Source organism: Leptonotus elevatus, chromosome 1 (assembly GCF_054856555.1).
Source record: "Leptonotus elevatus isolate MCC_2025b chromosome 1, RoL_Lele_1.0, whole genome shotgun sequence".
Lineage (NCBI taxonomy): Eukaryota > Metazoa > Chordata > Actinopteri > Syngnathiformes > Syngnathidae > Leptonotus > Leptonotus elevatus.
This window is the reverse complement of record NC_141239.1, coordinates 26,523,926-26,668,104: the sequence shown is the minus strand read 5'-3', so window position 1 is coordinate 26,668,104 and position 144,179 is coordinate 26,523,926. Positions and strand designations below refer to the sequence as shown.

At 40.9% G+C, this 144,179-nt stretch overlaps 1 long non-coding RNA gene across 1 annotated transcript; it reads left to right on the top strand.

Moving 5' to 3' along the window:
* The first annotated feature begins 40,036 nt into the window (after positions 1-40,036).
* On the top strand, positions 40,037-108,396 carry LOC147181427 (uncharacterized). The gene is made up of 4 exons (XR_015093959.1): positions 40,037-40,595; positions 85,793-85,853; positions 104,001-104,057; positions 107,731-108,396. It is a non-coding gene; the product is annotated as an uncharacterized LOC147181427 (long non-coding RNA).
* The last annotated feature ends 35,783 nt before the right edge of the window (positions 108,397-144,179 follow it).

Genomic DNA, 144,179 nt, shown 5'->3' with positions numbered 1-144,179 from the left:
AACCCAAAATTTGAATTCTGCCTAGCAACAAGTGACCATGCAAATTGTGACTACAAAATAGAATGTTATGATACTGGAATAATACTAAAGTATCTAGAGACTGGCTCGTTCTTGGCTAGTCAGTGTATATACTGTGTGTGCTGCTATTTTGATTAGCAAGAGAATTCAGCAAATGTCCATGTACAGTTTTATTTATTTATTTTTGCCGATGAAAAAAATAAATATGTTTGTCTCAAGTGAATGACCAGGCAACTAATTGGGGGCGCAATATCAACTTGCCAGACGGACGCTATTTGAAGAAATTCTGTATTTTTCTTAACTCGTTTAAAAGCTTAACCAGGCAGAATTGCCTAAAGGGCTGTGAAATGCAAATAGAACAGACCTGTCTGAATTGCCATGTTGGCTCACCCCATCCATCCCTCCTCCTCACATCCATCAAGCGGCACGCTCAATGTGACTGAGTTGATCTAATGTGCTGTAAGCCAGAAGGGAGCACTTAGACAGAGGGCTAACTGTAACTCACCACTAGCCCTCCACCCCTCCCTCCAACTTTTTCCCTCCGTGTGAATAGTTTTTACTGTCTCTGCCTCGTCCGTTGCTTCCCACATTGTCTCAGCGGCTGACAAACAATCCATTCATGGGATAACCAGACATCCCAAGAAACCCCATCGTGTGTTTATGAATTCTCCAGGCAGACAAGGCTGTTTGCGGTCGAGGCTATTGCTGCTTTTCTATGTTTTCAGCTCTCCTGTTGTCTCTCAAGATAGTTTCCAGGCCTCCTCCCTTTCACGTTGCTGCCTTCTGTTTTGCTTTTTGTACCTATTTTCAGACTCTGTCTTCACTCTGGTACAGATCAGGGAATGTTTATATTTGATACCACTTTTTTTCCAGACCAATACCAGTACGAGTACTCAACTCTTGAGTACTCACCGAAACCAAATACTGATACTACTAGTACTTTTGGTACATAACCCCCCCCCCCCCAAAAAAAAAACCAATGACAGATAAAAAAAAATATATATATATATATTTTTTTAAAGACCTATATTCCAATGCAGCAATCGTCATGCAATTTACAATATACAAAACTAAGACCAATTTTCTATTCTTCTAATTTCTAATTTCTATTTCCTGGTTGTAAAGCGGAACAAGTACTAGTACTAGTCAAACGTTGTAAAAAGTGCCTGTCTATCTTATACATACTGTATTGCATCATAGATGGTTCAAAGGAAGTGTACATCAACAAAGCAGATCACATTAGCACTGCACAACTGTACTTAATACGGGTTGTACAGCAAACAGTTCTAAAAAATTTGATGCAAATGTGTTGTACTTCAAAGTTAAATACAACTGAATGGTACCTTAAGATTAGGTGTACGACTTCCTTAATTAATCTCTGGACAAACACCTCTTGTACTACGCATTCTTTCTCTACTTTGACCGAGTGGTTCAGTTCCTTTGGACATTGTTCACATTTGAAATGCCCGTGAGTCAAAACAGAGCCATTAGGTTATTAATAATAAATTGGAATTCATTCCCTTGCACCTTGGGGTGTCTGTCTGCGTAATAAACTGTCTGGGTTGGCATTAGCCATTTAGCTCAAGGCCCAGGCTTTGATATAATATTCAGCAAGGTTTTATAAGGCTGATGAACCAGTCTGGCAGAAACCAATCAATATGTTTAATGTCTGAGTAGTTTATGTTCTAGTGCAGTAATTCCCAAAGTGTGTATGTGGTATGCAAAGAATCATTGAATTCGCTGTTCAAACTGCACTGCAGTAATTTTGTCATGGATAGTTCAGTTGTATTGAACTCATTCACTCCCAGCCATTTTCACTGAAGCAACCCGCTTTGCTCCCGACTGTTTTACTTTATTTTGACAGATTGTTCAAGGCCCACAGAATATTGTGTTCTATTGCTATACAAACATGTAACCTACCAAAATAAATATTAGTATCTTTTTTCATCAGGGAAAAAAAGTATATTTCTGTCTGTTTCCGTTTTGCAACAATTAGCATTAAAATATAGCTAGGTTTCATCATTATTCACAAACCTGATCAAAACACTAGGGAAAAGAGCTTTTTGCAACATGGCCCTGGTTGATCTCTTATACTCTGCTGACACCCGTTGCTTTAAGCAACCTGTTCAGGTCACGGGCAATATTTAAAATAGAATGTTTTTATTGATTTTTGGGAGCAAATAAGTTAACTTTAAGTGATTTACTCTCCTTACTTCTATGCAGGTAGCATGGCTTCAATTCCCACAAAGTGGCAGTGTGAACATTAAGTGCAAACAAATGTCTGTTTCTCTATGATTGAATATTAAACAATCCAGGTTGTAGTCAGCTGGGACAGGCTCCAGCTCCCAGCAGCAGTGAAACGGATAAAAGTACAGAAAATGAGTTGATGGATGTTTCTGGTTCCATGGGTTTTCCACCGGATTGGCTTGTGTTGCATTCCCGACTGTGGCCACAATGCTAACCTCAGCATCAGCCCTTCACAAGGCCAATGTACCAAACTTCCCAGGATGAGAAAACTTTCAATCAAAATGTTATTCTTCTGCATCCTCAAAGGACACATTGTGTAGAAATCCAGAAGGACATACCAGGCAGTGAAAGAGGCTCTTTCTTGTTGTTTCTTTTTTCTTTTTTTCTGGTCCATTGGCCCCCTCCCAGTCTCTCACTGGGGCCGCCTGTCTCTCTCCGACAGCAGCTGCTTGCTGCCTTTAGAGGCCAAGCTCGAGCAGTGCAGTCCAGACATCTGTAGGCTCTGAGACACTCATACACACACATAGAAGCCCAACGCTCAGCACAAAGGGCGATATTCATCTTCTCATAAAGTCGACGAGTGAACAGATCGCCCGAAGCTCCTTAGCGCTTCGTTGAGTCTCCGTCCTTCTCTGGGCGCTCCCTTCCTTCTATAATTTTGTTCACGTTCATGGAAATGGCAAAGTAATTGAACATCATGCACTGCGGTCAACCCCAACGATATCCGAAGGCCGTCGCTCTTAATTGAGGGAGACTTTGCCCGGGATGGAAGCTTAGTGACCTCGGTTTGGCTTCTGCGTACATCTAATTATGAGCGTCTTTGAAAAAATAAGCAGGAGTGTGGATGTATTTGTGCGTCCCTCTCCCCTGTGTGAGCTTTACCTCCTCACCCTGAGAACGGGGCATTCCAGCTCGGAGGACTTGCTGCCCTATGTTCACAAAGAGATCTACTGAGGGAGGCCGGAGCAGAACAGAGATCCTTTGTACCGAATGAATGTGGCCCGTGAGAAGTTTGAGAACGTTGCGGTTTGAGAAACATCGCAAAGTTTTATGAAGGCCCCACCGGTCGGAAGCCGTCTGCTTTCAACACGGTTGCTCGAGGTCGGCCACACGTCCATCAGCTTGTCTTTGGGACGTAATAGCGTGGGAACCACGGCGCTAAACGCCTGCCATGACGTCTTTACTGTAGCTGTTCCTATCCAAGTCGCAAGCTGTTTCCCCCAGAGTCAGCAGACACCTACCCTGCTGTTCCAGCAGGTGACCTCGACTAGGCATGTGTTTTGTTAAGCTGCTGGGAGCGTCGCCTTCTCTGCTGCGTAAGCTCCGGTGGGGTCATTCTACAATATACCCAGCAACTCACAACAATGAGCAGGAATGGAATGATTGACACAAAGTAAAAAATGCTGCGAGCTGTTATTGCAGCACAGTCCAGGAGGTTGTTATGCCAAGAATACAAAGACATCTGTGGTATTTTTTTTCCTTCATTCTGTACGACAAAGAAAAACGGTGAAGTTCAACAAGGTTGTAGCCTACAAATGTGAACCTTGGAGGATACTGTCAAGCTTTATTTTTGTCAAATAAATACCCATCTTAATGCCTTTACCATGTTCAAATTAACATGCATTTTGTTTGGAATGAGGAATGAAATCAGAAGAAAACCTAAAAGTTTTATACATTCAATGCGTTGCTGACGGAGACCATTCTAATGTTAGCGTGTATTTTTCCATCAGGGTATAAAACCGCAATTTAACCCCAGTCGGGTTCCATGCTCTGCAATTAAAAAATAATAAAAACATCTAAGGTCCACACAGACACACACACAAGCAACGCAAAGCACAACTTGTCTGCTCATCTGCTTGTCATTAGGGACGACACAGAGATGCCAAATGGGAGATATGGATCTCATTCCTCGGCAGACAAAGCCTTATTCATCGCCGGAAAAGTCAGATGTGGGAAGACGTTTCCAGCAACTTGCAGCGCGGCTGCTCGCCACCCCCCTTCTGGGTCTTATTTTGAACCTCGCGTAACCATGCGCTAGGACGGGTAGAAGGATGTTTGAGACGGAACGATGGGATTGTTTACCCTGCAATCTTGTCTGACTTAAGTAGACAGCGGTTTGTTTTCCATTAGTGGCCGCTGAGAATGAACAAAGTCATTGTTGAGCAAGAACATCCGTTTAAGTCACTTAATTGACCTGCTACAAACAGCAAGCTATTTTTCAGCACAACTCCATCTTATGTATAGGACTACCCCCCGCACACACACACACGCAACTGACCCCAATGCAAGTGGACTGTAACGACAAAAACAATGACTGTATGTATGTATATATAGCTATAAAAAAGACTAGACTTAAAAACTAGGCTATTTTGGCTCTATGTTCGCAGCGCGCCTCTGATTGGTTGCTTGTGCAGTGGTTAACAAGCCAATCAGCAGTGAACGCTATCCTGGAAATTATTCCAGACTCACTCGCGGCTTTGCCGGAGAGTGAGTATGGTCAACCGCCCTATCAGTCACATTTCTGAGACGGGGCAAACCTGAGCTAACAGACAGTGGAATGAGCCAATAAGCAAAAGGCGGACGTGACGTCAGTAAACAACATAATTGAAGTCTCTTTTTTCCCCCCCGCAGAGAAAAAAAATCCAACATGGCTAACTAGCCAAAGAGAGACAGTAGTGAATGACTTATGTTATTGTTGCGGGAAAAACTTGAAAACTTGAAGATGCATGGTGTCATTAGTCACTCTATTTTGATATTCAAACTGGTTAGCGAAAACGCAAATAGACAAATTTGGCTGGTGCGAAGAAATATATTTATTTTTAAACGTTGGTGAATGTGTGAATGTGCCGATTTTAAGTGCGCCGCACCGTGTCCCGCTCCAAATAACCCACAAGTGCATCACCCGCACCGCCAGAAAATGCTCAGTTGCTCACCCCGCGTTTGGTGTTTAATAATACCATTCGCCAACATGTCTCTGATGTCTGTGGTGTGGACGCATTCAAATGTATATTGTGCTTTGTTAAAATGCCCGTGCTAAATAGGCCTAAATGTTTTCTAATATTATTATAATTTTAATTAAGTATAATAAATGCAATGATAATAAAAAATTGCCATAATTTATTTCCGCCGTTTGGGTTTTCGGCCAAGCATTTCTCATTTCCGGTTAATTCCGGTGCATCCCTAATATATATATATATATATATATATATATATATATATATATATATATATATATATATATATATACATACATACACATATATATATATACACACACACACACACACACACACACACACAGTGCTGCTCAAAAGTTTGTGAACCTCTTGAGCAATTTGGACTTTCCAATTGTTTCAACCTGATTTTGTTGTTCAATCTGAACCATTAAATTTTATATGAAATAACAGATGTAGGTTTATCAATTCAATGCATTGTTCTTTTTTTAATCAATTGTGTAGTCAAAACTTAATTAAAAAAGAGTTTTTGGTCAATTCATGTAGGTGCAAAAGTAAGTGAACCCTGAGCTGCATTGCTTAAAACAAGCAGTCAAGTAGGACCAATGGACCAATGAAACGAGAGGTTTAGCAACGAAATTGTGCATCTCTGAAACAGAGACAAAACCACATCACTTTAGCCTTACCCAGGTGAAACCCATACAGGCGAGTCATGCTGAGAGGGAGATAAATCTCAGGGGACCTCAGGAAGTGGGTAGTGACAGCACATCTGTCTGGGGAAAGCTATAAAGTCATCTAAAAAATGTTTTGCTTCATCATTCCACTGTGTTCTCTAGTTGCAGATCATCTGCAACTAAAGAACACTGAAAATTACAACAATCCTGCTTAGAAGTGGACAGACTTCTAAAATATCAGCAAGAACCACAAGAAAAATTATAATTCAGGTAAAAAGCCAACTCAAACATCACATCAAGGGATTTGCAGACCTCTTTTGCTGCATCTGGGACACACGTGCATGCTTCAACAATCAGAAGAAAAGTCAATCCACAAGGCTTTCATGGAAGCCTTGCTAAGGTAAAAGCCTCTGCTCACAAAAAAAATAAATAATCTGAGCTGCCCATCTGAACTTTGCCAGCGAGTACCTGGACAAACCTGAAGCTTTTTGGAAGTCCCTTCTGTGGACAGATGAGTCCAAAATTGAACTGTTTGGTCACAACTAAAACAGTCATGTATGATTAAAAGTCAACACTGCATACCAGCAAAAGAACCTTCACCTTTAGAGTGAAGCATGGGGGTGAGAATGTTAAATTCTGGGCTGGCTTTCCATCCTCATGACCTGGACAACTCCACATAATCCAGAAAATCATGAATTCAGCGGAATATTGTGAAATCCTGGAACATAACCTGAAGCCGTCTTTGTGAAGTTACTGCCTGGTAGAAGTCATGCAACATGACAATAATCCAAAGCATTCCAGCAATACAACCAAAGAATGGCCGATGAACAACAAGATTCATGTCCTGGATGTGCCCAGTCAAAATCCTGACTTAAATATTTTCAAAATACTGTGGCGGAACCTGAAGTGGGCAGTTTTTGCTAGATGTCCATCCAACCTCTCTCAACTGTCTGCATTTTGCAAGGCAGAGTGGCAAAAATCCCCCCAAAGTAGATGTAAAAGACTGATAAACCACTAAAGAAAGTGTTTGGATGAAGTTCTCATTGCAAAAGGAGGTGCATTGTCCGATTAAGTGAGAGGTTCACGTACTTTTGCACCCATGAAATCTGAGTTTTTGTTAAATCAACAACTTTTGTTCAAGAATGAATGACAATATTATCATTATTTTTTGTTCAAGTCCATTATTTTCAATGTCAATTGTAAATTGGGGTGTGACTAAATATCTAATAAGGTTATTTTATACAAACTTGCCCACCGGTACATCTTTATCTACAAGGCCTTTATTGGACTACAGTACTGCCTTTTTACATTTGCAACTTCATCACACAGAGAAGTGTTAGTTCTTACAGTTTGCGTTCAAATGACTTTTTGTTGCTAACCATTCCATTTGCCTGCACTGAGTTTGCAAAGAAAGCTTTTATCTTCTCTGACCCTTCTACATGGAACCTGTGGCAAAAGGACTCCAAATTAGACAAATAGCAGACTGAAAGTATGTATTTCTTACCATACTAAGAAATATAACACTCAACAATACAAATCAGTACAAAATAGTCGTTTTTCTTACTAGTTAGACAAAACATTTGTAGACATAAAAATGACTGCATGAAGTATTTCCAATTAAGCACATGCACTGCTTGCACACTTTGTGGATGTGATTATCCAATGTGTTTATTGGTGTGGTCATTGACAAGCCAGTGCTTTGTAATGACCAGGAAGTAACCTCACAATCCTTATCTGTGTCTAAGGTATGAAAATGTGTGTAGGTATGTGTCATGTGTGCAAATCACTATGTGTAATGTTTTGCAAAAAGTGTGAAGCTGAGTTTGTGCCTGTTGTTATGCAACTCTGGACAAGTGTTTTGCTCTTTGTGTGTAAACATTGGCAGTTGTGTGAAAAAAAATCATTTTACTGCATAAACGACTGTAAAAAAAAAAAAACTGTAAATAAGGTTACTAATAATAGTGATATGGAATTAAATGTGCTATATAAGGCTGCCTCCCACCGCTACTGGACAATGCAGTTAGTCTGCGAGCTAATCTTTCCCCATTGTGACACTGCAGCTCATAATCCAAAGCATATCACAATAATTTTTTGTACGGAAATTAAAGGCTTACTATCAAGAAGCATACTATATTATGTGCCATTTATCTAATATACAGCTTGTGCTCCAAAGCATACCACATCATCTGTTATTTTTCTATAGAAAGGAACCACTGATTATCCAAAGCATACTCCACAATAATAATAATGCATGGGATTTATATAGCTCTTTTAAGACGCTTTACAATGGAATGGATACATTATTCATGCACTCACACATTGACACTGTGATGGTGGTAAGCTACTTAAGTGGCCACAGCTGCCCTGGGGCAAGCTGACGGAAGCGTGGCTGCCAGTGTGCGCCTACGGCTCCTCCGACCACCGCTTAACATTCACACCACCCATACACCAGTGTGTGTAGCACTGGAGGCAATGTGTGTGAAGTGCCTTGCCCAAGGACACAACGACACATGATTTGGGGAGAGCGGGGATCGAACAGCCGACCTTCTGGTTACTGGACGACCCTCTCTACACCCTGAGCCACGGCCACCACAATGTGCCATTTATCTATCTGCTCCGTGTGTCTCTGTGCCTATGGAAAGGTACAACTCATGATTCAAAGCATACCATGTGTCACATGTTATCTATTGAGCTATCTATCTTTTGAAAAGAACAGCTTATGAACCATAGCAGACACATCAACTGTCATCCACCTAATTGTCTGCATGATGTCTGTTTGAAAAGGTACAGCTCATGATCCAGAGCATACAAATACAGCATCGTGTGTTACCATCTATCTAATGTAACTGTATCTATGAAAACATAGTTAGCGTATTAACTTCCATAGGAAAAACAAAGCCTCCAGTGTCATATTGTGCAGGCTAGTTGGTCAATGCCTCAGTTTAACAATGGCTGTAAAGTCTTAACTGCTAACTCTCCGCTGGTTTATTGCCTCCCGTTTGACCCTCAGTCCACTTCCTAAACGTCAAAAGCAAGACAAAACACATTCCACTTTTTGTCCAAACATTGTCTTTTCCATTCAGCACTTTTCCCCTATTGCACAAATGGCAGAGTGCAGCGTTGTTCTTTGGCTTCTTTTTAGTTTTGTGTAAGCTGGCAGCACTAATTCCTCAGGCTATGAGGTTGCTGACCTACAGTTCACCTGTTCACTGTCGTAATACTTTATAGATGATAACGTGATTGTGTGCGTGCGATTGTATGGTGTCTTCACAGGTGTTCACTGAACTCACAAAATTGTCTGGACTTTATCTCTATTGATAATTCTGCCGCTTTTAAAGCACTTGCCAAAATGTTTCAATTGCAAAGTTATTGGATCTTGTCTGACAGGACAAAGGGGTCATAGTCATAAGGGATTTTGACTAAATCTTTATTTCTTCACATCTCTCCACCTGCTTATGTAGCTTACATGAAAAAAAAAAAAGGAAACAAAATCAAATTCGATGATTTTCCGAGGAATACCTGATGCTCCTGCTCTAAATCTAAAACTGCCCTAGCCCAAGCCCTAACTCCACTGTAGCACTATCAAACAGCACCTAATAGGAAGCCATCTTAATCAGATACTACAAGTACTACAAGGTTCTTTGTAATCTACTAAAACAAGCTAAATGTTATGGGCTTCCTCTCTCGCACCTCTCCAACCTCTCCCCCCTTTCCGCCGCAATGCGCGGAGCAAGGTTCATTTGAAAGGCACTGTTTGTTAAGGCTTTAGCGGTTAGTAAGTGCTTTCTTTGTGTGGCGGGAGCGCAGAGACAGGGGGTTAATATCTCCCAGGGAGTGCGTACAAAGAGGGCCTTCAGCTCGCCTGGCCGAAGAGGGGTGGCGAGATGAATGAGGCCGGCCCGCAGAGCAGAGGTGCCAGCAAGGGCACAGGAGGGTGGGGAAGTTCAGAGGGAGAAGTCTTGGGACGTCAAGGGATTCCGGAGGTTTTAGGTGAAGGTGTCTGCAGGGGGCAAAGTCAATGCAGGGGTAGCCTTCTGCTCGTGGCCTGAGATGAAGGATAAGGGTCATATGAGTGTATATTTGGAGGTAAAAAGGTTGAGGTATGTGTTTTCGATTAGGGCGCTTGAGGAAACAGCATTTCAGGTGACTTGGAGCACAGACCTTCACTAACTGTCTATTGATATTCACAACTCACAAATAGTTAGGGATGTACTAAGCCTTCCTCCTCTATTTGAGAGTTGCCAAGGCAAGGCAACAAATTCAATTCAAATTCCAGAAGTCAAGTCCTAAGGCTGGTGGTGCTCATTGGGACCGGTACGAATTCTTCCACTGTATGTTTGCAAGATGTCTAAAATCTTACCCCATGAGACAGTTGATGGGTTGGTCACCATATCACACCTTTGCCCTGATCTTCACCAAAATGCAACAGATTTTTCCTTGGCCCAATCAGTTTTATATTTATATTTTTTATATTTCATATTTGTCTTGTATCCCTCCTAATTCAAAGTCACAATGACTGCATTAATCCAAGTAATTAAAACAACAAATACTTGGGACTTGTCTTATAAGTACTCTACTCAATTGTGTTCTGACCAATGGCGGACCCAGACCAGCCAGGGTTCATCATTTTTCTTCAGTCAGGGCATTACAGCAGGGCATCTGAGTCGCAATTTTAAGCATGAATCTTGGCTTTTCTGTGTGGAATTTGCAGTTTGGGTTTGAGAGCCAGAATGGATGATGATCAGTGTTTCCTCTCTATGCTGCTATGTTAACAAAGTGTCAGCTAATAATTATTGATCATGGATTTTACCTAAAATCAGCACTTGTTTGATTCATCAATGGAGCATGTGTTCGATGGACATAATGCCTCCAGTGATTCATGGGCTGATGCATGTTGGGGCTTTGTTGGTGTTACCATCTTCTTTTCTTTGAGAGAGGGAGGAAGGGAGATGTGTCTGGTGGTTACTCGCCTCTTCCCACGGAACGACTATTGCATTCCCGCTGTGTCGTGGCCAAACCAAAGGTCTCTTTGTGCCTCGTCCATCCGAGTTCCTCTGCCACAAACACTGGCCTCTCTGTGAGCCGCAACCCAGCACTGGTGCCTTTGGGACTGCACCAACAACAGCAAAAATATGGAATTCCTTCACCTCTTTGCCCTCTTCTGGGAAAAGTCTCGAATGGTATTTAATCCATATCCACTGGTACTAGCTCTAGTAACAGTTTGGCCAAGGTATGCAAGGAAAATACCATATGGTTGACGCAAACCACTGCTCGTCGAGAAGGTTTGTCATCACCATATGATTAAGGGTAAATGGCTAGGAATAACAAACACGCTAATGTTAAATTAGCTTGTTGAAGTGCCTTAGCTCTGGTCTTTGCTTTCTCCACTTGGCTGGGTCACTCTGTTGAGTAGAGATGGAAAACCGACCGCTCCAAATACAGTAGAGGCAATACGAGCTGGAACTGAGCATCAACAGCACATACTGAATACTTTATTTCAGGCATCTCTTAATAACAATTGAACATCACGCCACAATTAGTCATCCATCAATCCAACAATCTATTTTCTACACTGCTTTTCCTCATCAGGGTCACATGACCTGGAGCTTGTCTTAGCAGACTTCAGACGAGAGATAGACTACCACTGGCGTGAGGTGGCATGGCTCAGTGGTGGAGTGGTCATCTCACGACCCTGAGGTTGTCGGTTCGATCCCAGGCCATTGTGACCACAGTAGGTAAATGAGTAATCAAAATGCTATGAGGGCCTTGTAAGGTGGAAACGTGCTATGTAAATTTACACCCCGGATTGGTTGCCAGCCAATCGCAGGCCTCTTATAATCAGATAACCATACACACCTATGGACATTTTAGAGTCATCAATGAACTTAACATGTATGTTTTGTAAACTTTTCACAGAGATGTTTCAGTGGAGAATCGAACCCAGACGCTAACCGCAGTTTCAATGTGGTATGCATCTCCTTTTTTCAATGAGGAACAAATACAGTAGTTGCTGTAATTATCGCAGTTTAAAATATCCAAGAGTTAGCTGCTGATCCGTTTGAACTATGTTGCTAATCAAAACTTTAGCACCTACCGGAGCATGTAAAACAGGGTCCAAAAGTGTCATGGCCTGTGTTTTGAATTGCATTTGTTTCATGTTATGTTTTGTGTTCCTGTTGTTCCTGTCTTGTCCTGCTAAATCTATTGTTTACACCTGTGCTTGTCTATTCGTTCACTCGTGTCTACCAATCACCTCCCTCTGCCGCTTAGGTCATGTCCAGGTGTTTCTCACTGTCTCATTAGTTTGCTTGTATATAGGCCCCGTCCGGACAGAAGCAAAGCCGGCTTCGTTCCTCAAACAAATCTCATACACACAAAAGCATTTCAAGATTTGCGTGTGTTCAAAAGAAGACGCTAAGGACGTTTAACGGCTGTAATGTATATGCCAAGTCTGCGCAGCCGCAGGGAGCGTAGAAGAAGAATCAGCAAAGAAGACAAACACTTTTTTTCCCCCTAACTTTATTGCAATCTACAAAACAAACATGGCTTTGCATATATCAAAACAACATGAAAAAGACAAACACAGGAGAAGTGACAATGGCGGGTGATTTAAGTACGACACCGCTTGTTGAACGTGGGAATAAAGAAGCAAAATATTTTGTTGCAAAAGCATAAGCAATCTAAGGGGGCTGCGCAAAACGACTACGACACGGCTAGCCGCCATTGTTGTCGCGCGAGAATTGCCGCCTACGTCATCAATCTGCGTCATCGAGCTGCGACCATTACATCATCGCTGGAGGAGTATCCTGCATATGGTGTTCAGACGGACGCGTACGGGGCGCGTTTTGAAATCTTTCCCCTCTGGAGCCCGGTTTCAAAAGTGATCGATTTCAAGCTCTGAAACCGCCATTGTTTGGACGAACGGCCTAAACGGTAAGAAACTTGTTCTGTTCAGTCATTATCGAATTGTTTTGCTTTTCTCAGTATTTGTCATTTGTCCTGTCCTTGCCCTGGTTAGTCGAGTGTGTTTTGTTTGTTACTTGTATCTGCTTTTTGGTCTTTTGTTGGCTTCATAGTTTTGATTCCAAGTTCCCTGTTTGCCTTTGAGTTTTTCTTTTGGAAATAAATTCCAAATTTTTATTTTGACATCCTGCAAATCTGCCTTGCCTACGTGCTTCCTGCATTTGTGTCCTCAACACCACTCGACACCTAACAAAAAGTACACTGCAAGGCCCTCAAAGACCAAGTTTGGACACCACCACATGTAGTTGAGCGGTGGGCTAGGAAATCTTGGCTTCAAGTCTGTGAGTGATTTTACAGCTTTTATAGCAGCTTTAAACATGCTCTACGACGCTGATTCAAAGCAGTTCTGCGAAAGAATAATATTTATTCACTTTAATCCCTCCTCTCCTTCTCGACACATTCCCCAGGCTACACAAATGCAGCGGTGTGCCAATACAAGTGCCCCTCCCTTCTCCTCCCAAACCTTCCCCTATGACCCGCTCCGCCACAATGAGCAGCAGGTGTTTGGCTAAGACCATGTTGCAGGGACCGATTATATGTAGGATTTGGCCCAAACGGATGTTGAGATAGCATAGTGGCTGCGCCTGTGCAGAAAGACATGTTGACAAGCAACGCAGATGTACAGCACATTTTTCCAGTTCATTAAAATGTTGCTGAAAGGTAGCCTATAGTAAGTCCGTCCAAATAACAATGAATCAGTCAGTATACCAGCTCATCTTCAATTGGAAACATTTGACTGACGTCACACCGCTCTCTAATAGAACATTTTCCAATTCGAGGCGCCTTACTGCCCGCGACAAAAGTCCTCTTGCCGCGTCGCGCCGCTTCGTGCTGCCCAGCAACGCTTCATTCTGTGGTCCCCGTCCTCACCACATGCACACTGCATGAGTATGATGATGGCACACTGCTAAATGCACTGCACAAATGGCATAAAGCCTTAATATTAGGTAGGTATAAATTGTATAAAATTTGCAATATTACAACCAAAAACATCCTACTTTAACTATTAAACAAAAAAATTGTATGGTTACAAAAAATCGAAATACAAATCAACCAAATCGCTTCACTTTTACAAGAATACAAGTGTTAGTAATGTTCATCAAAATAAATAAATAAATACATCTGAAAATGAGCAACACAGAAACTAAATAACAAGAAAAAAATCTAGATTTTGCATGGAAAAAAAAATGTTACGAAAACAAACAATTATATTACAACAAAATCAAAATTGTATGTAAAGAAAAACAGGAGAAAAGAGCATCATTCAATTAGTTTTTCTTTTTTTACAAGAGTAAGAAACATAGTAACATAAACGTATAGTAATCAGAAGTTGTTAGCTAACACGTAATGATTTCTAAATGTCTCATGAGGTGCAGAGTAAGGACCCAAACACGGACAGGACACAGAAATTGGGGGATCAGAGTAACAACAGAGAGCTGGGCTGGATTTCACAAGGTCTCGAAGAAAAGACTTGATGGAAAAACTTTAACAATTTTTATTGTAAACATTTTTTTTTTGAGAGGGCTGGATGCATGGAAGAACAGCTTGCATGGAAGAGTAGGGATAGGAAACCTCGAAGTACTGACAAAAGTGTCATTCAGTAACTCTTGCTAGAGCAATGCGCACTATTTGCCAAAATAAAAGCCTGTATGACAAAAATAAAGGTCACACATACAGACCCTAAATATAGGAACTAAGAGTGACAATTACAGGACCATAGCAACTGTATAGCAACTGACAACTTAATCAACACAAGGGACATAGCAGCTGACATCATCATAAGGACCACAATGAGCCAATGACCCAACCCAAAATACAGTTGTAACAAATATGCCTTTTTTTGTTTTTGACGTTGACTTAAACATATATTTTTTTAATTCCAGTGTGGTCCAAATACACCACGTGATGTCAACAACCAAGAGGAGGAAATGCACTTTTTAAAATGTGGTTTCTTTTTCAGATGTTGGTGGTTTGCATTTTTGGGAATCTAAAAGCGGGCACGGAATTATATATTTTTTTAAATACCCCTCTTTTTGTGGTTGGAAAGAATGAAAGAAGCTAAAAAGCTTATGCAAGGGATGCACGTTTGGATCTATCTATCTATCTATCTATCTATCTATCTATCTATCTATCTATCTATCTATCTATCTATCTGTCTATCTGTCTATCTGTCTGTCTGTCTGTCTGTCTGTCTGTCTGTCTGTCTGTCTGTCTGTCTGTCTATCTGTTTGTCTGTCTTTCTTTCTTTCTTTCCTTCTTTCTTTCCCCCCACCTAAAATAGCTAATCTGATAGCATTTCCATTCTTCCTTACCTTTCACTCACCCATTGTTCCCTTCGCCGTCTTATTCCCTCCTCCCCTCTGCTCTATTCCAAGTTTTCGTCGCGTCGTGACTAGATGTCATTAATCTTGTGGATGTTGACAGTGTGCCAGCGAGTCCTAGCACAAAGCCAAGGCAACTGCGCGAGCTGCTTTTCTTGTTTGCAGAACGCTGCCTGTGTGTCATGCCGCCGCTGCCCTCGGGGCACTGCGACACCTCAGCTGATACGTACACACTTGGATGTACAGCTTTTGTTTTGTGTCGGGTCACAAAATCCTTTTAAGACACAATAAAGTCAACTGGCAGACTTGATTTCTTCTTATCACCCTCAGCAGCCTCCATGAATTGTGAAAAAAAAATGAGCTGACTGCAAATGTGTGAGTCAGTCAGCCTTTGCGTGATGTTATCAAACATCATACATTTAGCATACATTTAATCATTAGCATCTGTCTTGACAAAGTCAAGTTGTCTAAAAAGAAAGTACATGTTTTAAAGGACAGATAATTTGTTTACTTATCTATTGATGATCTATTTTAATTAATTATCAATTATTTAATTATCTCTGAATTATAAAAACAAAATAATGGTGATCCATTCTTGTATTGAGTCTTTACTCGTCTTCAATGTCAGCAGTTAAGATTTTCACTGAAGGGCAAGTTTTGCCAATCAATTGAGATACTTGTTAAAAACACATTTATTAATACCAAATAATAACACTCAGTTCTTGTCTTCATAGCCTCCACTATTCTCCTATAAAATGTATGTGTGTGCGTGCCTGTGTCATACTTGCATACAACTCTCCCGATTTAGGCGGGAGACTCCCAAATTGCAACCCTATCTCCCACATGTCTCCCAAGTAAGCGGTTTACATTGTGGGGAATATTTGACACATTGTCTGGCAACATGTCGCCAATGTGGAGAAAAGTCCAGCTTCAAAATTAAGTTGTTCACAGTAGCGTGTCACCTGTCGCGGCACAACGGATGACTTGACTCGTCTTAATAAACTATTGCGACCACCGTCAACAACACAACTTTGTCCTGAAATCACGTTCAATCACCAATTAAGGGCGGTAAAAAAAAAAAATCTTAATTCCGTTAACATTTTATTGCACAGTGACTGTTGCTAGCGCTTAGGGCAGCTAACAGCGTTAGCTAGACGCTAGCTAGACGCTGCAGCGAGAGCCATTGGATTATTTTTATTTTTATTTTATAATTATTTTTTTCTGAGAGAGCTCAGTATTGTTCATTCGGTAATCTTACCGATGCAACATGTCATCATCATTGTAAGCTATTTGTTAATATTGGCATGTTATAGGATGGAATCAAAGTGGTTAGGTGGTTTATGTGATCTGTGTAAATGGAGAGGTGACGTGTAAGTAAATATGACAGTGAAAAAATGGGGAGGGAGGTGGATGTAAAGGATATTGGTGGGGGGTTAAACATGTAACAATACACCAGTAAATGGTAACCTAAGCGAGATTTTTATTTAAATATGTTTTAGATATAGTTATGTATTAATATTATATTTATAATATAACCAATACAATACAAGTATTCATATTTTAGGTTTTATAACCAAATATATGTGTATACATCTAATAATCAAACAAAGTTCAGTTCCACCAATGCCAATTAGAACAGCCAAGGAGTGGAGTTGGGGTTCCGGAATAGTTGGTCATCGACGTAAAGCTTATCAACGACCATCGTAGTCCGTTTACCCTCCTGCCTATTCGGTCTCATTATGGGAAACGTCAGATTAGTTTTCAACGACAGTTTAATTGTCTCAGACCAAAAACTACTCAACTTCAATTATAAAGCACTTTAAAACAGCCATGGCTGCATACAAAGTGCTGTACATGGAGTAAAAATTAGTCAAGGAATAAAGACAGGTAAAACAAAATAACTGATAGATGAATAAATATAATAATTGGGTAAGTAAATAAGTACCGGTAAATCAAATAAATATCAATAAATAACACAAGATACAGCAGGCACCATATAACACTGAAACGATGATGAGTGTCATGCTGAGTCAAACGGCAAAGAACAAATGTGTTTTTAGGAGAGGTTTTAAAAGTTCGATAGATTTGGAGGTTGCCTAATGTTTAACGGAAGGTCATTCTAAAATCTATGGGGATAGATTTGTCTAGAATCTCACTAATGTTTCTAGAGAGGAAAATAATGTGTTGCTTAGCACAGTTTAAAGCAAAAGTAAAAATAAAAAAGTTGATCATCTACAAATAAAAGTTGGTCGATCATTACTAAGTGGAAATATCTGTATTCATAATTGTTCTTTCACCAAGCAACATTTTTTTTTCTTTATCCGAATACCTGATTATTCAATATAATTTTCTGTAGGATAGAATAGAATAGAATGGAGGGGTTTTTTTTGCCATGTGTACAAGTCAAAACCAGGTTAAAAAAACAAGTACATCGGTGTCAAGTAGCTAAAAATAATAATAACGATAGAATAAAATACATAAATGCATATTTGATATACTAAAGTATTCGATAACTGCAGGCTTGGAAGGGACTGTAACCCGCAGCGCTATCCTGGTTCATATATAGCATAGATGGGTAATGAAAGAGATAACCTGACACTTGGGGAGGTTTCCCAAATGCCCAGTCCATTTGCCAGCCAGTGGTCTAATCGGCGCTTGTCGCTGGCTGCTGTGCAGACGCTCTTCCTACGGTGACAAATCACGAATCGTAATTGCTGTTATTCTCCTATAAAGTGTGTGCGTGTGCGTGCGCGCATGTGCGTGCGTGTGTGCTGTTGTTGAAAGAGGAAGTACATGTTTTAAAGGACAGTTCTGGCAGGTCGGTGGCGATATTTGTTCAAACCATGACGTGATGTTTTTATTGGTTGTTTATCTCCAGCGAAACAAGGGTTATGTTGTTGCCGCAATCTTCCCCGGCCAGTGTTCAGTAGGTGAACAAACCTTCAATGTCATTTTCAGTGTGTTGGCAGTAGACTCTGGACTTTGTCTTGCATGTTGAAAAAAAATAAAATAATAAATAACAATGGGGAAATGCAACAGCTGACCCCAATTAAAAAGAAAAAATCATAAAGAGCCACTGGGAGGTTAACAGAACGCATTGTGCGCACCATAAACGTCAAGCAGTACAAAATGAGACGCAAAACGCAGAAATAGAAGTGATTTACAACTTGAACCTAATCTCTAAAGCAATGATACTCACTTTTTATTTTTTTATTTTTTTTTACACAAGAGCCACATTAGCAGAGCCAAGTCAAGGGGAGAGCCACTTTAGATCAAATCAACGGACCCCGACAATAAGCTGGAACACCGACAGGAGCTTGCTGTGTTGCCATGGTTAACAGTTACCTCCTTTTAGAAAACAGCATTCATTGAAATGAGACTTATAATGTGGGTATTTGCATCTTAGTCGCATAATGATGGTATATATTTATGTAGCAGAATATAAATAATGTATTGAATGTGTTTTCATTTGGTTCTAAGTTGCCACTAAACGTGTTGATATTACATTCTGAAGGTACGATAACAGTGAGCAGAACTATCGCTACGTCACGGACTGTATCACGGTATTCAAATTACAACTCTAAAATGTTCTTTTTTTTATGTTCATATTTTGGTAAATTAAAAACAGCATTTTATTTTCATTGAACACAATCAATTTAATTAAATAAAACATACAATATTTGGTACATTCACAAACATGTACCATGTTAACTTTAAATAAATACATGTTGACAATCTCATATTTAAACTCTTCTTAGCAAGTCATAGTGTCCCATCAATGGTAAGATTTTTTTTTTAGAACTGACCCAAGCTACACGTGTTGTCAATAGTTGGGGTTCCAACTTTCCATCCCATCCAATTGTATCAAATTATTTTATGGGAATTTACTGAAAATGTGCACAACGGACATGCGACCGTTTCCATCTGTTCTTCTTTTGCGAATATGGTGTATATGGCACGGAGGAGGCGGGACTTCCGAGTTTCACACATCAGCTTTGTTTCCGTTTCCTGTTTGCGACGTGTGGGCCGCGTCCCAGTTCTTGTTCTTGCCTTTGTGCCCCTCGGTTGCGCGTTCCCATCGATAAGTGCGAGTGTGTAGTGTGTCTGTGTTAGTTGTCCGAAGCATTTCACGCGTGGTTGGGGACACGGGTGGGGGTGCGAGTGTTGGAACGTGGCCAGCAGTGGCTGGAAACGGCGCTGATCTGTGAAACCCGGAAGTCCGTGGCATCTACCATATTGAGAGAGGACTCTGCCGCTGTAGGTGGAGGCATACACCATAGAGATGTAATCCACCAGTAATTTAAAAGAAGAAGAAGAAGACCAGGAAGCGACTGCGCCGGGCGATGACGTAGTCTGAATTTGCTTTTGTAATTCTTGATCAACTGTAGTGTTTCTTTGCTGTTTTCTAAAATAGCATTAATATTCGTTTATTTAATTAATTCCAAAAAGATTTCTGTTTCGCCCCCCCCCCCCCCCCCAAACATATCTTACTTTATCGTTCGACATTGCTTTGTGACTACAAATCTACGTGTGACGTAATATTCGGTCAAAACGTGCGACGTGTATCCGGTTTTGTCAGCATTTATTCGCAAAGCCTGTTTCCATAGCCAAAATTCGCATTTCCCTTTATTCGATACGCTTCAAAACTTTTTTTGCGAATAAAGTTGTCGTTCTCTGTGTGGCTGCCGTCCGTCGCTGCTCACCTGGACCCTGGCTAGCATGTTGCTGGCCGCCATGTCGACGCTGCCGATCCGGACTTACAACATTAGTGGAGCCTCACTGGATCTTCCTCACCAACCCCGTTACATTCATCGGGGGTCAGGGCGCCGCTTTGTTTTGTCCAAGAGCGGTCGGTGACCATAGCTCCGTCACATCCCTCTGTTCGGCATTGCGTCCTGTCGCAACGGCTGCGTCATTGATTTGGTCATCAGAGCGACTCTACTCCTGGCCCTGTTATGGATTGTAGTGAACGGCGCTTTGGAAGACCTGGAGTGGATTACAGTATTCTCCGCTGTCTTAAGAAAATGGATCTTAACGCCCATATAACATTTGAACAACTTAATGTGCAGTCGTCAAATAAATCTGGCCTCATTAACGACCATATTCTGGACAAAGGAATCAACATACTCTGTTTAACAGAGACTTGGCTACAGCCTGACGATTATGCATCCCTTTATGAGGCCTGCCCACCCGGGTATTTATATTTGCATAAAGCCCACACAACTGGCCGGGGTGGCGGCCTTGCTGTTATCCATCGCAGAAGCATTAAAATGTCTGTGCCGAGTGTCGATTCTTTTGAAAGTTTGGTTCTCAAGTGTTGTCGTCCTTTCTCTGCAACAATAGCACTCATCTATCACCCACCCAAACCACAACCATCCTTCATCTCTGATATCCATAACATAATTTCACTCTGTACGACTTATTCCAACACTCTGCTTCTTGGTGATTTTAATGAACATATGGACTCACACACCTGTCGACTGGCCTCTGATTTCAATCAGATTCTGGACTGCCTAAATCTTCAGCATTTTGTGGACAGCCCCACACACAACAGGGGGCACAATAATAACTGACTCCCTCCCAGTCACTGGCCTTGAGGTGTACGATGTCTGTGTCGCCGATCACCTGGTAGTCACCTTCAGGGTCCCTACGTCCTCATCCCTCACAAAACCAAAACGCAAGATCACCTTCAGGATCCATTGACTCCTCCTCTCTCAACCTGAAAAGTAATCAAACGGCTGGAGCACTTTACCGCTGGTAGCTAGCGCGGCTAGCTTGCTTCTTGGTGCTGGTAGCTCGCTGTTAGCTAGCAGTCGCCGCTAAATGCTGGCAACAGGCGCCGTGCAATATAATGTCAGCATAATTATGTCTTGGCGCTCTTAACTGGAGCTTGAACGTGACTTCAGGACTTTGTCTTACTGACGTCTGTCGCAGCAGTTTGGGGCATTTATATTGTTGTTCACAAACTCTGATTAGACAAGCACGTCGTCAGCCCTTATACTGCAACGACACACTTCCGGAACAACTTCAAAATAAAAGCGCTACAATGCATTGATCTACATACGCTACTTGATAATGTAAGGTTTATTTTGAAATTGGGTTTCTCACAGCGTTAGTAACGTGTACTGTCACCGGGTATCAGAGAAGGAAATGACCAGGACTCGTTGCAGCCTTAGCATTAATAATAGTTTTTGTACGATTATACCAATTTTGTAATCGTGGAGAGTAATAATCAAAATCGTAATTGAATTTCAAATTAATTGCACAGCCCTATCGTGTCATGCAAAACTCGTGTGTCATTGCCCCTCTCATGTCCACCCGTTTGGTTCCAATGTGCCCCTCTTTCCGCCACTTCCCTTCTCCTTGTGTCCTAGCCATGGGTTTATCGGCCCATGCCTAGAAAGGAGCTAAAGCTAAACGAGTCGCATGTGGCTCATGAGCCGCGCATTGAGTATGACTACTCTAAAGTATCAATTCCTGTCAATGAGGAAAAAATTATAATGATAACATTAAAAAGTAATATCTTAAGCTTTGACAAACTGGTTTTAGGTCACATTTAAAAACAAACAAAAAAAAACTGTATTCTACTTACATACCTACCAGCCATTCTACATTAGTAGAAACAGATACTGTAAATCCGTACAGGCATTTTTGGGGAGGAAAATTATCTTTTATTTACTAATTTCTGTTAAAAAAGAAGGTCCCTTTTTAAATTGTGTCATTTACATTTTGCAAACATTAAATATTATTTTTTTGTATGTGGGTGAGTATGTGTATGTGTATGTGCGTGCGTGCGTGCGTGTATTTGTTAGCTCACCAAAAACCTATTAGAAAAAATCCCATACCGTTCACCTAAACCGAACACCGCCGTCAGGAGACCCGAGGGGACCAAAGAAAACAAAGGAAAGTGAAATCCAGCACCGACCAGACACCACCCACCGGGCCACCCACCAGAATTCTTCCCCAACCCCAGAAACATCTAAATTCCAACAAATCCCCCAAAAAATCAGGGAGACCTCAAGAGACCGAAGGAGAAACTGAGGAAAGGAAGGAAGGACAGACGAAGCCGAGTGAGATCCACAGACACCAGCCTCCACCGATTCAATGACCTGAGGAAGAAGCAGATTGTGTCTGAGTTTCGATAGATGCTGGTGTGGTGGATCTGGCATGCATGAAAATCTCCACCAAAAAGGGGAGCCGTCGACCCCTGCCAGAACAGAGCAAGCGCAACACCTCAGGGCCACCCAGGCCGCGGCAGCGCCAAAGGACGACCCCGCGCATTGAGTATGACTACTCTAAAGTATCAATTCCTGTCAATGAGGAAAAAATTATAATGATAACATTAAAAAGTAATATCTTAAGCTTTGACAAGCTGGTTTTAGGTCACATTTAAAAAAAAATAAAAAACTGTATTCTACTTACATACCTACCAGCCATTCTACATTAGTAGAAACATATACTGTAAATCCGTACAGGCATTTTTGGGGAGGAAAATTATCTTTTATTTACTCATTTCTGTTAAAAAGAAGGTCCCTTTTTAAATTGTGTACAATTAAATTTAAATTAAGTCTATGTCATTTACATTTTGCAAACATTAAATAATTAATATTTTAACAAACATGTCCAACCAATTTTAAGCAAATCTAATGTCATCAGATTATTGTTTTTCAAGTTTTCCCCAGTTAGAAAATGTTGGCGTCAAACTTTGATTCCATGCATTGCCCAACCTAAATGACAATAGGCAAAATAAGCACAACAATTTAGCATTTCCCACCTCTCCAGGATATCCGCCTTTGATATGAGCTCATTTGGCAGTATTTTCTAGGAGGATGAGCCTTGGCTGGAATTCACTAGAAAAAGCTGTTTCAAACTAAAAGGGCTGATTTCCTGTTTAATTTTTGGCGAGGGTCGGTGCATCCATATCTAATAACCAATTCCCCCCAGTTTCGTGTCGATCATTTCACCGGGGCAAATGTCTTTTTCTAGTTTCCAGGGGGTGGTAACTGGGCGGATAAAAACATTACAGATTCAATTTGTGGCTTCATGACTGTATGTGTATATAACAAATGTGTATATAATAATGTTTAATTTCTCCCACCACAGACCAAGTAAGCCGTGTCTAATTACATTTGAGAAAAATGGCCTCCTAATGATAACGTGATGACGTTCAAACTGAGAAGTTTATGTCTGATTGCTTTGAAGTTCGGTGCCTCGGGCATGCAGTCGCTTAGCTCTATTTCACTGCATCTCTGATGTGATGGGAGGATGGGGGTGAGGGTGTGGGGGGTTAACCTGCCTCTGCTGTCACGCTAGCTTGCGGTTGAATAAATCAGCAGCTGCGAAACATACACACACGCATGCATACACACATAAAATACACTTGGACCTTCACATACCATTCTCAGACATCAAAAGCAGCCAAAGCGACTCCATACGCTGAGAGTTCACATCAGCACTTCCATTGAAGTGGTTGCACTTTTACATGTGTGCACTCCAATACAAATGATCTATTCATACGTCAAGCAGCCTAATTGTAAACAATTTCAGTTGAGTGAATTGCATCCATACTCGGCAGACTTTTTCGTCCTTTCCAAAATGAAGTAAATACATGTCAATATGGCTCTTCATAAAAACTAAAATAGTTTACAGAGCTACTTCTGTTTTGCCAGTACTGCTTTGTTCTCTGAAATTGTTTTTCCTCTCAGCTCTGTTCTTAAGTCAGTTGGAGCGTATACAAACAGCAGCCTGCCATGACTGAAAACGCCTCCAAGTATCTCACGTTCCTAAGATGCTTCAGAAGTGGCAGTCAAAAGGTAAAGCAATTTACATAACAATCGGATGTCTTGTATGACAAATAGACTACCAAGGTGTACAGATGAGACCAGTTTGGTACATCAGCGTATTTACTAAAAATTCTTTTCTCTGCATTTACTCCACCCTTGGGAATTGAATCCAGATCAAGTGTCAGTTCTTTGGTTTCTAGTTGTAGGGGCAACAGGAGTATCTGGCAAGGCACAGGGATAACATATAACGCTGCACTCTGAAGTGTGATGTTGAGAGTGCTCCAACCAGGCACCTTTTTGTTGTGAGACAGCTGGAGGCACACACATCTAGGACCAGGAAACTTTTGTGAGGGGATGCCTTGCTCAATGGCACCTCTGCATTCTGCAAGTGGTCCTCAGTGAATCTCGAGCTTGGGATACTGTGGTCTCCAAGCCAAGTCTGTAAGACAGCTGAACTCAAACCAGGGGATATCTTTAGGAAAAATTGCTGGGGAAAATCCTTTCAGGCATGGACTCCACATGCAAATCCACACCGCTGACTTATTATCCAATAGTGGTCCAACCTGGAATCTAACCAGGGACCTTCTTGTGCCACCACCAGCACCAGAGCATTTTTGTGAAGGGCAGAGTTGGGGAATCCAGATCCAGAAAGTAAAAACCCAGAAACAGTTTGGCTTCAGCGCCTTTACTTGCCAATTGAGTAGAAGCATCTGTGGCTCAAGCTAATCTGTGGCAGAGATTTTACTTTCTCTGTCTGGATTCATCAAACCTGGTGAAAAGAGGGTGGACACCCTGATCAAGGGCATCTATGTAGTCTGCAACTCTTTTCAGCAGTGACGTGCAGTGAACTCTAGGTTTGGGTAGGCAGGCAGTCGCAAATTGAGACGCACACACCAATTACAAATTTGTGTGTCGGCAGGCGATTGTACAACGTATCCTAGGGTGACCAGATTTTAATTTCCAAAAAAGAGGACACTCCGCCCGATCTCGAGATATTTGATACTCAGATACAAGATGCCATACAGTCAAACTATTTTAACATATGCCTCCTCTGTATGGGTAGAATATAAAACAAAAAAAACATTAATCTCTTCTGAAGTCTTATATTTTTTTGCTCCGCAATATTAATTAATTTATTTTTTATTTCCAGCTGGGTTCGTACCTATCGCCTCCGGTGCGGCATTTCAACATTTGCCACTCAGCTAAAGTTCTGGGCCACCGTCACAGCCAGTGTGAGATCTGCCAGCCACGGTAAACGTTGCAGTGCACTCCGCCTCCCATTTGCCGCACAATGAAAAACGGACCATTTCAAATCCGCCCGGACGCCCGGAAAGAATGTAATAAAGGGAATATCTTCCTGTAAAACAGCCTAATTGCTTACAAAATCAGGCTAGCAATAGCAATACCAAACACCAGCCAGTTATTTGAAGCACATCCACGGAGCATTCTTTGTGAAAAGTACGAATAATTCTTTGTCCCTTACTTTGCTGAAGATCCGGTAGCTAAGGCGTTGGTCTCCCATCCTTCAAAAGCTGACGTTTTCCCTCAAAAGAAAGGCATGAAAATAGTTTTATATTCTCCAGAGTGGCGTCATCTTACCGCTTTGCTGTGCATTAAGTGTGTTTTGAAAATACGAATGCACTGTGCGAACGTACGTTCGCATAGGAATAATCCAGCAACGTAAAAAGGCTGCGTAGCGATCTGCCTATGCATGCACAAACACACATCGTTACACGGACAGAGCTGGTAAAAGCACAGTAACGGTGTGCCTATAGGAGGATAAGTTTTGCAGCATTTTTGCCTGCAGGCCAGACGGAGTAATGAGACATTTTTAATTGAGGTATGAAAATCACCAAATGTTGTCACTTTTAAACCTATCGGTAGTGTAGGTTTTTTGAAATGAAAGAAATAATTAAAATAAATTGAAAAAGCCAAACGGTTTCAACTTTCATTTCAGCCTGGGGTAGGCAATGCCTACCTTGGCTATCCTGACCGCACGTCACTTTTCAGTGAGTCTCAAACTTGGAACCCTTCAGTTCCCAAGCTAAGGCTTAATCTCAATACCGCCCCTTACCCCTCGTCTTGTCCCTCAGCCCTTGGAATGTGTGTTAACGACGATGAAGGAGTTTCACAATTCTCCTTAAACTGTAGGGGTAGGATTACAGACAAGGGCTGCAAGTCTCTTTTCACAAAGATAGACGCCGACCTCCCTAGTTTCTCTCTTACTACTGTCACGCCCCCTCAGCAACACAGGCTGAAGTAATGGCGACGCCAGGAAATAACAAAAAGCAGGAAACACATAAATATGTAAGTACTGTATGTTAATATTTATTGAATATCATAGTACAGATAGTGGTTTTATCGAATGTTCTATACTTTGGCAGGAATTGGCACAATTGCGTGTTTTGATAAACGCTTGCTATTGTCATGTCTGTTACGTCACAACCAGCACACAACGTAACAAATTGGATAGCAATAGTACAATTCCTAGAGGGATTTTTTTGTCTTTGCCTCCCCAAATAAGTAGAAGGGAGGGGGGAGAGATTAACGAGACAAAGGGTGCAGGGTAAAGAGGAAGTTACGTTGTTTCGATTTGACAGCATTAGTGCCTTGTTCGTAGCATCTTCTTTTTCCCACAGTAATCACGCCATTTTTAAGTTATTTAAAGTTGTGTTGTTGTTACCTGCTGCAACGGATGTCCATCAGCAGGTTGGCTTGCCATCAGGCGCGTCACATTTCCGTGTTTAAATTTGAATTAGCTCCGCTCTGCCGTCCGTCAGCAATGAAGGTCCATGTGGAAACACAAAATATTGGCTCCAGCTCTTCCAGGTTACGTAAATATGTGTTTTAAAATTACTGTACAAATTATTTTGATGTAAATATTGACTTTAACGGGGAAATCCGACTTAAGTCGAAATTCAGGTTACATTGCCAACGTAGGAACGGAACTCCGCTGTAACTTGAAGACTCCCTGTAATGGGATTGGGGGTAAGTCTGTGCCGGACAGACCCTTTCAAACAGTTACACCTTTATACTACATCAGAAGTCAGAAAATTACGGGTGAAATTCAGCTCACTCTCAAACTCCATCGGTACCCGTATGAGTGAAAATAGTGAAATGTGAATTAATCATGCAGAAAACTTGGCATGGAGCCTCTTGATTGGCAACTGCTTAAAATATAGTTGCCAGTGGAAGGCGCACATGCTTCCTGCTTGTAATGCCAGGTTGCTGGCATGCCTACAAGCACACCTTGCAGTGAGAGCAGGGACAATAAGCTCGTTCATCGCTGTGACCCAGCTGTCACACCTTATATCCAGGACATCCTTGGGTTCCAGTGACAACAAGTAAAGCTGTGCCACATGACAGAATAGACAATTGTAAAACCAATAGCACCAAACACAATTGCAGAAATTGCGTCATGGGAAATATCATTGGCCATTTCTCTTGCATTGCCTTATGTTGCGGTACCAATGGCTTCATATTTGCGATCAAACAACCCCTTTGTCTCGGGGGTTTCATCCGAGCACGGTGGAACAGAGCGCTGCATTGACGGGACGCAGACAGATTATCTTGTTTGAATGGCTTTTCCAGAGCAGCAAAAAGGCCAGCACAACAATAGGTAACTTGTTATAGGCACAACAAATCTAATATTCGTTTAACATGGCCCATGTGAGGTGGTGGGGGGCTGCTCTTGCCGGTACAGTAACTGTTTGTGTTTGCACAATGCACCACCTCAGCAGGGCTGCTAATTGGGCTGGTCGGACGCCGCCAAAATCCCTCGATGAAAGCAAGCGGTGGCCGCGAGTTGTCACAAGAGACACAACAATGTAGGGATTGAAATAATCTCTTTTGCGGGATTGTTTTGTCCTCGAGTACAGTCGGACAATCAATCAGAAGAGCCTAACTGTGCGTTGTTGCATACTGGGAGGGGGTTGTCCTTTGGTTTAGGCTGCCGATTTACAATGTATGTACAAGTGACTGATTATTTTAGGATCTTCTCCAAACCGTTCCCATAAAGTTGCACGCATAGGATTGTCCACGATATCGGAAAAATAAAAATTCTGGGTAAGTGTAATGCGGTTGATTTTTAACAGCTTAACTGATTTTTGAAATGTGAGAGACTTCATACATGGTGATGGAAAAATAATCGACAAATGGGAGGGGCGATCTGCTGCTTTTGAGGGACTCTCGGAGTCTTCAGGAGTCTCCAGTGATGCCACAAAAGTCGTTCAGTTTGTTGTATGTTGCTTTTAAGAAGACATGACTAAAAGGATTGTAAATGTTGTTCAATTTAGCCCCAAAGTTGATCAACAGGCAACATTGAGTAGCCGCTCACTAACGCATGCCACTTTGTTGTCAGGGTAACGAAAGTTGTACTACTGTAATTTTCAGTAGACAGAACGCCGCCCCCTCCCGACCCCTCTTTTCCAAGTTTAACCAAAGTGTGGTGGCTGTTAATAATGATTTAAAACTCATTTCACAGTATTAGCTTTTAAAATTGCTTACTTTTACTTTATGTTGAAAAATACACATTTGCCCTTTGCTGCATTGACAATTTTTTACCAAGAACCTTGCAAGCTTCTTCAGGGAAACAGGTGCTGAGTCAGTGAGGGCAAGAATGCCAGAAAGAATGGGGAGGGAAGCAAAGTGTGTGTGAGTGTGTGAGTAATACTGAAAAGAAGCCAGCACCGAGAACAAGGGGCGGAGCCTGTCCGGGGATTGCGTGCAGACATCAAATGTTTACCTGTAGCGAAAAGAAAGGGGAAGGTGTAGAAAAGAAAAAAACGGGCCCTGGTTTACAGGGGTGGGCGGGGAACCAAAGCCCAGAGCATGAGCTTCGCACGCAACTTAACAATACTACCTTTATGGAGACTGCCTTGCGTTAGTCACGCACACACACACGCACACACACGCACACACACACACCCACACACACACACACATGCACTTACACACTTGCGACTGATGATGCGAGGGAATCTCATAGCAACATGATGATGACACTGCAGTCGGCCATGTGAAGCCATGCAAGGCAAAATGGGTTTGTTTTTTCTTTTACTTGCCATCCATCCTGGTCATGTTTGCAAATAAGAATGACTCTTCAAACATTTTACCTGCTTAAATAAAGGTTAAATAAATAAATAAAATAAAACAAATCTAACAGCTTTTAAACAAGAATCCGGCAATCTGCGCCCAGCAAAAGCGTTGCCACGTGGTCATTTTACCATCAACAAATGGACAAAATGAGAGAGGCCTGACAAGCCCCATTTGAGCCCCGCTGACCCCTACGCTAACCAGCCTCCACTCTTCATCCTTGTCTGACTTATGTGTCACTTGCTTTGTCTTCCTCTACACTTATCTTTGCTCCTCATCACATATCTGTTCTATGAACAAAACTTCTGGGATAAAGTGCACCGATAAGCGATAACAAATGCCAAGCCACAAGTTTGTTCTTTTCACCCACCTTTTTGGGAAACCTTTTTTTCTCTCTATCATCTTCGCACCACTCGTATTTGATATACACAGGATGATCAAAAATGCTTTTTTTTTTTTTTGCGTATTTCTCTGGTCCCCCTGTCAAACTAAGTTTTACGTCGTCCGTTACGCAAGTCACTCAATCACATACCTCAAGTTGTTAAAAAAGGAGGGGGGGAAAATGCGGCGTGGATTTGATTCCCCACCGGGGAGACCATGTTTATATATGTGTGTGTGGTGAGTGAGTGGGAAAAAAAGTTGTTCAAAAAAGAAGTGAAGCATTTTAAGATTTTGTATTTATCCTCTTTGTTTTCCTCTATGCTCCAATTATGATGTACTCGTTTACTGTTTACAAGTATTTTTTTTTTATCAATTAAAAAAAAAGTCTCGTGTGCGCTGATGGTGAAGTGACGTCAAGAGATTAGCAGTATTTGGCTAACTACTGCCCCCTAGAGGCTTGGCATGCATCTCATTGTAGGCCCAATTTGTGGAAGTGGCGTCGCCAGACGGAGGCATACTCTGATTGGATAGGATTTGGGGAACTGTTGCCACCTTAAGGACTGGAATTGTTATGAACGTACTTAAAAATGCATGAATACGGTTAGCTGTGGATGTTTTCTTTTCTACAAACGTGGTGGTGTGGACACTATTTTTTTACAACCAGAGAAGGGAAATTTCCGTTTTTAAAAATACCCCGATACGTGTGTACATGGCCTAAACCTTTGAATGTGCATGTCCAACAGTTCGGTTTGTCAGTGCTTTTTGCGCAACGTGCTATTCTCTTACAAGGAGCTAAACGGCAAATTTCACAACTGTGTGTGATTCATGAAAATTTCCAAGGCTGTCCATGTCAATGCCTTTCTGTTACTCCTTCAGTCTCTCTGGATCTTTGTTGCAACATGCTGATTACATCTCAGGGGCCGCTTTTTCTCTTTGGGAACATCATTTTTGAAGTACTGTACTGTTGATCAACTGGTAGTTGTCATCTTGGCCTCATGTCAGATGTGAACAGCATTTTGAAGAGGAATCTTTAAATACCATCTCTAAAAACAGCAAATGTACTTGTCCATTCACAGATCCACAGATGTAAAGTAAATAAATCATACTTGTGATGTGAATAAATTATTAAGTGACTTTTACAACTTCATAAGTCATACTTTTTCAGAGAAAATGTCAAAAAGTTACAGGAAAAAGTTGTAGTATTGTGACAAAAAAAAAAGTTTTAAATTGTAGATTTACTAGAATGAGTCTTACAGTTACAAAAATATAGATATACAATCGTAATTTTAATTTTAATTACAAGAATAAAGTTGCAACATTACAGTGGTAAGGCTGTAAAGTTGTGAGAAAACGTAATATCAAGAAAGTTGTGTTCGTCTTCACAAAATACAATGTGATAAAAATTATTTTGTAGTGTGTTTTTTTCAAAATTTAATCTAGCGTTCTATAATATTTTAGTTTATAAAAACATCATGTAATACCCTTCAGATGTGTGTGATTTTGCCACCAGGGGAAGTATGATACTGTTATCAAGAAACAAACTAAGAATAATTTTACAACTACTATGAAGCCCATATCCCACTGAGGGGTGAACGTTTGCGAAGCTAGCTAATATTAATTTCTTGTCAGGGTTCGTTCAGGGTTCCAACATTAACGATGGTCAACACTTTCAAAATTTCATTGTGACCAGAAAATTCATGAGAACATTAGGTAAACGTTTAGTGAGCGTTGAGACCTTGAACAAACCCTGATGAGAATATATTTTGAAAAGTTAGGTCACTCATATCTTAAATCACCACTATAGTTGACTCCTGTTCAGTGGGAAGAATCAAGTTGTAATATTGTGAAAATAAGTTGAAAGAATAACAGAGCATTACAGGAAAAAAAAATCATAATGTTTCTTGAATAAAGTCAAAATGTTATAAGTTAATTAGATTATGCTTTGGCGGAGGTCTGCGCCAAGCTCTTGTTTATTATGATGCATGCATTATGACACAGTTAAAAGGTGTGATTGGCAGCTTGCGTGTAAAAGGCAGAGTTGCCGGTATTTAGCCGGCAGGCGCCTGCGGTCAGCGTAACGTACATAGCCTACTATAAATAATTTGACGATGTCACATAGTGTGTGAGCGAGGGCACGCGGGTGAGCGGGGCTTCCTCCCGTGTGAGCGTCTGCACTTAGGTTTGCGCGTACAATAGAGAGCATTGTTCACTTGACAGGCCCCTGCCTGCCTGACTGCCTGCACCCCCACACAACACTCCTACCTGAGCACAGAGACAGGTGTATTTGTCCCAGTCACGCATAGCCCAGCCACACTCCCACACAACCTGATACTGACACATACACACCAATTCCATGCAGCATACATACTATACTAGCATTGGATGTCATGCAGGTGTGGGAAACCTATGGCCCACTAACCTGCGATCATGCACAAACAATTCAATCTGAACGGGCCCTGTTATTATGGAAAATCCAAATGTTATTGTGTAACAATGTACTTAGCATAAAACACAAAACTCCAATCACTCAGCTCTAAAAGGTCCGAGCTGGAAACACATGCACAATAAGTGAGCAAGCTAAAGTCTTCGGCTGCAGGAAAGTTCCAGTGTATTTCCATAGAAATGCAAACGCAACTCCCGGAAGGGTGTGTTTATCCAAACAAATGTCCTCTCGCATGCATTCATCAAGAATGCCTGAGTCATTTCATTATGAGTCAGAAGTTGATTTCACTGTTGCTTAATGGGGATTATTATTTCCTCCTCCAAGCGTGAGGCAGCGGGATCATTAAAAGTGAATTTCTGTTTCTCTTTTTGCCATTTGAAAGATGTATCCCCAAGTTGGAATTTGATATATTCCCAATATCTTAGATTGTCCTCTACAAAGAAGTTAGCCTGCTAACCTGCTGAAGATCCCCAACCCCCTACCCTTCCCCCAACAGTCCCCCCACACACACTTTTGTCTGAGGTATTTCCCATCACTTCTTAACGTTACAGTCATGAGACAAGTGTTACCCCCTCCCAGACACAAAAATAATACAACATTACTACGTACAATGGTACATTCCAGTAAGTGGCTTTCTACCACTGCTTTACTTTTTTAAATATTTTTTTTTAATAGTTTTTAATAGTTACATTCCCATGCAGACATACATCTCTTAGCATGATAGCCTGAAGGAAGTAGCCTGATAACATAATACTTCACCAGTTTTATTGGATGATTTCTTTGTTTTTATATTTTTTCATTTACATGTTTGCTGTTTGAGTCAAGGCACAAGTCTTCCCACCCTCACAGAAAATATATATACATTGCAGCCTTGTCGTCTTGACCGTCAAGAAATAGCATGCTAGCATATGGATAACCAAACAAAGTCTTTGAAATATTTATCCCTCCCATATAAAGTATCTCCCACAACACTTTTTCCCCCCCATCATTTTTAATTTTCCTAAAATAAATGTTCAAAATGCCTATGTTTGTATTTGCCATAATACTGTAAAACAAAACAAAACAATCCCATTCATTTTACTCACACATCACACATAAATCAGCGATATATACAAAGGTCACAATTGCTATGGTAATAAATGATTTCATACGCTGGTCTCCATCACTTCGGCATTTGCGCTTCGGTTGACGGAGCTTGGGAAGTCGGAGCCACATAAGGAAACATTTGTTCCCGCCGTCCTTGAATGGAGTGCTTGTGCCGGTGGTAGTCAAAGAGATACAAGAGGAGAGCACATCCAAACAGTTTGAACACAAGAGCTTCGCTGTGAAGCCCCCTCTCTGTCTGAGTAATGAATGTCCTCCAGTCTTATGATGATCGCACACGGCCCAATGATATGACTGACGCCATTGTCCTCGCCGCCAGGTTGGTGGACGCTGGCGGAGGTCAGTTAATATTAGATTTGGCTTTGACTGGACATGTATATAGAAGACAGATTGTGTTTATAAGACCTAAAGGAAATGGGGAGTGGAGACCCATCTTTATTGAGTGGTTGTTATTGGGGGTATACTTGAATCAGTAAACCTGAGGGTCATGGGTCCATTTTTATTGGGTTATCAACTCTCAGAGCAAAATGGCACAAGCTATTTTAGTGATTGTCAACAACATGCAATTGAACTCCCAAAAACATTTAAAAACATTGTATTTTAAATATTGCCATGCTGCCCAAAATTTATTTATACGTTTTTTTATGTTATGTTGACTGAAAAAAAAAATCTAAATCTGCATCATTATCCATCAGACTTTAAAATTAATAAAATAGTAGTTACAGCTTTTCTGGTTAGCAACATTTTGGTTTTCACAAGGCACTACAGATTGGTATGTCTCACCCATACTTTCTTAGCGTCGACATCAGAATATTTACAATCTGGGTTAAAAACAATCAAATAAAACAAAACACATTTATTCTTTATTCACATTTATTTCCCAAAATGTTGTTCTGAATTCAAAATAGTAATGTAAAATGCATTAAGCTTATTTTCTTAAAGGTCCCATAGTATGAAAATGCACTTTAGTGGGGTTTTCTATCAATAATATGCATCCCCGCCCTGTCTACAATCCAACCAGGTATGAAAAAAGTCCGTCTGCAACTTCTTTAGCTTTCTCCTCCTTTCTAAAATGTGTGCTTCAAACGGGCAGATTAAAGTTCCGTGACTTAGTGACGTCAAAAAGACACGGAAGTGCACTCGACCCAGCCCCCTCGGGTTAGTGGCACCACCTCTGGTAAAGGTTTTTCACGCCCACTGAAATTTGAGATGCTGGCTGCGCCTTTCTTTTTCTCCCCCTTCTCGCAAATGCTCCGTGGAGAGGGGAAACAATGATCAGGAAAAAGTGGTTGTTTCCTTCGTCCCAAGTATTTTTGAAGGACGTGTACCAATATCATTTCTCAAAGGAATGTTTTGTTAGTGAAAGCCTGTTCAGAGCTGGATTTGCAACACGTTTAAACATAATGGATCGCTCCCAACTGTGTGACACGACTGCAAACGGGAAAGATGTAAGTTTAACGTTTTTGATTTAGCCTTCCTTCCTATTACTGGTGTATTTTTAGTGCCTAAAATGGGAGCTACATTTGTCGTGTGAAGGTTGTTTGGTTACAAGAGGTCAGATATGATCAAGCAGACGGTGGTTGGATAATATGAAGCGGTTCCGTATTGTTTTGTCAAGATACAATCCGCGGTGGTTAATTTGCCGTGAGTGGCAACTCGCCACCTAGTCACTTTGTGATGCCAACCGGACGCTAAGTGGTCTCGACGAGAAGGCTTGCACGTTGCGACCGCGCAGTGGCCTAAATGTGCACATTTGTGTTATTCATAACCGCTTGTAAATGACTACAAGCATTCACGGCAAATCAGAGACATTCACGGCAAAATAACGTTCATGGCAGATTTGCCGGTTACGGCAAAAAAAAACATTCCCTAAACAATCACAAACTAACGCTGCAACATAGTCTCTGTAGTAACGTTATGCTTTTTCTTATGGTAAAATGTTATGCCACTTTTCTACATATAAAAATTGTTCTCAAATGTGTAAAAGACATGTCTGTATTTTTCTTTTCTTCTGCTCCCATGGCCAGTCGTTTCCATTCACAACATAAGCACATGGCTACCATGACCGAAATCACTGCCCCTTCGAGAGAGGAGGGTGCGGCCTAGGCGTGGCCTGGTGCAGCTATTTACATAAAAGTGACACCCCCTAAAACAAGCTGTATTGAACAGAGCGTTTTTTGGCTGATTTAGGGACAGCAAAAATATTAGATCCAAAGTCCATTTTGATGAATGCATGTCACAGACATGTCTTTTACACATTTGAGAACTATTCTAGTATGTTGAAAAGTTGAGACCTTTAAGGATGGGCAAGTATCAGGCCGATGCCCGGCCTTATTTCAAGGTAGCCGTACATGTGACGGGCTGGTTCAGGAAATATAATTTAGAAGAATAGGAAATTGCCCATTAATTTCATGCAATTTGAATGAAAAATGCTACATTTCGATAGATAGATATTTTCTTTAAAATTATCTATTATTCTTTTTGGGGGGAGATTTGATGTATCAAAAGTAGTATCGGTCCTTGATATTGTTGTCCTTGACTAAGTTGACTACTCATTCTAAAAAAAAGTGGTATTGAACATCCCAACATACAATTCCACGGCTGAACTCTTTATTTTCTTTTTTTTACTTGACTGAACAATAATGTGTCCGAAAGGAAAAAAAATGAATAAAACTAAACAAATCTGTGAGATTGTTACACGCTCTGATAATAATAATGCGTCAGATTTATATAGCGCTTTTCTAGACACTCCAAGATGAGCCATTATTCATGCATTCACACTGTGGTGGCAGTAAGCTACTTAAATAGCCACAGCTGCCCTGGGGCAGGCTGATGGAAGCATGGATGCCAGTGTGCGCCTATGACCCCTCTGACCACCACCAAACATTTGCACCTTCCATACACCAGTGTGAGTAGGATCAGAGGCAATGTGTGTGAAGTGGACACAACATTGCCTTGGGGAGAGCGGGGATCGAACAGCCGACCTTCTGGTTACTGAATCTACACCCTGAGCCACGGTCACCACAATAGGTGCTGCTGTTTTTGATACCAATGGAGTTCAAGTCTTTGAGGTCTTGTATGATTTAAAGTTTTCCATGCTGCCTCAGATAAAAAACAAAAACGAACCTTGAACGAATAAACATTAGATGTGATTGTGAAGATGTGATTGACTACCGCCATGCATTTGCAGTGTGCTTGCTGAATACGATTATTGTGTAAGCTCAAGGCAGGCACATGCTATTGAGATAAAGCCACATTCATATTTTGTTTGCTGATCACAAACAGATTTGGTGACTCTGTTATTTACATTCATCACATAGTTTCAGATAAGGTCCAGTCTCCCCCAGTTGCCTTTAATTTTATAAACGTAATTATTCATTGATGTCAGTTGAGTTTAGGGAGATCCACACTGTGAGCTTTATTAAGAAATGTCTATTTCTCCTTTACTTTCTTTTTTTTCCGCCTTAAGAGGAGAAAAAAAGCCTTCATGCAGCAGTGGTGGCTTAGGAATGTGAGACAGGAATGCTGTTCAGTTACTATAAAGGGGGTTACTGATCACTGAAAACAATGTCTTTGTGTTTTCATCCTTGGCTGTAGTCACGCAATGTTGTGTGCGCAAAAAAGAAAAAAACAAGGGCAACTTTTCAACCCCCGGCACAGACGGCACACAAGAAAGCCATCAAGTACCTGCGATTGACAGAATCGCGTGCGGCTCAGGTACTCTGGGAGCGTACTGGAGCGCCGCCAGATGCAGAGGCATGGAAAAGCTGGAGTGGAACTGTGCTGTGCCTGACTCACGACTTTTCAGTCCTCTAATTGTACTTTACAACAGCGTTTCCCAAACTTTATTGAGCCAGACACACATTTTATATTGGCAATCTCACACGGCACACCATCACATAAAAAAAATGTCACACAAAATAATACTGATAAAATGATGAGCTCATCTTTAAATTAGGAGTGTTTGGCGATTACATTTTACAATTAATCGCAATACTTCAATAGTTAATTCATGATTAATCACAAATAATCTGTTCTAAATGTACAATAAAATGCACAGTAAAACTTTTTTCCCCAAGTTTTCATACTGTTGTTAACATAAAAGTGGGGAAAAAATGTTAAATAGAAATATGGCTATATCTTTTAGTCATTGATACAGTAATTTCATAATAATTCATTCTTTAACATGAAGAAATTCTGCACATTTTTAAAATTGTAAAATACAACTTGACCCAAGTCTCCACAAAAATATGCAATTATATTAAATTTATTACTGCTAAGTTTTGAAATGGACGTGTCTGCTGCGTTGCGACTGGAATTCACCCAGTACAGGCTTTCCATGTAAGGGGCGGTCATTCGCGTGTTAAAGAAACTAGTGGCGTTAAAGTAACTTTAAATTAGTGGCAACTCAAAATTAACACACTAATTTTGACAGCCCTACTTTATATACATACTCACAAATTTGATATGGCATTAAAAAAGGTGATTTTTATTATTTGTTACTGAGTGTAGACTAGAGCTTACAACTGCAGGAACAGAGAATGCGTGATGGTGGTATGCATGGTGAGCAGAGAGCAAAAATAAGGTCTTATAACAATAATAATTTAAGACCATTTTAATTAAACTTGTCCTCACTTTAATGAAGCTGACACTGACATACTTTGGTAAGTGCTGCTGTTCTGGTTAGCACTAGTTTAAATAGGCTCAGCAGTAAAACATTTTATACCATGTGCAAATAAGTATATCATATTTGCCGCAAATTATTAATTCAACTCCTACTGAGGGAGGCATTTATTTGTACAAATACATGTTTTAATTACTGGTATATTGCATTATGTACAGTGAAATGTGACAACATTGTTGTGTGACCATAAATCAACATGTTGAAGTTCCTGTTTCCACATGACATTAATTCATTTTCATTATTGTGCAGGGAACATGTTCCACGCTTGAATTCATCTGAGAGTCTGTTAGTGTTTACATGCCTTGGTAGGTGTTGTTTTGGTTCGCAACCGAGGTCTAAATCTGCAGTTCACTGTTTAATGTCCGTATGTGAAAGGAAGCATCTAAAGTATAGAAGGTGTGTATTTAAGGAAATTCTCTTTGTGGTATGGTACACACTCACCTTCACAAAATGAGTTACCCCTGATGAAATTGAATGCGTTGGCCTAATTATTATTCAAAAACGGGACTGGAAAATACTGTAAACATTTTAAGATAACAGTTCATAAAGATCAAATGAGAATAAATTGTACTAAAAAGTTAAATACAGATGAACTCAGTGATTCTTCTATTTTCCATTTTGAGAATTGTCCTTCTATATGGTTTCATTAGACTGTGAGTTATTTATCAGGATCATATCCCTCTGGCATCTCCAGTCCACTCCCAGAGTCTCCAGGCCTTGTTTTGAGGCTGTGAGGGAAGCTCTGATCCAAGGAATACTGTACAAGCAAGCCCGGAGGCGTAAGAACATGAAAGTGAAGTCAGCAAAAACAAGACATTCATTCATTCATGGGAAGGTGATTTAATGCGCCAACATCCTTGTGTGTCTGCGCGCCGCCACAGATGATCATCATTACTCACTCGCACCGCTCACACGCAAGCCACCTTCATGCTGACACCTGATGAGTGACAATCAAATCTACTGACACGATTCACTGACACAATGACATCTTTGGGTGTTACTAGTAATACTATAATGTCATAAATTACTGTATATGTGTATGTATATATTGATGCATGCCAATGCTACTTTTATAACAATTTGAGGTTTGTTTAGTGGTGTGAGGAATCTCTTTTTTATATCAGTATGTTCACTCACAATATTTTACATGAAAATGACATCCAAAAATAAAATGTAAATACATTTTTCTATAGTATAAAAGAAGATGTTTTTCATTCAACATCAAAGATTGTTTTATGTTGTCTTTTTTTCTAGTACAAATGAATGAAATACAGGATTGAAATTGAATTGAAAAAACAGACCAACAAATATGCTAATAAAAATAAGATATTGTTTTATATAATACAACCCTGCACACAACCCTGCTACCACAACCTTTTTAGCACGAGAACATTTGTTTTTTGAATGTGTGTACACCAAGATATGTTAGGAAGCATTTCAGCGCTGGATTTTGGAGGACAATGATTCACTAACACTGGGTTTCAAGAACATTAAATTTGGGATTGTGATACAAGACAGAAAAAGGGAAATGATGCTCAATACTTTGATAATAATGGCAAAATTATAACACATATGTAAGTTTATTAAATGTCGACCTTTGTTTTTGATTTATTGTAAGGAGATTGAAGGGTTTGGAAGGACATTAAGGAGGGTTTAGACAAAGCAAGCCTTGTCGGAATTTAATAACACTGACTAGACCTTTTTTTTTGGGGGGGGGGGGGTTGTTTTGTGTGTTTTCTTTTTTCTTGTGTTTTGTTTGACAGCACCTTTCTGGTTTGTGTGCTCAGTTTGAATTGGATGTTGGAGTTTAAATTATTAAAGAAAGCAACAAAAAACACACACAACCTTTTTTAGCACAAAAGAAGAAGAAGAAGAAGAAGCTGTGAATCAGATGATACGCTAAAATTTACATTTTCCAAAAGAATGGGTAGAGCAAAGGGATGTCCTCACTTCTATTTTCCATATTTTTGTAACATAGTTAGCCTTAATTTACAAATTTAGATTTCATGTTAGTTTATTTATTACGTCTTTATTTAGGAAGCTGGAAACTGCTATTTATTATTATTATTTGGCTTTTTTTTTTTAAAAGGCATGCTTCATTCACAAACGAGCAATCATATATTGTATAGTACTTACTATGCTTCTCTTATTATATTTTACTGGTAATTGTAAACTAGTTTTCTCAATTTATTTATTTCCCCAGGAACACACTTATGACGGTTTGTGCTGGCGTTTGCTGGATTCCGCGTTAAAACTACTTATCCCAGCAGGCTTTGCGCGCCTCACGTCAGACGCAGGCAGCATGTGCTCGAGTGCTGAGCTCCAACTATGGCTCAGTCTCGCGTTGACGAAGGACAAGAGCGGTTCGTCCGAGGGAGCCAACTTTTAACAGCACCGCGCTGGATACATGCTGAAAAATTGAGCTGGAAACTAGGACCTCATTTAATTCCTGGAATTTTACATTTTTTTCAACTCTTTTTGAGGGCAGTTGCGAGGATTCTTGGGATGTGTCGAGAAGTTTAAACGCTGACCGGCGTGTTTTCTTCTTGTTAAAATACAATGCTATGCATATTATAAATGAAAAGGATAAAGATGGCTTCATGTTATGGATTAAACAAGCTCCCTGTGGATCATTCTGTGGAATACTCAACTCTTCAAATGGGAAGAGTGATGTCCCAGTCCGGCTGCGGGACATGTGACACAGACGACTCTCATGGGATAGCAACATCCTCATACTTGTACTCCTGTGGATGGGATTGGTTTTAAAACACAAAGAATGGAATAACGTCTAATATCTTGGAATATTTGTAATATTTATGTTGGTGATGTGCAGCCGCGCGACCTTATGGAGCATCACCTGATCAAGCAGGTATGTAAGAATGAAATGTTGGTAATGCATATTGTCAGTGACAGTAGGGTACGATACTACAAAGGGCAGGGATTGGTAATTTAGAAAAAAAAATCTAAATATTGAGAGAATCTGATCTGGCTACAAAAGTGTCAAAGAATGGAGGTGATGGAGAAGCTGTTACTTGTGTTACTTATACTTGTGTTGATAAAACAAGTGCTTTTGCAAGTTTCTTCCCCTTTTCAGTTGCATTATACATATTACAATGGGTCATATGTGTCCCCTTATGCCCCTCAAAATATATCGCAAAATTGCTGTATCATGATGTCATCCTTGGCCACATATTCCAATGTCATAATGTGAGTTACTCCCATCCTTAGTCAAGAGGCTACACAGGTGTCTCCCCAATCTGCCACCGTATCTCATGAATAAGTCTATCTCTCTCTCTCTCTTTTTTTTTAAGAGCTAAAACTGTTCCTGAGTTGCAAATTTTAGTGGTTGTCAATTACACACATTTGGTCAATTTTGATATTTACAATACATATAAAGGTACATGTGTTTTTTTGTCAGGTTTGTAATGTTGTACCATCAGTTACTCTATTTCAAATGGTACAGATGAATCCTCAATCTGTCAATGGTAAATTTGGAGATAAATCTGTACAGTTTGGGTTTCTGATTTATTGAAAAGTTTAGCATTTAATGGGGTGCATTTGCCAAAAAATTTTGTGATTGATTTTCAAACAGGTATTTTTCCCGTTACCTGTAAATTGTACATATAACAGGGCTTGTGTTTAGGATTTCGAGTAATAAATAGTACCTTGTTCATAAATAATAAGTGTTTTAGTTAGATTAAACCGTTGGATTTGTACCAATAGAACCTTCAGAATTAAAGTGTTTAGCTGTTTTATTACCATCAAATGTGGTTGGGCAAACGTGTATCCATTATCAACCTGGATCTTTCTCAAACATGGGTGAATTTAGTAATGTGTGATCTGCTCACTCCGTCATTCATCTTAAGATCACCCTCCAAAATGAGCTGCATTCATTCCGTGACCTCCCGTGCACCTGCTTCTTCCACCTCGTAGCCTCTGCTTGTGCAAGTGATCCACCCTCTGACTCCCGACAGGTGAACGTGGATAAAATCTCATAGGATCATACCTTTTCTGAAAAACCTCAAGACAATCCCTCACCTAACCTTATTAGCCAGAAAGACTGATGTCTTTTGTGAAGGGTCGAGGGACAGAGCACCTCTATGTGTCCGTAGTACAACACACAAGACCCCCTTTCTCGACTGAAGAGGGACCCTCTGTCTAGAGCCAAGTGACTCTCATGGCCGGCATTGACGGTGGGACACTTGCCCTCACAAAAGGAGCTGAAGTGTCAAATAAACTCGGTCAGAGCAGCACGCACCCCACCACCCCCAACCACCGCCAAGACACACAAGAATTCCTTTATCTAACACCCTGCGAGGCGGACAAAGACGGACATTGTGTCAGCAAACGAGGTCTTGGCTAAACACTGGGTCTTCTTCTTCTTCCTGCTTTTTGTCGTATGTGAGTGGTGGAGAAGGCGCATGTCTGCAGACGTGACCCTTGATCGAACCCCCATGTGAGCAATATAGACACTTAGTTGGCTGTGTCAGCACTCAGCAGCAGAAAATAAGTACGCCAGCTTCTTATTGAGGTGATACCCTCAAAAGTAATTAGTTTCATACTCGGGGTGGGCCAAAACATCCATACTGCACTGCAACGATTAATAGAGTAACTGGAATAATTTTATTACACAGAGAGGTTGAGGCAAAATATCTACCTGGCACGCAAAAACAGAGAATTTCCCATATTTTATATAATTTCACACTTACAAAGGAAGAGGTGAAATATGTATTATAACAACACGTCTACTCCAACACAAGGTAACATATCAATGATAGCTAATTTAACATAGCATCGTCGCTATTGCCCCCATCCTCTCGCTCACTTTACTGAGCAAACCATAAGACAATAAAAATGCAATGTGCACATTCATACACGATCTGCTGATGGTGAACTCACGCTGAGTCACTCAACAAGCAGAATAACAACCAGCCAACCCTACACTCTCATTCACTGACACCCACATCACTTACCAGGCCAGGCATCATCTTTTCCAGCCTTACACACTCAAAGCCACAGATACTACTGAAGAACACGAGGATGACATGACTCCCCAAGTGAACAAAAATAATACCTACACCACATATGCACGTTATTGTGTTTCATAATGCAAAAATAATTTGATACGATTAATCAATGGTGTAATACAATATTTGATTCTACCAATATTTGCAAACTCAGTTGTAAATAATCATTGTCGGAGTTTTGTTATAACGTCGGTGGCGTAACCAGAATTTGTAGTCCTTGCTCTAGTCTTAATGCACCTTAGTCTATTGTTAACCTACGCTAATGCTGTAGTAAAGCCTTACTTAACAGTGTTTCCCACAGGTTTGAAATCTACTTGGGTGGGTTGGACGGGAGGTGGGTCTCAGTCCTGTTACTACGTCTCCTCTAGCCTCACGATCCACAAGTGAGTGATGGCGAACTAACGTCACATGTGGTATATTCGCGACACGTTTTTTTTTCTTTTTAAATATATTTTTAATACATTTTCTTGTAAACTTCTTGGGTGGTGGCCAATTTACTTGGGTGGCCCACCCAAGTATTAACATGGTGCGGGGAACACTGCTTAAACTAAATATTTGTATACGAACACTTCAAGACCAACAGTCAAATAAAAAATAGTAAGTACTGAACTTGTTTGTTTGTAACCTCAAAATGTAGGGTTCGAGGATTGTCACTAAATAGGCTTGTCCAAATATTGGGATTTTTTATTTATTTAATTTTATTTTGTTTTTATCAAAGAACAGAACATTTTCCTTGATTTCATGAATTCTAATCAACAGTGGTTAAATGAAAAATGTTTTTCCATCCATCCAACCATCATCTGAACCTCTTATCCTCAAAAGGACGCCTTGTGGTTTATTTGCTCTTGCCTGAAAAGACCTCCTTTGTATTTTTGTGCAAGTTAAGAAAACATTTTGTTTTGTTGTCTTTAATTTTGTAATTTTTGGTTACATGATAGCTTACATGGCTTTCGTCCATTATACCAATTGTTGCTTCATTGATAATATTGAGTCCTACATTCTTCTGTGATTCCCTTTACTTTTTCAACTTGGGAAACACCTGTACCTTTTTTGGTTCTAGAAAACGGTGAAAAAGTTGCTTTCCGAGTCAAGCAATCCGTCATATGGAGTGCATGAGCGATAGAGACACATTATTGTATGAATGCAACACTCATTCAAGTGGCCAATGAGTTGTTTTTTTAGGCGGGGGAAACTCATTTTCTTTGCATCTCAAGGCGGTCGTCGCTGAGCGCTCAGGAATTTGCTTTCTCACGCAGTGTCAAGCATGCTGCCATATGATAGGCTTGAGGCGAACCGCAGCAGAGAACCATTTACGCACCGGGGTTCGACTCGTTTAACAAGCCCCGTTTTCTTTTTTTCCTCCTCCCCGCTAATTTCCCTCTTCCCAGGAATTTTCTTTTCTTTTCAGCACGGGTGAAATGTTTCACCATGTTTTCCTGTGTGTCTTGTCAAATGTTCTCACGCTCATGTTCTTCATGGGGATGTTATTTAAACATCGCTTGAAGCAAACATGTTTTCAAGTATTGGTCATCGTCTAACAATAGCATCTAAATTTCATTTTGCTGAGCTAAAATGGCAACGGGAAAAACGATTATGGATGATAACACAGGTTGATATCATTGCAATCTTAAGATACTGGCAAACTGTCTTCTCGTGGCTATAAGCAGCATAACTTTACAGCAAAGTCTTTTCTAACTAATCTTCTCGTTTAAGAAGCATATATATACATATATTTTTTTTCTTTTCTTTTTTGTCGTCAATGTTGTGTGCACACGTGTACGCAAAATATGACCTCTACATTTGATCCATCACAGCAAACACACTGTTATTGGTGTCTTGCTCAAGGACACTGCACCTGCGTGTCTCGAACTGGGATCCCCATGGTGGCAGGTGACAATGTTAAACACTTGTCCACAGCTGCTCAAAATTTCTGAGCAGTTAGTCTTGTGCCGTGAAAAGTAATGGCCCACTTCTTCAGAAGTCTCACATTTGTGAATTTGACAAATAACAGGGCTCGACACTGTGACCAATTCACCCGCAAATGCAACCAACTTTACAGCCTGTGCTGGTACAAAATGTATCCAGTTGCACGGTGCGAGTACATGTTTAAATGTGTGGTGCAACGGCTCATCTTTAAGCTTTAAATCAGCATGGATTTTCTTATATATGATTATTTTACCATCCATCCATTTTCTGAACCGCTTATCCCTCACAAGGGTCGCAGGGATTCTTATAACATTTATCATAAAAAATAGGGGCGCCTATACATTAGTCCCCTTTTCAAAGTAATATAAAATAATTGACCAGTTTTATTGCAGACAAATCTTGTTACAGTAAAATATTTTGCAGCTATACTGTATGTTGAGTCACTGTCAATCTTCACGTCATGCTGTATTTCCTCCCAAAAAGGCGCGACCAAAACCTGTGTGGTGCGACTAACTGAAAAAGTTGGTAGCAACAGTGCTACAAGTGCAAAAGTTAGTGTAGAGCCCTGAAAGGTCCAATACCGATACTAGTATCGGCAGAGGCCCCGATACTGCATTAAAACAGTGGTATCGGTGAGTACTGACAAGTAACATGCCGATACCATTAATTCTGACGCTAATATAGGACTTTGGATGCAGCATCTTGTGTCTTGCTCATGCACGACATTCACTGATGTGTGTCATGTTCACTGCATGCCGAGCTAAGATATCCTATCGGCCTTTGAATACTTTGAACCAATGGCAGGATAGGTTTTTCATGTTGAGAATTTTTTTTTTAGGTATTGGTATGCTGCTGGGTATCGGGGGCCAAAAAACGGTATCGGAACAACACTAACTAGTGACTGGCATTCAGCAAACTATGGAACAGTACAAAAGGGTAGTGTGTTTTCCTAAAATATGATATCTTTATTTGACATTAAATCCGATGACACAAATAGCATAGCTAACATGTTCTTCTTCAAACTGGAAACTAGTTGACACTGAATCAACAATGCCTCTGCTGGTTGCAGCTTAGTACTGCATTCCAATTTGCCTCAGTTGCTTCAAGATGCACAATCAACAGAATTCTGAACAATCAATTCATATAACAATCACTAGTTTAACATTTTGTCATTTTTCTTGTATCAGTGCTTGAGTCATTGCACTCGCTAAGTCAGGGTGGCTAGCATGGTAGCGTGGCGCTGAAAGTAGTAAACAGTTCGTCTTGCTTCGGTGGTGCATGTTAATGATGTGTTTATGAGCTTGGGTCGAGTGGGGATTTCTCACAAAGTCAAGAGCCAGACCTCAGTAGCAGGTGAATGAGCTCAACGTGACCTGATGGTGAACTCCCATGTCTGGGTGTCATGACCGGCTGTTTTCCCAAACCACGTGGGAGCAGGAGGAGCACGTATTGCACACTAATGACACCTATTTTCGTCTATTGTGCTGCACTGATTTACCTCAGGAAAAGTAGCCCCTCATCGTTCCTGTCAGATGATCTTCTAGTGTGGGATTCATGTCAAATTGTCCTTAGCATAAATTGCGGTTTTCATGTGTATTTCATGTCCGAACAGGAGAACTGCCATTTATTATTATGGCACGAACAATGGGAAGCTTGTCTCCGGGGGTGGCAGGGGGCCGGCAGGGGGGGTCGACGGAGCCCGTTGGTGGTGGTGGGGCTGGTCTGAGATTGGGCAGCAGCCTCTGACCAAGAACAAGCCCCCGTCTGATGGAGAGAACTGCTGACCCTTCCTGAGTAAAATGGTACCTTTGTTTTCGAGGTGTATGTGTTTATGCGTGTGTGTGGGAGAAGAAGTAATTTTTTTTTTTTTTTTTTTTTTTGTAAAGCGGAGGCCTGCTGTGGAAAGTGTTTTTGTGATTTTTCTGTCAGGTTCTCATTGCACTTGTCTGGGAAAGAAATCCGTGAGAAACAAGTAAAAAAAGAAGAAGGACATCTTACTGTAAAATGGTCTAATCTTGAGCAACAACGCTCCGGTAATGGTGGATTCATGCAACTACTGGTTAATATTTTCCCAAAGAAGCATGAAGATTGGGGTTTGGGTAGGTTTTAAATAGCTGATAATAATTTACTCTTCCATGCATTTGTCCTTATTGGTGCTGTATGTCATCTCATCTGAACACTTCCGTCCTGATTTGTCTGAATTGTTTTGTCAGGAAGCTTTTCCATGTCCCCTCCACCAACACACTTGATTTGACGAACAGGATTGTTATCAGCCCTGTACAGAGCTTGCTGATGAGCTGATCCTTTGAGTTAGCTGTGTTGGAGGAGGGAGACAGAAAACAGGCAGGACAGTAGCAATCCAGGACTATGGTTCCCTACCCCTCACTAAGAGGGTCAGTTTAAGGTTAGGGGGAAGAGTTAAGGTAAAGGTTACTGGAGACTGTAAAGGTTAGGGGGGGATAGGATTGCGTTAGGTTAAGGTTAGAGGTTGGTGGTTACTGGTATCCCCTCCACAACTCCTTAATTTTCTTTACCACTAAGGCCATTTCCTAGCCTGGCATGCATATTGCAGTTTTTCATGGTCCTAATGAGCTTTTTAGGCAATATTATTATGTGAAACATTTTAAAGTGAATGCCCCAAATATACGAGGTGTACCTTGTTACTGTACCACTAAGTGCAGCAGTGTTTGTTGTGTTATTTAATAGACATCACCATCTTGTGGCCTGGCATGCACAATACAGTGTTATGCAGCTCTTGTTTGGAAATAATTGCCGTCTGTATGAGAAACCTTTCAAGGAAAAAGTGTCAACCAATATTTCTAGGTTGTTTGTAAGCATACCTTAGTGGCTATCCTGTTTTTTGTGATATTCAAAAAAAGAAAGAACATCCCTCTCTAGTAGGCTTTGGCTGATTGCTGTGACTCACAGTTTGAATGATACACTGCAGCTAATGGCCATTTAGAAAGTTGTTGCTCCTCAGGGCCTTCTCTGTTTTCATAGTAGTACTCCACTGCACTCTTGTGGACAATTCGTGCAGTGACCCAGAGCATATTTTCCTTAGCTGCATTTCCCCCAGTGGCCACTTTAGAACTGTGGCGCAAAATAAATTAAACTTGCAATAAAATATGAAGGAAATATGTTGTTTACTGTCCTTGCTTATATTTTCATTGAAAACAAAATGCAATATAGATTTTTTCATTTTTATTAAATAAATATTAGTGTACTAACATTTCCCCCAGTGGCCATTTCAGAACTGTGGTGCTAAATTAATTAAACTTGCAATAAAATATGAAGGAAATGTGTAGTTTACTGTTCTTGCTTATATTTTCATTGAAAACAAAATGCAATATATCTTTTTTTTAATAAAATGTAAATAAATATTACAGGGGTGCTCAAATTCGGTCCTCGAGAGCCCCTATCCAGCCTGTTTTCCGTGTTTCCCTCCTGCAGCACAGCTGAATCTAATGATCAGCTAATCAGCAAGCTTTGCAGAAGCCTGATAACGATCCTGATCATGAATCAGGTGCGTTAGTGGAGAGAAACAATTGAAAACAGGCTGATTAGGGGCTCTTGAGGACCGAATTTGAGCACCCCTGAAATATTAATTTACTAACATACAATTCATTTTAATCTATATTGTTTTGATTTAATTAAACACAAAATAGTTTCGTTTTGAAAATATATTATTGAGTAATAAATAAACAATTCATTTCTATTAAAATTTGGGTCATTGTACTCACATCCAATTTAATTATTTTCTTAATATACTTTTAGTTTTTGCTTAAAACTAATTATGGAATCTTGAAAATACATTGTTGAAAACCCGCACCCCCCACCACAATACTTTTTCAGATTTAAAAAATATTAGTTACTAATCATTATTACTCCATTCTCCTCCCACATTGCAAAAACATGCCATTTTTGTTTGTTTGTGTTTGTGCTCTGCAACTGGCAGGCGACCAGTCTAGGGTGTATGTCAGCTGGGACAGACGCCAGCTCAATTTAATGAGCTTTCGAAGATGGATGAATGGATGTTTTCATCTGGATCATCTCCTCAAATGAATAGCACTTCTTTAATCTTACCACTGGAGGTCACAATTCAGTCTTGAATCAAAACTGACCTCAGACAATGATGAGGCAGAGGGAGAGGGGGTGCGTTATCAATATATATATATATATTTCAGGATGTCATAAGTCACTATGATAGTTACTATATAGTAGGAGAACCAATTCATAATGCTTGTTTTACTTTTTATAAACACAATGTACAATTTACAAAGGCAAACTTGCTTCTGTTTCTTTTTTAAGATTGTTATGAATTATTATAACCACAATATATTTCAGTTGTTTCCTCATAAATGGTTGACTTTACGGAATCACACTCGTTTTTTCCCCAGGTATCGTACATTATTATTATTATTATTATTGTGTTGTTTGTTTGTTTGCTTGTTTAGATATTGTTCTTGGTTAGGATGAAAATGTTAGATTTTTCTATCATAATTATTGTTGTCATCGTAGCTGTGATAATATTTGTATATAGCGTTCTGGTTTCGGGTTATTTTATTTGTTAAGGTTTCAATCACAGGCCTATGAAGGGTTAACAAAAATTGGGTTTCTGCATAGCATCGTAGCATCTATTGACTCAGCTTTAAGAGTATCATTTACCACACTTGGAAAAGCTTGAATCAAAAAGAGGTGATCCGATTAAACAATACTGCTAATGGTTTGTTCCATTAATTAGAAACTCAGTCTGATTATTAACCTATTAGTCTGTAATTCAAATCAATTAGAGCTAATGCAGCCCACATCGTTCCCAGGTGTTGTTCTTGAATGAAGACAAAACTCTACCTCCTTTTGGTTTAATGGTGGCCACTAGATGGCAATGTGGCTACACCAAAGTGCAGCCTGTGCAAGCCTGAGTGCTGTGCAATGAATGTTGTCTTAGTAATGCATTATGATCTCTGTTATTGCCCAACTCATTCCAAGTCATCTCCCTTTGAAGATCAATGTGCTCCCCGACGCCGATAAAGGCATAAACCTGACGACCTGCCGCCATATAAGTCACCGATTGATCCTGAGCGGGCCAAAAAGTTTGTATAAACTTGGAATGGACTTCATCATTGAAAGCAAGAGAGCAGACTGCTTGTTGCCGAAACTTGGCAAAGGTAAAAGTCACGTGCATAGGTGGGGCACATTTTGATTGGGTGACAACAGCGGTTTTAAATTTAATCTACCAGTTCCCACAGGTATAAAGTGTTTAATATCGTTATTGAGTCCGCTCATCTGCATGGACTCCCTTTGCTATACTTCTGTATTTTTTTGCCCTGTTGTTGGCAAGGGGCGGGCTTTTAAAAATTCTTTGTTTTTTATTTATTTATTTTAAAATACATTTCCAGAGATGGCTATTGCAAACATAATCATCATAGTGCAAGGTTGACCTTGGCGATCACACCTTCAGTCTCTATAGATTTTTTCTTCTGGTATTTTAAGAACAGTTTTATTCTTTCTTTCCTTTTTTTGCCTCGTGTTAATGTTCAAACTGTGAACAATTATCACACAGTATATTAGAATAAGGTTCTAAAGTTAGCATTTTTAGGAATACAAATTCTGCCTCGTTTTTGATTAACATTTGGTCCTGTTGTATTGTCCGTACAAATGCACGCGCACACACACAAATATACACAATCACACAGACAGTTCTGATGCTTCTTTTCTCAGTTAAACTCTATTCCAGTTTGTCTTGTAAGAGCTGTGCCAGTATTTTCTTTTTATGTTTTTATTTTTTACTTCCTGTTTACTGTCTGTGCAAGTGTGTTACTCATGCAAGTCAGTGTTCTCCCCACGGCGGCGTGTAAAATATCGACAAGCTGCAACACAGCATACAGTTGCGACACAGGCGCAAAAAAAAAGATAAAAAAAAAAGAAGCTAATAATTGTCGGCCTAAATCAGGGTTTGGCCTATTGAGGACCCGTGATCTAAATTCAGTGGCAGGCTAACGGAGGTCCTGGCCTTGCTGAAAACTGGACCAGATGTGCCCAAGACTAGGACTTCCTTTATGGGTCCCAAGGAAGGAAAAAAAAAATCTGGTTTTGTTTTAATTACACATGTTGGAGCATATGGTGACATGGCAAGACAGCCTATGCAGGTTGCACTAGGAAGGACTGTCTATTGCAGCTCACTAATCGCTGGTATACAACCAATGCGGATCGTTATTTGAGCTGTTATATTTCTTGATATACAGTTTGATTTTATGTTGTTTGTATTCCATTTTTGTTTTGTTTTCTATGAATACTTTTTTGTTGTTGTAGTTTTTACTTGTATGATTTTTTTTCTTTTCCCCTAGCTTATACTGCATACATTGCCTGTTTTTCCCATTTTTACTGTGATTGATATATCTTTATAGTTGTTTTAATTTATTATTTTTGTTTTGTAATGCTTTCAATTTGTAATTAAATTAGGTAAAGTTTAAGTTTTAAGTCTGGGCTCCCATGCTAAAGTTGCTACCCCATGCTTTAATTAATTGCTCCTTTTCTTGTAATCTTATTTACTTGAGTACAATCTTGGAATTAATGTAAAATCATCAAATAGAAAGTATATTTAGAATCAAAGACTGTTCTAATAGCTTTCTTTGATCCTTGAATAGAATACTTTTCCTGTAAAATACAACTGTTAAAACAAAATGATCAAATGGGACACAAACATTTGTCAGAACTTCTCGCTTACAGGTTTAGTTCTGCTCACGAGCACCACACTCCAGCAGCATGATTTGCGAGGCCCCGTGGAGGTAACTTGAGCAGGGAATTTTGCTCTGAGATGATACGCCAAAGGCGTACAACTAATATGCTATTTGAATTTGGCTCTGCAAAGTGCACAAATTACTTAAGCATCAAGCAAGTAAATCAGAAAGTGAAACTACCTATAGTCAGTGTTTATATATTTTCCCGCCAGTGACTCCTCCAAATTTGGCTCCACACTGAGTTAATTTTTAAAGCTTTAATGACTTTAAATTCATCTCTAGAGTTTAATTTTGACAGCCCAATTTAAAAAATGGTCTTCCTATATCGTCCATTGTCTGCGTTAGTCTGGAATGTATCCCCACGCCTGGTAAAAACGGCGGTTCACTGTGTTACAATTAATGTCAAGTAAAACTGGAGGACTATAGAGGAAATTGCGCTGAACACCAAGGGCCGAAGGAGAGTGGGCGGAACTTATAAATCTCAATGGGATGAAAACGTTGACGTGCATAACATTGTGGAGTGACCACGTCAGTTACTACCGGAACCGTTAAAGGTGCCGTCTCCATGTAATGCAAGTCTCGACACTTAAATTCATCCCAGAGACTGTTTATGTATTGTGCTGCTGTTTTGGTTAGCCACTCTTTTCAAATTGACGTAACGACTGCAAATTAAGGCTATTGAAGGGGAGGATGGTCACTTTTTAGGGAATTCCAAAATTGAAACTGTGCAAAAAGTCTGAACATGTTGGTCTATGTTGGTCCTTAACCCCACTGGTCAGACCAGCCGCTACACCGTAGTTCGGACCACCTAGAATGTTCTGACTGGCCCAGTTCATTCTCATTTGAGGCAGGCGAAAAAGGAAAATGTGAGTGAGGTGTTTTGGTACCTGGTTGCTGGCCGATGGCAAACTTCCCCACCGCTAGCTGCCAGCTTATCGACTTTAACGACACGGGTGGGCGAGGGCCAGCTCCTTTATCCCCCCTCAGGGTCTCTGTGTCCTTGACGCCCGACACGGTGGTGATATTAACAGCGCCCGCTTTTATTCAGCATTCCGTGTGATTCATGCTGAAACGTGTCTTCCAAACCCTTACAAGGGTTCTTTAATCATCGAGAGGATGGGTTTAATTAAATCATGTAAACATTATCCTTCGGCTAAACTTCATTTCCAGTCCTTTTTTTTGGTTGCCTTATTTATTTCATTTTGGTGATTTTCATTATTGTGTCCTACTGTAGTTTTAGTCCCAGCTTCCTTTTTCCTTTCCCTGGGTTCTTCCCGTCCTTATTGTCGTGTTGGAAGGAGCCCCAGGGGCAGCGTCCATTTTGAAGTCACATATAAACAGGCACTGAAAGGCAGCGTGGTCTTAATTAGCTAGAGCCGCTCTCATGCCTATTGCAATTGTGTAATGTTTATACTCTTTGTGTGTGTGTGTGTGTGTGTGTGTGTGCATGTGTGTACTTGATTGCTGTGTCAGGCCACCTTGAAAATCAGCACCCCTTCAGTTTTATTGCCCTGCAAGAGGTTATAAAGGTTTCTAAAGTGATACCACCAAAGTGTCATGAAGAAATATGGACGTCATTTGCACTCAAGAAACATGTTGGAAGCTCTGGAGCCAGGATGTGCTAAAAATGCCATATTTTGCCACAGACATATTCCATTTTGATTCATGGTAATTTAAAATGTCATCCAAGCAGTAAAGCTGTAATTAATACTCCACAAATTATAGTGTATATTTCTTTGTGTTCAAAATCCTACAGCGAGTATCTTGTAGTATTTAGAGTTAAACATTGCTTCGCTGTTGTAATGCATATTATTTTGTAGCATTCTACAGACATAGCACCTTTTTAAAATCTATTTGAAACTTGGCTCAGTTGGCTGGGTTTTTGAAGGATTTCTCAGGTGCTGTGAAGCTTCTAGCAGTAGCTATTGAGGCAGTGGTGGTGTAAAGCTATCAGCTATCACACATACAATTTTGTAGAGTCAATTTGACTCTATTAAGCAGGAGCTGCGTGGCTCAGGGAGTAGATCAACTTTCTCCCAAACTGAAGGTCGTGAGTTTGTTCCTCAACCCTTGAGTGACTTTTATTTATTTTCAATTCTTTATTTTACTCTCTTCCAAGTGTAAAGATTCTAAAACATGAGTCTATTTGGTACCACTCTAAATAGAGTCAAATTTGCTTTACATAATTTACTGTGCACGCTGAATTGGTTGCTCAAAGTTCTGTCAATTGAAGCAAAATGGAGGACAATATTTGGACACAGCCAGTGGAAGGTTATTAATTAATAAACCACTTTTAAGAAGAAATAGAAGACATCAGCAAAGGGCTACGACTCATCTGGGAAATTATTCTCACTTCACTTTAAATACGTTTAAAACATAAGACGACGTATTAGGGCCAAGTAGAAATATATATTTTTTACAGGGCGGGGGCAATATTCCGAGATTTAAAAAAAAAAATCCCAAATTTGCCACTTTATAAAGTGGCACATTTGTGAGTTTAAAAAGTGGCAAATTTCCCCAAAAAAACTCAGAAACTTACAAGAAATACACGTAGCGTAGCTATAGTCTAATCATGTGAGGATTCGATGGTGGTTAAAATGAAAAGGCAGGATTGAGACTGATTCATTCTTAAATTTAAACTTTACTCGTCATTCACCGCAGCTAGAGCGACACTTCCTGATCCCCTGTCAGCTGACTAACACTAACCAATCAGATGCTAGCATACTTTAGGTAAATGCTAGTGAATAGTGAGAGCAGCAGATTCAACACATCAACTTAGATACTTGTACAAAAAAAATACCAAAATGTAAGAACGTGTAAATAATAATTCTGGAAGTAAATATACATTTTAACAAATTAACTTAAATGCTTAATCGTCCGGGTGTGGACCTTCACCAAGCGAGGTGTCATTGTCGCTGGCCAGTGGCCGTACACAACGGTTCAAATAGCGAATGCTTAACATGATATGGTTAATCTATGCTAAAGAAAATCCTATCTCCTTATTTGGAAACCCGACTGAAAAGTATTGGCACAAACAGTCGAGTAGTACACTACGTGTACTACTATGTGTATTATAAGTTGTTGTTTTTTTCCTCACAAATCTGCCACTACATAAAGTGGCAAATTTGCATATAAAAGTTTTTTTCTCTGAATATTGCCCTCACCCTCTAAAAAAAATATATATTTATATGTGGCCCTAATACGCCGTCGTAAAAATAAATGGTAAATAAACCTTTATAAAAAATTTAAAAAAAGGGTTCAACGTTGCTGCAGTGTCTTTGGGTTTTTGAGTTCTTTCTCCGGCATTGTGAAGCATCCTGTTAGTTATGACAGCAAAAACGAATTCACGCCTTCTCTGTCAACGCTCCGTACAGTAAAGCAACGACATTTGGCCCTATCACAAAGGAGCAACAAACGCCATAAAAACACCTTACGATGTCTGGCTTTCTGCAGTCTGGTCATTAAGCTGTAAAACCACTATTGTAAAAAAAAAAAAAAAAAAAGATTAAACTGATACAGCAGAGGAGAGCGCGCCAAAGATGAAAGCTCATACTTCAATAAAACCTGCAGTGGACCTGTTTTTTTCCCTCTCTCTCTCTCTTTCTCTTACCGGTAAACAAACGGTGGGAAGTCTTTGAATTCTCACACCCCCAGTTAGTGGGATGTTTTGACGTCACCACAACTTCAATTAGCTCGCAAATGACCGACTTATTTCCATTTGGATACGTTTTCCTTGATCGTTTGTACGTTGGACTGGAGCGCAGATAAGAACAGTGCAGTAGGTGGACATTGTCCACTGTATGAACATACTGTAAGTCCCCTAGATGGCCTCCCTTGGCTTTTGTCTATCTTCTGCCTATCTATCTTGCGCTAATTGTGTCCTAGACCCAGACATGTCCATAAATAAACGGGGTCTCAACCAGACCCAAGCCGTGTTTATGTTCAGGCCAGTGTGTTGGAGGTGGTGGTGGTGTTTGCGGGCGGGTGGATGTATCTGGACCACTGAGGCTGTCTAAGACTATCTCGGCTCAGGTGGAATCAAGATGTGTGCCCCCTCATTCCAGCAACATGTGCCTAATGAACTCATGCGAGCTTAAAAACAGACACAGTGTCTGGCTCATTTGAGATAATGTTATTTGAAGTAGTTGAAAATAAATCAAACAATGTCCCACGACACGAGCAGTGTACTGCTCCACTTTATGCAGCCGGCGGGGAGTTGCTCAGTGGCAGCAAGTATGAATGGTTGTCAATATTTGTCAACTGTGGGCATGTGAAGCCCTTTTTGTGATTAAGGGCTATATACATAAACTCAACTTGACTTGGTTGTTTGTGATAGACTGGCGACCAATCCGGGGTGAATTCAGATGGGATTGGTGGCTTTTTTAATACTACCTTATCGAGAAGCTCATTTTCCACAGAATCTTCCGTCATATATAAACGACAAGGGTGGAAAACTCAAAGCCAGAAAGCTGAAGGTCCCGTGTTTATATTTGCAGGAAGAGGTCTTCGTTTCATTAAAACACTTATTACCCCCATTCCAAGCTCTTTGCAAAAACATCCCTCCTTGTGCTGTTTGTTTGACTTGTAGCTGATTATTCAAACAGAGCAGTAAAAAGCTGGTTTGGGCCTCTGGTCTGGTAAACAGTCGGATCTGCGGTACGAGATTCAACGCCACCGTTTTCCACACTCATCTGTCTGCTCGAAGTTGTGTTTAAGCTTGCCGTCGGACGTGCCGTGTCACGTTTTCCCGCTTTCCGGCGTCCTATGTTTTAATGTGTCATCGTGTAGGCGGGGAAGATTTTAGCAGTATTCCCTGAAGAAGACATCTGCTTTGCAAATGTTGATGCAGTGGGATTTTTGTATGTTTTTGAAACTCAGTTCCAAAATTCATTGAAAAATGGGCCTGTGGTGAGTTCCAATTCAAAAAGCTGTATCAGAAATGGTGCAATTTACAGAGCTATTTATCAGAGGTGTCAAATCCAGGTCCAGAAAGTAAAAACCCTGCCACAGTTTGACTTTAGCCCCTGGTGCTAGCTTGCTAGCTAGCTCCCTAGCAGTTAAACACTGTAGGGAGCTAGCTAGGGAGATAGGTAGCTAGCACCTGGGGCTCAAGCCAAACTGTGGCAGGGTTTTTACTTTCTGGACCTGGATTTGACACCTGGTTTTATTGACCTTGCCAGTGAAATACTATCATATTTCCTCAAATTGTGATTTTTGCTCTATAGACACTGTGTCTTAATTAACTGTTGAATGTTTTGTCCTCTGAACAATTAGATGCTAAGTTGCTGTAATTTCCTTTATTATAAAAGCAGCAGCCATGGCATCTGTAAAGCTGACCTATATAGTATGAACGACTTAACTGCATAGACAAATAATAAACATATTGTTAAACAAGGACTGCTCTGAAAGGGTCGATCAACTGTTTGCGTTCGTTTAGAAAATGCATAATTTCTTAAAGTTTTCTGATCGTTTATTGTGGGACCACCAACATGCAAGCAATTCCATTTCTGTTATGGCTGGAGTTCTTATCTCAACCCTGCCGACATCATGACCCTCTGTCCATCATATTAGCGTTCCAACACCACCAGGATCCGCTTGCTTGATGAGTTTATAATTGTTTGCCGAATGCCAGGTGTCATGCTGAAGACGATAGCGACAACTGACAAATGAGCCGGTGCATGTACAGGAAGAGTGTGTGTGCATGTGTGTGTGTATATTTGTTGAGTGTGCGGGAATTTGCATGTTGATATGTTACAGCGGGTCATCAAAGAGGATAAATGCCCTGACACTTGCGGTGTTGCTAACATAGAATTAAAAGTTGATTTATTAGAAATAAAATTTATTTTCATTTAGTTTATTTTTTTTCTGGACTTTTGGAGACTTGGCAAAAAACTGCAGAGGTGGGCACTTCTGTCTCTCCGTCGGCCCCACCATTGACGGATACCCACAATTTCGTTGAGTGCCCACATTCTCATTTGCATGCCATGTTCCAAAGAAAAGGAACATCTGGCTCTGAATCCACATTTAGAATTTCTCTTCATGGGTAGAGACACTATTGTTACCTGAGTGCCAGGTAGAAAAAAATGTTAAAGAGATTGATCTTGGACTCCCCCGCAACTGTGCTTCTCTGAGCAGGAGGTGTAACTAGTCTTGTCCTGCATTTCAAGCTGCATTCTAGAACAGTAATATGTATGTAATAGATACGGAACACAAAGCAACATCTATAAAAGAAGAGCAAATTATAAAAGCCTGTGCTGGTGATGTTTCACGGACGTCATTGGCAACACTGCCACTTTGGGACTATGTGTAAATGTAAGCCTGCTCAGATGTCATAGATTATACATGATTTAGTCGGTTAAGTCATTCATTATTAAGGGTTTTTAAACTCACAACTGTATTCTGAACTAGTGTTAATTTTATCCACCATTGTTAAATTTAGTCTCTGTTTTAGTCCAATTTCAGTCACGCTTGTTAGTTTTTTATCACTGTTAGTCAACCTCATCCTGTTTTTATGTAGTCCATTTTTAGTCGACTATAAATTTAGCATTTTAGTCTAAGAAAAAATCTTCTTTTTTTTGTCTAGTTTTAGTCAGGACAATCATTTCACCCCTGTATATTTTTTGTCAACAGATTATGTTGAACATTTCGGATCTATATCTAGTTCCCATACAATTTTCTCTCATCACTTTGATGGAAAACAACTTTACACACGATTACAGTATGAGCTAGTAAGATAGCCAGCATTATTTAGCGGTTGGATTAATATTATTGTTGGAACGTTAAAGCCGTGGATTAATGTTAAATTATAACTATAATTTACTTAATTAATTAATTAATTCATCCATCCATTTTCTTAACCGCTTGTCCTCACAAGGGGCACTGGAGCCTATCCCAGCTGGCTTCGGGCAGTAGGCGGGGTACACACTAAACTGGTTGCCAGCCAATCACAGTAATTAATTAATTAATCAATTAATTAATCAATTAAATTATTTATTATTTTTAACTTTTTAACAGTGAAACCACCTCCTGTCTGGAGCATGTTTGTGCATGTTGCACTTGCTAGCTGCAGATTTGAAAGCAAAATTGCCACTAGTGTGAACCCTTCGTTTACAACCTCATTTCCCTTGTTTGCATGTTGTTGTGTATTCTAGCTATCGAAGCAAGAAGGTTGTGGATTCCAATGCCGGCTCAGAATTTCTTTGCGGAGTTTGCATGTTCCACACTTGCTAGCATGAGTTTTCTTCGGGTAATTGGGTTTCCTGTGGGATACTCTGGTTGTTCTGTGGTTACTTGGCTTTCTGCCGAGTGCTCTGGTTTACTCCCACAGTCCAAAACAGGAGTGCGAATTAATTGAAGACTGTCAATTGCTCAGGGGTGTGCATTTTCTGGCAACCCAGCAAGGTAAGGTTAGATTTGCATGACAGGAACATGATACGACCGTACCATCTTTGGGAAAATTGCTAGAATTTCGGTAAGCACTGCGGTGTGAGTGCTTAGCATGTCGACTTTATGCAAAAATGTTGTATACTCAGACTTTCTGTGCATGTACTTGTGCTTGTATTTGTTTCCTCTGGGTACTCTTGTTTCTTCTTGGTATTTGGGTTTCCTTCATGAACGCTGGTTTAACTCTGGATGCTCCATTTTTCTCTAGATATTCCTGGTACTTCTTCTTCTATGTCCTCTTATTCTTTTTTTGGGCACCAAACAAATGAAAGAACACGTTAGAATCACTTTTGGTATGGGATTTTTTCTAATAGGTTTTTGGTGAGCTAACAAATACACGCACGCACGCACGCACACACGCACATACACATACTCACCCACATACAAAAAAATATATATATATGTATATATATATATATATATATATATATATATATATATATATATATTTATATATATATATGTATGTATATATATATTTATATATATATATATGTATGTATATATATATTAAAAAAAATAAAAATAAAGAGCAATGATGATGACATTTCCGAATGAACAATACTGAGCTCTTTATAGGAAGAAAAAAAAAAGAAAAAAAAGAATCACTTTTGGAAAAATGGCTTTAGCTTGGGGAAACTTTGTGGTGTGTGTGGTTACTACAGCTGCCTCACAGCAAGAAGGTTCTGGATTCGAATGCCTGCCAGAATTTCTCTGTGGAGTTTGCATATTCCCCGGGTTTGTGTGGGTTTTCTTTAAGTACTCTGAGATACTTTGTTTCTGGTAACTTGTGGGTCCCACACTCCAAAACATGAATGCTAGGTTACTTGAAGACTTTCAGCTGTTCAAGGGTGTGCACATTATGTCAACTCAGCAAACAATGGAATGAACTGGTTAGATTTGCATAAACAGCAGCATATCTTTTGAAATAATCGCTTACAATTTGTGAAAGACTGCGGCATAAATGGTTAGCACGTCTTTCTCAAGCAATATTGTTCCGAGTTCAGACTTTCTGTGTGCAGTTTGTAGGTTTCTGCTTGTGTGAGTTTCCTCCTGGTACTACAGTTTACTCTAGATACGCAAGTTCTCTCTGGGTACTTCTGCGTACTCTTGTTCTTTCCCTGGCACTGCGGTTTACTCACATTATCCTGGTTTCATCAACTACCCTACATACTGTACTACTAAAAGTCCTTCCTCGCCAGCTCCATAGCTGTTTTTGTCACACAAATAAGTTATAACCAATGACTTTGTGACCAGAGCTGAAAGTTTTGTAACAGTATCACCGCTGACCTTAGCATTCCTGGCCTTTCTAGAGCGAGGCCGAAATGGCAAAATCTCGCACGCGAACATGTGCTGCCGCTGATCTGCTTACTGCGATTAGACACAAATGACCTGGCTTATGACGTCGAAATTTGTTCGAATGAGCTTTAACCAACTAACAGATTTCTTTATATATAAAAAAATTAACTTGAGGCTTTCATTGGTTTGAGTTTCAATTTACGCACTTTGTAGGAAGCATATCCTTTTCATTGACAATGAAGATGGCTAAAAAGAAATGTTTTCATAGTCAACGTTCTCGACATAATCATGTGTGCTGTGCCCTATGAGGAGATGTGTGGGGTGTGTTTGTGTTTTTGTGTGTGTAAGGGGGGGGGGGGGGTCACAGTAATTACGACATTAAGTTGAAAGGAATTCAAAATAAATTTAATCTCCAAATCCCTTTCACTGCCTTCCCAAAGAGCTTTAGAGTGAACATGTTACGTCTTGTGGCCAGACACACGGAGAGCACAGAATGAAGTCGAGAAGAACGAGGGTGAGGTTCTGGTTGATGAAATCAGTCTACTGAAAAATAGTGAGTGAGTGAGACTGTGTGGGAAGATTCTCACACTCTGTATGCATTGCTACATGTGGGTAGTAGGAGTGGCAACCTATTTTCTTTATTATAATTTTTTTGCTCTGAGTTGTCTCTATACCAGCATCATTTTCATAGTTAGCCACAATAGTCGAATTTAAGTGAATTAAAGACAAGTGGACTTCTTGCTTGTTGAATACATTTCAGCTTCTCATCAAAAAGAACAAGAGCATGTGAGTTTGCTAAAGGAAACTAAACTACAACTACTATCTACATACCGTTTATCAACTGATTATTAACTACAAACACAGTACAATTACCTCCAAATGTCTGCTTTCTGTTTCATAACACACGTCCAGGATAAAATCAATCAATTTTGACTAATGATGACATCATGGCCCCGCATCAGGAGCAACTGGGGGTTCGGTATCTTGCTCAAGGATATTTCAACGTGGTCACAATAGCATGGGATCGAACCCACAACCTCTGGGTTGTGAGATGACCACTCTACCACTGAGCCACACCGCTCTGCGAGATTTTGACATTTTTGCCTTGCTACCGATCCTATGGTCACCATCATCTAGAACTTCTTTGGGTCACCAAAACCGCCAGGGAAGGAAGCTAGACCCAATCCTAGATGACTTTTGGGCGAGAGGCACGGGTACACCCAAGACTGGTCGGCACTCAAACACATAACATATATGGATTGCCAAACAAGCATCGCCAAACAAGCACTCACTCTACCGACACAGCGCCACATGGACTTGACTTGTAAGTGTGAATTATTGATTTGTAATTGCCACGCAATTTGCTGTCAACAAGTACTGGGTGTACCCCACCACAGGCCAAAACTCATCTGGGATATGCTCAAGCTCACCAGTGACCCCAATGAAGACAAGTGGGGTAGAGATTGGATGGATTGTATTGAGCAAATAATGCTGACCCGTAGAAATTACGTCATAGTGTGGATGTAGCTCAACTTCCCATAACTGACGTAGTGTTGTTTTAGTTGTTGTTCATACTGATTTATTATTTTGGTTGCATGGGAGAGGCGCCGTACTCTAAAAATCTGTCAGCATGATGCAAATTATTCCAGTTTTATATGTGAAACTGAGAATTATCATATTTTGTATGCAGGCTATGTAGATAATTTTTAATTCAGCTCTTCTGTTGGATATAATTTCTTTGTGTAGGTGGGATTTTTGGGTCATGTGATATGCCTTCTGCAAAGTACAGCATATTCTCTTGGTTTAAAATGCAAAATGCTTTGTGGGAATGTCTTAGCTGAGTCATCGCTGCATTCGACTATATGTCATAAAGCGGTTTGAAAGCTCACTTGGCCATATGCTGTATTTTTATATTGTAATCATTTGTCCTCTTGCAACAACACTGTAAAAACATGCTGCCTGCTGGGGCAAGAATTCCGCTTTGAGCCAGACACAGCAGCATAAACAATGGAGCTGCGATTTTTGTTTGACGCCACAAAAACTGCTCTGTCCCTTGCGATGATGTTCAAATCAATTGAATGTCACTCCTGAAACAAATAGTTGAACCATGCGGCATAGCTGCGTTCATTAGGGCCTGGCGGCTTTTATGAGCGCTGTTAAGGTGGCCGAGCGTAACCTGTGGGGCTGCGAGGTGAGTCATCTTTCCGTTGTTTGGGAGGGACGACGAGGTCAGCTGGAGTTCTTCCTACCAGGAGCACTTTAACTGACATGGACTTGGCTTGCAGGCAGCAAAAGCAATTAAGACAGTTGCGACAGCCTGTAATTACTGCCTCACCCATGCGTCACCTATATTCTCTCTCTCTCTTTCTGTCTGCGCCCATTATCCTCTGTAGTGTAGTTTCCACTGTGTAGTTGAACGTCAGGTCAGGATTGCACACCTGAAATAAATGTTGAGGGGGAAAAAATACAGTCGCAGCCATTGTTATTTTTTGAATGATGAATCCTGGAAGCATTCATTTTAATGATATATTGCATCAGAAAAATGTGTGATGCACCTAAATGGATTGTTGATTAAGCAAAATGGATTGAGTGCACTTCTTGTTGCAGCGGAGGCACTCTTGATTCAACTAGTTTGTCGATTAATGGAAGAATTACTCAGTTATGTGGACTTGGTTCATCATGGCTTGAAACGGTTGAGGCTAAATTAAGTGGATTACCTGTTGCAGCAGAGGCCCTCTTGAGTCAACAAGTTTACTCTCTGTTGAATGGAAACTTGTTCCTCCACTCGTTACCGCTTTTTCACTTATCGCTTAATGGCTTGAAATGGATTGATTGATTGATTGATTGCTTGAAGTTTGCTTGATTATGTGGAATTGATTTATTATGTGATGTCTTAGAGCAAAATTAAGTGCTACAAGTTTGCTGTCTGACGTAGGGAATCTGGTTCTTCCAATCCTTTCCATGATTTTTGAGCGTCATTTAATTGTGTGAAACTCCAATTTGAGTTGTTGATTAATGGAGGACTCACTCAATTATGTGAGCTTGATTAATCAAGTCTTGAGGCAGTTGAGGCCTCAATGGAGTGTGCTACTTGTTGGATCAGAGGCAGTCTTCATGCAACAAGCTTGCTGTCTAAAGGATGGCGTTTTCAAATACTTTGATAATTGATGGGTGATTCATTTAAGTGGAATTTACTAATCATGTCATCAAATTAAGAAGTTGAGGCAAAATGCAGCGACACTGTTGATTCAACTTCAACTGTTTGTTGCCTAAGAAGTACAACATGCTATGTGAAGTTGAATTACATTCACACTCTGGACAGGAGGAGTTCAGAGCACTCCGAAAGTCTCCCATCTCAATTAAAAGAATCTAAACAAACAAACAAAAATAGTTTTCATCTGTAGTTGGTAAAATTTAGTCAATAACTCTAAAAAATTGGACTTTGGACGTACAGAGTATTTTCATGTTATCCAGGAACTGCTATGACGTGCTGTGAACCTGAAGGTCCTCAATGAATTAATCACTTTGACATAGTGTCATAATCTCTCAGCATTCTCATGCAATATCTACAGGACTTCCAATTTGTAGGACCCCTTGTTTGTAAAATAGGCAAATGTGGCCTTCCCTGCCTGACAGCATGATTGAATGCTATTGTATTTGGCTCATTAGTAAACGCAAGTGTGACTCTCAGGGTGTTGATAGGTGGCTGTGGGACAACAACGGGGGCGCTCTGCGCTGAACGCGCGGCCCCCATCAACATTGAGGGCAGTATTTGATGGCAGGCCGTGGGTATGCAGATCATGTTTCCAGCAGAAGCAGGAAGTGAGAATTGGAGGGTTCCTGCTACCCTTTCCTTACCCCTTCCTACATGGAACCCAACTCAAACCATGTGTGCTCTGACCCCGTGGGCCCCACGAACACAGTCAACTAGGCAGTGTGATCGGCAAGTGTTGTGGTCTTTATAATGGGACTTCAGGAAGCCTTCACCTTGCCATTGTTATTTGAATACCCCCTCAGTGCAAAACCCCTCTTGGGGGAACGTAGTAAGCGATTCCTTCGGTTCCCTTCCACTTTCATTCAAGGCTTAGTGCACGATGGTAGTGACAGGGGAAGTACAGTTGTTCGTCCCCGGGGTCAAAGGACGTTTCCTGACACTCAAGTTGCCACTGGTTAACAATGGACAGATTAAGGAAAATGGCCTAAACGCTCAGTGACATTTAGTACGGAAATGAGCTGCTACACAATTCAATAGTAATTAGCAGAGTTGAGAATATTACTTTACAAATGAAGTAGGACATGTAGACATTAAAATGTATGAATTGGTTAGGACGAAACAATACCAGCACAGTTTACAGGTCAATGACACTTTGGTGTTGGGAGTCTGGAGCTGATTTAAAACTTTTAATTACATTCACTGCTAGTAATATACCATAAACCAAACATTTGTTAAACTTTAGGTAGAAATGCGGCTATAGAAATGATCTAGCTATAATATTAATCAATTACTTTAGCTAAAGCCAGCAAACCTTCAGAAACAGCAGAATGCTGGAACTTAACACCAGAACTTTTACACCAGAAGCTTTAGGACCATTGTGTTTGGTCCGTGGAAATGTTTGTCTACATTTATATCTGTATGAATATATTCAAATATTGTCCTGACTTGTGTTGGCAGCCCTGAACTTTAGCTCCAGTAGTAAAGCATTCCGCTGCTGCACCTGAGGGCGCTGATACAATCCCTGCTTTACCCATTACAAAAAAATAAAAAATCAAGTAAGGTCGAGCTTACAACACTGTGTCAGTATTTATTAATTTGTCAAGACCTCAAAAGAGAGTCATTTTGTTTTATTTTCTACCCATACAAAGGAGCCACATGTTAATATAGTTCTAATGTATGGCATCTCTGAATAAACTTTGAGTATCATTTAAGTATCTCAAGGCCGGGACGAGTGTCTCCTTTTTTTGGAAATGAAAATATAATCAACCTATCAAATACTGAGCACTGAAGTCCTAAACTGCGTTTAAATAAATTATTTTTACACTTGAACAACTTCACTACATTCATACAAACATATTCAGTTGAACAATTGGTACAAATGGTAAATTATACATAGAAAATTACTTCTGAATGGTGAACAGACAGAAACAATGGTCGTCATGTACGGTCGTTACATTTGATGATCACGTGGACGCCACAACTTATCTGTTCACTTGGCAAAATATAAAATGCCTGCAGCGGAACTGTGTGCCTTTGAAATCCTGCTGACTGATGCGCAAGAATCAAATAATTATAATAAATCTCGTAAAAAAATTGTACGTACAACTGACGTAAAAAATATATATCCATCAATTTTCAGTCGTTTCCAAACTACTCGTTCACCGAGGAATAAAAAAGAACTTTGTAAACAAAGTGAAACCATTGAAATACTACTGTTGTAGTAAAGTAGTTCCAGCGGAAACACAAGGTGGAGTACAGTTGTAAATCATCAGAGGTACCTTGTGGACTCTGAATGGAATAACCGTAATGTTATTTTTTTCTGCCGACGTATTACGTCACATTAATGACAGCGTGGAAGTTAATTAAACAGTATTGTCTTGCATTTACATCCTGCCAGTGTATTGGTAATAACTAATAAGGACTCTTGTTTACATGGGTGTGTCAGCATGCCACAAACTGGAAGTAGTCAGCTAGTTTTCATTGCTCAAAATAAAACATTGCAAAAGTCAGTAAGGTTGTTTATTTTATTTCTGTAATTTTATATGCAGTACTGTAAATAGTCAAATTTGGTTATTGGTTTTAAGGAGAAAAAAAATATTGACTCTCAAACTGAGTCACCATCCGCACTTCACAGCTTTTGGCCACCATGTTTTTCTGAGACCCAACCTTGCAAACTACTCGGTCCAGAAACTACAAGTGCCGTGTTTCCACCGCAGGACGTTCGGGTATGGGGGGGGGGGACTTTAACAGGAACCGTCCTCTCAGCCGGCCCGCTTGTGGCTGTGTCTCCACTGCGGAGTACGACCCATTTCGCGACGTCACGAGTTTCAATCGACGACACGTAAACGCCGTGCAAGGGTTTCTCTCGTGACATCACCCAAGCACCGCGCAACAAAAATCACAACGAGGAAAGAAAAAACTTTAGGTGGTTGCTGTTTTTCTGTTTTTGATTTTATGTACTTGGCGTGGATGGATGGTTTGAGTGAGAGGAGACGGCGTTTAGATGAAGAATTTGAAAAGGCTGACTCGCAAGTCTCGAGTTTCGATCAACACGTAATCGCCTTGCGACAGTTTCTGTGACGTCACCCAAGCACAGCGCCGCAAAAATCTAAACAAGGAAAGAGAAAAATTTGTGGCGGTTGCCGTTTTTTTCTGCTGTTTTTTAATGTACTTGGCCTGGATGGATGGTTCAAGTGAGAGGAGACGGCGTCTAGATGAAGAATTTGAAAAGACTAACAGTAGAGTGGAACGAAAATAGGCAAACGATTATTAAGATAAATGTTTTGGTGGAAGAGACTTAAGCCGAGAATGCATCATTGTCGCGCATGAAGGTCAGATACTTTTTTATACTAAATAATTCGGGTAGGACCTCTGCTCGTCCCCGTAAGTTCCTGTAGATGTGGCCCGGTTGGGAAGGCTTCTGCAAATGTCCTGTAAATTTACCCTGAAATTCTTGCGGTGGAAGCACGGCTTAGGACATACAATTTAGTTCCTGTAACTTCAGGCTTAAATGCAGATACAATATTACAATGATGTACTTCTAATGTATTTTACTAGAGCTGATAGTTGGTACAGTTGGGGTACAACTTTCGAGGGGTGGAGGTTTGCTGCGCTGGATATGATTGGAGATGTTTTGTTCCAGGAACTCATAGAATGATTGATAATTATGATTGATTGATGATGATTAAAAGTGGAAAGGGAACTGTAGGTGGAAATTCAGTTATAGTTCCCCTATTGTAACTCGGAATGTGAAAAAGGTGGCATGCTTTCTCATGTTGCAATACATTCCATTTCCAGTTGTATGGTTGTTGGTGCTCGTCTGCGGTGATATTATCACAAAGCGAAACTTGTTGAATTATTCTTAAAGATGCTCATTTAGCTGAAAAAATATTTTGCAAAATATCCAGAGGTTTTGTTCTTCTTGGTAAATTCTAATCAATGTTCCAATTGTATGTACATTTTGAGCTTTTGGGTTGGACTTTATAGGTTCAACAGTTTTTTATTTTTTATTTTTTGCCACACCAAATTAGACACCTGTGGGCTGCAATAAAAAATGAGGGGGTGTGGCTTTATAGCCATCTTTTAAACCCAGACGTGTTGACTAATCGCCCAAGGATTAAGCCTTTAGAAAGGCCTCTTTCATTCTGACACCATGCTCACCGCAAATTCTCTGTGCTGAGATGGCAAGTAGACATTTTGTGGGGGCAGGAGGAAGTTTGGATGGCGTACTGTACCTGGACGTTGCTTTGTTGTGTCATTCAAACATCTGCACTTGCACACAAATACATAGGAACATTTATACCTCTAGGCTGGATCTTTCATCACTTCCTCTTAGTGGAGACAACTCTGCATTTTTCTCACAGCAATCAACAGCACTGGGAGACAGAAATTTGTCTTTACTGCAGTGGTCGAGGTTTGAAAAAAGAATCATGTACAGCACTACACTATTACTCATTTCCTGAGACTCGTCCAACTTTGATAGAGCCAACTTTTAAGCAAAGTTTTCAGTTGTGATTGATTATATTTGGAGCTCTCTCAAAAAACGTAATGACCGTCACAGCTCACCTGTTGTCTGGGTTTGGTCATGTAATGTCCACACGCTGAGCCCTTAAGCACTGTGACTTCATTTTCAGTCAACAGTAAATGGCAGTACAAGACAAAATGGCTGCCCCCTGAGATGGATAAGAACTACAGTAATTTCTTACAATTACAAGTCACTACTTTTTTCATTTGCATTCGACCCTGCGGCTAATACAAAGGTGCAGCTTATCCATCAGATTACAAGGGGGCACACGATAAAGGAAGCACAAGAGCGTCAGGCAGAGCAAAACAAACCAAGTGAGGCCAAATTCAGTGGGAGAGAGAGAACAAGAGCGAGACAATTTGCACCCTCATTATGGAAAAGACAGTAGCGGGAACCCGGTGCGGTAACATTAAAACACATGCGCCTTACAGTCGGGTGCGGCTTATATGTGTAACAAAGTCAAGTATTCCCAAAATTCAGCTAGCGCGGCTTATGGTCAAGTGCGCGGCTTTTAGTCCAGAAATTACTGTATTGGCTTTTTTCTGCTTAACTTCTATCACACAAACGCAGCATTAATCAAAATACTGTGTTTAGACTAGTCGGGCGCATAAAACATATTATTGTAAAGTAAATATTTGACTTGACTACCCCATTAACCACTCGATTCACTGTAAAACTGTTGGAATTGGTAAACATCGTTTTACGAAATCAACAGCCAAAGGATAAAACAACTAACAAACAAATACCTGCAGAGTTAATCCGTTGATGTTTGCTGAAATAAAGTCTGTATTTGGGGCATATTGTTTTGGTCTAACCGAATTCCCACTTTTGGGGCATTCCATCTTGAAGGAACTATTATAAAGCAATCCTGGAATGTTTTTCGACAGCATACAAGACTTGATGTTGTTAAAACCACGCTAACGGACAATGACACGCATCCCTATATTCGTACCTGGACTGCCACAGGTTTGCAAACAAACACGTTGGCTCACACACAGCCTTGCAGACTGAGATTGAGTTTAGCACGCCATCAGCGGTTTGTGTATGTGTGTTTGGGAGCGGGCTTTGGGCCTGTATATTGTTGTATGTAAATGTTCCGTGGCGCAGCTCGGACGTGATGTTGCGCAGACATCCTCGACAAGTGTGCACTGCTGTTTGATGAGCTCATTCGAGATCATGCTTGCAAGATGCAAAATCATGTTTTAGACATTGAGGATTGGATATATTACTCAGTTACTTATTTCATGCATTAAAATCTCAAATTGGTCACTAATCATCTATACAAAATGAGTACTGTGAGAATTGAAAACCACCTCCGTTTGCTAAAATAGTTTCATTCAGGACACTATAATTTTTCAGTGCTATCTGTAGATTGAGCATGTGAAACAAACACTCTATTTTAGTGAGTTTTCATGGCTTTACTATTTCAAACTTTACAGTACCGGTACATCATCGAACTGCCCTTACATGAATTATATTAATTTTTTAAAACTTCTGTGAGAATCTTGTCATTTTTTGTGATAAAACAGTATACAAAATAAACAAACGCTACATCGTACATCATTGTTTTGCAAACATTGTACCAGTTTTCAGAGTCTGCCATTTTGGCATACCAATCGATCAAACAATCAGTCAATCTGGTGTTGCGTAATTATGATAAAGCGAAGCAGGCGCCTCTGTGGATTGGTCGATAGAGAATCATACACCATAGTTTTGTGAGATTTCATAGGTTCGCCATCCAAATGTTGCATTATGGAACTGGACTGAACTGAATCATGTGGCCTGTTAGACTTGTCACTGTGGCAGCATGGGGAACTGTGGTTAGCCTCACCAGAAGATTGGAGTCGGACCTCTGCAATTTGCCTGTTCTTCTGGGGGTTTCCTCTGGTTTTCTTCCATGTTCATACATTACAATTATTCGAGACTCAAAATTATGATTGGTTGTCTTTTTCAAGGGTTTGTCGAATCGACTTTACTCCTCGGCATAAGTGTTTAACACTTAACGTCAACTAAGCGTCAATCAGGTGTTTTTGGTATCGTATCTTCCAATTGGCCAATTTACAAAGGACTTTCAACTCGGCAGACTGTAATGCTCAGCTAATCACCAAAAACTCCAGCCAACAAGGTAACACAGACTTTAAGAGCGAGAGAGTACAGAGAGATGGTTTTGGATGAGCAAAGCCTCTCTAGTCTCTCTAGTTTCTGCTAATCTAATCATACTAGTCTTAAAATATTACTGTCCGTTAAAATATGGCTTTACGTAAAACCATTCCACATGGCGTAAAAAAGGTTGGGGGTTGCTGTCGGCCTACTGTGCTGAAAAAATCTCATTGACATCAATGATTAAATTAACTTTGACTCATTACATTATACTGCACTCGCCTACACATTTTTTTTGTCATTCAAGCCCTTATTTCTTTCTACTGTATATGATTCCCTAGCGACCAATCCAGGTGTAGTCTCTTTTCCCCAAAGTCTGATGTGACACCCTCAACAGGGTAATTGTTGGAAAACGGATGGATGGATGGACTTTATAGTATGTGTAAACGTTTTGTTGTTGGGAGGGATGTCACTTTTTACACTTCCTCATCTAAATTCCTGAAGCATCTTGGTCATGGTGGTGGGGAGGTCCTTACTGGTGTAGATGCCTCTTCTTCAACATTCGATGCCTCAACCATGTCACTCGCACGGCTCTCTGTTATTAGGTTGTATGATTTGTTTGCAGACCGGAGCCAGAGTACGCTTGTGGTTTGATGCACGACTGTAGCGTAGCTATTATGTGCTTTCATGGCGGTTTGCCCTCAGTGCGTCTCACTTTTTTTCCCATGTCAGACATGCTGCAATATGCCACCTTTGAAATGAAGGAAAGACCGACTGCGATTCCGGTTTTGCACACCTTACACAGTGAAGTGCAACAAACTAAGCCGTCTATGAATAGAACACGATGGCATGCAAGCAGAGGTTTTGTAACCTGACAAGAGAGCGCAAATATGGCAGTGATTGCTGTCTTGTTGTTCAAAAGCTTCTGTTGCAGTAGCAGGTTCGAGAGGTCTTCCATTGTTCCCCTGATTAACTTCAACCTCAAGTGCTTGTTTGCGCTGGGCAAGCCTTAAAGCAGCAGGAAGGGATCTTCACTTGTTTGTCTAATTTGTCACCGTGGTAGCTTTTGGGAAGGCCGTGCACAACTTAGGTGTTTGCTCATGAAGTCCGCCAGCCCGAGAGAAAAAGCCACTGCAAACTAATATCGTTGTGTAGTCTCAGGTGGATTGCCCAATGCCTCAGAATCAGATTCCTTGTAGTTCACTCACAGTGGCATAGTAGCAAAGGCATCCACTCTTTTGCAATTAGGCTGCAATCTCATTCAACCAGTGTCCACAATGGCAACAAAGGAAAGTATCAAAATATGCTTTGCAGTCGGGAAGAAACCAAAGGCATCTTCTTCAGAAAATGGGAGGAACTCTTTGTGTGTGTCTGTGTGTGTGTGTTTAAAGGCTATGGTTGGTCTTCCAGGTGTGTACACCTGCAGTTGTTTGGGCTTGTGAGGCCTCTTGCGGAGGTGGCTTCATGACAGCGCTAATGATAGGTTGCGGCAGGTGAAGACATGAGTGTGTTTATGTGTCTCGGTGACACACACACACATACGCCCTTCAACGTGGCCAACAATGTCGATTAAAATGACACCATGAAATCAGGACGAGTGAGTACTTGCGAAGTGATGGGGGCAAACTCTACAAGTCGCAGGTCAGGTCATTGTCATGCAATCAGCTACGGCTCTGACGCAAACACGCTAACAGAGGGGCTGGCAGGTCAAGTTTAGGTTGATTGTTGAACTCGGAGGTCAAGTGTTTGGTGTGATGTGATGTTGTGACATTGTGGTCTGTGATTGTAACTCCGCAATAAAATGTGTTCCAAAAATAGATCTTTTTTAGTCTTGTTAGTGTTAAAATATGCAAACTGTTACAAAATGGCACTCCAAATATGATTGTTTCTTTTAGGAGCAATAAAAGGAGTCTTTCACAGCGAAAAAACAACAAAAAGTAACGAAGCAGCAGAAATCTATCTTTTCACAGCCGTGTATGTGATATGTTAAACCAAATTTGTTCCGAGTATGTATACATTTAGTAATTAATTCCCATGACAATCTGTTTATGTTCCCCTCAGCTTGTGCGGACATGTAGCAAGGTAAAACGACACGTTTCCATAAAGCCTTGCAATGACTGTATATTTTGTCAAAATCAACGTCATTCATTGTTTAATGGCTGATTTAGCTACATACTTTTATTCTGTTCTGTAAAAATAAACCTTTTACTGCCATTGATCTTGTCAAGAAATATATTCATTGTCCAAGTTTTTCGGCACTTAGTTTGTGAAAACCTAGTGCCTGTCGAAACAAAGCAAAAGAGGCGTGGTGTGGTCTGTAGAAGACTTGCATGTTTTTAATGGGCACCCTAGCACCCAATAGAGAAAGCATTTGAATACAGTAAGTTGTTTTACTACGCAGCGTTTGCCTACACAAAAAGTTGATGTTGTCAAGTGGACTAACAAGGTTTCGTTACAGTGATAATATGCTATATTATTTTCTAAAGGTTTATGTGTTTTGTACAGGCAAAAGGGAAAACAATAAAAAGTCTGTTTGATCAATGTTGACAAATGTGTTTTCCCCAAATTGGAATGAGTTCTTACTTTGAGGGGAACCACAAAGTTTAATGGGAAACAACAGTAGTAGTGATGCAACAGGGTGATGCATAACACATCAGAATCATATTTATTTTATTTTTATGCGTTTTATAAAAAGCAGTGTACCGGTGTATAACAAATATACAAACAGGATTTTTAGTCTTGCATTTTATTTCCAAAACAAATTCCTTAATGCCATATAATGTCACCTAACTAACTTTCAATCAGACACTCAGTGGTCTTAATGTACAATACATGTTGATATAGGTTGCAAGTAAATATTTGAGACATTTTGTAAAATGCATTTTTTTTTAAATCCTAAAATGGTTTCCTTTGGGCTTTACACGATCAGGATTTTGGAGCTGATCAGCAAGTTAAAAAAAAGAAAGAAAAATATCACCAATCCAATAAAAAATTGGCCCTATATATCTGTTTAAACAACATATTTATTTACTGTACGGTCAGCCCTAGCTATTCAGGGAGGATTAAGCCCATAGATAGCCAAAATTCGCATATATAATTGACACACATTGAAATGTATTAAAAAAACTTTTTTATAATAAAACACTAAAATGTTCTCAAAAATGCTAATAAAACTTCAATCCACGGAAATGTGAAAAATTGGAAAATAATTGAAAAACATCTCACGGTACGTTTGCCTATATACCGTGAAACCTTGGATTAATAACAATGGCTGGAATGGATAAGGTTATCTTTGCTGTAATTTTTTACTTCAAGGATTGCCAAATTATGACACGACAGCCAATAAGACACTTTGCATAAAAATACAAAATATCTACTAATCCGATCTAGCCAATCAGATCTATTTAAAGTCTTGTTTCCTTTCCAAGATGGCATTCCACCCGACACTAAAGGCCCTTGTGTTCGGATGTGCCACCCCCTTTGAATCACTTTCTTATTTGAAGACAAGCTCGTACATGGATGTCATTAAAAAACCCATCATCATCAAAAGCACAAACACTCTCCTGTCGTCTGATGTAATATGTAAAGATAAAGATGACTCGACAATGATGCTCATTCCTGCGGCATGTGGGCCAGTAAATAAAAAAGACAAATGAAGAACCTTTTGTGTACCGACACAATTCCTTGTTGACCTCACACAACGTCAGCTGCATTTGTGCGTAGATACCTCCTTAGAGAGACAAACAGGCAAGCTATTGTCTTTTACTTGCATAAGATGGGTTCCGAGCGAGTCATGACTGCATGTTTGATCTTCCACTGATGTGAATGATGGTTTGAGCTGCTGCTTGTTTTAATATGCAACTCTTCAAAGCTGCAAAAAGTGACCAAATTAGATTGGTGTTAATTGTTGTAGCTGTTCCTAAGATCATTGAAAAGGCAGACATTTTCAGAAAGGTGCTTCACTTTATTTGCAGTTTGCTACCTTCAGACAACCTGTGCAGTCATCTAACATTGTGAAAATGGTGATACAACGTCACAGTTCCAAGATCAGGACAAAGAAAATTACCTTGTTCCACTTGGAAGATGAGCTAATCTAAAATTCAGGACTTCAGCTTTGTTTCTTTTTTCTGTAGCTTTGGTCTATAGTCATCATTGTTTTGAGTTTCAGGACTTAACGCTTCTCTCCTTCGTGTTGTAAGGTTCATCTTAACAAAATTCCAGAGAGAAGAAAAGTTACACGGTGTGACATTTTAGACTAATTCTATGTGATACCATTAGGGCTGTAACAATACAGTATTGAAATAAAAAATCTTGTGTTCTCTATGAAATGGCAGCCACTTCCAACTCTCAGAGTTCTTGCTTCAAGTTAGATACAGACATCTGAGCTCATTGTGCTAACAAACTTAATCTAAATTTTATTTTATGTAAATTAAAAAAAAAAAATCTGACATTTTGATTGAAAGTGGCCATTGTCAAGTCTTTTCCTTGAAAAATTAAATTTTGTCCTATTGTGACCGAATTTGAATCAAGTATACTAGAGATTGGGAGATGATGCCATTGCAAAACAGGTTTAAGCTCGTTCCGTTCCGTTCCGTTCCGTCTTCAATTCCGCTTATCTGGGGTCTGGTCGCGGGGGCAGCAGCTTTAGCAGGGAAGCCCAGACTTCCCTCTCCCCAGCCACTTCAGCCAGCTCCTCCGATGGGATCCCAAGGCGTTCCCAAGCCAGCCGTGAGACGTAGTCTCACAGGTTTAAGCATGACCATATTTGCTGATGTATAGTTGTTTCAATTTGCATAGTGTAGTTTCAGACGACAAAGATTAACAGCGACTCAACATAGCTATTTGCTAAATATTTCACTGGAGGCCAGCTTTTATAGTGAGGCCTCCAAACCCTTTGGGAAAAAAACAAAGCTTCACAGCCTGCCTCGCATCATGATCGTTCAAGTCTGGCCCTTTGGAACACTACTTTGGATTAGGTTGTCTGATGCAGTGTTTGGCATTGTGAAAAAATTGCACATTAAGCCGCGACAAGGGTCAATTTTAAAATACAAGTAACAAGGCAATTCTATTGACAATGTATTAGGTGGAAGGCTTTTATTTTGAAGTTGGCCTCTATAGCACATTCCGCGAACTATATACGACCCGAACCGTGCTTAAAGATGAGCCATTACACCACTCATTAAAACATATACTCGCACTGTGCGACCAGATGAAATTCTTACCGTTAGCCGCATTTACGGGTAAATTGGTTGCAGTGTCGAGCCCTAGGTGATGCTTCAGAAGTTGCCTTACCATGAAACTCCTCTCAGATCTACAATGATAATGAAGTTCGGAAATATGTAGCTGCTCATCTATTTACCCTCAGGTGCATCTCCCAAATTTTGAACACTGATGAGCAAAGTTACTGTCTGATAGACAACAGTGAGTTTCTACTGACAACAAAGAAGTGCATGTGAAGGGGATCCTTCCTTATGAGATAGTATTCTATGAATCGCAATCTGAAAGTAATGCAGAGGATATTTCCTGCTGTCCCAAAGGCTTAGCTCTCATTCAAAGCCGTCCAACTGCTAACGGCAGCTGGTCGTCTCTTTCATACTGCGTCCTACTGTAATAAGAAGCCACCAGGCTGCTTTTTGTTCATTCTCAACAACGCCGCTCGACACGTCCCCACCTGTAGTGGTGAGCTTTATGATTTAGACCAGTTTTAAGCTGTCTGGAGACATATCAAAGCCATGGATGCGAGCCTTCTCGTTATCTTGTATGTCTGTTTTTCTCCAGCAGTGCCCACAGGGTAGTGTCGGTGCTTATATTTGTGATGTTGTTGGCACAGGAACAATGGTTTAGTTTAGGCACCGAACATTCCTGATTATTGACACACTGCGGTATGGCTTAGCGAGCGCATCGGCGTTCTGATGCACGGGCCGGCTCGTGTGCAACACCTGAGCATCTCCACGGCAACGAGAATCACAATGAACCGTGACTTTGCCACCAACCGGTTAGACAGAAAGTGTGAAGCGATGCTTCTGCAAGGAGGGTCACCTGAGGGATGACAAGGGACAAATGTAATGCTTGACATTAGCTGTGACCCAAGGTAAGTCCTTGCAGCCAACACAAGCACGGTTATAATTAAAAGGTATTTTCTTGAAGCCATACCCAGTTAACAAACCCGGGCAAATTTTGATGAATAAAAAGAATTACAACATATATAAAGCGAAGATTAAAAATCATGAAAATTCAAGCCTGTTTTCAAACAATGTGGACATGCACACTGAAAAACTTTCAAATGCAACACAACAACCTCCCCCCACCCTCATTCTGCACAGTAATTGTTTTTCTTTGATTATAATGTTTTTAAGGTTGTGAAGGTTGCCTAGCACTGTGCAAATATGAACAGTATACCCGTACATTATAACAATCTAGTCTCCGTACCTTAACAGATGCCTTTATGTGTAGACAAGGTCTGATTTTAAGTAATATACTAGGAGTAACGGTATACCAAATATAAGTACCTTGGTTTAAGATCACGGTTCGGTTCACGTTTTGTACAGTATGAGAACAAAATGCAAGAATTAAAACTGCAAGTTACACTTCTACTGAGCCATAATTAAGTCACCACACAGTTCCCACCCTTCTAAACACTGGGGTAAAAATACGCGATATACTCCAGATAAACCCCGTAGTATATGATTTTGGGACCCAAATACAAATAGCCACTGTAATGGCATAATGTCAGACTTAATGGCATTTTAAGATGAGGCAAAGAAATTAAATCTGACAGTAGCTTTAATAAATGAAATATTGTCAAATAAATGTATGTAATCAATTATTAAAAATGTATTTTAGCATCACAGTATAACATCAATATTTTTCTTTCTGTGGAAAGATTCAAGAGCAACAGAAGTATGTTTCGTCATTCACATATCAGATGTAGGCTACACTTTTTTTGGGGTGGGTGGGCTTCAAGCACTGAACACCTTCCACGTTTCCTAACAAATTTCCCCGTAATCTTATCAATACAAGTCCACATGAACCATATCAGACATCCTATGAAAGACTTCCGCTGACATCATGCCCACAAGTTCCTTCACTGGAAATGTTGCAGCTTATCAAACAACTTGCTAGTCTTGCATTATCCTCCTTCAAAGGCGCCTAACATTAACTGCAACAAAGTGTGAGAAATATGCAGTAATTACTTCTAACCATACATGTCTCATTTTGGCTGGGACAGTCCTGTTTTTGACCCTTGGGTCCTGCATCCCAGCAGATTTTGCCAACCTCATTGTTTTGTCCTGCTATTACGCAGGTCTTGTCTCGGCATCCCGTTTCTTCTCATGTGTATGTCAATGACAGACTTACGTAGCAGGCGTTGACCGCAACTAGAACTACTTCCTGCTTTTGCATCTAAGTATCGTGGGAAATCCACTGCGATCGACACTTGCTGATCAGACAAGACTAGCTTTCTAGCTGTATAGTTACAATGTTACAGTGTGTGATTGGTGCGAGTTAGACAGCACAGCCAGCTTCCAATAACTGTCGGGACCGAGCAAAAAAGGATGTAAAAAGTTGAGTGCAATGGCCTGTTCAGCACAGTTAGCATTTAGCATTAGCGATTGATGCGCATGTCGGCCGTCTTCTGCAACCCCCCCGGCACCTGCTGTGGTAAAATTTGTTGTATATTATATAGCGTCCCGGTTTTTAATTTTGAAAATCTGGTCACCCTAACCATTCATTAGTGTTTGATAAGCAACTCATTTAGGCCATTTGGGAAGAATCCAGAGATCTGTAAAGTGTGGGGGAATCCCATCAGTTTTCAATTAATTTCACATTGTCCAAGCTACATGGTACACCATTCATCCAGCCATACTTCCATTTTTTTAATGTACTTCCTGATGGCTCACGGATAAATTATATAACTGGAAAACTCGAGAAGAAGAGTGCAATTTAGCGGAACAAGACTCGGCCTGTTTGCGAGGCGCCCACTCATCCTTAAGTGGTTTTGTTTGGCCAGGTCCCTTTTGTTGACGCTCCCATTCTCTCATGCCTATTAGATTTCCATGCATGGACGGGCACAGCGCTGATACAGTATGTGCCAATATCTTAGGCTATGTTCACCCTGCATGGCATGATACCCAATTCAGACTTTTTTGTTAAATTTGATCTTTTTATGTACTTGTTCTCAAACACGTCCACGATGCGCACAAAGAAAAACGTTGAATCAGTACATCAGCTGGCACATAGTCCCACATGCAGGGGCTCATCTCATTGTCAGGAGTGAGACGTCACAAAGCATCTCATTGCTCAAAGGTCACATGATGTTTTTAAAATTATTCGTACCTGTACTTTTTGTTTCCACTCTACCTGATTATTTCCAGTGATAAGACGTCTGTATTTTCGTCATTCATGCGTCACGGTCATTGGTAATAACACTTGTCATGCTGACAAGGAAGTTGCGTTTATTTTTCCATTTTCTCATCAGGCGTGGACCCCTTTTCATGTAAACGTGTAACACCTGCCACTGGGCAAGCGCATTCTTCTTCCGTGGCTGTGGCAGCGTGGGAAGTTCGCTGCACTTCCCGACCCCACGCGCTACGACGGCGCATTGAACGTCGTCACGTGACAAAGGAATGCTCGCCGCCTTTTGTTTTAACATTCACGGCACTCATGAAGTTGAGAGCAACTTTGCATACTATAGAATGATGGCTCCCCTGGCACTTTGCCTCCCTATTCTCCTGCCCGTGGTTGCTCCCAAACAGGATTTGCGGGCAGCGCTCCCCCCACGCTATCTTTTAAATCACTTCAAGCGCCACTGAAGCCTCTTTTTTTTTTTGCACCCCAAAGCGGGCACCCAATCGAATGGCATCACAGGGCCTTGGACACATCCAGATAATCTACCCACCCCTTTTTTTTAAATTTTCAAGGCCAAAACAAAAGACGGGCCCAGTGAAGCGCATCTCGGCTGGTGGGCTGAATAGAGGGGCCCCTTTCATGGCTGTTTATGAGCACCCCTCTTGAAAAACACACATACAAATCACATCCCGTTCTCCCAAGGGCTGCTCTGATACGGGGCAGAGGGCAGAATTCTCACCCTGCTTCTCTCTCTCACTCTCTCTCTCTTTTTCTGTTCCCCACTTGATGGATTTCCACCCCGCGTACTTTACTGTCCGATCCATTGGTGTGTTTGTCGGTGTTACGTAAGAACAAGCGGGCCAAATGCTTACGGTAAACATCATTAAAAAGGGTTATACGGCAGATGCAGGACAGACGGCACACATAAAGGAGATGTTAAACTGTCGGATTCAAAATAAACAAGGCCGGTGATTAGGAGAAAGTTGCCTTTATAGTTCTGCTGTATTGTGACAATCACTGGAATGTCAGATATCTGTGAGTATTAAAGACATCTAACAAAAATTGTAGTCTGCAGGAAAAAAATCATAATTTTATGAGAATAAAGAGGAGAAAAAGGGTGTAATCTGATTAGCATATACATGACTGGTGAGGATATTGGCGAGTTACTGCAATATACGTTTCAGTTTAACATGATTTTATTGAAATTTGAAAATGTTAGCCTCTTCCTGAAACAACCCTTTGTTGGTTTTGTTCAAACATCAACCAAAAGTGTGTTTAATAAATATTTAATGATTAACATATAGTCTGACCCTAGAGAAAGACAGTGGATGTTTATTACCATAAGATTATAACTTTTTGCTTGAAAAGAAAGACTGCAGAACTCTATGTAAAAATATTTTCACAAAATATTTTCACCCAAACAGAAACACTTGTTTTTGTGTCCCCCAAAACATGTTTCTCTTGTAATGCTTGTCCCCTTGGAAAGTAATGCTTTCCCCAACCACCCTAAAAATGAAAACCCTGTTTTTAAAAAAAAAAAAAAAAAAAAAACTAAAAAGTTTCTCGAAAGACTGATTTATTTCCTGAAAATTAGTTCACCAGTGAAAATGAACTTTTCCTATTAAAATGCCATTATTCTTTTTCAGCCTCCACCCACCGAAACACAACACATCATAGTGCAACTATGAATCAGCTAAAAATGTTAAATGTTAAGGCCACAATGTCGCCTCCAGTGTAAGTTGCACCATCATTTATAAACATGTCAGGAATGCTGGTACAAGCTGCAAAGTTCAATCAAAGTTGAATGTACTGTTATCTTAATTGTCTTCATTTTTAATTGGCACATTCCTTAAAAGAACACACCACTTAAAACTCATTTTCCAGTATTCGATTAAGCATTGTGTGTAAAGAATAAAGTGCAAATATCTCTGGCATCTTATCCCCTGATAAAGTATCAAAATAAGAACATGCCCGGGGTAACACCATTATCCAAGTCACGTGATTGCGATGACGTATCCGGTGCATAAACAACGGCCGCCTTCGTTAATTTGAATGGGAGTTTGCTGACATAATAAGCAAGAAAAATGGCGTCTTCTATCGCCAAATACTGTGCCAATTCTGGTTGGCGTAATCCTCAGCACGTCAGGTTCCATGTCCTGCCATGTCGGGGTGGGGTGCGGGGGTGGCCTCTTCTAATGTGCGCGCTCAGCACACATGTCGCTGGCCTGGCACAGGGAAATGCAGCCGGATGTTTACCGTCCAGGTTAGGGACTGTCCTCAACTTACATTTCCAGAATGACCAATGTCAATGGTGACTTGACTGGTAATTTGAGCCTCTGTAACACACAACTTTCAGACGGTCCCTAACTTCGACTCGCTACGTCATCTTTATCGGCCACACATTCATCTTTGGCGAGTCCCCCGTCGCTGTATTGCTTTTGAAGAAGTGCTTCTTTGCTATAGGGCGTAATTCCAACTTTGATGTCCGCTGAGAGAACCAATAATTCCTCGTGAGTCTCTTCGTAGTCATTGGCAGGCTGGCAGCCATGTTATTCTTTGAGTGGTTACAGCACGCGATACGTCACAATGATCACGTGACTGTCCAAACATGGCCGATACTGTACTTAATGCAAAAATATTCATAAAAAGTAATATAAAATCATAATCGCTCCACATAAATTGGCAATTTTTTTCAGGGAAGAGTTGAAATGATAACCTTGGTCTGTAAGCTGAATTCTCGCTGTATTTGTGATTTCACAAGCTCCAGAGAATACATCTTGTACTGAGACCGTTGATTTCCATCGATCGGTTCCGACCAATCACAGAGTGACGTTGTGTTTGGGGGCGGCATATGCAGCTGTGACAAAACCAGGAAGCATCAACAGTCGACAAACAAACAAACTAGCCTAACATAGATGAATGGACGCTGCAATTAATTTTGTTCTTGCAGAATTACTCACCGTTTCCTTGTTGAATGTTGTACAGCGGCGCTTCGTGCATTTTTATCTGGTAAAGATGTTTGTGTTTTTATTTTTCCTAATTCGAGACCGAAGAGGACATTTTCATCCGTTGCCTTGATTAGTCAAAACAAACGTGTACAAGATGCCGCATCGTCCAATCAGCTCGAAGTATTGTACAGAATGCCCCGCCTTTCCCGAGCAAATCACCGCAGAGCAGTCCCAAATTGATATTGTGGAGAACTCCCTTGAGTGAAACATAATTATCAATCTGGTTATTGCCGGGTTATTGGAATGAGCCATTTCACAGAATACCTGTTTTGTTTTTAATAAATGATGTGTTCCTTTAAATTCAAGCTCTAAGCTGTAATGGTGTTAATACTTGTATAAGAGCAGCTGCTTGCTGGTGTGATATACTGCGATAAGTCAGACAGATCTTTTAAGGGTTGTCGATGCGAGTTTGTTGAGCACAGCTATGGCATTTTGTGTTATACATTGGCATTAAGCTAACGGGCTTTTGTAAGACAAATTTATGTGGCTTGGTAAAATGTGTGATTTTCTTATTTTTGTCTGCAGTAAACTTCAACTTGGAGTTTCAATAAACAGTTTGAGCAGCCCTTTTTTGTGCCAAACTACACAGCATGCTGAAAGAGCTCACAACACCAAATAAACACGGCTTGTACTTTGAAAACTACAACTGTATTGTATATTTTTTAAATGTAGCTTAAAAAAATAGACAAAAACATTATCACTCCTCATCGATGGTGTCAGACGCGCTCGGAAGCAAACTTGCAAGTTATCCCACTCGCGACAGCAATCACGACGTTGGTTAACTACCCTTTTCCGCCCGCTGTCACATCCCGTTCGACAGGTACGCATTTGACGGACGGGCAGGAATGCGAGTCGAGGGATTTGTTTTGGAACGGCGGCCCATTCTTTAGGTGTTCTTAAGCAAACACAGCGGGCGCTGCACGTCCTGTTTTTATGGCTTTGGCACGTCACTCTTCAAACTCTCGAAACGAGGCTGCTCCCCAAGAGCACATGCGAGAGAGCAAACAAGTCTCCGAATGCCTGACCTTCCGCCTAATGTGACACACGCACATGCATGCGTACCTACTGTGCAACACAGATGCCTCAATTTTAACTGTGGTTTGTACATTTGCATTGCAACAAAATAAAATGTATGCATGCACCCAGAACCAGGACTGCAGCTTTTATTACCACCCCTAAGGAAGTTTTGTTAGTTTGTTAGCGCAGTGTACACTGTATACATGTTGTCTGTATGCATTTGTTACTTAGGGCAAATGATTGACTATTGCTGCTCTTTATTTTTTCTTCTTTTGAAGTTCTGTGTCTCCCAAAATGTTGCGTTCGTGCACGACCACCAACGTTGCTCTCTCTCTCCATGCCACAGCCCTGCCTATGCACCTGTATCCGGATTGGCACCGACACCAAATTCATTCTCCCATGGTCCATCTAAAGCTGCCCTTTTGTCTTATCCCACTAATATGAGTCGAAATACTCAATGACTGAATGTGTGGTATTGCGCTGCGGGGCTTTTTGGCCATGACATTACAGCATTATAATTCCTGCGTGTGAGCTGAGAATGACACACACACACACACACACACACACAGTGGAGTAAGGCCTGCAGATGTTTACAATAGCTTCATCCAGCCAGGGGGAAGGCGAGGTGAGATGATGAGCTGTCAGTCCAAAAAAGGAGAAGAAAAAAAGCGGAGACTAGAGGGGAATGCGTCCGCCGTGCTGGCTACACCTGTCTGGCGTTTCTTGCGGCGGTATCGGAGGGTGTAATCCCTGACATCGCCCGTGTTTATGCTTGTGTTTGTAGATACGCGCGCATGCGTTCCGACTGACAAGCCACTTCTGCTTCACTTGCGACTCAGGCTGGCCGGAGGGCATCCTCCGGAGTTCCGCCACCCACGTACTCATTAAAGCAAAACTGTAGCGACTCTGTTTGCTATTTAATACAGTGATTATACTGAGAAATTGGCATGCCCCAGCTCAAGAGTTTGTCAAGTTAGTAAGCCGTTGCTTGGTTGTAGTGATACACTTTCAGCTGTTTATTGAACAGGACAGTCAAACACACAAATACAAAATGAAAACACTCACAAGGAGCATGGGTTACGGTTATTTGGTTGGCATCGGCTGTTGTCGGAACTCCTGAATGCAGTGCCCTGCCTCATCCAACAGATGGCGTTGCTTTTCTTTTTGTACTTTCATTTTTAATGGTAACAACTCTACTGTTAGTTTCTAAATACATCATACATGTTAGAAACTATGACTACTCAAATGTGTAGCTATAGCATTAAACTGTTTTTTACCATTTCAGTTTTCCTGGAGGGGGCGTGGCTTAAATGCGACAATTTGCCTTTATAACCCGAAAACACATCTTTCCTTTGGATAGTCCTATGGCATGGCCACCACTTTAGAGTGTCTTTTTATTGGCCATGAGTATGCGCATGTCATGCAGAAAATGGGGATTGGCTGGTGTGACTGCTTTAGAGCGCCTCATTGTGGCCTGTGATGACCCGGTGGAATACACTCCATCCACTCGAAGCTTTCAGCAGATATTTGATGTTTAAGCAGATGTTTAATAAAGTAGGATCCATTTTCACCCAACTAGTTGATTGGCAGTTGACAGTTGAGTGGGACGTGGTGCGGACACGCGCCCAGCATCTGACAGCGGAAAAAATGGAGAAAACTTTTCCTGATTTTCAAATCTGATTTAGTATACTTGGCAAGGTTTTTTAATCATTCACATTTAGCAGCATTACTTGTGAATCAGCTAAGTTTTAAATGCCAAATATGCATTGTAACTAAGAGGGATGGCAGTGAATAAGTATATTTTTACTCTACTCGACTTTGTTTATAATTTATAATTATTTCTCAGACTTTTTTTGTAGACTACCACAAGAAAACACACTGCATTGAACAGCCTCTATTTGTGAGGGATCGAAACTGAGCCCTGCCAAGAATAGGGAATATCCGCAAGTCATTGACAATTGCAATTGCCTATAGATGCCGAAAAATGGCGGAAAAGCGCTTTTCCAAATGAAGGTCCGTCTCTCAGTTCAACATAGGTGCTGGCATTATGATACCGAGCAGAAGAATGATTCCCTTCGTCCGCAAACCAGATGAGACTTTATCACATGCACATGTAATTTATTTTCTGCAACGTTTAAATGAACTCACCAAATTCCACCTTAAAGGTTTATGGAAACCTTTTCCTCTTTAAAGATTTTTCGTAAAAGGTCACCAGCACTTTTTCAATTTATATAGACTCAAAACCACATTATGGGCATTTATGGATATCATTAAATTACAGTTTCCTGAGGTATTTGAGGAGTTCTTATTTTTCCATTTCGTGTTTTTTTTTTTAACGGTTAGTATTTCCAGATTAAATGTGCTACATTTTGACTGGAGTGCTCACACCAAAAACTCCCTCTCTGACACACCTTTTTGAGGAGTGATTCCGAGCATCTGCTATTTTTAATCTTGTGTTTTTACCCTTGTTTTATATTCCACACAAGTGGTGCCGGTTTTTTTTGGCTTGAGTGAGATGCATCGGGTGTGTGCAGCGCTGGGAGATTCCTAAAAGAAGTGTTTATGACCACGCTGCGCTGTGACGTCAGTAGCAGCAGAGAACCAGTAGTCGGCTCAGTCGTGCAACCTCCCTCAAAAAGTGGGGCCAGAGAAGTCTGATAATCAGGTGGATAATGAGATTCTGGTTACCGTTTCTTTGTGGGAAAATGCCTGTGCATAATCTAAAATCTGACCTCAATAAAAGCCTTCCCCCTTTTGTCCGAGTCACACCCAATAGTGTTTTATTGGAGCCCAGTGCTGCTGCTGTATGATGTGACATTGATGAAATCCACCCTAGGCTTGTCTGTTATTTCTGTCTCTGACCCGATATTGCCAGGCGCTGCTGCGCTAGGCTGTAAAATGGTCAGCTTTTTGGAAGCGGCTGCTGTGGCTTGAACCAATTTTTCCATCCGGGCCTCATTTTTCATGCTTTAACACTTTCTGACCAAAATGAAGCCTCAAAACAACAATGTGCACCCACTTAGAATATCTGTCATTGCCATGGCAACTGTATACAGTGTGCCCCCATTTATTACGAGTGAGGCATCAGACCCACCCGCAGTACGTGAAAATCTGTGACATAGAGACACCATGACATTTTTTATACCTTGATGTTGCAACTTTTAACAGAATGTTTCATCTTTTGTCCATGTCCTGTATTGTGTGCATTTTTTTCTTATTCTGTTGGGAGTTTCGTGACACATTCCAGTTGGTGTCTTCTCCTGAGCTGTTTAGTAGCCAGCGTCTGTATTATTTACATAAACCACAGTTCACACCTGTTGGGGGAGCCAGGCCTGAGGGTCTGAAAAAGACAGCCACTGCTCACTAATTTGATACCCCGTGCGTAGAGTCAGTGTGTGATGCAATGTCTCTCTTACTTCCACAGTGAGGGAATCCGAATTCCGGGACCGAGCCATCAACCCTCAATGGCTCGCACAGATGCAATGGTGAGTATGTCTCTGAAGCGTTATAGCGTTGTCCTCCCATAAAACCTGTCTTGAATAAGTTAGCTGTCATCACGAGGCAGTACAGCTTTATTACTTCCTAACTTAACCGGATCTTTTGAACAACACATATGGACGTTTGCCAAATATCCTCGAGGCTTCAATCTGATGTAATTGGTATTTTAACGAGTGACCAACCACCAAATGAAAAACAAAATAATAAAATGCACCAACGTATTGAATCATGAAGTGCTTAGTGAATTTTGGCCACTTTCCCGCATCACCCCTGTCGGCTGAGCCCACCCGCCACCGTGTTCCTGTCAGCGTGTCACACCGGGGTGATGCCCCCCTTTCGGCCCCTTTTGCCGGCCCTATTGACTGGACAGAACTTGGTGTTTGCCCAATCATTTGGGAGCCGGATACAGGGATGAATTGTTAACTACGGCGGGTCAGCCTGTGCCCCTTCAGCTCCCTCGCACCCACCCCTTCTGACATGCTGTTGACTCATCTCTATGGTGATGGGGAAGGAATTTGTTTTCTGTGAGCGGCCAATCAAAGGCCAGCTGGGAGGAGTCACATGACCAGGAAGTGTCTGGGGTGTGTGACTGTCAGGAAACGAGGCTTTAGGGGATTTTGTGTGCCAGGTGCTCATCAATTATTCTCCCACACAAATCATTGGGCTTGACATAAATGCATTTCATGTTATTACGCCATCTTTTTTGATGAATTTTCTATTTAAAAAAAAACGAAACATGGAATGAGTACCGATACTTCAAATTCTTCTAAAATCTTCCATAACAACCAAATCCCGCCCCCAACCCCCCCGCCCCTGCCTCTGCTAATCTGTCCCTGTGACACTGTCATGTGACACAGTAACACACCTTTCAAATCTGCAGCTAGCGAGTGCAACATGCACAAACACATGGGACGAACAGGAAGTGGATTCACGGTGAAAGGTTAATTAAAAAAAAAAAAGAAGAAGTAATTATAGTTATAACGTAACATTCATCCAACGGTCGTAACATTCCAACAATAATAGTAATCCGACCGCTAACTAATGCTGGCTAATTTACTAGCTCATAGCATGGAGCCATAGTAGCCACATGTTGATATATTGTAATTGTGTGTGTAGTCATAAAGATGAGAGAAAATTTAATGTGAAATACGTTTAGATCCGAAATTTTAAACATAAACTGTTGACAAAATTTATATACAGGGATTAAATGATTGTCCTGACTAAATCTACAATCTTTGTTGACTAAAACTAGACAAATAAAATTATGTTTTCTTGAGCGTAAAGATTAAAATGCTAGATTTATAGTCAACTAAAAATTGACTAAATAAAAATGGGGATGAGGTTGATTAACTAAGGTAAAAACTCACAAGTGTGATTGAAACTGGACTAAAACTGAGACTAAATTTTAAAATGGCAATAGCCAGGTTGATAATTGTGATTCACTCAAGAGAGTTCTCTACAATATCAATCTAGGACCGCTCCACTGGGATTTTCTTGGGAAAGGTGGGACATTCCGTAGAATACTACAAGCTGATTGGATGATGCACCAACTTGTGCATGCCTACCAAACTTTTGTTTTGACCAATCTTGGCAACGAATGTGAATGCCGTCGTCGTAAGAAAAGAAAAAAACACAAACATCTTCAGCAGCTAATAAAAATGCATGAAGCACCTCTAGCTGTTCTTCAAAAAGGAAACTAATTCTCAAGAACAGAATGAATTACATTGTCCATGCAGTCGTCCACCAGTGTCGCCATGTTTGGTTTGTTGTTTGTTTCCAAGTAACTGCTTCGGGCTTCCTGATATTGTCAGCTTGACAACAACACCTGATTGGTCCGACCTAAAAAAAGGTCGGTTGCCAACGAATCAGCGAGTGCAGTACAAGATGGACTCTCGTGGGGTTTACCACGAGAATTCAGCTTGCTGGCAAGTTTACAGAAATAATGAAGTTATACTGTTTTTATCTAATTTGAAGGTGTTTTTTGGTCAGATTTTCTATAGGCAATATCACACAAAAACATTAACAAAAAGGCTTTTATTTTTCAAACTAAAAAAAAAAACACCTCAATTTCGTCAGAAGCAATTATCCGATTTTCAGAAATTCTTGTACTGATGTTGAAGTGGCCATACTCAACATTTTGACAGACAGAAATCTCGTTCCTACTGCATTCCTGGTCAATTGGCATATTAGAGCCATAACAATAGAGAGATGTTTTTCCTCTCTCCCATGCCATGAAGATATTTGTGTTTGCCCTTTTTTGGCAGATGTGTATACAGGCAGTAACTCCATCTTTTTGGCCTTTCTTTGTAAGTTTTTTTTTTCCAATTCTTTCATAGGCTGTCTTAATGCTTCCTCTTAAAACCCCCAGCAAGCTGTTAGTTTTTAAGCTGTTTTTCTTCCCATCATTGTCTGCACATATCGACAGGCAAGTGTGCGCATGTGTCGTTTGCGCTTTTGGCCTCCGCACATGTTGTTAGCTCAGGGCAGGTGAGTGTTTGCCTACTTGTCTCCCTTTATGAGGTCAGTGTATGCGCAAGGAATGCAGCACGTCCGATTTGTCACCGACTCTTATTGTTGAGGTCATCCTACTGGTACATTGGGTTCTGCTGTTGCCTGGCAAGTGACAAATATGTCCCTTTCATTCATTGTATCCTCTTTTCACTCTTGCTGGATAAAAATAAGAAAACTATTAAGTGTGTTGAATGCAAGTCGGGCCAGTTCGGGCCTGCAAGTGAATGACTACACATTGCGATTGTGTTGAATCAGTGGTGATGAAATCCAGAGTTAGTTCCTGGCTTCTGCAGCCCATCTGTGAGCACACGGGATGGTCTTTTGCATGACACACAATTTAATTCTACACATATAAAAAGGATATTTTGTGATCGAACACAATCCTTTCTCTAATCTTATGTGTCGTGTGCAAATGTTGATGATCAAATCATATTTTTGGTCACGAGGAAGCTTCTGAGCTAATGCCTCCCACGTGAGTGGTGAACACAGCTCTTACAAATGGCGTGATCTGCTTTTGTGTGACCTGCCCAACTTAGAGGAACAACAGTACAAACGGTGGAGTTTGCAATCTTGCATTTTTGCTTAGAGGTTCTGTTTTAGTGGATGCATGATTTGACTATGTTTAAATGCCGTCAGTATTTAAGTTAAGGTCAAAATTCTGGTTTCTGAAAGATTCGGAATAACCCTTTCCCCTACACATTGGAATGTGATTGACCCCCATCTAAATTGCAATGCACGGACAGTGTCATGATGCAAATAGACGTCATTTCTGCTTCTTATTTTCTACTCACTATGTTATTGAAGTATGTTTCCTCCCTGCTCCAAAAGTGTGTTCCTGTGCTGCAGCTTGTCATTTTTGTTTATCTCTGCTTGTGTATTTCTAGTAGTGTGCCAGACGGCCGTAGAAACAAGTACTTCCTATACTAAAAGATCAAGATTCCTTGTGGATAGAGCGTTTGCAGAACACAAACCAGTGCCAATATTCGGGTTTTGAAAGGGATTTATTGACTGCATGTAAACATAATCATTGTTTTGAGCTACAACAATTGTACTGATAATGATACTACAATAAGCTCAAGTCAAAGTATTTAGTGTGACAAACCTTTGCCACCATGCAAAACTTGGTACCAGTATTTTCTGGTCAAGCATGCCGGCGTAAACCACCACTTAGGAACTGATTTGGCTTCGTCCCATCATTTTGAGAGTAAATAAATCAGCCTGTTTGTATACCACTGCCGTATTGTCCTCCAAAGTCGCCACTTGGTTATAATGCCTGTTGGTTTTTCATTGAGAAGTTTTGTTTTGACATTGAGATTGACTCTTTATTATCTCTATTTATTCTTCTTTTGTTATTAACACCTACTGTGCTGTCAATTTTGAGGATACGGTCTAATAAATGACTACTTAGTGCTCCACAGTCACCACCAGTTGGCTGTCACTCTCTTGGTCTTCTCAATATTTGTTGTTTGCTTGGATGCCTCCTTCTTACATTGATATCCAAATTACTGTCCAATGCTACTGTGTGATGACGACACAAAGAATAACTTCAATTCCAATCATGGCATCTTGTTTGTTGGTTAGCAGACTTTTTCCCGGTTCTTGGAAGGATGGACTGTGCCAGTTATACACAACATTAGCCATATCCGTACCAAAATGTCATAGTTTACTCCCAGGCCTATGCACTACCCCCTGCAGAAGTTTTGTGGACATTTTGAACTGTCCTATTTAGAACATCAAAATGGCTGCTGTGAAAAAAAACACACCGAACCAAACCAAATATGCGCCAACATGTTTTGAATAACATTATTTGTTATGGTGTGTGAAGGTCTTCATTTTCAAGCTTGTATGATTTGTGTATGCGAGTTTGGGGACTCTCGGCCTGTGCCACCATCTGGGTGGTCCTCACGGCTGGCTTGTCCGTAATCCTCCTGTTCCATAAATCAGTGTCCGGGCTCGGGACGGGAGCTGATGCTGTGTGACCAGTGGAGCGAGGTGGGTGGGGTGCTTGGGCGGGGGCTCGAGGCACTAAGCCGAGGCTACAGTCGCTCGATGGACCTGGCCACACGTCAGCTCTCCACACCGTCTTTAAAACAACTCGTCATGCATGGTTGACTTTTGGGGAATGGCCCCGGCTAGCCGTCATTAACTGTGCCAGTTGGTGTTCTTGCACCGCCGCGTCTTAAGGTCTCTCTGTGTGTTCCATCTCGCCACTTTCAATCAAAGGGCATGCTCCTCTAACTGGGGCTCATTTGGGCGAATTCCCGAGTAGAAGTTTGTCAAAGTACGAGCGCTAGAATTTAAGTTCCAAATCAAAATTAACGTCTTCTGTTCAATTTTGGGCACAAATCCTTGCCACTTTTTTTCATGCATCCCGTTGTAATAATAAACAGGACTGCGCAGATGCTGAAACGTGGGGGCATATATATATATATATATATTTTTAACTCTGCTGGGTCTGCAGAGTTAAAAACATTTGGGGGCTTGTATTTGAGAACCAAAAGTATACACATTTGCACTCGTGTGAGTTTTCAGTAATGTTCTGTAGGAATGTACGACTCCAATGGGGAGTGTGCGTCTCACCTAAAATCAAATGGGGTAGAACTCCAAGTATTTTAGGGGCAGGACCTTTTCGGGTATGTTAAGACCACTGATAAATGCTATTATTTTTATTTTTTTTGAAAGATTAATAAACAGCGATTCATAGAGGGCTTTCCTACCATCAGGTGCCCGGGCGCAACTAATGTGTTTGTTCTGACTAAAGCCAAAATGGCCCAAGATGAAAGCCGAGCCTGCGCTGCTACCTCTCTCCAAGGATGAGGAAGGGAGGATGCTGTCTGGCTGGTCTACAGCCTCTCCACTGAGCTTTGATCTTGGGTAGGAAATTGCCTGCAGTTGTGCCCAGACTCCGATTCCTGAAGAGTGCTCGAACCTGTGGCATTCATGAAGATAATACTGCTTGGAATAATAACAGTCAATTGTAGCCCGATGGAGGAGCGAGACAACAGATAAAAAAGTGTGGCGGAATACAAAAGAAGCTAAGATGAAAGGCTGCAAGGTACACTCTTGCTGGGACTGATGGAAGCTTTATCGACACGCTCACATCCAAACAGAGCGGAGTGAGATCCGACGCTGATTTTGACCCTTTGGTGCTGCGGCGTTGAAACGCAATTTGTTCTTTTGTTTGCCAAGATCACAGACGTGTATTTATTTATTTTTTTGCCCCAAAACCTCCATTTTTTTTTCATTTTCTCCATTTTCCCCATCACCCTCGCTGAGTGCAATTTCATTTGATGAGCAGGTGGTCTTGCTGGAGCTTCTTGGCGTGTGGGGCTTTCAGGCGGAGTCAGTCATGTAGGCCGGGATTAGGGGTGGAGGTTGGAGAGGGGGTGACAGAGGAGAAAGGTCCAGCATGTGTTGGTGGTAGTGGCAGCGGCGGCGACCCCGGTGCTCCCCTGCTAGTCTGAACCACGCAGAGTGCACATTCAAAGAGTTATTTTGTGGCTAAATCGCACTCCAGAAGGCTTTTGTGCGGCCGAAGTCCTTCAGGCTTGATGGAGCTCTCAGCTCAGCGGACAAAGCATTGCGGGCCAGACAGCCGTAGAAGGCAGCACGTCGTCGTCTCGGCTTTTTTATCACGCTGAATTTGAACGCTGGAGTGAAACAAAATAGCTGGATTAGAGTGCATCGCTCAGCACATCACACATACTACTGTCATGTCGAGACCTTTAGAAGTTAAATAGGGACATATTGGAATGGAAATGTTACCTTAAGCCGGGAGAGCGAATATGTCATATTATTTTGTTTCATCAATTCTTGGTTTCTTAGCCGATGCAATTAATCAGAATATACACGAGAGGGTGACGTGGGCCTCGTAGCATGTCCTGGAATTGTATTCGAGCATTCATGGCTGACGCAGATTCGCGGGAGTTATGAAATAAATGACGCCGATTGACAACGGAGCAGGAGTACTTCGAACCAGTGTAACCGGTCGACACTGACATATTGTTAAGAAATATGTTTGTAGACAATGAGGATGTTAAAAATTTCGACAGCTTTGTAACAGAATGGACGACGAATAATTACCACTCGATTCCCCGAGGTTATTGCAACTGCACTCCAGTGTTGAGCGTAAATATACCCACAGATGCGACACAGTTGTTGTTGTTTTTTTATATTTAAGGTTAATAATAATAAACTTTTTTGTGTGAACGCCACAGGTGTAAGCTCTGAAATGTTTTGAGAATTATGCTAACTGCTTCAGGAGCTGAAATTATTTAGTAAGCATTGACAATATTATTGAATTTACAGGAAAACTTTAGGTTTTCGGGGGTGATTCTAAAGTCACCCACAGGTTTTAGAGGCATGTTTTGCCAGGCGCTTTAGGCCTTAATGGGTTAAATGGGATTTGAATCTTGGCTCTGGCCTCCATGTGAGCCGTTCGTACGTTCTCATGTACTCCCCATTCTAAAAACATGACTGTTTAGGTTCAGTGAAGACAATATTGTCCATAGGGGTTATTGTGAATGGTTGGTATCTACGATGCGATTGGCTGGCAACCAGTCCATGGTGTACCCGATCGCTGACCCAAAGTAGCTGGGACAGGCCCCAGATCACACTCAACCATGACCCAAATGAGGAGAACCCTTTTAACAAACGTCTACTTTTTATTGTTGGTATACAGTACAAATAATTCTGCTTTTGGAGTACCTGCCCCGCCCATCAAGTATGAATTAAAACAACCAAGTAAATATTTGGTTTGCTGCCAAGTTCCATGTTTCTCTGTCAGTGACTTGACAGTAGCATTGCTCTGCTCTTAATTATTGTCGTATTTGTAAGTTCACAAACTCCTGAGAATCCATCTTGTACCGAGGCCGCTGATTTTCACCGATCTGTCTGTTTTTTGTACGGGCCAATCACAAAGCGGTATTGTGTTTGGGGGCGGATTATGCAGTTGTGACGAAAACAGGAAGCACCGACAATATTGTGGAGAAATCCCTTGAGTGAATCACAATTATCAATTTGGCTATGGCCAGGTTAACTTGACAGCTTGGCTCAGGGAAGAGCCGTCATGGTAATAGGGGCTGTACTCTGCATTGGCCTCAGCAGTACAGCGTGCCAGGTGATCAGTGGCTTACCTTCAAGAGACCGAATCGGAAAAATAAAATTTTCAAATCGACCAACATCTCAGAATCGTGGTCAAACTTCATCAGCATTGTATTATTTATCATCTTTTCATAGTTACTGAACACCGTAAACAACCCAGATGTGGACACGCATTGCATCTGTTAACGCTACAAGTTATACATCATCGATCATCAGCATTCGGCAATCACCTCCTTGGCGATAGCCAAACGATCAATATTTAGCCACTAATGCTGAAATGTGTAACTCTTCCGCTCTTGTAGTGTTGATTTGTAATGTAAATAACTGTTGCACATGGTCCCACAGCCCTGATCTGGTGGTTTTCTTATTGACTCCTGAGTTGCAGCATTGCAAGACTTTGTGGCTTGGCACTAAAAGTGTGATTATAAAATTTGTGTGTGATTGATGGCTCCTTTTATAGGCATGCATGGGCGCAGATGGCACAGGGGACGGGGGGACGTGTCCCTCTCAGTTTTTTAACCCTACCCCTCCACTTTCTACGGGTTTTTGCTTGCCTGCTAGCACACGTTTTGCTGCCTTCATCATACACAGTGCGGCTTTCCCCCGCTGTGGTCAATATTCTCCCAGGCTATAGGGGGCAGTGAAGAGCGTCTACGACATATGAATAACACTTCACCCCGTTAGAAGAAGAAAACTATTTTTATTTTATTTTTTTTTCAATAAACTAACAACTTCGACAAGTTGGGGTGAATGGTCTACATACATTTAACAAAATAAATGAAAACAAAGAATTGGGAAATAGAAAACACTGTTGTTTACGACAGCGTTTGCTCATCCGCCATGTCTTTTTGCACGGACCGTCCGCGTATCCCATATATATATACACACAAACCCAATTCCCCCAAAAAGTTGGGACACTATACATATTGTGAATAAAAACCTCAATGCAATTATGTGGAAGTGCCAAATTTTAATATTTAAAAAAAAAGTCTACACTGTTGTTGGAAACCCAGGTAAACTTACCTAACCAATGATGGGTTTGTCGATGTTCTGTTTGGCCCTCGAGAGCTTTTATAACAGAGTAGGACTGATGGATTTTCTGTATTTTAGCCCTTGTCCCCAGAGTGTTTCCCAAATGGTGGCGTCGACTCGCACTGATAAACAGTGCGGGATTGGATCCAGACCCTGTTGGGGTCTCTTGGAGGCCTGGGGCGCGTAACTACACATACTGGGAATGTTAGTCATTTGTTTATCATGGGTGATACTTGCCTATTCTTAATCCTTGACTGGATTAGCCTTCATGTGTTTCTCATTCCAACGTTCTCCACCCATTGCAGGCCCTGACAGCTTTTTTTGCCCCCCTTGACAAGCGCTTGACTAAGAGTCACCTACATTGAAGAAAGATTTTCCTTTGATTTATTTGTTGCTGATAAAAATCCGAACAAATAATTATCATGTCATTATTAAATGATTGCATTTGCACTAACACTCATGGAGGTATCTGCTTCCGGTCTCAACCCTTAAATCCTAATAATTAGCTTGTTAATATTAGATTGACTCACCCGTAAACTAGCTACAGTAACAATGAATGTTCCCCCAGCTCTAACCCATTGCCTCCTTGTTTTTAATGCAGCCTAGAAACAATTATCTCTGTGGTCTTTCCAGCTGAAGTGGTCACAGCTGAGTGTCATGGGGTGTTGCTTAATTGGCAGCTTGTGGTAAATGCAGATATGCTTCACTATGCGTAGCTTCTTCAATGGCCCATCGCACTATTTGCCTTTTTTAAATTGTCTTTTAATTGGCTGCACAGTCACAGTCTCTTGCCTTAAAAATTGTCCCCTGTGCTTACCTGCATGTGGCCTATTGGACTTGGAGGTCCCAGTTGGGGGGATGAAAAGCTCACATTTTGCCAGCCTAAAACCAGATGTTTTGTTTTGGGTCTCCATATTTGTCTGCGGTTGACTCCATGTTATAGCCTATTTGAAGATGTTGTAGCAATATTTTCTATATTAACAAGAGTTATATGTAGTTTATTGCCCTATGCAGTGGTGACTTGAGATACAAGTGACTGAGTTTTTTTTTTATGTGAGCTGTCGTTCGTCGTTCTGACAATTACAAAATATATATATATATATATATATATATATATATTTATTTTTTTTTTAGCTTAGGTTTGTGAACTCAGACCACTCCACTTCAAGTAGCAACTTGGCAAATTAGTGAACAATGCTTCAAAGAGGCTTCAAGCTAGGGCTGGAGAATGAATCGAATTAATTCAATTCATCGTCATTTTGAAAATCTAATTGTGAAAAATGCTGATTAATGAAAACAGAGACCTCAAGAGGCTATTTTTGGAGAAAACTCCAAATCTGCATTTTTGTCCAAACGATCTATTTTTGTCACTAACTCAAAACAAATTTCGCCGACATGCTGGCCCTTTTGTTGAAGCGGGTCACATATAATTTTTGTCCCGTACGAAGCATGACTAATATTAGTCCCGTACTGATTAGCTGACGTCTCAAAGAACAATATTCTTAAACTGACCCCAAGTGGCCAAGGTAGGTACACCAGAAAGAGCAGCAATGTAGTCATTTAATTCATGCAGTGTTCAAAAATTGTCTAAATTTATTTAATTAGGTCATTAATGTATATTTCTAGAAAGTTAAATATTAAGGAGTAGTATTTGTAGTTGTATTAAACTCAAGCCGCCTCATGACCATAGTTGTTTAGTTATAGAACAAGAAAAGAAAAATTCACCTTGGATGAGTAGCCACATGCTGCTTGACTGAGTCTAAAGACATCTGACCACATGCAGCAGCCTGTTCTGGTAAATTTCCATTACAGAAGGTGATCTCTCTTCCTAGAAAAGATTGTGGAAAATAAAAATTGTGCTTGGTTTCAACACCTTTTCATAATTCTTAGGTGGATCTGTCAGTGAGTAAACGCGCACGCCCTCACAACACCACTGTCAAAAAAGCTCTGAATTCCGGCCTGGTCCATCAGCTAGCTCCGGCAAAGGCTTCTCCCCAGGCACCATCCACTTCCATGCGGGCTGCATCAGCAATCCTGAGCAGTACTGTGATCCCACCATGGGGTGTATATGACTGTGGCTCTGGCTTGCGCTACACTTTAATCCCCCCCTTTCCTTTTAACCACAATGGGAAACATGTGCTTACTCTGTGTAGGGTACAGGCCCACCATGGGAGAGAGGCTGTTTACCTTGACTCCAAAACTAACATTTCACAGCTCCCGTGGGCACCGGCGCTCGCTACTTCTCGACGGCTTTAAAGGGAAAAAAGAATGACAGACAATCCATCTGCGTCATTTTGTTGCAGACAAGATAATAACCCTCCGCTGTTGTTGCACAATATAACTGTCTCTTCACTTGTCAGCCTGTAAAATTCGGCACTTGGTTTTCCTTTTTTCCAGCAAAAGCTGGGGAGGGCATTGGAATTTGTACTCACTGTAATTTTATTATCCTCTTAAATTTCCATTCCAAACTGAAATTTGGACCTTAGTCGACACCAGTGATTGCACATATCTGCTTCTTGGTAAGAAAATTACATTCAGAAGTGCATCCTAAACCACCATAATCCCCCATGAGGAATTGGTCCAGATGTGCACGCTTGACGCAGAGGTTCCTTGTCCTTAAATTCTGTCTGTTTTTGTGTTGTTAGGGGACGACATAACACAGAGCCATGTAGACAAATGCCTAGCCTGAGGGCAGGAAATGCACTCCAGATGAAGATACTACACTGTGGTTTATTTGACCCCTGCGTTGTGTAGAAGTGTGTGGACGTTAACCCTTTATCTGACTGGAAACCATATTTGGAAAGTGAAGTGGGGGGTTGAGAATGCAGCCTTGTACATGGTGCTTTTGATTGGCCGTTACATCTGCAACACTGCCACACCGTTTACCACTGATTTTAACTTTTGGCCACCAATGAAAACTAGTTTCTGAACCCTATACCCTGTGTGAGAGGTCTGTCGCGTTTGGCTGCATCACTCGGTGTGCGGCATTAAGTCTAGTACTTCAAGCATAATAGTGCGCTTTAGTTCTATGTCTTTTGAGACATTCAACTTTTCCACTGTAATTTGATGCTTCCATGGTTACATAATACAGACTAATCATTCTGCGTACATATTATGCCTACCAATTTATCTTTTAAAGTAATGCCCTCAAGACATGCAAATAAACAACGGCTATAGATGAGGTTCAGGTGACCAATTGTCGGCTCCAGTCCAGCTCCGGGAGTCTGCAGGTGTGGTCAGTGATCTAATGGATGAGTGAGCTCTTCCTAATGTAACTGGAACCTCAACCAGATTGCTCCCCACCGCTCCTCAGCCCACCTGCCGCCCTTTCCTGTCCTTTTATCCGAGCATCCATGGCAGTCTTAGCCAGAGCACCGTCCTGCTGCTTTATCGCCGCTTTTCTGTCGCCGGTCAGCTCAGGTGTCTCTCTGAAGAGAGACTGATCCCCACTACATCCCCCATCACCGCTTTGACTTGAACTTGAGTTGAGCTTGCTGACAGGATTCTGTGACAGTTCATTGTTAGGGGGTAAAATCATTCTGACCTCCAAGGGCATCAAGTTCTATGTTTAGGATTTTCTTCATTACAAAGTTTTTGTTTTTTGTAAATTTATAGATAGTGACTTAAAATTTTCCTTGTTAATTAGGGTTGATGTTGAATGGCTTTCGGATTAGCGTCAGTGAGCTTAAGTCTCATCAGAGGACGACTTGTACTTCCTCCCGTGGTCTGGATTTGATTTAGTTCAACGGCGGCAAGGTTTTTTACACGGTCACTCAGAACTCTTGAACTACTGAACAAGAACAGTGATGTTCAGCTATACAGTGACATGTTTTCCAAGTTAGGGTAGCCATATTAATTGTTTATTTGAGCTGGAAAACATTTATTTCTGAGACTATGAGCCAATATTTCAAGTTAGTTTTTGAAGCCTGGGTTAAGATTTCCAACAAGTGTTAAGAGTTTCAGATTGTAGTTTCAATACAAGGTTAGAGTTTCAAACCAGGGTCAGGGGTTCAAGTTAGGATCATGAGTTTCAATTTAGCGCTTTAAGAGTACTGTTTGAAGACAGGGTTAGATTTTTAGTGGTAGGGTTTTAAAAGAGGGTTAGGTTTCAAGATGGGGTTAGCTTTTTAAATTAGGAAAATAATATTGAGGTTACAGTTGGCATACTGTGTAATATGCACTAGAGCATAACCTAACCCTAACCTTCATTGCAAACTGCAACCGCAAAACAAGAGGAATGTTAAATGAGCACCTATCAAAACAGAAGAAATCTGTGCTTCCCCCTTCACTTGGTAACCTGAATCAAAGGTGAATAATTTGCGCATCATCTAGCTTTTGCATTCCTGCCAAATACACACTAAACAAGTTGCTGCAAGTGGCTCATTCCATTGTAGAGCTCGTCGAATAGCAGCCACGCTCAGCTTGAAACGAGGCTTAACGCAGTCCCTCTGATTATGTTTGAAAAATAAATTATTCACTTCCACTCACACCTTTATATTTCATTTCTGGATCTCATATTTTTGTACTTTATGGCAAAGACCAAGAAGGCAAAAGTCGCCCTTGGGTTTGCAAAGTGTGTGCGGACCCGCACACCCCAGTTTGAAGATGTAATCTGATTTGTAGAAAGAAACGGCTTGTTTCACATGACTGCTTTAAAGCGACTGGCGCATGGTCGTGCCAGCGCGTGTCTTTGTGTGCTCATGTGCTCGTGTCTTTGCTAAATGCTCTTCCCCTATGAGATTTTGTTTACGAGGGCTTCTGAACAGGAGAAAGGTGATGATGTGGCATGTATTTCCAGTTCTGGCTTTTCAAAGGTTCTTTGGAAGTCTGTTAATTAAGAGGTGATTAAGCATCTGGAAAAAAGTTGGGTCGGGTTTGTTTGTAACTCTTGTTTACACTTTTTCCATAGTGGCAGCTTTATTGTGAACTAATGGACCATCAGAAATGATATCAAATAATTGAAGTGGTCCCTAAAGCCTCGGTTGACTTTACCAGCACCACTCCAGTTAAATTCCAAGGGAGTTTTGCTTCTGAAGCTTTTGTTTTTCTTATTTTTGGTTTGTTGATGGTGCGGCTTATCGCTCGCTGGTTCGCAGTTGGATGTGGTCCAGCATGTGATTTTCATTGAAGGAGATTGGGAGCAATGTGGGATTTGGTCATTAAATGCACAAGCGTTGAAGAGGATGCCCACAGGAGTGCACATTTGTCTGTTTGGTTACTCCCGAGTGTGTCCAGAGTCACATTCGAACCATCCGCGACCGTGCTGGCCTTGCGTTGAACAATTCATCGACGAGACGATGCGTCAGGCAGGAGGCTCCGATCCCATCAGGCGTGTCAGCGGGGGCGTTTTTTCATAAGACGCTAATCTCGCCACACAAAAGGGTGTACGATATTAGAAAAAGAGCCCCTACCCCCGAGCTAATCAAGACCCGAGCAGCCCTCGAAGCTTTATCTCATCTTGGGGACTAAGCCTAACCGCATGCAGCTTCAACCTCCTGCTGATGCACATGATAACTCATTTACCTCATGATCAGCAATGTGACAGAGAATAGAAAGGAAATGGGACTGGCTCACAGACACCCGTGGTGCCCGTGGGCCAGGTGAAGGTATTCTAAAAAAGAGCGGTGGGGACCTTGTATCCTCTCGGAAGTTTCATATACAGTTTTGTGATGTTAAGGGTTTCAAAATACGATTTCAAACAGGGTTAAATTTCAAGCCAGGCTTTCAAATTTGGGTTTTTAAGAGTTTAAAACAGAGCTAGGGTTACAAGTAAAAAGTTTAAAACTTGGCTTGGGGTATCAAACAAGGCTTTAGGGTTCTAGACAGTGTTAGGCTTTCAAATTTGTGTTTCAGGCCTTTGTTAGGATTTCAAACAAGGGGTGAAATGAGTCCTCGAGTAATTTGAGTACCTTGGTTCCAAAAACTGCTTGAGGCATATTTTTCCTGCCTCGGATAACCACTTATTTACGTGTACACAGTCAGGAAGAAGAAGTCAAGCCAATTGCAGCAGCAGCAGCAATTTTTCATACAATGCATGACAGTAACATGGTGCCAATGTGGTGAGCAGCCAACTTCAAAATAAACCCTACCTTACCAAATAATATGTGGAGATCAATGACTTGGAAGGCTTTTAATCTGATGTTGTTCCGGGCAGCCTGTCATGGTGTAACAGCTGACTTGACTCATCCTTCAGAAGGTGTTTGGGGTGTTTATATTTACTGCCACAAACTGTTGCTACCGACGTCAACAACATGGCGGCGTCCTGAAATCTCATTCAAACGCAAATTTATTGCGCTAAAAACACATAATAAGCATAAATAAGGTGACATTGTCTTGTACTGCGCCTGTTGCCAGCATTTGGCGGCTAGCAGCGATAGCGCTAGCGGTGCTTGGCTGGTGAGAGGTGTCTGATTACTTTTCAAAGGCAGCTTAATAGATCTCAGTCACTCTGCACACTTTGATGCTAAGTCGGAACGGGCTGTTCCTACTGATCACTTTAAAAAAAATAATAATAATAATAATAAAAACAGGCTTACTCAAATGTGCTGTTTCAAAGTCCAAAATCTATGGGGAGAATTTCTAGAGAGGAAAATAGTGTGCTTTTAATTAACACGTTAAATTTACTGCAAGTAAAAATAATAATAATAAAATGTTGATTAATATAAAAATGAAAGCCAGCTGGTCGTTCATTAAGTGGAAATGTGTTTATTTGACTTCAGTATTTATAATTGTTCTTCAACTAAGAAACAAGTTTATTTCTATTTTTTTATCTGAACACACAGATATTGAATTTAATTTTCAGTAGGATATCCGAATACCAAAATATTTTATAGCTGCAGCCCTAGTTTTAAACCAAGATTGGATTTTTAGATTGGGGTTTTAAGGCAGTTGTTAGGCCATTTATGTATGTTTTCAGGCCAGAATTGCTGTTTCAAACCAAACCAGTTCAGGTTGCAAATTAATTCTAAGCTTTCAATTTTGTGTTTCAAGCCCGGGTTACAATTACAAACTAGGTTTAGGATCGCAAGTGTGTTTTTCAATCCAGAGTTGTCACAACAGGCATTGGTTTTCATGTTGTGGTTTTAGATCTATGGAAAGGGTTTCAAACTAGAGTTTTAAATAATCCAATGTTGGGTTATGAAGGTACAGTACGTCCGAGTCACCTCATTTTGAGATCGTCCGATTCCAATACCTCAGCATTTTACTAAGGATATTTTTTATTTTATTTTTTAAATAACAAAACTACCCCAACACCTTTTTATATGGTGAGTGGGCAGTGTTTAAACTAAATAAACCATTTTTAAAAAAATGTGGGGGGGGGGGGGGGACATCACAGGCTAACAGTAGAGTGGAACGAAAATAGGCAAAGGATTATTAAAATAATTTTTTGGTGGAAGAGACTTAAACCGAGAATGCATCATCGTCGCGCATGAAAGTAAGAAAAATGTTTATACAAAATATTTTTAGCCAATCAGCACAAAAGCCCGATCGGGAGTTTATCAAGCCTGGAGTAGGACCTCTGCTCGTCCCCGTAAGTTCCTGTAAATGTGGCCCGGTTGGGAAGGCTCCTGCAGTGGAGACGCGCACATACGGGGCTGGCCCCGTAAATTTACCCCAAAGTTCCTGCGGCGGAAACGCGGCAATAGTGTCACTTTACAACAGTGACACTATTGCCGCACGCAAAAAAATGAAAATGAAAAGTGTGGAAAAATGAAGTGTCACTCTGTGCCACCGCCTAACTCCAGATTTATTAAAATGTTATGAATAAAAAAAAAAACTCATATTTATCCGAGTCCTGACAACAACTGATTCTGATCGAGTCAGCCAACCTCGTGATTGGGTCCGATTTCGATCACGTGATCAGATCGGGACCTCCCTAGTATGTAAGGTTTCAAATCAGGGTTTGTTGGATTTTAAAGTATGGTTTCCAGGAAGGGTTAAGATTTCAGTCCAGATTTGGGTTTTTAGAGAATATTTTCAAATGAGGGTAAGGGTTTCAAATTAGGATTTGAATCCTGGGTTGAGGTTTCAAACAAAGGTTCCGGTTTGTCAAAAGGAAGTCTTTGTGCCACTGGAAAAGAGCACACTTGTTTCCACGGAAACCAGTGTGTGACAGTGTGACTCAAAAGCAGGCTGTGAACGGTTGACCGGCTGACGCCAGTCCAAAACTCGTAGTTTGGTTCCTAAACATGTCTGCTTGGACAAACCTGCAACTTCTCAATCCAATATTGACTTGAACCTGTTGACCTCCTAAATGAAGCCAAGCCACCACATCATTTAGAATGCTGCATAGACGCAAAAGCCCCTCTGACTGCTTCCATCCATATTTGACCCAACTCCAGTGAAATCTTAGCTTCACATTAGGGCCTGGAGATGATCTACTGTATGTCACTCCACTCCTGCAGGCTTAACTTTTGCAATGGTCCGTGAAGATACCGAGGAAAGTGGGAGCCATGTGCTTAGCGTAAAGCCTGATTTGGTGGCACAACAGCTTCAGAAACAGAGCAACAGGTTGGACGGAGTGGGGTGCTGTAGCAAGCAGCCAGATGGTCTTTCCAGCTTTCAAACCAGGGTTCCGGTTATGTTTTGAAAGTAGGGTTGAAAATGAGGATGGACGAGTACGGATACCAGTTATCGGTATTGGGCCGATAGCAGGCCTCATTTCAAGGTATCTGTACTCACGAGTATCTATCGCCCTCTTGTGGCTGTTTTAAGATCAGGAAGTAGAAATTACAAATGAGAGGAATTAAGGAAAATGCTATATTGGGATATAAAGGTCTTTCTTGAAAATTATCTGTCATTGTTTTTTTTGAGGGTGAGAATTTTATGTATCAAAAGTACTAGAGGTATCGGTACTAGGTATCGGTATTGTTGACTACTGAAGAGTTGAGTACTCATACTGGTATTGGTCTGAAAATAGTGGCATCGAACATCCCTCGTTTGAAACTAGGGTTAGGGTCTCAAGTTAGGGTTTAATATAAGGGTTCAGTCCTCGGTTAGGGTTTTGAATTTAGTTGATCAAAGTCCCAATGGTTTGAACAGCTGAGGTTTCAAGTGAGAGTTTTAAAGTTAGGATTTCAAGCCTGGTGTAAACAAGAATTTGAATATTTCAAGATAGCAGTATTAGGTTTCAAGACAGGATTTGGGTGTCAAGCAAGGGTTCTAAATTTTCAGATTAGGATTTCAAAGCAGGGTTTGGGTTTCAAGTTTTGATTTCTAATGGGGTTTAGGGTTATGATTTCAAGACAGATTGGTGCTCCAAAGTAGGGTTTTAAGTAAGGAATCGTTTTTCAAAATAGGTTTACAAGCCTAAATTTGTGTTTCAAACAAGAGCCAGGTTTTCAAAACAGGATTTGTGTATCAAAACATGGTTTCAAGCCAGGGTGAGGAGTTCAAGTTTGTGGTGCAAATTAGGGTTGGCTGCAAAGCATGAAAGTTGATTTGTTGGAGTAGATGACATATTTTATCTCTGCTTTCTCCATTTTCAGATACTATCGGGGGGGAGCGAGACGGAGCTGGAGACGTGATCTCAAGGACTTCCCCAGGTGATTTCACTGTGCAGCATTCTCATCCCATGCAGGCTCCTTATATAAACGGACCAGCGCGAGTACGCAGCGTGCTCGCCGGCCGATGGAAGCGATAGCGCCGCGACTTGGCCTCAGCGGGATGCTATGAAAGTTCAAGTCGTGACAGCGCCGGCAAGAATGCGGCGCTAAGGCCGTATCACCTTCAAACGCTCCGTGGAAGCTGATGGAGATACAGCGCGATTGCCCACCGCAGCGCTGATGACCTTCAAAGCACCCTTATGACGAGCGTGTTGTATACGTGCGCCACTCAGGGGAGACGTAGACTCGCCCCAAACATGCTTGAGTGGAGGTTGTTTTTTTTCCCTACCGGTGCTGTTGGTAAATAAAGGATAACCTGTGTGAGTATGGCAGGATGCCCGCAAACAAGTACACTAGATGGGCTGATGAGGGAGGGCGATAGGGGCCTGCCCACGGGCGTCCGCCGGCATGCCGAGGCTGACAGGCAGGTTGGGACATGGTTCCGTGTGCTGATGTTGCTCAGCTGGCTGCGCTCCAAATGATGAGGCATCGGGCCAAGGGGAAACCCAGAATGAAGGGACAGGAGGGCACAAAAAGGCAAGAAAAGTAAGCAGGGGTCTTCCTGGCCCAAATGAGGCTGAGGTGGTACCATTGTACCGCACCGGAACATTTTTTATCTTAACCCTTTTAATCAGACACTTCATTTCCTTTATCATGATTAGAAGTGACACGATTAATTGATTCATCGAAAAGTAATCAAGCATCTAATTATCAACAATTATTTTGATATTGAAGTATCGTTTAGAGCCATTGTTCAAATTGTCCAAATGCTCAGATTTCATCCTCTCTACTGCAAATCTTGTCTGATTTTTGTAGTTTATGAAAGCAGACGTATCTTTATTTTTTCAAAAATAAGACAATTGAAAGCGATCAATATTTGTGTCTATTTTCTGACCTTCACCAAACCATTAACTGAGACATAATCAATGTATGGAACATGATAGTCAGGTGGTGCAACGGATCACAAATATCACAGTTCGGATCGGATCATGGGTTTGAGTCACAGATTGGATCGTTTTTCGGATTAGCAAGAAAAAAAAAATGATGATAAATAGTACTGTAAAGCGCTTTTTCCATTAAATAAAAAACAATCAATTCAAAATGTCTAATATAGCCGTTTAGGATTTAGGAACACAAATTTTAAGTGCAATATGAGGCAGAAACATTCTTATTTTTGCACGGTTCATGTGTAAAATAACAAGGTATTAATGGCTTAAAATTGCGTTCATATAATCTAAACAGCTAAATTTGACATTTTGAGTTGAGTGTTTTTCTTTTTTAATGGGCAAACGTGTTTTATAAAATAAATGAAGACCAAGTTCTATTTATCTTTTCTTTTTTTTTTTTCTTTTTTACAATGAAATGACCTCAACGTGCAATTCAATGCACTTCCTTTAAACATGGAGAGTGAATGACAAAGTAGCCTTGATTCAGAATATTTAAAAAATAATCAAAGTAAGCTGTCAAACTTACACTCAGACTCGTTGGTCATGCTAACAGGTAACCGCTCGCCACTTACATCGGAGACTTCTGCCGCATCATACAGTGACGGCGTAATTTAGTAGTTAATTAGCGATTGAACATGAGTTTGGGATAGCATTGTGTTGATGTTGGTCGCAACTACAATGTCAATCAGCTACGATAAAGTAACGTCTAAAAGGGAAGTCAAGCAAGCCATCACGCCACGACGTGGGCCAACTTCAAACTAAAAGTGTACTAAGGCTATTTGCTTTGCCGTCAATGTATTACTGTATTTGGTCAACTTTATTTTGAAGTTAGTCTTAGCGTGTTACGTTGAGTATGTTTCAGCTTCTGTGAATGCGCACTTTGTTTTTGTTGTTGTCAACCAATTCGCGGATCGTGCGTGATTCGAACAATGATGATCCGTTGCACCACTAATTGTCAGCAATATATATAACAAGGGGGGGGGGGGGATATTTGTAGTTGTAGTATGTAATAACTTGTAACTGACATATTGTTGAACCTGAAAGCCACCTTAGTAGTGTATGTCACAATGTACGTATGTGGCATTAAAAAAACAGGAAGCCACCTCCAAATGTTTGGATGCAAGAAATAGCCTGTTAAATCTGATTCATGGGGGGGGGCACCTACTTGCTTGACCTCATCTCCAGATATTCTGATAAAATTGCTTTCCAATAACTGTTGGGCTGCCCTTGAGCAAGACACTGAACTTGACATTTTGAGGGAATTGACCCTCAGGGGATCAGTCCCTCTCTAGTCAAAACTTGTTAAACCCTGAACAGAAGTATATCAAACCTCAAGTTCAGTGCTTTGCTCACGGGCAACCCAGTAGTTCTTGGAAAGCAAACTAATCAACAGCAAGTATAATCTGACAAAAGAAGCCAGTCCCACCCAAAGTGTTAAAAAGGAAACGTTGTATTTGGGCATTACAATGTGTTTTACCTAGTGCTGTCAAAATTAAAGCGTTAATTGATTAATTAATCACAAAAAAGCATCGCATTAATCATAAATTAACACAGATTAATCGCACTATTAATTTTGACCAGAGTTAAGGTAACACAGGCTGTGTTTGAGCAATAAACATAATTTCATGCATTAAAGTAAAGCATTTGAGGAATGTTTGCGCATCACATTTAGAATATTTGTTCATGTCAAAATATTGGGGTCATTTTCGTTCCATTTTAAATTATGCAAATAATTAATTGATTAGAAAAAGAGGAGGATGAGCGTGTCCAGTGGATCAAAAAATGTTGAAGACGTCCTCATAACATTAGAGAAGAATTAACACATAATCGGTGCTTTTTTTTGGGCGGGGGAAAAATGTTGATTAAAAAAAGCCTTTTTTATTAGGCGATTAATCGTGATTAATTAGAATTCTAAGATGTGATTAATCAGATTTTACAAAAATTTTCGTAGTTTTACCTGACCGGAGGCAGTTCGGACCAGCAATCCTTGTTCCAGTTTAAAGGCCTGCAAGTATCTCTGGAAATGTTTTGGCAGCAGAGGTTCCAAGATCTGCCCAGGACTGAAATGGATCGGTTGTTGAACTTTGATTCCGACTAACTTGTGTGTCCAAAACACAATCTGCTCCTGAACAGCTCTCCGTAAAGATCTATTCAAGACTGCAAGGTGCCCTTGAGCTCGACGCCAGCTCTTGGTCTTATTTGGCATTCCTCGGCCTCATCAATCTCCTCACTTTTAAGAGAGTCTATCTACTCTTGATAATGAGCAAAATCTCATGGCTTTACCGCTAATCCTGTCTAGGATCATAAGGGGGCCTGGAACTAACCCCTGCTGATTGTACGAGTTGGTGTCAACTCTAGATACTGTCAATCATTCATACAATTGGATTCATACGTACATACACTTAAGAGTCTTCGGTTAGAGGACCAGTTAGTATGAGATTCAAAACCATCACGAATCACATCTTAATCATGATTCTGGACTGGAGTTGCTGCAGTGATTTGTATTTGTTTTGTTGGAAGAATCGCATAAGATCTGTTCTGCTTTTGGATGTTTTGGGTTATTTCTTCATCTCTTCATGCAATCCACCTTTGATTTGTGTTTTTTTAAGCCCATGTGCTCATTTTTTGGACTTGGTCAATCATTAGTTTCTGTATTATGTTTCTAGGACCAAGAGTAAATCCCAGTTTGGACAGTGCCAGGACTGGTGCGGCCATGGGCAGATGTTTTCTCCTGGCGAGGCGTCCGACAGCATGCGCTCCATCACTGACGTCGTCGCCCTCAAGATCCAGCTCCAGCTTCTTGCAGCGGGAGAAGCTTTGACGTAAAAGCAGCAGGACGGCCGAGGGGATTCGATTTCTCAGACATTATGAAAGAGATCAGTCAAGCTCAAAAAGGGAAGCCAAGACGGTGAATGCGCCGCACGTTTACCGCCACTGACCGCGACGGACGGACATATTGTTTGACTTATTCTACACTGAGCCTGGATTAATATTTTCCCGTACGGACATCTGCTTTTCATACTCGCCCTCTTGCTCAAACGCCGTCCATGTCACATCCACGGCGTTATCCGGTATGCATCAACAAGCGCTGGAATTGCGAAAGGAAAATAATCAGAGGTTATTTTCATTTTCGTACGGAGACCCGAGCCAGTATTTAGACCACGTTGACTGGTCAAGGCCGGGTGATGGAGAGCTCTGGGAGAGAAAAAAAAGTCACATGCTGTGCTTAGCGTTTTCATTGCCAATCAATTTGTACTGAATCATTTGATAGTTGAAACTGAAATGAAATCAATGTGTCATTTGACATTGAATAAAGTCAAAATGAATCTGAAAAAAAAACCCCTCATGTTTGGTTTATGGTAGTAGACGTCATACAGAAAGATAAAAATGACGGGATGTAACGTTTTGTAATCTGTAATCTTCTTGAATCTTATACAAGGAGTCCTTAAATTACGGAGTTCCGTTCCTATGTTAAAACTCGAATTTCAACTTAAGTCGGATTTCCTCGTTAAAGTCAATATTTAGATCTAAATAATTTGTATAGTGATTTAAAAAAAACATAGAACATAGAAACATAAAACGGAAGACGGCGGAACCAATATTTCGTGCTTCCGCACAGACATTCATTGCGTGACGGACGGCAGAGTGGAGCTAATTCACGCTTAAACACGGAAATGTGACGCGCTTGATGGCGAGCCGACTTGTTGATGGACGTCCATTGCTGGAGGTAACAATACAACTTTAAATAACTTTAAAATGGTGTGATTACTGTGGGAAATTAACAAAAAAGAAGGTGCTACGGGCGAGGCACGGGCGCCGTAAAGTCGTAACGAAGTAGTTCACGTGCGACGTAGCTCTAGGACACCCTGTATATTAGGAGTGACGCATACCGTAATTGGAGTGTGTTGTTTTTTTGTTTTGTTTTTATTCAAAATGAATTATCTTGTATTGGTATCAACGTTTCTCATAACCAGAGTGACATTTTTTAATTGGAATGAATTATATTGTATTTACAGCCAATCGTATCGTAATCAGACTTAATTGTTTTGCAACCGGAGAGACTCGTAACGGAATCAGAGTGAATCGTGCCTCAAAATTTGGGCATCTTATGGTAATTGTAATGTATCGTTTTGTAGTCATAATAAACTATTGAAGCTCATTGTATTATCATGGGAATGAATGGTATCAAATGGAGTGAATCCGTTTCTAACCGGAGTGAATTGTATTGCAATTGGAATGAACCGTAACATAATTGGAGTATATCATATTGGAATTGATGTGTGATATTTGAGCGGTACAGTTGCTAAGGCGCTAACTATTTCTCAAAAATAAGCTATTTATTGTTTGCTTTTACTTTGGAGCTTAACAGTCTTGTGACAAGTCATTCAAAATGTCACATAGCTCATGCTGGCAATCACATTTGCCAAGGACAAGGTCATCGGCATGTGAAAAAAAAAAGAAAAAGTGGGGGTTGAAGGCTTGATGTTTTGGAAGTTGAGCCTCATAACATCTTTATGGCCCCCCAAAACATTAGCATGGCCACAATGCACTTCCCCCCACCGCCCCTCTAACACACACACACTGCAGGGGAAAGATGACCTCTCAATTCACTGCACTTCTATAGTCCTCTATGGAGCGGCTCAACAAAAGGTGACATCATTTTCTCAGGGTTTGATTGGCCCCCCTCCGTGCCACGGAATGACATCATGCGGCCCACCCTCCCCAAACTCCTCAAAAAGACCCAACCACCGGGTCCAAACCAGTCTCCCCCCCAGCCCTCTTGGATGCTGTGTTGCCAAGACAACAGGTCGAGGAAATGGGGCAGTACTTGGCAGTATATTAGAGCTGGCTATCCCATAATGAGCTCAGGCGGCCATGCCTTTTGTGCGCCGAGTAAACAATCATGGGACATGATAGAGTGAGACCGAATGGAGGGGTGGGCAAAGTGCTATGTGACCCGCGGCCCTGTTGCCGGAACTTTCTACTCAACAAAAAAGTTACATAAAAAGCTCTCAACTTACTGTTTAAAAGCTCTACAGTCAAGCGGAGTTTTTATTTTTTTTTAGCTGCTTCTTCATGTTAGCGGAAACACGAGCAATGGAAATAGATGAATGAAGTTTGATGCTTATGCAAGAAGCAACATTTTCTGCCAGAATGTCAATTTTACAACCTTTTGAGATTACATGTAACATATTCATGTGTAGAAATAAAAATGTTAACTGCATTTTAGCTTGATGTAAAAATTGTAAAAGCACTAACTGCAACGTTGAACAGTAACAATAGCCTCACGCTAATCCTAATACAACAGAGGGGTTCTTATGCTACCGCAAACAATTAGCAAACTATATTGACTGTTTTCCTTCTACAATGTGAAACCTGTTTGCCTTCTAAACAGCAGAATAGAGTTTTAGAATGAATTTACAGATCATGTTTTCCCCTACAGTTTTTGCAAAAACTCTTGCTAATGCTAACACAACATATGAGGGGTGTCGTGGGTAGTCTACAGATAACATAGCCTGGAAACTAGACTCATCGCTGTACCAGCGAGTGAGTCTGAAAACAGTCACCATCAAACGCATTTCTAAGCAAACCTAACGAAGCACACAGTGGAAAGAAACAATCAACGGAGAGCGGAAGTTAGGTCTTTTGGGCACTTCCTATTTTCCTATTTCCGTATTTTAACCTAGTGTAGTTTCCAAACAAATAACCGCCATTCTATGCATTCTTACATTGAAACGTGCATGTAGCGCTTCTCCCAGTCTTATCGGTGGCCTTTTTGGTGTAGAGACAGAAAATAATGTAAGAGGGCCGCCAGTGGCTTCTCGCGACGAGTAAGCGTCATTGTTAGTCCATTCAGACACGTGATCTTAACACATGTGTTATTTTGAAATAAATGCTTCCAGTGCCGTCAGCTGCTGGGGTTTTTAATGACTGTGTTGCTGGTCATTTAAAACAGAGTTTAATGCCGAAAGAAACATACTATCGTCTCTCCTGAGCACCATTTTGAATGGACTTCCGCCACCAAAGAATGACATTGCTCACAAAGAATACGTTACAGCAAATGAACAAATTTGATTGCACAGTTCATTTTGAACCGGGCCGAACAGTGGTCAAATGGCAGCCTTTCAAGAAAGTGGGTGTGGCTTGCCAGGCTACAGATAGCATTGATGCTAAAGTAAACCACTTTAGTTAACCTTAAAATAAAAACATTAAATTACAAAATCTGTTTAGTGACCCATGACGTTAATGGTAATACTATCTTGACTACATGAAATATTAACATAGCAAGATTAGCTCACTTAATGGTCATTGTTTTCTGCTGAGATGATGTGAAAATGACGCTTGCGCTAGCACAACATGAGAAATGTTCTGGCCAGTACGCAAATATATTCAAAATATAGGCTACTAAAAAAATTATACAAAAGGTAAGCAAGCTAACAATACAATACTTGTACAATAACCAACATAATTAGCAATGATGCTAGCTAATGACATAAAACAAGAACATAGCTAAATTAGCTCAATAAATGTTAATGATTTTTCTGCCATGACCAGAATCGTATTTTCCTGTCATAAAGACAGTTAGAGTCTTCAATAGTAACTTTTTCAATAGTAACGTTAGCTTGACCTAATGTTAACAGCGTGTTGGCTTGTCCTGACTATCCACCAATAACACAGTCTGCAAAAGTAGGCTATTCTTCTGAATACAAGCCACCGTCTCATCAAAAAAAGAAGAAGAAGAACAGTGTGATCAGAATCAAAAAGTGTTGCTGTTTAATTTGATGTAAGCTGTGACCTGGACTAATAAACCTTTCAAAGTCATGTTAGGCACCACTGCGTTCACACAAACGTCAACATCTACTTGGAAATGCCGTTAATGGGGATAATTGGAAGTGTGCTGGCAGCCAAACCTCATTGGTTCCAAACAGTCTTCCTTGAAGCCGACTCCAAGTAACTTCCCAAAAAGCTGAGCCGCATCTGAGGGAAAAACGACACAGTTAACCGCACATACCCCTGGAGGAGGTCCAGCTGTCATGTTGAGCTTATACATATATTACCCAGCTGAGCACGACGTGCGCTCGGCTCGTCCTCTCGAGTGGACAAAACCTTTTTTCCCACACGTTTTTTTATCCAAGTAGCCGAATCAAAGCGGCACTTTTCCGTGGCTTTGGCGTTATGTCATGTGATGTGATTAACGGTGTTAGCCGCTCCTTTGGGCCCTGTGGGAGAAGGCTTTTTCGGGTAATGGGTATCGGTTACCTCTGGCAGGCCCGAGGGCGTGCGTAGGCTCTCACTGACCATGACGTCCGTCCACTCGCCTCTGGTGGGAATCAACAACTCTTGTGATTTTCCCGCTATACTAGTTTCCACAGTCGGCAGAGGTGATGGAATTTCAATCACGAGTGATACACTTACCTTAAAGCTTTTATTTAAAAATAAAAACTGTCTTGGGCTTTTAACAGCTAGCAGGAGAAGCAAACGCATAAGTTTTAATCTCGACTCGGTGCTCCGTCTTGTCGAACAGAACAAACAGATAGACTCAAAAGCACAAGTGACAGAAGATCAAAGTGACAAATGTGACTCAAAAGGACACTAAGGGCCTCTAGTGAAGTGCAATGCTGTGGAACAAGACCAACTACTGAACAACAAAAATTGGAGGAGAGAATAACCGTCCACTGTATGACCCATCGTGTGACTGTTGGTAAGGAAACAAATTTTACTCAAGAATAGACTAAGGGCTACTAGTGAGGTGCTACTGTTAGTCACCCTCTACCAAACAGGAGAAATTGAGAAGAATCATTAATGGTCTTCTGTACATACTTCTTCCAGTGTGGTTGTTGGCCACGATACTGAGATGCAGTTTACTCAAGAGGAGACTATGGGCTGCCTGTGAGTTGCACGACTACCGAACGTGGCACACACAATACCACACAACAACAATGGAGGAGAACAAGAGTCTCCAGGATTTGCTTTCTTGTGTGTGACTGCTGATAAAGCAAACACATTTTACTCAAGAGGAGACTAAGGGCCTCTAGAGAGGTTCACTTCTACAAGGCACACTACCAAACAACAATGAACGAGAACAAGGAAGGGCCATCTGAATTAATGCTTGTCATGGGCCTGTTGGCAAGAACACAATTGTTATCCGAGAGGAAATTAAGGGCAGATGCAACAAAGTAGAGGGAGGGGGGGTTAGGTACTTCTTAAAGTTTTATGCCCATTTTGTTTCAGATTTTTTGGGGGGAGGGTTTAAAAAAAAAAAGGCTGTGTATGCCCCCCGAGATGGATCTCGCCCCGTCTGCCCACCCCTTTGCACGCCACTGCTCGTCATATATAGCTTGCATAGCAGAGCATCATTCCATCTAGGCAAGCACCCTCTCTCACAATTTCCATCCTGCTTTTAATCCCCATTGAGAAGTAGGGGTGGGATGGGGGGGGTATGAGGAGAGGAGGGGGAAATGGATGATGAGATTGAGGAGGGGGGGCAACAGAGCAGGCCAAAGGCTCCGCTGACATCCATGGGAAATGTGCAGATCCATTCAGCGGTAATTATGGGCATCAATGCAGAGAGGCAGTGTCAAGGCGTGGGGATGGGGCAAGGGGGTGTGGGAGAGTTTGGCGAGGGCGAAGAGGTTGGGGGGGTTTCACGGTCCAAAGACATACATCATGACAAAATGGAAAGGTGACGACTAATAAGGAGTCTACGTTTATTAAGTGGATATAAGCTTGACCTTGAGAGACACATTTGGATTTATATTCATATTTCTATTTTGGAAGCATTTTATCTTTGAGGAGACTGAGGGATGCGACAAAACAGTCATCTTCAAAAAAGTGCAGACTGTGGAGCATAAATTGTTACACGTTGAGTTAATCCTTTGATGCCACGGCGGATCGCATGGTAGCTCGACATCTCGTTCAAATGCCAGACTTTGCTGAAACCTTCGGGACATATTGTTTGGAGAATGTGGGGCAGACATTTTGGTCAAGTCAAATATGCGTTAAGTCAAGGTAGAAGAGGAGACTAAGGGCCACTAGTGACTTGCACCACTACAAAGATATGTATTTTACCAAACAACAATTGAGGAAGATTATATTCTCCTGTATTTACTTCTCGGTGGTAAGGTGACACATTTTACTCAAGAGGAGACTAAGGGCCGCTAGTGAGGTTCACTATTACAGATCAAGCTAGGCTACCAAACAACAATGGAGGAGAACTAGGGTCTCCTGCATTTACCCCTCGCCGTGTGCCTATTGGCCCTGGTAAGGAGGCACGTTTACTCAAGAGGAGACGATGGGCCATTATTCTTAAGAAAATTTGGGGTCAAACTGCATATTGTGCAACTCCTTGTCTTCTCAACAGTAGCGGTACACATTTTATTCAAAAGGAAGAAGACTAAGGGTCACAGCAGTATAGATGGTGGATTCTGCTTAATTAAATTCTCCACAGTTGGCATATTTTATTTGAGAGGACACTGCAGCAAAGTGGAGACTGTGGGGTTTCCTGCTTTTACTTCTACAGTAAGGAGACACATTTCATTCAAAAGGAGACTAAGGGCTGCTGCAGCAAAGAGAAGGCTGTGGAATAATGATATGGTGTCTTATGTATGTCACCCATATGGTACCTTTATATAGATTATAATACTCCATAGTCTTCTTTTTGCTGCTGTGGTCCATATTCTTAGAGCCCCAAGTCTCATCTTGGACAAAATGTTCCTCCCTACCAACCGACAAGCAAAGATAGAAAGCGCTTATTCTCCCATACTCTTTTTATTAGTTAGCGTGTTCAATACAGCATGGTTTTCAGAGTGTCCACAACGTATTATCCGGAAGTGGAGAAACGGGATTATAATTTTCTGATGCAAGGCCTGTAAATTTATATTTGGATGAGTTTGGCTTGGAAGCCCCTCAGAGCCCTGACTTCAACCCCATCCAACAAGTACTTTCTCCGTGCTCCCTTCCTGAAGTTGCAATCCTCGTGTTTTTTGACATAGTTGTTTAGCACCTTGCAGCAAACACTTTCTCCAAGCGTATATTTTGAAACCGTCGGCGGCTCAAACTATGTCCCCCTCCTCCACCTATACATCATCACCCAGACAGGCCATTTCACTCCTGGTTTCGGAATTCCAGCCGAGACGCCACCTCAAACACGCCGACGTCACTCGGGCAGCTTTCAATTGCTGCCGACCACGCAAATCTGTCCAAATTGTGGCGGGGAATTATGAGCCCCTTTTTATTTTCAGCCCTATTTGCACTTGAAAAATCAAAAGATATTCCAAGGTGATGTGGTTTTTTTGCGGTGTGACTTTTACCGGCTGGCAACTGCAGGAAGGATTACATTCAAACGACGGGTTGTAAAACTTTTAAAGGCATCTTTTTTCCCCTCACTTGTAACCTTGTTGCATTTTTTTCACCTGAGGGGTGAAAGTGAGGTCAGGCCAGCAGGCGCTTCTTCTTCCGCCGTCTGGGGAGGTTACCTTCAGAGACGACTCATTACGCCATTGATGAATTTAGACACAGGGTGTTAAAACACAAAACATGTGCTAAAAATAACACAAAAATTCAGAGGCCCAGACATGACATGAGGAGAGAGGAAAAAAAGAGGAGATAATATAGACAGAAAGGGCGAACATCACTGTGGTCATTTTATGTAGATCAAACAACATTAGCACTAAATATTGGCAGAAGCTGCTAACAAGGGTTACAATAGTTTGGGATTTTTCATTTTGTTAGTTTTGATTTCATTTTGAATTTATTATTATTATTATTATTATTTATTTTTCATTTTTCACAGTCGGTTTGTAAAGTTTAATTTGTTATTTTCTCAAAAATAATTTGTCTTTATTAGTTTTAGTATTAGTTTTAGTTTTATATGTGTATAAATGGAACATTTGCCGAGTGTATGATTAAACAAAGTTGTGTAATAAAGTAAACTTTCCAAATGACTGTTGAACCTTCCTTTTTGGCTCAACAGTAATACCAAAATAAAAATATGTATTTTTAAAAACCTTAAGTTCAATGTCATTATGATTCTGGTAATTACTATATATATATATATATATATATATATATATATATAGTAATTACTAACATAAAATAAATAAAAACATTTTCATTAATGAAATAAAAAGCTATATATATATATATATATATATATATATGTGTGTGTGTGTGTGTGTGTGTATACAGTCAGGGAAAGTGGAGCCTGCTTGACACGGCCCTTTTTTTACACTCTGCATTTGAATTTCTTTTCCCGACGTTTCGAGCTGGCAGCAGGGTGCGGAACAACAAGAGGCCTTGGGGTCATCGATCATGTTGGATGAACAAACAAGGAGGCGCCGGTGTGCTACATTCACTGCTTGCAAGTTTGTTATTTGGAGTAAAAAAAATGACGCTTGTGATAGTTGTTTTTACATGCCAGCTGACTTTGGCCAAGAAGCAGGCAACCAGCCAGTCGCAGGGCACATATGCAGTAGTATGTGTATTCACACTCACGTTCACACCGATGGACAGTTAAAGGTCAAGGGCGGCTTCTGCCACCGTTATAGTAAACACCAAGCCGGACAGTGACGGCCGACATGCGTACACACTAGGCCTCTTGGAGCAGAGTGCTCAGCACTTTATGACTTTGGATGTATCCATCCATCCATCCATCCATCCATGTTATTAACCACTTACCCTCACAAGGGTCGCGGGGGGCGCTGGAGCCTATCCCAGCCGGCTTCGGGCAGTAGGCGGGGTACACCCTGAACTAGTTGCCAGCCAATTGCAAGGCACACAAAGACGAACAACTATCCACACTCACAATCACACCTAGGGACAATTTAGAGTGTTCAATTAACCTGCCATGCATGTTTTTGGAATATGAGAGGAAACTGGATTACCTGGAGAAAACCCACGCAAGCACGAGAAGAACATGCAAACTCCACTCAGGAAGGCCGAAGCCCGGACTCGATCTCATGTCCTCCTTTGGATCTAATGACTGATAATTGTGAATCCCAGAAATCTGAAGAATCTAAAAGAAACTCAAACCTTATCAAGAAATTGCGGATGATCAAACTAAAACCAAAATTGGGGATTTTTTTTTTCCCCCATGTCTGGTGTTTTTGATTTTCAAAGGAAGCTTTGTCCGAATTGATATTTTGCCTAGAAAGTATGATCTTATCGGACAAGCCCCTAATGTGCGTGGATCCACGCCAGAAATTCCAAATGTCTCCGACTGGCTTCAGAAGCCTTCCGAGAGGCAACGAGTCGTTCTGATTCTTTGAAATAGTTTTGCCCACTAAGAAAGATAGTCAAACATTCAACTGTTTTCTTTTTTTTTAAGTTGTTGTTTGTCACACATGTAATTTGGTCTTTTGATCTATAAAGCTCCTGGGTGGAGTTTGCATGTTCTCCCCGTGAATGCGTGGGTACTCCGGTTTCCTCCCACATTCCAAAGACATGCATGGCAGGTTAATTTAACACTCCAAATTGTCCACAGGTGTGATTGTGAGTGTGGATGGTTGTTCGTCTCTGTGTGTCCTGCGATTGGCTGGCAACCAGTTCAGGGTGTACCCCGCCCTACTGCCCGAAGCCAGCTGGGATAGGCTCCAGCGCCCCCCGCGACCCTTGTGACGAAAAGCGGTTAAGAAAATGGATAAAAGCACTCTGATAATGAGCGTTGATGGAGTCTTACTGCTTTTGATGTCATAGGCAATTTCCCATGTATGCACAGAAAATATTTATTTTGGAAGAGTCACAAAAAAATGCCCAATAGCCAAAGAAAAAGCAAAGCTATGATGTTCTGAACTCACACATAACTGTGGTTGAAGTTTTGTACATCCTTTAAAGGTGTTTTTGTCATAATTTTGGGACTTTTGCGGCTTTGCTGTAAACAAAATGACGTTACTTTTAAAGGGTTGTAAATCATGAACCTGATTTCAAGGCCACCGATCAAATCCGCACTTAAATAATAAAAACACTTTTTAAGTAGCATCTGGACGCAACTCAGCAAATCCATTTTCTGAAACAACACACTTGAGTTTATGTGCCGAGCTTCCTGAAACAAACACAAATCATTTCGGGGAGTTTGATTTGGAAGGAAGCGGGAAAGCCTCGTCTGGTTTTTGGATTGAAGGGAGCGCTGTCATCTGGATGTTTTTAGGTGAGCATGTCCAGATTCCATCTGGGTCAAAGTTCGCTTTAGTGTCATGTACAGGACAGACCACTGTGACATCAACAAGAATGGCGATAACCGTTGTCGCTTATTTTAACCCTTTGACAATTTACATTTTTAAGTTTTATTTAAATTTGGAAATTAAAAAAGAGAGTGGAGCTAACCACAGTTACTTTGCTTTATTAAACCAACTACCAAAAATGACCGACCAAAGTCAAGAGCGGAGTCGACCGTTGTTATTTTGGTTACTTAACCAAGTGCAGTTGACCTGCAAGTGCAACCGTGCTGTTCCTCTTCAATGCTGCATTCAAGGACTCAACTGCTTGTTGTTCTCAGCCTGAGAACATGCTGAGTAGTTCTCATGCGTGCACTCAGATTGTGCGCTTCTATTTGGCATGATCACAGATGTGACGGAATCCTCCTGAGAGGGCCGATCAGTAAAATATCCCATTGACTGCTTTTCACAGGTGACTGTAACTGAACACCAATCTCATGTCGGCACAATGCAAACCCTTTCTGCACTAAAGTCCAAGTGATAATTTTCAAGGTGTTTGTCACCGTGAGAAAGAAGCGTTGGTTTCACCCGTCTTCCCCAACAATTACAAAAATTAAATGTGGTTGTCGATCTGTGGGGGAAAAAAATTCTCTTTGGTCCGCTTAGCTGTCTCCTGCTAATTTCGATACGATCTTCCCACATTTGGCTTCATTTAAAGGACACGAGGAACAAGAGAGGTGCAACCATCACGGTGGTCCACGTTTTGAAACTGTCATCGTAGCTCCCGAAGGAATTCAACCTTCACATTGAGCTGTACACTAAGACAGAAAACCCTCTGGTGGAAAGCTGTGGCTTCCCGCTCGGCGCTCTCATGACGAAGATGGCGGGGTTACAGACAGTTTCGTGAGCGACCCGCTTTATGGCCATTTTGCGGCGAAAAAATTGGATCATTAACTGCGATACCGCAACGTCTTTCAGGTCTCTCATCCAGAGCTTGTCGTCGTTAAAGGGCAGCATTAACGAGGGGAGCTTGGGAACATGCAGTGCACGTTGAAGAGGAGTGAAAAGTATCCGGGGAATGATGCACATCCTGTCAGCTGAGTGACCCCCTTCCTCCTCGTCTCCTCTTCCTGCTCACAGCTGGTGCTCCCACCCGCACGCAGGCCAACGTGTAGGTTGCAAGGATCTCTCCTCGGGGTCACCGCCTTAAACGGGGCTCGGCCTGGACTAATGCTCAAGGGTTGCCGGACCTTGTGACCTGCTGGTTAGCCCATCATCTTTATCTCTCCCCATTGCCGCAGCCATATTGAAGACGTTAACCCGATGACCCCCGCCTCTTCCAAGGGAGGGACACAGTATTGATACCTCTTTCACGTTACAGTATGATTGTGCCATCAGCATGTTGTTACTTTGTTTTAATCAACCAAAGGTGGACAACCTTAGAAATTTGACTTCCTGTGGATGAAGAGAGATGGTTTAACTCTTATGAATGGATATATTTGCTAATACATTGAGCTGGCTGTTATTATTATTATTATTTTTATTTTGTGTTAATGAAACTTTTTTTTTTTGCTCAGTCAAGAATGGCGCTGACAGCTGTTACTTTGTTTTAATAAACCTAGTGCCAAGAAAGTTCAGAAATGACCTTTTTTCATGAGGAGCATGAAGAGTGAAGAGCGAAGGCTTAACTCTTATGAATGGATATGTTTGTTATTACATTGTGCTAATAATATGTTGGTAGGGTCTAGAGCAAATACTTGCGACTCAGTCAAAAAATGACCTGAAAGTTACTTTGTTTTATCAAAATAAGTGCCAACAGCCTTCGAAATTTGACTTGTTTTGGAGGAAAAGTGCTGGCTGTTATCCATTTTTACTTTGCGTTAATGAAACTTTTTTTGGGGGGGGGTGAGGGGCTTTCAGTCAAAAATGACACTGACAACTGTTACTTTGTTTGAATAAACCTAGTGGCAAGAAACTTCAGAAATTACCTTTTCTTCATGAGGAGCAGCTTAGATACACCAATCCGATGTCGAACAAATGTGACCGACGCCTACCCCCTGTGGCGTCGGCCCAGACGTCGGCACGTCGCGTAGAAAAATTATGCAAATACACACCGCACTGACACCAACTATTACGTACCTTCAGTGCATGCGTGAGAAGTAATTCCCCTCCATACCATCGGTGGCGGTATTATTCCTCAAGGCAACCGGAAACCGAGCGTGTTTTGAGGGTGTTAACCATGTCGTTAGCCAGCTAACGTGTAAAAGTAATTATATTTACTAATTACAAACAGTTGCTATACTTCTCAAGTATAAAAATAAATCCTACCTGCTGTATCCAGTCGCGTCCCCATGTCGTATAGCTTATATAGTTTAGCTTTCATACCTTTGTCGGCATACCCTTTAACGGTAATATCATTCTATGTCGGTCTCTCTTGAACCAAAGAACAAAGTCATCTTCCCGATCTTCTGTCCAGACAATGTACGTTCAAATGCGGAGGGTACAGCAGGGTGACGATGCAAAATGAGCGGAACTGTGTACTGAGTACTGTTTATCCGCATTCGTCACTTCCTCTTCTTGTCCCGTGCGCTGATTTGCTAGCTAACAGTCTCGGACCGCGCAGTGCATTGTGGGCAGGGGGGGGGGCGTTACCCGGCTACCAAACAGTAGTCAAGAGTAATAGAAAGCAATGGAGACTAATACGATTTCAACCACATGAAAGTTGATGATTACATTTGTTTAAGTTTTTGTAGTCGCCGTGGATTGCCTGTGACAACGAGGACTGCGTTCGGCAACTGACAGAAACGGAAAGACGAACTGGCTGCCCTTGCATATGCTGCATCGATCCAAAAACTACCAGTCTTATTGACAAATGAGGAAGAGAGAGAGACGCTGTGAAAAATGACAGATGGCTGGAAGAAGCCCATGATTTGAAACTTTGGCCACCTTGCATGTCGGGTCGAGGACACAAAACCAGGACGCGATCAAGAGACGGTTAGGATCTTTCTTTCACTGAAGGGGTCAATTGGGGCGAGAAGCAGGTTCTTAAATGACCGTCACTCCATTCGTGTTGTTACACGTACGTCCGCTGGCCACCTTCGTGACGCTTGCGTCTGCTCCCTCGGTTTCAGGATATTGACTAAATAAATGTGTTCAAGAAATTTTCCATTTTAGCTTATTTTAGGTCCGTTTAGGTCCTTCCTTTCTGTCTGGAAATTGGAAAGAGTGAACAGAGGTTTACAAGCGTACACTTCTGTCTTCTCGAGCTTTGCAATGGTCTTTTTTGCCTATATACTCCATTAGGACCGTTAAAAATGGCACCAAGTGCACCTGTTATTTTTTCACTTATGGCTAAAAGCCGTATAAACAATGCTTGCAAGCTTTAAGGTGTGCAGTTACGCAAACACTTTCAGCACTCCATTCGCGGCCATTCAAATGACGGCCTTGTTTTGTAGCAAGTTTTTTTTTAAGTTGATTTTTCACACATGCGCAAACGTAATGCGCACTTCGCTTATTCAACATGTCGAATTTGTTAAAAATGCCCCCGCCCCGACGTATTCCAACTCGATCTGACTTTACGACAGTAATTTATACACTGAAGAGAAATATATGTTTGTGTATTACATACATTTAGTTATTTATTACATTTATTATTCATTATAAAAATGATTATATTGTTATTATTTATGATAAAAAACCACCCTTTTGAAGTAAGTATGAAGCTTAATTTTCAAGCTATGATGGTTGGGCTGAGATTGGCGCCAAAGCTATTTCAACGCAGCGGAGGTTGGTGTCAGGACATGGCAACATTCATCTTAAAATATATTCCGATGGATTTAATCGCAGCTGCCTGCCGTCTAAATGGAACTCCTGCGCTTCTGCAGGCTGCTGGTCAGGTGGACGGCTCCGGGCCGGGTGACTGCCACAGGGTTGCACAGCTCCCCCACCATGTCAACCCACCCACCAACCACCAGCCACCCTTCACTCCCTGATCTGCCCAACGTGCACAGGACTTAAGGAGAAAAGCTGGGGATTATCTCCGTTGCACTTCCACCCCTACCACCCACTGCCTTCTCGCACACCGGGATGCTGTTGCAAAGTTTTCCAATGCAGCCTTGCACCTGCAAGGGAGACAACCCGGCTATGGTTAGCGAGGGAACAGTTCCAGGATTCATAATAAAGAATTTGTCTTTCCAATATTTATTGATTCATTGGGTGGGCATGGCTCAGGTAATAGTGGTGGTCTCCAGATTTGAGGGTTGTAGATTCGGTCGTCAGTTCTCAGTGTTGAAATGCCCCGCTTGTTTCTTGATGACTACCTCTTCACCTAGCCTTGTGCCAATTTTGACCATTGTCTAAAAATCATTATTTTCTGGCCGTCATCTGAGTTTTGGAACGTTTTCACTCTTCACAATGTCGAGTGTTTTCCCAAATTTCAGTATAAAGGGGAAAAAATGGGATTTGTGTTTGAGCACTAGGACAGAATGCATAAAATCCAAGTTTTTAGAAAGCTCTAACACGAGACGACTATAGTTACATACTATCAAATATTGATGCAGCTGATCACTTGACAATCAACCTTCCTCTCAGACACACACTAGAAGAGGCAGGAAGAGATATCCTATACTCCGAATGACAGACAAGTGACAATACCAGTTTTTCACATTCAGGTTATGGTTTAGATTCTTTGTTAGACACTCAAGCACCCGATCACTCATCACTCACTAGTTGACGTTGACATCATGACTACAGATTAGGAAGAGTGAAATGTCTAGAAGTGCATGTCAGATGACTTCCTAGCAACAGAATGTGACTGTGAATGGCAGCTCACGTTCCGCTGGATCCGTTTGTCGACGTGCGTCTCACAACTACCCGGCGAGCTGCCTCCCGTTCATGATGTCATGCACCACGAGTGTTGACAAGAATCTTATCAGCGTGCGGGTGGAGGAGCAAACGGTAGCTGCCTGATAGAGACACAACAGCAAAAACAGGGGGGGGGGGGGGGGGGGTTGTTGCTGGGGGGATCTGGTTTGGCAATCAGATGACATCAGGTAGCCTGTGGTTGTCCTGGCAAGAGCTGCGAGATAAAAACCCTGAGGATTTATTCAACAGCATACACAGATAGGTCAATGACGTTATTGTGATTCTCGGTCATCTCATTTATGAGGATTCAAAAAGTTGAAGGAACTTGGACCACTTCTTGTTTGAAGAACTGAACTTGTCTTTAGATCCAAGATGAAATGCCTTCAACAACCAGAAAGCCGTCCAGTTAGCTTTGATTCAAGTGTTCTAGTGTCCAAACCGTTGACTTAATATAACCTTTATTGACGAAATAGGATTTTCATAAGATTCATTGTTTTACAAGTTGACCAATAGTGCCTTTCCTGACTTGAGAGGGTTCAGTTACCACTTGGAGATGATGAGCGACCAGTCCTGGGTGTAGTCTGCCTTGTGGCCAAAGTCCGACTGGATAGTTCCCAACTTCCCTTGACCTGAGCAGGAAGAAAATATATTGATAGATGGATGAACGGATGGTTAACCAGTCTAATGTGAGTCCAACAGATCTTCACTCCTCTAGAGTCCTATAAAGTCAAAGACAACTGGTGCATATTTTTCACCCAAATTTTTGCATACTCACAGTTAGCACTGTACCATCGTTTTCTAAGCAGGTTAGAACAAGTTAGACCAGGTCAAACGGATTCATATGCTGCCTTCTGCAGACAAATGGTGCAATGCTTCTTTGGAATGGCTCCAGCCACCCAAGGGAGATAACAGCATAACTGGACGTGATTTTAGGGCAGTAGCCATGGAAACAATGATGTCACCATGGAACCAGCGGTGCCCTACAAGGTGGCAACGTGACGGAACGTGGGAGTGTGACGGATATGGAATGTGATGGCGTGTCCATATGATGAACGTAGCAGTGGAGTACTGTATGGGAGCACTTTGAAAATCCTTCCTTCTTTTCACTAAAACGTTTTGGCAAGCACGTGAGCCAATCGTGCGCCACTGGCAAAATGACCACACGGCAACAGCTGGGGAAATAAGAGAGTGGAAGTGAGTAGGACGATCGTTGTAAATTGGGTCATTAATGCAAGGGTTGTTGTGACAAAAGCGTGTTAATTTGGCTGCAAAATTCACCTTTATTTTTTCATTGATTGTACTGTGGCCAACAAGTTGAAACTTTTTTTTGCTATCATTTCGGTGATCGCCTTACAGTACATTTCACTTAATTCCTGCCGTCCTCAAAGTACACTTGTAACTTTAAACACTCAAAATGACGCACACAAAAAAAAAGAAAGGCTCTGAGTTGTTGATTTCAATTGTACATATGCAGTATTTGACTGTGGCAGTATTTGACTGTGGCAGCATGGCACCGCAGTGAGGACTGTGAGGAGCCTAACAAAATCAAACCAAGAAGAAATATGACTCGAACTTGCTCAGATTTCAACTTTTTTATCATTCACTTTATGAAGTCAGTTCACCAACCTTGGTCAAATACATTTTTAGAATTTTGTGCAGCACGTACGCATCTCTACCACAAAGTAATTTCACTCAAAACAACGCCCCCAAAGAAATCATTGATAAGAAATGTTGCAAGCTAACATCTTTTATACTCTTTATGTCAGTGAATTAACTGTAAGTGATGTTAAGAACACGATGATTGGAGAAGGTTGTCACCTGTGAGACACAGCCAGTACTTGCCAGAAATTCCTGCAGCTCCTTTAATGTTGCTGTATGTTTCTTTGCAGCATCCTGACCACGTTTTTATCATCAGCTTAATTTGTGATTTATTAAATGAGATGATGTGAATTACAGCCTACAGAGTGCACATATTTTGGTTTTAACTGAAAAACAAATATGCTGGAGGTGATTCATGAAGCGCGAGCAAATGTTTAACCTCAATGCCATTTGAACAGGAACCGGCTTTACAAGAAATGTTAAATAAATCTACGTCGGTAAGACCACATTTCCTTTCAGCTCCTGCGTCCCTTCGTCATGTTAATCTTGTATTTTCTGCCTCGCTGGCTGGCTGCGAGTGTTGAGCAATGCCTTTTGTTCCCGGCTCAAACACAGGACTTAGCATAAGCAAACAATCTCAGGCCGTATGACCGAGAGTCATAGTGCTCGATAGAAGTGGAGATAGTAGGTTTAGAATACACGTGAGGACATGCTTGAACCGGGGCTTGGCGGTTTTAGGTTAGAATTAGGGTTAGGGCTATAGGTAGGGTAGAGTTTAGACTAGAATTTTTTTTTGTTGAAAATCCACTTTCAAACTTTTGAACAAACAAAAAAATCTTAAATAGTTGTAATGATGTCCTTTTTCCAATCATAAAAAGCAAGAGCATATTGTCAGATTTAATTTTTAAAAGATTAACAAAAAATACTTTGTAACATTCAACTTTTGAAGGTAAAACAGTATAACATTTTCTTTTTTTTACTTGAAAAAGAATGTGAATGACATTTTCTTAGTTTGAAATTCTTTTAAAAAGTGTAATATTTTGTAACGCTTAACTTTCTTCTTTGAGAATTGTATTGTTGTCTTTCAAAAGAATATTGTGATATTCTGTAACATTCAAACACATTTTTTTGTATGCTTTTACAATGAAAAAAATAATGCTATATTTTTGCAATGTCCTAGTGGGAACCTTTTCTCATTATTTTTTAAATAATGTTTAATATATTGAAATCTTTTTTTTCTTCATTAAAATAGGGTGATAACTTGCAACAGTTTTGAATTTCAATTGGAAAAAATCCCCAAATTGCATGATTTTTTTCTCTCCTTTAATAAGTTATTTTAAATCTTAAATTGCATTACTTTGTAAGATTAAACTTTTATTTAAAATGTGTATTTTTTTTGTTATTTAAAAAAAACTGTGAGATATCTCGCTTAATATTAAGAATATTCCTGTTTTATTCCTGGAAGAATCCAATAATGTAAAGTACTATATATTAGTTCTTGGGGGAGAGAAAAGGATTCTCTGTCTCTATTTTTGGCCCAAAACTCTGCAGGATGGATCTGGAGCAATGCAATAAAAACTTGCCAAAAGTGAAAGAACATGAGCGTGACACAAGCCTGCAATGCAACACATTCATCAACATTTTTCAAAATGACTACTCGGTGTTCCCTTGTGCATTTCTCTTCTAATACATCAATACTGCATGTACAGCAGGAATGTGCTTTCATACATCAGCTTGGGTGCGCAGGCAGGTTGCAAATGATTAACAGCAAAGGGTCAAAAGACGGATGGCCTGAAACAAGAAGACAATGCTGCGAATGCGTTCATGCACAAATGTTTGGTGAGTCCACTTGTTTTTGTTGTACTGCAACATTCTTGAAAATCAATAACAAGCGAAGGATGGGCTAGCTAATGCTATTGCTAACGCTAAGACCAAACAGTTTCAGTCCTTCATTGTGTTCATGTGTTCTTGTGTACATTGATTCAATAAAAAGCAGACATATTGTACGCATTTATTTTGGCTTTATTTAAAATGGTGTTTTTGTCATACAGTGTGCGGTCCTTCCTATGCGGCCCACTAGTAGCACTGACGTAAAATCGCAGCCCCCTCCATCTATAGTTGCCCGTTCCTGGTATACGCAGTGTTGATTGCTGTAGATTTAGCTCTGTCCACAGATTGGGTAACCACAGTCTGTTGTGGTCTCAGCCTCTGGACAGACAAGCATGAAACCGGCGGGATTCCCAGGCTGTGACACAGTCATTACAGAGGCCGCCTGGATGGATGGATAGATGGGCGGGGGGAGGGTAGGGTTCTCACCCTGACCAGGGTTGACCCGACTAGACGACCGCAAGCATTTGGCCGCCTCCAGGTTTCTTTCTTTTTTTTTTTGTAATGCTAGGAGAGCTGCCTGCCCGCCTCTATGTTCTGTGCTCCATTTGGGCTTTCTTGAAGCATCCCAAACAAAACCACAAAAGTGGAGGGGCTGATGCAATGAGGTTGCCGAGCAGCTCTGTAGCCCCGGCCGCAGAGTGGTGAGGTCATCCCCTGCGTGCCCCTGGCCTAGCGCTTGGCAGCCAGCATGGGAACTGCCTTCGAAGAGTTCTCATACGCCGTGCCGCTCGTTTCTTGCGTCTCTCCTCCTCCATCAGACGTTCTTTTTTTTTTGTCCGTCGTGAGCGTCTGACAGTCCTAGCACCTCATCATCGACGCGGAGAAAGGAGAACATGTGGTATTCATATCACCGCCGCATATTACTCATCGTCCGATCGCTCCAGATCCTCATCGCTGCACATCGAGGTTGCGTTTTTTTTTTTTCCCCACATAGCGTAAATCTAAAAGATGCTGGCAACGCGTCAGCAACTCTGAGTGGAGCTATATCGAGAGGCGGCGGAGGGTTTGCATGTCACGAGAGATCCGAGAGTTGTATGGATTTACTGGATGCGCTCATGCTCAAGCACACAACCAAAGAAAAATGGTATATATATATGTATATATGACGAGACACAGATCCCATGAGACGAGTTATCTCACGGGATTGAGCCCATGAGATGAGATTTTTGCAAAATTTGCAATATATCGTAGGCAGACCCGTCTGCAGAAAGAAATTATAGGGGGCATACATTTTTTTTTTTTTTTTATAGAAAAAGCGTTTTACAAAACACATAAAGACAAATTACTATTTATTTTAATTTAATTTTATAACGATACGATGTGACTCAAATCGGTGATCCGATCCCAACCGTGACTTTTGTGATCCGTTTGCACTACTAATACTGTACGTTCAGTTCATGATATTCCCAAATATGAACGAGTTCATAAACTGCCATCCAGTACAACACTTCTGGCTCAACAGGCGGAAAAACTGCCAAAAGAAAATAGATCTCCTGCTGTGCAGGGACGAGATATCTTGTGGCGTTCTAATCTCGTAGTACGAGTTTAAGTGGAACAATTCGGTTCAATTCAGTAGAATTGCCATTTAATTCGAGATGCGCTATAGCTATTATCAGGTCTATCAATATGTAAAAATACGTAAAAGATCTCCAAAGCACAAACTACTCAAATCATACTGTAAAAACGTAAACATTTACAATAAAAAAAAAAAAGACCACTTGGTCTGGGATAGAGCTTCACTGTACTTGTTATGAAAAAAAAACTTCTAAATTGCATAAAACTGAATTGACTGATGCCAACAAAATACAGTACATGTCGTCTCCTGATGCTCCCTTTGCTGATTATTCCCACCATCTGCATCTTGAGACTTGCTCAGCTCGGAACCGTAGCGCTCGTCTGTCGTACTTTGTGCAGACATAAAGGTGCCAGCATTGTTTTCGCATGATGCTAAACCTTCCCAGGCTTGGATTGTGTATTATACAGTGCAGGACTTCCTGCATCAAATGGGCTCATGTTTCCATCTTAGACAACAAGGGCCTTGTCTCTCTCGCTGGCTGCAGCGTACCTGTCCCGTAGCCATGAGGGCGGCTTCGTCGGGGCGCGCATCAGCACAGTTCACAGTGAGGATAGACATATTATGGGATGGACGCGTGAACAGTACACATATTAGGTTTTGTTCTACTGTCGTCTGGTTATGCACGCACACAATCCTAGTACTTTACTTTGCATGGTGCCAAGTCATATGATCAGAGCTGAAATAAGGTGTTCAAAATTGGGTATGTGGCCCCTTTTTAAAAAAAATATATATTATTTTTTGGGGCCCTCATCAGGGGCTTACAGTAAAAAGGCAAATTGCTCAATTGTGGAGGTATTATTTATTTATTTATTAACAAAAGATTTAAAATAAAAACATTTTTATTCTGTCAATTAAGAACTGTTTTGAAAATAGTTTTTCACAAAATAGATTACATGTAAAACATTTCATGTAAAACAAACAAAAAAAAGAATAATGTTCCAAATATCACACACATTAAAATAAAAATCTGCTTGCACTAATCTTGCATGCATAATATTGCAAGAATTTCAATTTTAATGAATGCCATGTCACCGTTACAAGATATGGCACTTTTTTTTCCTTTTTCTTTTTTAAAGATTTTTAGTTTTACGCTACGTGACATCACACGTTTTTCTTATAATAAAGATGCTATCACATTTTAAAATAAAACAAATACAATTAAAAATAAGAAAATAAGCAATGTTAGAAAGAAAAAAAAACATATTTGTTGATTGTTACAAGTTATCACAATTTAAAATATAATATACAGGTCAAGATGTGAACATTTATTCCACAATTCATTGTACTTAAAAATAAGGGGAAAAACCAAGAAATCCCACATTTAAAAAATGAAATACTAATACAAAAATATTAAATATCACTCTGATACGAATACTATTAGTCTTGTTTAGTATGTAGAAGTAGCCTCAACCTCCATTAATTTTTCTTAATGCCCTTTGGACGTGCATGAAAGACATTCTGAACATGTTTACACTGGCAGTGTTCAATGCTATGTATGTATATTTTTAATTGCGCTTTTGCGGGAAGCCTATTGTTCTGCACACACGTGAATACTTGATCTCCTTTCTGTGTACAATTGCTATTAACACATCATAAATTAACATTTGGATGACATTCGACCCGCTAAACATTCGTGGGAGTATATTCTGTTCATGACTCTGTGACACGTGTAAATGAAGACTTCTGTGAACGGATCACATCATATTGCATTGTTATTGCTTACAATAGTACAAATCAAATATCGGTAATGTTGCAGTCCGATGTCACGAAAATCGCTTTTGAAGTTATCTTCTCATCAGTTCAACACTATCGATATTATGATGTATTCTTCAACGATTGTCGCACAATTGCTAAATCATAATAGCATCGCTATCTTTGGAAAAATAGCACAATCACAGTTACGCTGTCATCCTTGCCTCTAACAAAATGTATATGGTTCAAAGTAAGTACGATTTAAAGTAACCGGGGCGCGTTCTGACATGGGTACAAATTTAAATGATATAATTGGTGTTGAAACAGAATTCATAAACTGAATACCGCTTGAACATGTTTTGTCCCATCCAGACTGGTTGGACCAGTCGGGAGCTCCGGGAAATGACGGAAGTGCGAGGCATTTTTTGGCTGCAGCGCAGATGCCTAGCGCCTCAAGAACGACTGCCGGTTCGAACGCATGCAAATCCAAAACGGTAGGACGGGACCGCCACGTCACGTCCCAACCCCTGCTGTTGTACGAGACCTCTAATCCGTCATTTCATGTGGAAACGTATCCAGCGCTGATTTATGACATCCGCCCCCTTTAAAAGTTGAACACACATGCACATTAAAGCCTGCGTGTCAAAGGTGACCCGTCAGTTTTACTAAGCTGCGCCTTTCATTTGGGTTTGCCACTCGTCTCTACTTCTCGTTGAGCCTTTTTTTTTTTTTTTTTTACAAGACCAGGACATTAACCACATTTGAGTCAGTCGTGAGTCAGAGAAGTTGACAAATAAGATCGTGGAAAACTGGAGTGTGAAGGAATTGAGCGTTGTGGTTCTTACAAAACATTTGTCCCTTCCCTTCTTTAAAACATCCAGGATTTTTTTTCCCAGTCAAGTCACATCAGTTTATTTGCGTATAAAGCCCTTAATCACAAAAGAGTGTCCTGCTCGGTCGACTGATCGCCCCTTTTGGAGCAGGAGAGGAGCGGGGAGGAGAGAGGAGAAGCAGCAGTAAAACAGGCCAAAATCCAGATGATTAAGTCATTGAGTGAGGCAAGGCAAGATACGAGCGGCACACGAGAACAATGCGAAAGTGTAGAAATACATCTTGGGACATTGGGATTTTTCTAGGAATGTGGAAGTAAAGACTGGCAAAGGCTGATAGAAATAAAGTCCTGCATATAACACTTCTGTTTCTATTGTGAGACATCAGGATCCGTGTCTTAATTCATTGAGATGAATATCATTCATTTTTAATAACCTAAGTTGGATGTCTTGCCATGAAACACAAAATTCTAATAAGTGGCCATCACCATCCAACGATGGACCCGATAGCAAAACCTGAAGTCTTTCTGAGCCACTTTCCAGTTTCTTAGCATCATATTTGGTAGGTGTGTTTATTATGAGTAGTCTCGCAAAAAAAAAAAGTCTCAAAAGGCCATCCGTGATAAGATACAGGAAGTCAGCCATTTTGCTTTGAAGAAGATCACTTTGGTTCATTTCGGTCATTCAAAAAGGAAATTGCGCTTGAAAATTTGAAGCGCGTACAGCAGACACGCGTGATCCTAAGCTCTCAACAATTTGAGTTTACGTCATTGGATGTTGGCACAGGTGGCAAAGTTTAACGACTTACCATAAAACCAGGAACTCTAATAAATCAGCTCCGCAAGGGCTAAGTTTGACCAAAAGTCTCACGTGTCCAAGGTCCCGCCCTGAAGAAATTCATAGATGCTCCCTACTGGCAGAAATGTGTCGGTGCAATAATTATTGCATGGCGTGCCACATTAAATGCTCCTGTATGCCGTATTTAGACCCCACGGGACCGAAATCTCCCCACCCCTTCTTCCAAGTGGTCAGACAAGTTATGGACCTTGTCAAGGCAAGCTTCAGTGGTTTGGACGAACACAAACGCGTGCGTGCGTGTTTGTAGCGACGCAGCGCTCCCTTCACACAGTGGTGGTGGAAACACAAGTCTGACACGGGCCTGTCAGCCGAGCGTTGCCGTTTCCATGGTGACATCCCAGTGTTTTCTTTAATAAGCGCCTCGCAGATAGACTTACTCATGTACTTTGATGACACCTGTCAGAGAGGCCTTCTCGTGAAAAAAAAAAATCTGATGAGCTCAACAGCTACTAGCTACTAGCCCCCCCCCACACACACACACAGAGAATGACGTCCTTGCAGTGTCCTAAACGACGCCTGAATGAAAAGAATCCTGACACGGGGCCTGTCTCAATGTCACTGTCAATGTCGTTCAGGGCAAAAAAGGTGACGTTCTGTCAATGGAACGCGGAAGGAAGCGAGCGACAGGAGCAAATTAGCGACATTGTTTGCAGGGGGATGTTTTGGAACCCGCATCTGATGCTATCTCCGCTCCCTTCAGGGAAGATTCTGGGAGATGCGCGGCAGCGGAGGGAGGCCCGGTCACGTCTCCTCGCTGTAATATGAGACCATACTACAATGCGGCTGGTTATGACATGCGGTGAGCCAAACAACTGCGATGATCTTAACCAGGGCTGCAACTAAAATGTGAACTTTAGGGGCCTAAAACTCCCAGTTTGAATATTAATCATACAGGATTTTGAGAATGAGAATGTCTCAATTTCCATATCTGGATAAATAAAGGTAAAAATCTATATATAAAAAACATTTACCCCTCACTGGTGGTAATTTGTTAATTTTGTCAGTTTTGTTTTGTTTTTTAACAAAAAAAAATGTAATGATAATTTCATTGAATTTTATAATAGATTAAAAAGTAAAACATATTAAATAAAGTAGAGATAATAATAATAATAATAATAAATGTTTTTTTGTCCTTTATTTTATGACCAAAGACATATAAATTAAAAAGAGTTATAAAAACATTAAAAATAAATAAAATAGACACATTTGTAAAACTTGCATACATTAGAAAAACCTGATATGTTAAGAATTTTGCATGTATTTAATGGCATTTATGTCTTCTCTGATTGCAATTTCTACTATGAAATATAAATACATACAACATGAAATATACAGTATTACTCATGAGATATTAAAATGCTCAATATAATTATTTTAGAATTATTTTCATGGACAGCTTAAAAATTGTTTTTACATGTTCAAATTGTTCAATCATATAGCTACGAAATCGTTCAATTTTGTCACAAAAAACTCTCCATGATTTTAGGCTGCCCCTTGATTGAAATGTGAGGCAACAAAAAGAAAATGAAAGAGGAAAATTGAGAAAGAAGGAAAAGGTGAAAGGAATAAAAACAATGAATGAGAGAAAAGGGAAGCGAAAACAAAATAAGATGTCACTTTTCTTTCTTGACCTGCTGAAAAGGGGGAAATGTGTTGCCTGCTGTGCCAATTGGATCTGTCACACTTGTCACTCAGTGCATTCTTGCAGCCTTTTACACACATGCACACGCACACGCACACGGGCGCTCTCGAATGTGCACGCGCTCATCTCAACACGTCATTATTAGCTGTGGTTGTTTATGTGCACATAGTTGGACTATGAGTGTGACAAAAACGGTCACAATCTTACTTAGGAAGAAGTGAGCTGTCACCAAATTGCATACTTAATGACACTTAATTTGCCAGTTTGATGATTTGTACCTTATGATGTGCATTCATGGGGCCCTTGGGAGTCTTAAATTGGATCCATCTTTGGGCGCTCGACTCTCATGCCATTCAAACACTAAAAGCTCTCTGCAGAATAAGAATAATGAGCAACTTAATGCTAATTGTCACAAAGTTTTTGAATATGTTTTTTTTTTCTGGAGGTGGTGGTGGGGGGGGGGGGGGGGGGGGGGGGGAAGGGGTCTATTTTTGAGATGCTTCCAAATCGTTAGCCTGCTATCCTAACTGTCAGTCAACTTAACTAAAATAAACAGTAACTAAATTGATAAATGATACAAATGTGCTTGATAAAAAGAAAGAATAAGTAATTTATCGAACACATCTGCGTCTTGGCTGCGCAATACATTTTGCCAAACTAAATAATAAAACAAAATATGTTTTTTTATCGAACCAAACCACAAACTGTAACTGTCGTAAAAGTCTAGTAGTTTAATGCTAACAAAACTAGCATTAATGTTGTAATGTTGTCATATATTCTTTATCCTAAAATGATTAATATTTTTTATTGTAGCATATTTGTGACTGTCTTCTTCTGTTTCACCATCAAATCTACATGTATTATGTCCGTATTTATTATACTGCCCCCTAATGGCCAAGGCGCACACACCAGGATGCCCGTTAAACGAACTGTTATTTACATTATATTTATTTAAAAGAATACTTGACTCATTGAGCCATTTTCAGCAGTAAAAAGTTAATATTTTGTTCAGAATGTATTCAATAACTTAATTATTTTTATTGTACAATTAATAACTTTTAAAACAAAATGTTCTACTTGCATCATCATCACCTGTGCTGAGGAAGTAGATAATGACCAATCATGGCTCACCTGTTTTCTGGGTTTGGTCAGCAAACTGAGACATGATTGGTCGTTACCTACTTCCTCAGCACAAGTGATGTCATCTTCAGTCGACAGCAAGTGGGGAAATTTGTTTTTAAAGGTATAAATTGTTCATTAAAAATGATGAAGGTATCACATTAATTTTCCCTAATTATATTAATAATAATAATAATAATTATCCCTTTAATTATGTTATTAATGTATGTTTTTTATGACGTCATTTAAGTTATTTTAAAAATATTTTTACACTTTTTTTGTCAGTTAAGATTATAAAAAGTGAGTTGCGCGAGCTGCAAACCTCCCTCAAGACTTCCCCAAAGGCGTGCTCATGTAATCTCATACGTCCTAATCCCATTCTAATGCCTGAGGGGGAACACATGATGAGGTTTGTCATCACACACAGCTCAGAAGCCATAAAGGAAAAGAACAGGCCGTGTGTGAGTCGTACAGTAGAAGCGGCGGTTCCAAGCCCTGTGTCACATTCAAGAAGAGGCGGAAATTGGAAGCTGATACCTGGCATGAGGCCTTAGTTGTAGCGCATTAAAGAAAATGATGGCAGAAAGTTCCATGGCCCCGCTGTTGCGACATCTTGAAGCCGTTTGAAGACTTTTAAGGCACAATTGCAGAAAAACACACACAGATACAATAGGTGGGTACACCTTCACCTTCACTACAAGAGCTGTATTGTTCAATAGAGACCTCCACCCAAACAATTTGGTCGGGTTCTGGCATAGCGGCGATGTGACTTCAGCTCGTAAACAGATGACCGTTGACTTCTAGGAAATTAAATCAAATTAAATTCAATTGCCCCGATTAGTTGCCGGCTACGTCATCCACTTAGGACAAATAAACAGAAATAAATACCTCCCTCAAATAGATGTCTCCCTCCCTTTTTTTTTTAAGATAACCCTGTTTGAACTGTAACTGTAATTACCTCAGAGCACAGATGCTCTTGTTCAGATACAGACGTTAAAGTACTGAGAGCTGTTGCTAACCAAAAAAGCAGCACTAAATAGCGTGAGCAGGCTCTTAGATTAATTTAACCCTGGAGTCAGTCTGCCACGTTTCTCCAACATAGCCCTTGTTTTTCTTATTTTTGATGCCAGTTTTTCTTGATATTAATCGTAAAATACCAGGAACATGGTTAACGTTATGCCTAATAGATGCCTCCAAGCAAATTTGGTTAAATTATAGATGAATGGATAAACAACCACTTTTTGTGGAAATACATCCATTTTGTCTCTTGCTTCCTGGCATTTCCCAGTCACGCTTTTGACTCAGTTGTAACATCGTGGCTGAAGGCAACAAACATGATGATGGGGAAGCCAGGGCCTACGCTCCTCTGCCTCTAATTGGCTGGTAGGCAATGCCTTTGTTGATTAGATTGGCTGAATTTAGATGTTTCTGGGGTTGGTGAAAGATTCTGGTTGGTAACACGGTGGGTAGTAGGTGATGTCTGGTCGGTGTGGATTTCACTTTTCTTTCTTTTCTTTGATCCTTCCTCGGGTCTCCTGACAACCTCACGACTCTAGCTAGATTCTGAAGTATTCGGTCTAGGTGAGCGGTATGGGATTTTGAATAGGTTTTAGGGGAACTAATGAGTACACACTCACGCACGCACACACACACACACACACAAAAAAGTGAAATAAAGAAAAAAAGAGATAGAGCAATGATGATGACATGTCGAATCGGTAAGATTACCTAATTTAACGAACTAAAAGATTGGCTAACTTTACACATGAGGGCTGATGAGCCAATTGTAGGCAGAGTAGGGTGGATCAAAAACGGAGTGAATAATCCTTCAAATAATCTCCTGAGCGGTGACGGCATTCCGCAGTTTTAGTTTAACCGAAGCGCATCGCGCTCATGTACCAGAGACTACCTGCGGTGTGGTTTCGATCCCCGGAGTGGGCGCCGCCGGAGTTTCATTTTTGTAGCTATTAAGTAAATTAAAACACAAGAATGGAGACATGTACTTTAAGATTCGGCCTAAAACAATATTGAGATCTAAATAGTGACTGTTTTTTCGCAATTTTTGTTCATTGTTCACTAAATATTGGTTTACAACATTATTTATACTATACAATATTTTATTTATATTGCCTAATAACAAACTCACATTAATTCAGGCCACTTGTGTTACCTGTCATAATTTTATTATTGTGAGAAAGTAAAAATGACAGATTTTTCAACAGGACAGGTTTCTGGACTACTTAAAAAAAATAAAGTGGAATTTTAGAGTATACCCAGTTGTTCAAGGACCACTACACTACTGTTTTTTCTTTCTCTTTATATACCACAGTTGGACCTCTGTGCGGGTGCACGTCTGTGCTTCGGAGATGTGCGCATTCAAAAGGAGCAGCGGGAACAAGCATACGCAATGTATGCACAGCACTGGAGATAACGTTTTCAGTACTCAAATTCTTTTTGAGTAATGGAACAAATCTCAGGATTTATTTATCACATAATCATCAGAACTTCTACTCAAGTAGATATTTTGGCAACTGAACCCACATCTGAATGAGTGAATGTGGACAGCAGCAAAATAACTATACAAAACATACAGCATATCATAAAACACTGCTTCAGCATCATTTTATGGCAATTGTATGTGCATATAAGTAGGTAAAACAAAAAAACAAGCAGTTCTTTAACCTTTCACCGTTCCGGGAGACCCCAAATTTATGGTGAGAACACAGCAGCGAGCAAACAAGCAAGGAAAAAAAGAGGAGCCACTTCATGAATACTAATTCTGGGAGCTATTAGCCAAAAGGGCTACCACATGGGACAGCTGGAAAATGCCAATCCGATTGTTCTTTGTGCTTTTCCCCTTCAACAATCAATCGTCTTTTTACTCGTTAACATAAGCGCACGACGCTGGAAAAGAACAGAGGAGGCTCACAAGTGGCAACATTGCTTGGAAAAATGGGAAGGATAGGCGGGAATTACGGTGCCAGGAAGCATCCATTTGTGTTCTCCCTGGGCTAAATGCTGACATTGGTGCACCTCCTACGGGGAAACCCTCCTACGACTTTTAACGATCAACTCACACATCTTTATTGATTCTTTTTAAACAATCCCATCCTCATGTTTGGATTAAGCCCTTTACTTCCATGATTCCAATACAAAATGGGCCAACTGACAAGCAAAGGTGATTATTAAGGAAGTTAGCCTTGTTAGCTTAGCATAATGTCAGCCTTTTGGTAAGGCTTTTGAGGGAGGTCAGAAAACAGCAGAGAACAATAATGTTACTAAGAGTTGCATTTGACCTATTTTATGTAACGTGTCACGGTTGGGAGGGTTGCTTTTAAAATGTATTCCGTTACAGTTACAAGTTACCTGCTTAAAAAGTGTAGTTAGTGTAGTTAGTAACGTAATCCAAGTACCATAACATTAAAATACTCCAATATCGAGTATGCTCGTGAAGACAAAATACAGATAAATATCACCACAATATATATTCTATACAATGTGTCCCTGCTGTTTGCGGGTGATAGGGACCCGGGCAGCCTACAAATAGTAAAAATCCTTGTGTAATTAAAAAGCATGTAGGTTATTGATTAATTGATTGGTTGATTGATCGATCGATCTCTCTTTGTAGCAATCCCCATTTTTTATAAATGTGCCTGTAATCTGATCACATGTTTTTCCTGTAACTATAACGGAATTTATTGACATTTTTTTTGTAATCTGATTACATAATAGCGGTACATGTATTCCGTTACTCCCCAAGCCTGAACGTGGGAAGGCAGTTCTACACTGTAAGGAAAAGATGCAACAATTAGCAAATAGCGTGGGACAGAATAGGAAAAAAATACGCGTCAACTTTGTACTTTTTGCCAGGTTGATGAAAAGAGTTTTTGAGAATTATGGCATCCAACCAAAAACAACATGTATTGTTCTTAATTTGACAATATTTTTGATGTTTTCCCCATTGAATCCATTTATACATTTTACCATTTTCCAAAAATTTCTTCGGGTCATTTCAGTCATCTTTTACCAGATCAAGTCGAGCTCTCATTGTCTTAAAATGACTTGAGCAAAAGAAAAAAAGCTAGTTTTACAGGACTTGTGTAGATCTTTAAAATGCTCGCCCTCTGTCTCGATCAGTATGCACGAGGCAATACATCTTGTAAATCTAATAACCCTCATTTGGGAATGAATACATATGCAAATGAGGGTGGAGGTGGTGGGGAGGGGTTGGATATTTATCAGTCAGACATGCTAAAAACATGAACCATATGCGTCTTTGTGTGTAAACACACTCAGATGTGTCACGCTACACATCCATCCTCATCGCAATGTCCTTTTTGCCGGTTCATCCGAGGCCCCCGTCAGGTTCCTGGAACATCTTCACATCAGGATAGTTTGCGTGGGGTGGACCGGAGGGGCTCCGGGGCGCGAGGAACCACATGCTACTTATGATAATGAATAAAAATAACGTTTCAGTGTTCCCTAGTGTATCACTGTTCACCTAGCGGCCCAGTGAAATAGCATTTTGTTCTTCTTGTTTTTCCACGGAAATACCTGTTATATTGCGGATATGTGGTTTATAATGACCGGCTTTATATAATCGCTATTTTTGTACGTTTTTTTTTCTTCTATTCTGCTTAGCGCATATCTACACAGACGATAAAATACATACAGTTTATTGTGTGTTCAAATACGCTCACAATGCATCACTGTAAAGTATCCCCCACAATTACCGGGGGTTCACTGTAAGCCACTTTGGCGAGGTTGCATGGACACGCCCCAACCAGGAAGTGTCAGTGGGAAGTGAGAGTCATTGCTGGGGTAGCGCATGTGCACCACCGGGAATGTGACAATGCCCCCCACTACCCCCCAAAAAAGAGCACGGCATAAAGTCTTAATAACGCCAATAATAATCGCTTTGCACTGCTGTCTAGACAGGGAACGGTTAAATTGGGTGCGCGAGGGTGTTTTGGGGCGCGGTGGCGAGTAAAGTGAGCATTCTATTGAGGTCTTAGTTTGGCTAATCTCTCCCATGTGACAGCACAGCCAGATTTGCTGCCATGGAATGCCACAGGCTGTTGTGCTGGGGGACAAAAAGAGACAGAGGCTTAAGCTACAGGGGGGGGGGGGGGGGGGGGGTTGGGGGGGCAATACTCAGCCGTCCTGGAGAGAAGTGCGGCTATGCCAAAAAAGATCGAGAGGAAAGGGAGTGAGTGTTGGTAAAAAAAAAAAAAAAAAAAAAGTTCTCAGGGTTGCCATGCTCTCATCAGCCTCCTGCTTCTCTCGTTACGCACACCATGTACCTCTAATATCACCTGCTGCATTCCGAAAGGTGCAGTCTTGCATGCGACTTGAATGAAATGTCACTACTTTTTTTTCTATTCAAATTTTTGTATTACGATATCGAGCGGTGATTAGTTTGCGAAATAAAATTATGTGCCACAAATTCCACATAACAACTATTTTGTTGAGCTGTTGAGTGCCATGATTAGGTAGTTAATGAATGACTGACTACATTTTGGATTGGGTTTCAGGGCACACAGGATTCTTTGGTCAACTTTTTACGAAAATAATTCTCCACAGCTAAGGAGGACCAAAAGTGCCAAAATTAAATAAATGAATGCACCATTAAATAATTAAATAAATGTGCCATTAATTAATGAAATTACCTATGATTATTTGTGTATATATTTATATATATATATATATATATATATATATATATAATTATTTCTCTTTTTAATGAATTATTTCATGAACACTGTGCTGCGGTGTGTGTTTCATGAATTTATTTTATCTGTCAAACTCACCTTTCAAAGTTTGGTGGGCAGGTCCTAACACCTGATTGGTCACCCTGCTCACCAAGTCAAGCCAAGCCAAATCCATTTCAGAATAATGAATTGATGCAGAGTGAGTAGCTACTAAACAAAATTCAATAGGCTGGGTGGCGCGATTGACCTCAATAGGTGCGTTACATTAGACTCAGATTTACGCTCTCATGAAGTGCTTTTTGAGACGTGTTGAAATGGAAGTCACTTTTTCCACATTTCCTGTAGTCATGTGACCCCACCCGGTAAAAGGAAGTACAGGGCCACACGCTTTTGTGTCGGAATTGCTTCCTGAGGGGACAACAAGTCTTATTGAGCCAAGGCTGCCGTTAGCATGACATGACCACCTACAGCCCTACAAGAACTAATTTAATTTAGGCACTTTTGGTCCTCCATACACAGCGACACTGCCTTGCTTAGCTCATTTTAGATAAGAACGGTGGCCTTGTAGGGCCAAAATAAATGAATCAAAAATTTACATTTAGAAGCTGTTTTAATTACTAAGATTATTAATTCATTATAAAACTGACATTTTGCCTAGATAATTAATGTATTAATGTATGTATTTTAAATTTAATTATAGTAGTGATTCAATTGAAGTTTTTAATGGGCTTTGGGTAAGAAATCATAATAATAATAATAATTATTATTATTATTATTATTATTACTATTATTTTAAAGGTTCAAAATGGTTTTGGCAGCCTGGTTCAGTTTATTTCACAGGTAGCCTTGTCTTGCCTTATTGGGTTTTTCCAAATACTGGTTTTGTTTTCTTATATTTTTAGTTATAAATGTAATTAGTTAAATAAGTTCGATGTTGCAAGTCAGAATACAAAGTAGTAAAGCCCTCTGTACTTACGCTGGACCTGGATGGCTCTGTCTACGGCCCTGGGGGAGGCCCTACTGTGCTACTGTGCACACTCAAAGGAGTTGTGATGTCCTGAGCACATCTGGTCTCCAGCCGCACACAGATCGCACACAGCGGTCCCAGGAATCCCACAAGCATGGTGAGGACAAACAAAACAGATCCTGAGGGTCTTGTCAATGTTTTTCCTGCCTTCTTTGTGTGTGTGTGTGTGCGTGTGTGCGTGTGTGTATCATCCCGGGGGAACGGGACAGGAAAAATCGGAAGCAGCGTTAATTCTCAGCCCACAGTCACAGTCGACCTTTTTAAATGCTCGGTGTTTGTTGTTGTTTGTTTCTCAGGTGAAGTGGAACCGTGGGTTTGTCCTATAGTTTTCATAGAGTTAAGTTTTTTACATTTCAAATTTGTCCCAGGTTTTGTAGATCCACTCATGACTCGGACATTCATTTCCCAGAGTTCATCATCGAAAGTATTTTGTAAGTTGTGTAATAAGGCTTCATCAGACGGCACGTCGTGTTGACACTTTCTTTGGCCACGTGGCGGCTTATTTAGCAGTCGCACTAAATAAAAAAGCACAAAATAGTTTGAGTGTGAATGCTAAATAAGTGACCATGGGGCCAAATAAATTATAATGCTGAGATGCTTTTATTTTAAAGGTCTGACTTTTGATGCTGCCCCAACTTGTTGATTCAACCACTTCATTAGTCAAATTTATTTCACAATGTTTTCGTTATGTAAAACTATAGTTTTTTTCTCTATGAAATCTAAATAATATATCAAATTCTATTTTTGGAGGAGATTAATTGGATTTTCGTTATTTTTAATTGGATTTTCATTATTTTTAATTGGATTTTCATTATTTTCCTATGTATGTAGTTTTAGTCGGACTTCCTTGAATGGGTTCATCACAAAAAAGTTTAAACTTTATCAATGACCTGAATGACAATATATGAACGATAAATAACATCAATGATAGAACATTTCATTCTTGTTGCATCTTTTTTCCGACAGATGGAAAGAAGTGTTCCAGTGGAGTCCAAACTACCTGTGTAACACTTTCACAGGATCAGCCTCAATCCCTCCAACCCGACCAGCCAAATCCCCCAGAGCCCCAGATCTCCAGTCTGGGACAGACGTGAGAATCTCATTTCGAGAGGGAGGGGGCTACGCACAGCTCCGCCCACACCGCTCCTTTTTTGGCCCTCTGCAATGTTTTAATTAAAGAAATAATCAGCATTTACATCACAATGGTCTATGGGGGCCCTTGCCATTAGTGGCTCGTTTGTCATCCCCAGTCTAATGAAAATGTAACATCACCTCAACCCTACTTCACAGGTTCTCAGATCAGCTGTCGGACGGGAGGAGAGACCTTGAGTTGGTTTAACTCTTGGGTTTAAAGCATCAGCCCCCTCTCAACCAGAAGGAGGGGGTTGGCAGAGGCATTGTTGGGATATATTTAGAAAAATGGTGTATCAAGCACTTAGGTAGGCTACATACCAACAACACACACAATTTATGATTCAGATGGCGCAATGGGGAAAGAACTTGTTGCTTCACTTGTTGCGAGGCAAAATTTGTTCAGGAAAATCAATAGACTGTGTTGCTAAGCAGAATTCGTAGCGCACGATCAATACAAACTAAAAGCCACACCCACACTGCTATTCTTTTTTTTTTTATTCTTTTTTTTACAGGAGGTAAGAACAAATTCAGTACTATCCCATCGCATTTGTTTGTCGCTTTGCTTTTTTATCCAAAATTCTGTTTCCTTGGACAAGTACTATTGGGTAGCCTTGGTCACGTCACACATCTGTTTGCGACACGGGTCCCTCTTCCTTATTCAGTGACAGGTATACTATCACGTCACGAGTTTGTTGTTTTATGCATCGGTTTGTCCATTTGCACACAGCAGTCAATCCCTACCCTCCACTCTCCTCCTGTTACCTCCGCCCCCTTTATCAAACCCCCACCCTCTCCCCCTGAGCTGTCCCGGGCCACAATAGGCCGAGCATCTTTTGTGGCATTAACGGTTTGGAGGAGCGGTCGAACAATGTATGAGAAGTGAGGAGCGCGGGGTTCCCACACGCGGGGCCGACGTGTCCTCAGCACCCCCCACCCCCATATACCCCCCTCACCCCTCAAAGACGGCAAACTTGCATCACAGCTGATCACCCACCCCCACTCCCTCGTTTGCCCCCCTTTCACACAAAAACACACTTTGCCCCCTCCCACAAGCATGTACAAATACACATGTACATAGACACACTTTTACTATACGTTGCTGTTATGACACACACATTTGCCCGTGTTTCATGTATGAAGCTTATCGATGAACACATGATGCATGCAGCTCATAAAGAAGACGCACACAAGCGTGCGCACACACACAGACACATGTCGCACATGTAGTTTAATTGCCTGGTGAGGTCGGGGGAAGAATCCTTTTGTTGCATGAAGGGAGCGGGATCGTCTGGAATCTTGATTAATTTGTACTGTCATATGTGGGAAGGCCTTTCACTATAGGGTGGGAATGCACCCAACTTTACCCCGTCAAATCTACTGACAGAATGCAAAGTGGTGACAAGCATTCTGTTGCCTCATGCTGTGATTAGTCAGTGTTTCGCCAAATTACAACTAATTGGTTTGAAGATGGATTTAAATAGTAATTAATTCAGATAAAGTTGAGAAAATTTACTGTGATTAGTGGAAACCTGACATACATAAAGTAGTGCCCAATTCAGCAAAATTAAAAATGTCCACTTTGCCATTGCCCACCCAGGAACATCTCGTCAGGGCTGGACTGGCACACAAAAAAATCGGCCCTGGCATTTTGACATAGCCCAGCCCTTGCCTAGCATGTAGTTCTGCCACTGAGTTTTTTTTTATGTTTCAGTGTCCTATCTATACTTGAAATGGATTAATAGAGTCAACGGATCCTTATAAATCGTGGGCCAGTCTCTTGTGGTAAAATGTAGGAAAAAAATCATTAAAAAGCACTGCATCGGCCCCAAAAGAGGAAGGCCCACCGGGCATCTGCCCTGCATGCCAGATGGCCAGTACTTTGCTGTTTGCATGTACTTTGTCTGCTTGCAGGGAAAAGTGTAGGAGCTAGACCAATGTGCAGTTCTAGAAACATAACATCTACTTACAGGTGTATTCAAGGATCTTCTCGAAAAGCAGTAGCCAAACATCCGTTTGTCAGTTT